The sequence below is a fragment of the Argiope bruennichi genome, chromosome 5, assembly GCF_947563725.1.
Source record: "Argiope bruennichi chromosome 5, qqArgBrue1.1, whole genome shotgun sequence".
Classification (NCBI taxonomy): Eukaryota; Metazoa; Arthropoda; class Arachnida; order Araneae; family Araneidae; genus Argiope; species Argiope bruennichi.
Genome location: NC_079155.1, coordinates 118,499,525 through 118,643,703, shown reverse-complemented (window position 1 = coordinate 118,643,703; position 144,179 = coordinate 118,499,525). Strand labels below are relative to the sequence as shown.

At 28.7% G+C, this 144,179-nt stretch overlaps 2 protein-coding genes across 3 annotated transcripts; one reads left to right on the top strand and one right to left on the bottom strand.

Annotated features, from left to right (window-relative positions):
* Positions 1–27,054: 27,054 nt before the first annotated feature.
* LOC129969567 (cytochrome P450 4c3-like) lies at positions 27,055–78,560 on the top strand. Of its 2 annotated transcripts, none has more exons than XM_056084194.1 (11): positions 27,055–27,191; positions 43,862–43,980; positions 45,374–45,459; positions 48,958–49,151; positions 52,218–52,287; positions 54,086–54,212; positions 55,628–55,807; positions 58,636–58,809; positions 64,774–64,840; positions 70,044–70,223; positions 75,379–78,560. In XM_056084194.1, exons 1-11 carry the CDS (start codon positions 27,176–27,178, stop codon positions 75,537–75,539), a joined length of 1,374 nt encoding a protein of 457 aa, XP_055940169.1. In that variant the 5' UTR covers positions 27,055–27,175; the 3' UTR covers positions 75,540–78,560. The 2 variants fall into 2 exon arrangements, with proteins under 2 accessions (XP_055940169.1, XP_055940168.1); XM_056084193.1 differs by lacking the exon at positions 27,055–27,191 and adding an exon at positions 30,639–30,966.
* Positions 78,561–82,796: 4,236 nt separating this feature from the next.
* Positions 82,797–90,995, bottom strand: LOC129968376 (uncharacterized). Its single transcript, XM_056082233.1, has 4 exons — positions 90,856–90,995; positions 87,459–87,872; positions 86,390–86,855; positions 82,797–82,877 (listed from the first exon to the last, which is right to left on the bottom strand). The coding sequence occupies exons 1-4, from the start codon at positions 90,993–90,995 to the stop codon at positions 82,797–82,799; spliced, it is 1,101 nt and encodes a 366-aa protein (XP_055938208.1).
* Positions 90,996–144,179: the final 53,184 nt, after the last annotated feature.

The window sequence follows — 144,179 nt, the reverse complement described above, 5'->3', positions numbered from 1 at the left end:
AATTCAAATAATTAACTTTTCAATGGCATCTTTTATTTTGCTCAATAATTTAATTTTAAATTTTAATTAATTTCTAAAAACTATTTTAAGCATACTTTTTTATTATATATATTTCACAAAATTATAATATTTATCATGTACTAGCACGTTACACTTGCATGAAATAAGTAGGGAAATGCGTAGTACTTTGGATAGAACGTATAAAGCTTTTAAACAGCATGCATTGTATGACTATCAAAGTTTAAAGCTTAAAATTATTTTTGCTGAATAAGCCATAAATGCCCAGTTACAAAAAATATTTAATTGAACATTTTAGCGATCGCTAATCTCGTGAACCAGCTAGTCGCCAAAGGCAGCTCATTCATAATAACGCATTACAAGACATGCATAATAGTATGTTCACATACTGTAATATTTGACTGCAATACGCTGAAATATTATATTCGATAGAAGAATAGTTAATAAAAAATAATCGAGAGCTTTAAATGTCAAGCTCTTCTTAATTCAAATTGCCTGAGGATTTAATGAAAATAAAAATTTGTTTGGTATATCATTTCCATTTTCCATCATGATTATTTTTTAATTCTTTCATGTGCGAAATATATAGAGTAAAGTAAATGTCGATAAATTATTCGACTCAAGAATTTGAAGAATCTCCAAAATGCTTTATCTTTAAAATGCGAAAAAATATTTTTACAATTATCTTTTTCCGCCTGTATGTGCACATGATTACTTAGAAAGGAGCTAGATGGATAAAATTTGGCAAAAGCTCTTTAACTTAAAATTGTGCATATAAATCGAATTTGTCAAAAATAACTCTACTAGCCTATTCGTTCATGTGTGTATGAAAACTGTCATTCAAAAATGTCATTGGCTAAATAAAAAAAAATTGACATTATGCTAGAATTGTGAACATATATGAAAATTTTGATCCGGTATATAGATAGACGGACTGAGAGTTGTACGACATACTAATCAAAAAAATAATGAACCGTATTAATGAAATTCAATTATCGTATTAATAATTCGTATGTGGTCTCGATGTCAAAACTTTAGATCTATGAGAAATATTGGATCCGATTTGTCAATGTGGAAGTAACAATATCCACATTCTATTTTTTAAGTACAGAAAGAGTCTAAACATGAAATTTCTCATATTGTGGAAGTATTCACGAAATTGGAGCCAAACACCTATCTACGGTTTATGCAACTACTGATATTGACCTCTTCCATTATTATTTCTTGTTAAAATAAATAACTAATCAGTCTTTTAAATTTTAACATAATTTAATATATATCATTTACCATTAATAATAAACTGTCATAGTATTTGATATCTGGAACAATATAAAAGTAAAAGCAGAGAAGATTTTTAAAATAAAGACAAAGACATTTCATTCAAAATCTATCTCATTCATGAAAAGCAGTTTAAAAGAAATTCTCTGTCGTTCTCATTAAGACTTGCATCAGAGCAAGTAGTATTATAATGTTGTTTCTGACGGAAGGAATAATACCTTTACACTATGTTAATCAATTGTAAAATATCTTATGAAAATTATAAACTTTTGCTTAATTGAAAGTAAGCATTGTCCTGATATCCATATTAGTTATTAAATTTTAAGACATTTTCACTCATTTTTTTTTATATAATCACCAAGTTTCTATCAATAAACTTGTATCACTTGTTAGAAAGAGCGACACGATTTTAAATTTTTATATGACAAAAGAAAAGCAACTAACTGAATTCAATTGAAGCATTTCATAAAAGAAAGGGGGTCTAAGACAGACGGACAGATTTCAATACATCTAAAGATAAGGGTATGAAATAAAGACTTAAAGATTTTATGAAGTTCTTATGAAATTCGTTAAGTGTTAATAGTTTAAGGTCTTTACTAACACCATTATTCTAGGCAAACCACAGCATTCTACTAGTTTGTCTAACAGTGAACATATTTTGGAAATACAAGTATTTGTGAAGTTAATTAAAATCCACTTAAATAATAATTTTTATTTCCCTCAGAGCATTTCTCTTATTTAATTAAACATCTTTAGGAAAAAAATACCTTTTAAAACTCGAAAACAGAACAAATTAACCCAAAAAAGAACCCAAGCCCTTTTATATAATTCAGGTCGCTCCTATTCGCCATTTCTGAATGGTTCCCTCTGCAACAAATATGTTTGCTTCTTAGTTTCTGTTTAGGCCGCTGAATTTAGAATTTTATTCTGATTTCTGTAAGATTATAATTATTTAATAATTATGATCTGATTGAATATACACCTTCTATATAGCACATTGTGGAGTTCCTGGTTGTCATGCAACAATTGGCCTTTTTATTGTTTAATTATGTATTTTTCTCTTCAAGTATTTATGGAAAAACAGTAAAGACAAAAAACAAGTAATATATATATATATATATATATATAAAGTAAGTCGATTCCTACTTAAGTCAACAATTTTTTTAAATTTTATTTTAGTTACTTTTTATTAAATAATCACAATCATTATAAATATGTATATACATATGACAGAATTACAATATTAAGTGGCAAAATTTTTTAATTGAATTCCTACTTATTTTCTTATATTATTTATATATCTTATATTATTTATGATCGGGTGTCGCGTCAGTAATCCCAGAGCTTGCAGACGAATTTGGCGACTGGCGACAGGTGACAAAATAGAAATTACTGAACTAATTTAATTAATTAATTAATATTTGAAAAAGAAACCGTATTAACATCAAGTGCCATCCACTACAAGTTTTAAAAAATGTATTTGAACTTGAGGGATGAATAAAAAGTATTTTATTAACAACTGAAAATTTGAACAAGATATGTAAATATATATTTATATACAGGGAGAGTGTGAACTAATAGTAGGAATAGAAAAAAAAAGCGCTCACATCCTATTTTTATGACTAAGTTATGTCTTTATCGTTCTATGTTTTCGTAATATATCATTTCTGTCATTTCTTATTTAAACGATTCCAGACAACCCGTTGAGAACTGAACGCCTTCTGCTGGAAAAGATAACGCCATTTTCTTTTGCAAATTTAAATTTGATTAATTGTATTTAGACAGGTAGCTCAGAAATTGACCAACGAATGTTGAGGTCGTCAATTGCAACCGAAGCCATTTCTTTTTCTGAAAGCCTTACTGTCTTAAAAATTATTCTTTATTCAAAGCAACAACCACAACAAAAAGACTATGATATTTATTTTTTATAAACTTTAGTTTTTAGGAAAATAATTTTAAAATATTCTGCAACTTTCCAAATCGATTGATCAGAGAATTCTTGGGAAAGAGAGCAAATAGCGAAAGTCGAGATTTTCAGATATGTTTACATTGTGAATATAAGTTTCGGTGAAATAAATATATGATAGAAATAACAAGTGTATAATTTTATTAAAAAAAGTGTTTGCACAGAAAGTAGCGGAAATAAAGGTACATAATGTGCTGGGTTTGAAACTTTCATTGGATGGAATCGTTCAATTAATTTTTCTAATACGTACCATAAATTATTAAGGAATTATTTAAAATCATTTGATCAGTTTTAATAATATTCAGAGTAATTATACAATTAGAAGCATTCAACGCACAGGTCCGAGGTTCGATCCTTGGGCTGGCCAAGGTTGACTCAGCCTTTTATTCCTTCAGTGGGTCAATAAACTAAGGACTAAGCATGATTGGGAACTAAACACAGGGACGATCGTATGACTTTTCCGTACCGATCATAAAATTGTCAGTCAATGGTCTTGTTTACAAGGCGATTGTGTTACTGAAAAGGATCAGTTCTAGAAGAGGTTACAACATTTTAAACGTTATCTAAAAGTGTCAGATTTGGCGAAAGTTAACATGATGTTTAACGCAATTTTGAATGCTTAATGACATGTTATTTAATACAATTTCATATGTTTAAATGTAATCTGAATACTTTCCCTTTTGTCGTTTATGAAAGATGAATTGCTTTTCAATGGATTTGTTCAAAAATGTATGAAAAAAAATCAAGGACGATATTTCTTCTCATATAAATACTGTATCCACTTCGAAACAAAGATCCTTTCTTCTATATTTTAGATAGTAAATGCATTATTTTACATGAATATAACGTTTTGCATTAAACGAAAAGATTTTGGTTTAATCAGTTTTTGCTTTACTTCTTCTTGATTCGTTTGTTTAATCCAATAAGTTCGAACACTGAAATATATGTTATTTAAATATAGGCACTTATAAAAAGTTTTTTTTTTAAGTGTGAAGTAAAATTAAATGAGGTTAGTAGTATTGGAATGATTTGTAAGGGGAGAATAGTTGCAAAAGCAGTTCTGGAAATGCCCCAAGAAAGGCTTATAATTACGGATGCTAATTTTCCATATTATATTAGTTAAAACAGTTTCCAGAATAGAAGCATTATTGCAAATTTAAAATTGTCTGTTTATCATTGTAGATTTAATTTCAATTATGTTGCATTTTTTAAAAAAAATCTGTACTTTGATAACGATAAATTATTTGTTCATTATATAACTTTTCATTTTGCATATGAAATATTGCAAATACACATTGCATAAAAAGAAAGAGTCTACTAAAACAGAAGTATATCAATATTTTGCTAACTGATTATCTGCATTTGTTAAAATCTGTAGAAGATGTTAGCTGAATTCAAATTTAATTTTCTTCTAGATGCACTATTTATTAACCCTTAACCCAAATCTACTGCTAAAAAAAAAAAACAGAATAAAAAATTATTTTTACCTTAATATATGTAGTAAATTACCTTAAAATATTCTTCAGAAATTTAAATTTTTTTCAAAGATCATCCTTATACGTAAAATAAGTCATTAAAAATCATGACTAATGAAGGTCTGATAATACACACTTCAACACTATACATATACACTTCTATTGTGAATATTTACTGATTAAATATGCTTTTATTCTATATTTCAAACAATATAATTATTTCCAATTTCAGAAGAATTCAGGACTGTTTTAAAGCTTCAAGGGACCCTGAGATAATGCAAATCTCAAAGCACCTTTTTCTCTCCCAATTTTTTATCGATTTTAATTCAATTTTTATTCAATATTTTGAAGTTGCAAATTTTGAAAAACTGCAGGTGCCTTTCTAAAAAGTCCATTTCAATATTTCACATATAAAAAAAGTGCACGGTTAAAATATAAAATTAACTTTAAGCAAAATATTAAAAATAAAAGACAATTTCCTTTAACACACTATAAATAATATTGTAAAAGATATGGACATTTTCCTAAAACTGAAAAACTCGAAATTTTTTAGAATTATAAAACAGCATAATGAATAACTTGTAAATGTAATTAGGAATATAATTAGAATAAAGTTTCAAAATGAATTTAACCAATACTAGATTTTGACTTGAATAAATATGATTGCACGGTTCTCTGTCATTAAATGAAAGTATAAAACTAAATAACTTTCTAAAACTGCTAAAAATTTTCAAGAGCTGAGGGGCTTCTTGGCTTCTTGCCAACTTTGCTTTTTTAATAATCCTGCATTTTTCCTCCCCTTGATAAAAATTATTTAAATAATCTCTTTGGACTGTTGAAATTACTGCTCCCTTATTGTAGTTTCAAATCTCTTGGAAATTTAATTATATATATTAGAAATGGCTTTAAGGGCTCGTTTCGATGTGCCCAATGTTTCTGATGTTCTTGTGCAATTTTTTTTTCCTTGAAAACAATGCAAATGCTGCAGACATTTTGCCATGGAAAAAGTCCGGATATGGAAAAAGTCTTCACACAATGAGCCCATAATTTGCAGAAGTCCAGTCGAAATCAATATAAGATTTCAAAAGCAAATGAATTCAGGAAATTAGTTTAGTTATTAAAAGAAATAAAATCAGACTTCTGTTATTTCAGTGCAGGAGAAATTCAAGCTGTAGCATTAAAAAAGCTTTTAAAGTGTGTGTTTTTTTTTTTTTTTTTTTTTTTACATTTTTTTATAATGATTCGAGTGAACATTCACTTCTATTTCTGTAATTTACTTTCAATCATAATATCATTTCATTTCATTTTTCATTTAAAATTATTTAAAAATCAAAGTGCAGAATATTCAGACTTTAATCTAAAAATTTCAATTCACAAAATAAAATTTCCTTCCAAGAATAAAAGTGAATGTATATATATACATCTATCAATCTGTTTTACAAGATAGATCACAGTGCGTAAAAATAAATTTAGTGCAAATACATTTGGGAGAAAGAAATACCCATTTCAGTGCAACTAAAAATATCAACACAAAAAATGTCATCACTAACGTAAATTATCTTTAAAGAATTAATCAATTTTATTGGTTTATCTGTCTTTACGTTACGTGTTTTTACTCTGTTAAATAAATATGTAGATACATCTTAGATAGCATGTATGTTTTATAGTCAACAGCTTCCGTTTATATTTACGTATGAAAAGATAAAGTTTTCATGTAAACGTAAATATTAGATATTATGTAGTTTTATAACTATTAGGTTTATATATTAGGTTTGTTAAGCTATTTATTTCAAATGTAAATGAATTATTTATTTGATTACCGGATATTCAAAAGCTTTGAACAGATTTAATTTCCAATAGTAAGAAATTTATCATCTTTTAAAATCTCTTATTATGTGTTATTAATTAGCTGAAATGCACATTTAAATGAACCATTCATCTTAAAACAGTTGGAATCGTCCGTGATGGTAATAGTTAAGTTCAGGTTATTTTTTTTTTAGAATAGAATTTTGCTATTTTAGATTTCTTTTTAAATATTAATTTTCATCTGGTAACTACATTTGGCATGCTTTTACTATGAATGAATAATTCAGAGAGTTTATATGATTTGCAAACACGTTTTTGATATATTTAGTCGTATATCTTAAACTTGCCATCTTTGGTGACCATTTAGTCAGCTGTGATTTATAGCTGATGAAAATTTGAATTGTTTCCACAATAAATCATTCCTAAGCTTCAGATTTTAAAATCTATCTGTATATATATAATTACATTATTTCAAAAGCCTTCACTGTTTTTATCTTCATTGAGCTTTACACTCGTCCAATTTTCTGTTTTTATATTTATTTTTTATGCACATAGTATTTATTTTTTCAATTATATCACAAGTAAAAGCAGCAACATTTTAAAATGGAGGCATTAAAACGTTTCCAACATTGCTTCATTTTGAAGTTGAATCTTATTCGTAAATACACAAAATATCCAGAAATGTATTTCAAGCTTACTTAATATTGAAACCTACTCATCATGAAAAAATATACTTAATCTTCATATCCTGATCACAACGATAAAAAAAAAAAAAAATATTTGTAACAATAAAACAAAAGACAAGCTGAAATATTTGAGCAATCGGGTTTTTTTTTTTTTTTTTTTTTTAAACAATGAAATATATTTTTTCAAAATACGCTTAAAATATTTCAGAAACTGTAAACTATAAAAACTCTTTTCCTACTGTAAAATTTTAGAAAATTATCACAAAAAATACAATATTCTATTAAAAATTGATTAATTAAAATTTCAAAAAAATATCGCTCGGAAAATCTATTTTTTATTTTCCAAATTATATAAACAAAGTTTTTCTTTATATTTAAAATCAAAATTTAGTTAAAATACCAATACATTTTCCCGCCAAATACGCTTGCCAACAGATAACATGTTTTTTAGCAAACCTAGACTAATTACACCTTGCTCCTTTTTTTTTTTTTTCAAAGAGTTACGCGTGATTTATTGGACTTTTTTGACCCGTATGGATGAGTTCCCGTTAGGCTGACAAGCTAGCCGAGGCATATGCTTTGCACCCCAGGGGCCTCGGTCAAGAAAGCGGATATGGGCACTGCAGGCCTTGGCAAAGGGGCAGCCGTGCCACTGAGTTTAGTTTAGTTAATTATACAATTACAAATACCGTTAGCCATTTACGAATTTGAGATTCTCTGTCTGAAATTGGTTCTGTGTGGGTAAAATTTACTACTTAATATCGAACCAATTTCAGTCTGTTTTACAAGATATCAAATAGTGATACACCAATAGATAATTTTTTAAATGCTGAGCATTTGTAAAAAACAACAACATTTTATCACTTATGTGAATATAATTGTATCTTAGTATACCATTTTGGAATTGCTTCATTATTTCAAAATTACTCTCATTTATAACAACATACAGGATTTATTTTATTTTTAATTATTTTGTTAAATCCAAAACAAACATTATAATTTTTTCAATCATCCTGAAAATGAGGTTTCATATTTAGATAAGTTTTTGAACATTTTAATAATTCTTCTTATAGCACGAATTCGTATCAAGATTTATTTCTTTTAAAACTTTTTTTTCCAGCTATATTTTGCTCATGACAAATATTTTTTTAAATTTATTCTTTAATAATTTTGTGTAAGTAAACTATTTAAAGTTTTATAATAAAAAGTTTTATATTGAAATTTCATTATATTAAGTAATGGATTCAAGTTCTGTTAGATTATTATAGCCATATTTCTTTTGGCTTTTACAACCAAAATTAGTTTTGAAATTGATTTTGGTTTGATCATTAATTTATATCCATTATTTTCCTTTACTTTAATTATCATTTTAATTTCTTTTCTTATTAGTTATCACTGTCTTCATTAAATAATTGGAAGTATGTAATATAGACAAGTTTTTTTTTCAGACTTCCTAAACTTTATGATTTTCAATTTTTCCATTCATTATCATTTATAAATCTTAAATACCAAATTATTTTCCATAACAATAAAATCCCCCCCCCCCAATTGGCATATTTTACCTTACAAGCAGTAGGAAAAAACGAATGAAAATATTAGTTATCGTATATGGAGGGGAAAAAAAAAACCTCTCTCCACAACGAAATAATACTTTTAAAAATGCCTTGAAAACAATTTTTAAAGCTTTGTGGGAAGAAGATAATCTTATTCATTTTCATTTTTAGGCCAAGTAAGCTTTCTTTTCCTTTTCTTAACTACTAGCTCTAGGTACCCGGAGTTTTTTCGCAGCTTCCACTCATACTTCCTGCTACCGCGAGTCACGTATTATAGTACGCGCATACTTATCGTCAGGGGATAAATCATCAAGTTTTCTTTTTTACTAAATTCAAAATGGGTTAGTAGTATCATTAGAAATCCTGAAGTCCCCTTTCGGTACTTCGGTTCGAGAAACCGGTTGAAAATCCTTGGATATTAAGGAAGGGAAAACCCCTTTCACTTTCATTGGTTCGACCTCAAGCAAATCATAATTTGCACCCGTTTAACTACTAAACTGATTTCGTGATATCTTTAGGTGCCTTTTAAATTAAAAAAATAGACAAAATATACCTCCTGATTTACGATTTTTCCACATTTCTACTATATACCACAGGAAAAAAAAAGTTTCTCGGATTTGTCCTTGATTTAGTTTTATGTTCTATATTGTCCTGGTTGTATTAATTAGAAAATATTTTACTGAGGAAAAGAAGAACTAGATTCTAGTGAAACAGTATTCCTTCCCAAAATTTACTGCATTCAGTGGTTTTTAAACGGATGTCTGAAAATAATAAACAAAAAAAATGACAAAAAAAAAACAAACAAGATTCTGTTATTTGCTTTCAATATTTATTCAGCATAAAACCTGAAACCTTAAATCATTGATTACGATTTAAGGTTTCTTTCTAATTATACGTCTGTATTACTCTATAAACTTCTTTCTGCTTTTTTCGTTTTATTCTTTCCTATATGCTTTGAAATTCTTATCGTAAACCAGATTGCAATAGTAAATTTTTTTCTTTTAGGAAATTTTTTAAAATTTCGTCTTATTTCGTTAACTTATTTAACCAGAGTGTAGTGGTTACTTTGAAAACGATCTCGTATACTCACTAATAAAGATGTTATCACTCTTCCACCCATAAAATTTGTTGATCATGGATAAAGAAGAGACCGCTTTACATGGCGTGAAATAGCTATAGAATATTAATCTTTGTTGCGAATTTGGTATTTTTTCTTAATCTATCATATGATCCTAGGCCAATTTCTGCGAGTAAAGTATACGAAATATGAATTCATATTTTAGACGCATTTAATAGAATGAACTAATTATAATATCCGAATGGTTAATAGTAACCGAAAATCGAATTTATGTTTATGATTCCTTTTTCAAATCGATTGGAACGCAAATTTGATACACAGCTATACTTATAGTCACAACGAAAGTTACATAAAAATTACGGTGATCATAAAGGAATTATAATAAAGCTAAATAATAGTTATATTAGTAAAGCAGGTTTATGAAAATGCCTATTTTTTAGAAAAATAATTATTTACTTCAATTTGAAAAGTGCACATAATTTATTTTAAAAGAGGAGTTTCTTGCCCCTTTCACATTAAGGTTTCTACGTTGGAAGTACGTAATATGCGCATTGCTTAAAAATAACACCAATAAACGACAGACATTAAGTTGATAACAGATCAATGTTGTAATTTTTTTCACGAAATTCATCAAATGGAATTGATATTGAAACAATCTAATTAACGCTTCCTCTTGAGTATTATCTCTTAAGCACAAAAGGAAGCCGATTTGTTGTGGCCGACTGCTGTCTTCATCACAACACGTCCATAATTTCGGACGATTTATAGAATTGACGTCCTCTTCGAGATGGTTGGTACTCAGCCACGAAGTGGTCAATCTCTGACCTTCTTCTAATTATATCCATAAACTTCCTTATACTTGATATGCATCTAAATATGATCTAATAATTATTTAACGTCGCAAGGTGAGATTCAGTTTTAATAAAGAAAAAAGATAACTAGCATTTCGACCAATTTATACATGACTAACTATTTTATTTTTGGAATCCATGTAAACAAACAAAAAAAATTGAATAAATGCATCCTATTTTTATGAATATAAATAACTCTAGCGTCAGTTTATATGTATACTTTTCTTGCAAAATATAATTATTTTAACCGAATATGTATTTTACAGTTTGTATAACTCATTTTTATAAAGAGAGTCGACAGACCATGCGAACATTTCACATTAATTACGCATCTTAGATGAAATTATCTAAAATTGTTTTAAGTAGGAAAAAATTGACTAAAAAAACAATTCCTTTTATTTGCTTTGTACTTATTTCGAACATTAGAGTTTCCCTAATGTTAGATAATGATAGCGTATTTCTTCCAATTTCTTGTAATTTTGCCATATTTCCACATTTTGGCATTTGAAAATGTGACAAAAAAATATTATCTTGTCTATTTAATTGTTACTTTAAAGAAAATTCAGATGAAATTAAGTCGATGGTTCTCACATTTTAAGTATTTGGAACTAACTCAGCTTTTCACATCAGTTTTAATTTCCCTCTTGTCCAGTTGTTAGCGAGGCCTATTGGCGTTTGGGAAAGCGCAGAGGGGAGAATGTCCGTTCCAATGCCGTTGTTTTTGTCTAAACGCGTATTAGAAATGCACGAGGTCAAAGAAAACAATTATTTCTGAACTTCCATAATTGGCGATGATTGCTTTTGAATTAGAGTTTTCACGCAAAATTTGTTAAGTAGCATTTGTAAATAAGAGTGTTGGAAATAGTACGCAATGGCCATTGATATTCATTATTCCATCACTAGAAATAACTACTAAAGCAAGCGCAGCCTGCTCTGTTCATAATTAAAATACAAATCGTCTTACGCGGCGAGTTCTCTTCTCTTTCCTTCCACCGACTGAGTTAACCGCTCAATCATATTTACTGCCGTGCCTTTGGCGTAATTTAGATAGATATAAAATAATTTCACAGCGAAAATAATAGAAGTCACACTGTATTTTATTTTACAGACTTATATAACCTTCTACCATAAACATCCAAAAAATAGTTATTTCGAATTTGAGTTGGCATATTTTACTTTGAGAACGTTTGTTTCTTATGCTTTTGTTAGATCTTTTTTTAATTCTATTTCAATTATAAAAGTTCCTAAACTCTGAATTACCGAAACGCTCCCTCCCTCACTCACTCACTCATTTATAATTACATATTTATCTGTAATATACGTAGACTACGCCATCCATCAAACAAAACAAAATATCAGAAACGCTGTTATAAATTAATAAGTGAAAAGAAACTGTACATTGCTGTACTAGCACCAAAACTAATACCTTATGAGAAACAGTCCGGTTTCTTATTGCAACTGTTAAAATTAGCGACAACGCTCTCCCTAAAGCTTTCTGAAATAAAGACATTATTTCCTTCCTCTGAAATATAGACATTTCAAAGAACCCCTTGCATGGCATTGGCGTGTAATAGTTAAGAAATATTGACATTTGGCTTGAATTTTCGTTGGATTTATCGAGTTACACCTGACCAAGTTTCTGGCGATTATCACTAGCATGTGGTTAATAGTATCCGAAATTCGAGTTTGTGTTTTGCATTTTTTTTCTGAGTGTGTGCTATCCAAAATGTTGCCGTTTCAGCTAACCGATCGAAACAAAAATCTGACACAGAACTACACTTGTAATTACAAAACCACATACCAAATTTGATTCATTTAAATCAATGTGTTTTACAGTTATCGTGTTTGCATGTTTCTGAAAGTACAGACAATCCTTCGTTGAATTTGGCTCAAAATTTAATAACTGTCTTCAATATACCGAATATCTGTTTAACGAATCTGTTAAATCAGTTTACCAAATTTTATCTATCTAGATCTCTTCGTGTTATGGTTATCGTGTTAGTTCATAACCAAACAGTCAAGTATACAAATTTCCTCTGAATGGATTTTGCTCAAAATGTGATAGAAATCTACAAATTTTGTCATCTGCCAGCTCAAAGCGTTTTTGACATATCTTTGTCACAGTTCACCTCCTCCTCCAGGATAGTGTTATCTCTCATAGTGTTCCAGTTTTCTGATATTTAAAAAAATATCTCAAAATGATAAGGAAATAAAGCTTTTTTTTCAAAACATTCAGAATGCTGAATATTTACCAATTATAAAAAAAATCGATTTGGTAATCACTACTATTCCGACAAAAAATTATTGTGATTACACTAATTTTGCCTTTTATTTTTTTCACTGATAAGAATTTATTTAACAATAAATCGTTTAAGATAACGCTTTTACTATGATAATAGTAACACGTTTTTCCGAAGGATGCGAAAATTGAAACACAAGAAATGATTTTTGTAGAATTGTTGCATTTAGAAAAACGTTTTCATTACGCAGTTATTAAAAAAATTATTATTATGGAATGGTGATTTCGTTCTTCTTTTGCTTTCAATATTCCCAATCATCATAAGTTCCACTGCCTGTAAACATTTTCAACAATAAAAGCAGAAGATATGACAATAGTGAATCCTGTAATGATAGTTCGGAAGGTGTAATAAACAAACAGAAATGCCATTTAAAAAGCAGAACTGCCCAGCTTTTAATTTCGCAATAAAATGTAGAAATCATTAAACCCATTTCCACTTCTTTAATGGAACGTTGGGAGAGAAAGAAAACGTTATTATATATTAAAAAAAGACAGACAGAACTTCCTTATAAATTTTTATGACATTTCACAAAAGAATTATTTATCTATTAAGACTCTTTGGCGGAACTTTTTCTCGCTCTACATCACTGAATTCTGGAGAATTTCTGAAAATTAATTAAATTTAAAAAAATGAGAATTTTATGCATATTTTCAAATTCGGGTTTCACTTGACATAGCGTGTTTTTAAACAGGAAAAATTTTGCCGAACGCAGTGCTTATTCATTTTTACATACATTTTTTTTTAAATTAAAAATATACCTGCTTTGGTAACCGAATTCTCAAAGTAAATAGGCATTTCGTTTGGATATCTGATTTATCTGATTTTGATAATAATTTACATTCAATAGAAATATTGAAATGAAATATTTAAATTTGAATATGACAAAAAAATGAAATTTGAATATAATAAAACTTAAAAATAACTTTAAATTTTTCAAGATATTAGAATTAAAAAAAGATAAGAAAAGGCCACGAAATCATCTTTTTAGAAAAGACATACTTTTTATGGGGGGGGGGGGAACGAAATACAAAGATTTCACAGCTTTCAGGTAAATATAAAAATTCAACCTTAAAACTAAAAGCTTAGTATAATTCTAAAAATTCTTGAATAAAGAAAACGTTGACTGTTCTAATTATTTGTATTATAGGTAATGTTTAATTGTGATAAATCAAATAATTTTCTTCTAGATTTTAGTCTTTATATAATGCTATTTTATATATAATAAAATATCTGTGCATTTTTAAAATTTTTTAAAAAGTTTTTAATGGAGATAGAATATAGAAAAAGAGATCATTTAGGTTGGCAATCAAAACTTCAAAGGAATGAGACAGTGCCATCGACCTGTATACCCATTCTTTATCACATTTCCCCACTTGTTGAATTTTCTCAGAAAAATATAATTGAATCTCAGTTAGATAAATTAAATATAACTAAGTTTGCAAAAAAGTTAACATTTTTAAAAAGGAGAAAAAAATATGTACTTAAATTTTTTTTCACATCCATTTTTTCAAAATAATTTTTGTTTGAATTTTATTTTTATAAAAAAAATTGTTTCTAAATTATTATTAAAAATGTTTAAGTACGTCTTGTCACAGTGTTAGTGCCATTAAATCTTCACGATATTTTCCAAAAGTATAATGATATCCATCATATTACTCTATGAAAAATTTCATGATTCTTGAAGGAAAAAAAAAATAATAAAAAAAATCATGTTTATAATAATTTTTTGACATTTCTGTTTATAACGATTTTCCAAGAGCTATTGAAGGAATAATCAGAAAGTGAGTCGTTTGTGTTCTATTCAAAGAAATTAAAATGGAATTTTAATACATACATCTAATCTAAGCGAATTTAAATTCATTTATCTTAACATTAAATGGAAAAAAAATTTTTCGCAGCAACTCTAATTATTTGAAATGCTAAAAATAAATATTTTAAATTATAAATCGTTTGCTTTATAATTATTTTTAAAATTTATAACGTATTGCCGATATTAAGAATGATCCAAAAGCTTATCAAAATTAATTACTTTTAATTGTGAAATTAAGAAATGCGGAAGTGAAAATTAATTTCCGTTAATTCATTTATGGAAAATATTTGCCTCAAAATGCATTAAGCATGTTGAATACTGCAGCTAAATTTCATTCGTTATCCTCAATCCGTCTGGCTCATAAAGATCAACTCATATAACCACAGTTTATAGGTACAAAGAATTGCAATAATTGGCATAGTTTTTCTAGTAATTGAAATTAATCGTTTTCTTTTTTCCTGAAAAAGCAGTTCTTTTCGTTCTTTGTAGGACATCCAGTCAGACAAGTCTCATTATCTTTGTAAGAAGAAACACCTGGTGCATTTTTAGAGTAGTCATTGTTTTCTGTTAATGTGGAAGCTAAATAGAAATAGCATTAAAGATGCTTCCGATTGCGGATTTTGTTTTCTTTTTTCACTCATTCAAACCATGTAATAAATTCTAAACTTTTGAACTTAATTACACATGATATATACATATGGCATTCTTAAACTAAGACTTAGATTTACTTCCTCCTTTTTTAAGTTGGAAAATTTTGGGTGAACAAGATTATTCCGTAATTTAATTGACATAATAATAAAAACAACAAGTTATTACAAAAATATTATAGTTTAATAGTTACTAGCCGCCTTTGACGACCAGCTTATTCTCCCGGGTTTTTGACTTTTTAAACTATTATCATTATGCAATAATTAAGCCATAGCGATTACTTAAGTAGCAAGGGTTAAATCATTTTAATGTTTATGAAATTTACTGTTTGGCGCCTATTTCTTTTACAACTTAAATGGAGTGTACGAATTTAATGAATTTAAATCTAGGATGCATGGCTTATCATTTTTTACAAGAAAAATACATGTGTTTTGAATAGCAAAATATAATTTATGAAAATTATTAAAAACATTTAGATAATTTTTTTGGTGAAATTTTAACAAAACGATTGAAATGTGCCAATTGGCTACATTGTGAATTAAACAATATCCCAGGGACATAAATCGCGTTGTAACAACTCTATAATAAAAATAAAAGTCCCTTTTTACCTATATATTTTTTACAATGGAAAAAAAATTGATGGTATTTTTAATAGGAATTATTCATACAACAGACACCTTGGTATTTTTATAAGTTTCCAGTTTAAATCTTTTTATACTTCCGCTTGTTTCACATATCTCCAAATATTTATCAAAGTAGCAATGTAATTCTGCAATGTTTATCAAAGTTAGGTATTTTCTGAAAATGTTTATCAAATGTAGCTTTTTTCTGCAAATGTTTATCAAAATGCATTTAAAAAAAGGATTCCCAAGCACTCATTTTTGCCCTTTTGAACAGTCCTTTGAAACTTATAAATGGAAATAAAGATATGTAGTCAAATGCCTACATGACACATTAAAAGGTTTATGTAATACCAATCCTCCACAAAGCATTTCTAATAACATTTTGAAACTCTCCAATACTTAGCACAACCAGGCCAGCTGTATAAACATTCAATGAAACAGTTTGAAACTTTTGTATAGCAATTTGTTTACAGTTTCATCGTTGCCATTCAGCAATAAGAAATAATAACGATTTCTGTGCCATATTCGTTAGAGTTTATAATATATATATTATATATATATATTCTTAAAATCATGTGTGTTTTTTTCTGGGGAAAAAAGCAAACAAGAATTTAAAAAACTTTGTAGAAAATCATTTATATTTTTATCTTAAAACTTTTGGTAGGGTGGTATCTGCAATAACATTTGTTGATTAGCATATTATTCTTTACGGTTTTTCAATAAAAATTTCTTGTTTTTTCAAATATCTCTTTTCACTAAAATAAATTTATGATCCATTTAATGATCTATAAATGAGAAGGCAGCCATTTTTTCAAATACCTTATTGAAATACCATCTTGCCAAAACATTTACTATAATGTTAAAATATGAATAAATGTAATTATTAAATATACATTTTTGGTGGAAAAGAAACATTGTACAAATACATTTCAGCCACCATAAATATTACCATCACACCCCTGTATATTATATTATTTATTTTTAAAACGATTTTAATCTGCCTGACAAATTCATGGGATGTTTGCTTACAAGAATGTTTGTGTACAGTGGAAAGTGTTTGCTCATGTGGTGGTATGGCTATGTTTCTTATAAGAAAGAATAAATAACATCAAAAAAGGGCACTATGTCAGATTTTTCTCTGTCCAGATTGAAGTCTCTGTCATTAATGTGCCAGAGACTTCAAAGAACAGGCATCTTACTCCCCGTTTAGTATCAGGTCAACGATTCACCAAAAAAAAAAACCCATTTATTAGAATGTTGGATTCCTGATGCTCTCAAATGGAAATATATTGAATTCCGATTGTAACTAAGGATGCGACTTCAAGAATGCATAAAAAGTTCCAGGGCATTGGAGATGTCACTCGATGTTTAGTGTCAGGATGGCAGTAATTAAAAATTTCCTGACAAAACTGAAATTCCGCAATACCTTTTAGTGGACAACTTCTGTCAAACCCACTGGGTAGACTACTGATGTACTACTTCTGTCAACCACTAGTACTGATAGTCGCCAATGGAACTGTCAATGTCAGGGGTCAATGGGAACGTTTTTGGCCTGGCTCTGAAACTGGACATAGTAAGTATTAAGAATATGTTGCAATACCTGGGTCTTGATAATTTATTCCTGGACATAGTTTTTTATTGCTTACTTAAATTGATTTCATATTTCTCAGTACCTCATTTGTTCTTGATGATGTGGGTCACTATGTTTTTGATTGTATTTATACTTCTAAATTCCATTTAATTAGGCCACCAAATGAAAATAAAAATACACGGCTTTATAAATTTCATTACTTTAATTAATAAAAAATAACTTTTTAAAAAACTTTTTTAAAACCCAAATATTTAATTTAGATTTTTTTTAATATTCTTATCGAATCCCATTATATTCAACTTCTAACACCAATGTACATTACATCTTATCCTAAAAATGAAATTCCAAAATTTCCATCGAAACGTAAAGATGTAAATGTACTCACAAGCAAATTTTCTGATTTTCTTCGACTTCTATATGTTATTTATTCAGAATAAATAAAATGTCCTACATAATTATTAATTTTTTTTCACATGAATTCAAGTGATAAATGGATTCCTTCCTTTTCATGTCTTTTCAGAATGAATTAATCAGAAAATTACGAAATTTAATCAAATGCCGATAACCTAAAGAACATGACCAAATTTTCTCATAATCACTGAAGCGAAATCAAGTGCAATTAATCAAAGCCTTCAGCAAACATTTGAACAGTTTTATGAACAGAAATGTAAGTAATAAAAGTTTATTTCATCGGAAATCGTAATAAAAAATTCATAAAGCCAGAGGGAAGGAAGCATGATACTTAATCAAACATTGAAATGAAATATCTCCCCAGAGAAAAAAAAGTCATATGGTACTTTGGTTTCATAAATTAAAGTGAAGGCATATCTAATTAAATTTCTTTTTGTTGCATTTTATATCCAAATTCCAGTTGTCCCAAAAATTAAGTAGATTTGCATATATTTTTGTGCTGATTTTTAAAAAAAATTTTAAGCCGTTGGAGCTGGATTACCGCAATTGGAGCTGTTGTTAAGATTTAACCAATTATCAGGACAAAAATAATTAAATTTCCCTCTCGAACCATTTAAGATATGGCCCATATATGGCATCATTAATACTCATTCTTTATGATTATACATTAAATCTTAAGCATTCTTAGAAATTTTTGATCTATGCTCAATGTATGAGGAATCCACCAGTTTCATGTGTTATAGATTCATAGCTGAATAAATGACAAAAGCATTTAAAAAATGAACAATATTTCAATTAAATATACTATTTGAAAATTTCAAATTATTAGAATTTTGGATGAACAGAAGCTCGTCCTCTTTCAGTCACAGTTTGTAAAGGTAAGAATAATAAATTTGCCTATGGTAAGAATTATCAAATTTTTATTCTTTTTTTTCTTTGACACTATGTAAACGTAGTTTTTTTTGTAGTTTTACATCAAATCTTTAAATATTCTGATTTTTATTATAATCTAACTTTTTTTATATTTATTTAATGTCGTGTTTTACTTATTATAAAAATATACTAATTCATTTGCATTCTTATAGTAATTCTATTTTAAATATATGCTATGTTTGATTACTTAAACTGATTTTCGAATAATGTTTTATGATATAGTGAGAAATCCTTTGAACGAATATGCTGGCAAAATCTTCATATTTAAAAGAATAAACTACATGTAGGATTTAAATTTTCTGTAGAATTTTTACAATCAATGCTCTTGGTGAATCAGGAATTTTAAACAAGAACTTGAAAACTGTTTATAAGAAAGAGACATGTCACAGTCGTCATCTTCGTTTGAATTCTCGCATCCACTTCAAAAAACTATTCAATTAAAATCAATTAAACAATTAATATGTTGATAATTGTATTAACAAACAATAAATTAATTATTAAATTATTAAATGAATAACTGAATTATTGTTAATTGAACAATTACTTTTGGCAATCAATAAATTTGAGAAAAATATAAATAGAACGTTAGAGTAAAAGGTAGAATTCATCTTAGGCGATGAGTATCACATTAATTAAGCCAAATTGAGCAAACTTTATTTTTTGATAAAGCGACTGGAGATATTAAGTTTATCATGTGGCTGTGATGTCACACGCGTACATTTTCATTAAATAATGTAGAAAATGCATTTGTTTAGTGCTTAAAATATTTTCATTTTAAAACGTTTTATCTTACTTTTTATATTTTGACAATTTGATGAAAAAATTGATTTGTGAAACAGAAATGACACACAAAAAAAAATTGTTTTTATTTGAAATATATTTCTCTTTTACTTTAACATATCAACTGCATTTAGAGTTTAGAGTTCCCCGCGAAACTTTTTTGCATTCTTCCTAATAAAGATGATATTTTCACTCTCTTCATTAAAAATTATGGGCCTTGGGAAGATCGTGAAAGCTATCAGTGATCAGATTTCAATTTTTAGAGTTTTACACATGAGAATTTTGTGCTGCGCAAAATATTAAGGCAAACCAAGTATGCATTATGAGTAGCACTTTTATCAACAATTGAAACCAAAATTTGATTCATAATTACAGTTTTATTAACAAGGTCATAAAACAAATTTTATTTATCGAAAATTTGAAATTTGGTAAATGATCAACCGTTTGAGGAATTTCATTTAACATTTGATATGGATATATATTTTAAATGCTAAAACAATCTACTTAATTTCATCTACAAGTGTTCTTTATATTTTTTAGTTAATGTGTTTGTTTGCACTCAAGCAGACAAATTTCCTATGTATTGATTTCATTCAAAATTTCATTTATCTAGCTGAAAGCGGTTTTGAATATTGATAGACAGGCATAATTCCAAAAAATGTGTGCTTCGGACTCTTGAAGGTTTAAAATATGCATATTCTTTAAACCTTTTACTACTGCACCGGCCCAAACGGCCCAGGAAATTTGACCCTGGTGGGTCGGTTTCTGTTTCAAATGAAGGGTGCAGGATATAAATCAAGGACACCATTGGTGGTAACTCGTTTTAAATCCTGCGCCCCTCGTTTGAAATAGAAACCGGCATGCTAAGTTAGAATTTGTACTGACAGTTAGACCGGAGGTAGTGGAAGGGTTAATTTTTTGTGAAGATCATAGTAATTTCTTATCAACCCTAGAAAGTAAAAAACAATTGTTAATAGTCTGCATTCGCACACTAAGTCTTATTTCATGGGAAAACATTCTGTTACATTAATTATCTTTTATTACCTGAGAAGCACTTGTAAGACACGACTCTGAGTAATACAATACTTCATTACCATTCACAACATGCGGTCTTTGTGATAGAAATCAGCGGGAACTCTTATATATATTGTAGGCTCTGTTTGGAATAAAATGTTTTGTTCTCATAATTAAAGAGAAAACGAATTGGCTTTTTCTCCTTACAAATGATTGATTTTATAAATATGTTTTTTAAACGAAAGAAAAACATCGATTTGTTGGTTTTCATTTCTGTCTCTGTATTTTAAAACAAATTATAAACAATATCAGGTAACGATGATTTTTTTTTCATTGATATGCGATGCGTATTGTTGCAACAAGTATTAAATTTGCTTATAGCAATTGCTCCTTACTTTATAGTTGTTCATTAGAAAAACGCTTGAAAACAATTCAGGATGTAAAGGATAATAAGAAGCCTGATTTATAAGGACTTTGTAATCTTTCGAAAATTCAATTCCTGCAATTAATTTTGAAAATTAAACTTTTTTTAACAGCAAAAAAAAAAAAAATGCTGTCAAATATATGTCAAATTAGATTAGCACTTGGAAGAATAAATGCAGCGAAAATGTAAACTTTTAAATTAAAGAATTGATGAAAAAACATCAACTGAACGGTGAATAACAGTTTTTAAGGACACGGGGGGGGGGGGTACACTTCAGAGATGAGGATGATAATCTTTCGGTACAGTGGTTGGTTCCCGCATCTAGTTGATACGTAAATAGTGTGGCGTTGGCTCATTTCTACCGAATATGGCACATTCCTCCTACGGAAGGAGTTGTACCTTGGTCGATGGTGGCCCTTAGAACTCAACAGTGCCTAATATTGTGCTGTTGAGTAGGTCCGTTCATTAAGATTTTTCCGTTCGTTTTGGAATAGTCAATTTGTGAGTACATTGGTAAAACAGAGAAATTCGAGTAGTAGACTGTGTCTTGGGTACCCAAAACTGACAATTATAAACAGCTAAGAATCACATCTTTAAATACCGCTCATTTTCTGCATGATGAGACTTTAATAATTAAATGCATTTATAAATACTTGTTGGATTCAATATTCTATTTAAATGGTACATCTATTTGGAACTTTTATAGTTATTCCAATAAATCATAATAGAAGTTGAGTTATAGAACAGTTTATAAACGTATATACACATAGATATCTGAGATTGTCTTGGTGATGTTTGTCTCTCTAATTATTTGCTACCTTGATATACACAGAAAGATAATTGTCAAAATTATCAGAAAACAGTTCTCCGAATTAGGCACTTTTTTATACACGGAATAATTAAAATACCTATTTAATCATCAATGCGTTTAAAAGAAATTATGAACTATTACTGATATTCCCCATTTTTCCCCAACACTTATTATTTGACTAGCAAGGAAGTTTCAATAATCCCATTTTTTTGTTGTTAATAAAACCAAAACTTGCGAATTTTTTTTTTCACATAAAAAAAGATTAAAGGCTCTAAAAAACAAAAATAGGTCAAGAATTCTCTAATTTTAGAAAAGTTACCACCTAAGATGAAATGAAGCGTGACGGTAGCCTATTGTCTTGTTTTCTTTCTCTTTTCTTTTCAATTTGGGAAAATTATGGGATTTTGAAAGCGATGCAATAGAACGAGCAATCGGCTTTTCTAAACTTTTAACCGTTGCTTTCATTTCCTTGCAATCAAGAATTTATTTAGGAAGTCTCTTTTTTTCTCTTGATGATAAAAAAAAGAGTTCTAATTAATACAACTGGATCTGACATTTCTCAATTTTTTAAATTTCTTTTTCTTTATTTATAGCGATGAAATGATATCCGATTTTACTGTATCCTGTATTGGTTGTTGATATTGTCTTTCGACTGTATTTGATACTTTTCTTAATAGCTTTGCACATGTTACTGCATATAATCGATTCATTTCCCATCGGAATGAATACTTAGTATGTATCGTTTCTCTTTATTATTAGAGAATTCTGATTTGAATAAAATTCCAAATTAGGATTTCGATTCTTAGGGCGATTCCTCAGGCTTTTTTGACAGTGATTGATGAATGAGTGAGAAGAGGAAAGAAAGGCTTTGCTTATATAATTAGTATAGGAAAAGGAGAAATTCTTGAGTAGTATGTGTATCATTACATGAGGAAAAGGACAGAAATGGCGCAGGATGGCATATATAGTTAAAAAATATCGCGCATGTTCATAAAGTGCCATGTTAGGGCGACGCACAAAGTTATATCGTCCCAATAATTTGTATCAGGCAGGTACAATATCATCACACCGAAAGCGAAAGAGGTCGAGAAAATTATCAATCAGTATTACCCTAGTCCAAACACTGATACTGAGTACCTAGTACCCTTAGTCTGAATGAACTTCGTGTAAATCATATTTATGTGGTATCTAACTCTACTTGCAAGTGATAGAGATCTTTGTTATAAAATATTTCATCTCCATTCGGACTTATATCAGTGCTGTACCATTAATTCTTAGAAAATCATATTATCCCCAGGGAAAAAAAAAGCCTTTTTTTTTGCTTAATGGCATAAAAACATTTTAGTATCATTTTCTACAGTAACTGCCCTTATATGTTGTTTTGATTACTGTTTTGCTAAAAAAGCAGACTTTTAAAAGAGACTATAACTATTAGTCTCCAATGGCTTGAATAAGGTGAAAGCCCTTACCTGCTCTTTTACTGAACTGTAATCTACGTTTTAAAAGAATTATTTAGGATTTTATTCATCCATAATATAATGGTAAAGTGAAGTAGAATGATTTCAGAATCAAAATTAAATAAAAATAATTTGATTTCAGAAATTTAGGTTCATTCTGAATGTACTAAAATGAGAATATAATATATAATTAAAATTTTATGTTTCTAAAAATGATCATAAAAGTTATATAATCTCGTTATATTTGAATTTTATATTTGAAATCTCCAAAAATAAACACGATAATTAAATATAAATTTTAGATTTGTTTTATTACCGCCCCAATTAGGAATTTTTTTGAACACCCTAATACTAAATGTGTACTTTAATGGCCATAATATTCTGTTCAGGAAGTTGAAATTTATGTCACTGACGTTTCTCACTCAATTCATCATAATTACAAGAATCAATTCTGATAGCTTCTGTGCAGTTAAGAAATAAACATTTATTAATATTTCAATATGTTCAAAAATGTAAATACACGACATTTTCATGTTTGTTACTTCTTAAGTATTTAGATCTAAAAGCTATAACAAGATAGAAAATAAGAAAAAGTCATTTCAAAGATAAAAACCTCTCAAGTATCCATAAAAATATTTAGATAAAACGATACATTATTAAATTTTAGAAAAAGAATGTGACGGCTGTTTAGAATGAAAAAGAAATTTATGACACAGAATAATATACATATTGAAACTTTTTAGACATTAAATTCGATCATTTATCCATTTTAAGTAGTGATAAACACAAAGAACGGTAATTTGAGGATGAGATAATAACTGAACTTTATTACCCTAAAAAAACTAAATATAGTCTACGGTTAAAAAATACATTATGCGACTTTAGAATGCCATTGTAAACAATAAAAAGATGAGATTTAAAGGGATGAACCTAGAGAATTCTTTAGACATTGCAATCAAAATAAATTTCTTTTCAATGTATTCTTTAAGTTGAAATGAAAAATAATATGCTTAAACTTAAAGAAAAATTTCAATTGAAAAAAATGAACTGATATAAGCATTTGCATTTTCTTTAACATTATATCCTTATTTTATTCCTGATATTGCAGTGGGAAAAAGATTTATATTGTACATACCTCTAAAACATTCAATTTAAATTGATAATTTATAAATAATTAGACTAATAGAGAGAAATTCTTAATATAAAACTATTTATTCAAATAAAATTCATGATTTTATAATTTGAATGATTCGAAGTATAAAGCAATAATTGTTTTATAGATGTATTTATTTTTTCCTGGCTGTTATTTCGGTTGAGTTAGTTTCAACAGAAAAATGAGTAAATAAATAATTTTGGGAAGCCAATTTACTTATTTTTTTGCGGTTACCCTGTATTCAATTTGAATAAACTTCTTTAATAGTCTCAACTTATGTATTTTTCCATCATTGTTTTCTTTAAACACGAAATTTACATTAAGACTATCTTTAACTCAAAATAAATCTAATGATTAAAAATAAAACCACGTAATGATGTCTATATTACAGAATAAACATTACAGTCCTTTTTTCAGAAATACTATTCAAACAATCATTAAAACGAATATAGCGGAAGCAGTTCGAAAATAACTACTAAAAATATAAAAGATTTACACTTCTTTTAACTTCTGTATTCTTCAAAGAATGAAAAGATTCTTATTCTTTTTGTCACGCTTTGTCTACCTTTTAATAGAGAAATGGAATCACGTGATGACATTCGGGTCACGTGAGGAAAAAAATAACTGTTTGGGGAGGAAACTAAGGCTATAATCAGACTTTAGATTCAATGGTTCTTGATATTTCTTAAATATAAATCAATGAAGATAACCAGTCACGTAGTCCATTGGGATAACTAAGTAATGTGTATCTATTTTAAAGTATACCTTTGTTTACGCAGGGTTTGTTGCCTTGCATTATTGAAAAAGAATAAATTTGCTTTTCCCCCGAAGTGATATATTGCATTATGAAAATGATATTATGAAATGTATTGGACGTTCAACATTTTATTTTAATAAATTAGACATATAAACTTATAGTTTTCCACAGTGATCTTAAATTCCGATAATTTTCTAATTCAATCAATATATTCGATTTATATCAAATTTCCCGAATCAAGCTTGTATCCAATCAAAATTTTACTTCAAAGTTTATAGTAAAATAATTCAACAGTAGTTTTCAAAATAGAAATAAATAAAAATTTATTAGCTCCAAGAACTACTGAAGTTAACAAGATAATAAGTTTTATTAATAGTGATGACTTTCACGTCTTTCAAATTATTCATGAGATAAATAATGGATATTTAAGGTTTGGTAAAAATATAAAAACATGGAATGAAAATCAGAATGTTTTTGATTAGTATTAATTTATATTATTCTCTGGAATATTTATAGCCTTGACATCAATAATAATATCTGAAAAAATTAATAACAAATCCTGGTATCCCATATTTGCCAAATCATGAAAATTAAAATATTTCAGTGCAATATTACATTATTAAAGTAGATAGAAGCAAAACATTTCTGGAATGAAAAGCTAGAACAAATCTTTATATGAAACTGGCCGGTGACAACAACTAAATATTAAGTCATTGCACAGAAACCGACTGCAATACTTTCAGCGCCATCTAGTTTGTTTACATATCATTAAATAAGCGTTGTATTTTTAAGTTAATAACCTTTAACAGTATAACTAACTTCCATTATGTTTAATCAAAATTTCGTTTCACTGAATATTTCAAATATTTATTCATAATTATATCATAAATACATGAATAAGGTCCTATTTTGAAGAAATTATTTTCGGAGGTAAGTTTCATTTTTATTTATTGAAAGATTTGAAAATTATTCATAAATTGAAAGCAATTCGAAGTATCATTTATTATGTATTGTGCTTAACAGATCATAGTAGATTTAATGGGGTAAACATTATATAAATTAAATTGGTAACTACATAATATTTTTTAAAGGATATAGTTGGTGTAAATATAAAATATATTACACCTACCACATTAATAAAAAAATATTGCCAAGTAAGAAAAAAATAATGGTTGAAGCATTTTCACAAAAATTTGTTTCACTGTCTCATTTGCTATATTAATCAGATATTGTCCATTGAATTCGACGTCCGCTGATTCGATGTCCGTTAAATCGAGTATTTTTCTGCATCTCAATAACTTGTTACTGGCACATTGTAGGTTTGTTTTATTGATATATCGGATAGCATGAGTGCATTACGTCATGATTATTCACATGAGTGAATCACTCATGGGAAACACAGGATCCTATTTGGAACCCCAAAGCAGTTTCTAAATTACGTTGCAATACTTTTTGTTTCTGTTCATATTTGCTGTGTCAACTATTGAAATGTTTGTTCTAGTTTCAACGGATGCGTTCACTTCCCTGTCCTGTCCCACAAGTGGGCGTGGCAACACCCCAACCGGGAGAAAATAGTGAAATAGTGGCTTTTAGGCGTTGAACGATGCTCTATTTCATCAATCCAGTGGGATTTAATTATTATGATCACTGTTTCGAGGTGAAGTGATTTTTAATTATTTATCATGTACATTACTTTGATATTAAAAATAGTAATAATTATTTCCGTCATTTGTGATAGAAAAAGAGACGCAGATGTTTAAATGTATATGTAAGTTAATTTTTTTTTCTATTTTGATTGCCGTAGAACTTCTTTAACAAGCTTACTTTCGTCCCGAATCTTATTTGTAATGCGAAATATTCTTTTAAGTTAAATTATTTTTTCCAAATGAATCCATATTAAATGAGGCAACGTGTTAACATTGGCTATACAGTACACCCCCAAGTAACTGATTCGCACCTATCCGGCTTCCGTACTATCCGACCTAGTTCTTCAAAAACAAAAAACTGTAAATTTTGACTTTTAACTTTGACTCTTAAAAATAACTTTAGACTTTAAAAGAAAATCTGAGTCAATTTTATTAAAAGTTAGGCCTACGATTTACGTCAATGTTTTATGTAGGTTTCCTGCCTTTAATTTAGGTATTACAGAATTTATGTTAAAATGCGGAGAGTTTATATTCTTTAACTTGCCTTTTCTCTAATAAATTCTTGAAACATGCGGTGTCGTATATAAACATATATACACTATCAATACAGAGGCTTCTCTTTTAACTCGACATTACTGACAACGACTTCTGTGATTCACCGGGCCGAGCCACGTTCACATTCTACATGTCTTGAGGTAAATGGAGAGCTTAATACTGAATAAGAAGTGAGAAAATACGTATTACGTAATACGTTTGGTATAAAAACTTTGTCTTCTGGTATTGGCGGGGAAAGAAATGAGTTCATAGAACTCCGGCCTATCCGGATTTTTTTGTTATCCGGCCTACAATTCCCTCACATTAAAGCCGGATACTTGGGAGTGTACTGTACTTCAAAATTTGGCAAAACTGAGTCAAAACATTATTAGTAGAACACGCATAGCTATTTCCTTACCATGGAGACGTTTCTCAATATATGAGTCAATAAAATCCCATGCTTTCAGCATATTCCTTATTTCACAGAACTTTGTAATTCTGTAATTCTTATTATTTCTACCTTTCCGGATCAAATCTCCCCTGCAATCTTTTGCTATGACACAGAATGCAGCTCCATAGGCTCTGAGATAGTTCTGGCTATATTCTTTCTCGGAGAATAAGGAGTGCGCTAGGCAACACTACTCTGCCAAAACTTCTTCTATATAGATATAAAGGCTCTTTTCAAACAAATGCTCAACACAGATTAATACAGATCACTTCAGTATGTGACATCGCAGTATTTCCTTGCCACTCGTTCTGCGAAACATCGCTCGTTGAGCGAGTCCCATTTATTTATTTATTCTCTTTGTGCGAACCGCTTATTATACGAGGTGCTTGTTAAATTGGGTTTGACTGCATTTAATTAACACACGAGAGTTTTTAAAAAGCATTGAAAAATATTTAATTTTTGATGCCTTCGGTACAGAAAATAAAATACATTCATAAAAGTACTACGAAAATAAAATATATTTTAATTAAAAAGCAGTTTCATTAATATTTCATAAACTCTTTCAATTTATCAATAAATTTTGCTCTAAAAATGATAAGTGGTTGTGTTATAGGGGCATTGAATTAATATTAATGCATATTTGTTTATCTATTCACATTTTTTCAGTAATTTTTAAAATAATTCTAATTAAAGGAGTCAGCCTGATACAGTTTAATTAGATTACGATGCATAAAATTTTAAATTTGCTCTAAAACTGATTCCTGGAAAATAGTTTATAAATTTTTTGATACATAAAAAATATACAGTGACATAATAAAATATTACTTTCCCCATTATCTCAAAAATAAAGATATAAAAATATTACGTTTCAAACTTAAAATTGCAACTGTATAAATAGGTTATTATTAAGGCAAAGCAAACTCCCTACTCTGAAACCCTATATATGATTATGTTTTACATTTCAAATATGTATAATTTTGTCTGACTAATATTTCGTGTTGAGGAAAACAATTAAATTAGCATGATTCTTTTGAAGGAGTTTATTAAAAATCACTAAAAGTTATGGCTTTGGACTGGTTGTTTAAAAATATTTCCTGGGAAATATATGCAATAAAAATATATCCTAATTCCTATCCTATGAAAATATATGCAAGTTTTCTCTTCCTTTTCTTTACTTGTAAATATACAGTTTATAATAAAATCAGAAAATAATTCTATTTCTGAAGAATTTTTAATTCAGCCTTCACTATAACCAGAATATTCTTAGAATAATTTTTCCTACGAATATTCACAGATTAAAAGCAAAATATAGATATACATATATTAACAAAATTAATTCTATATTGTAATTTCTTTAGTTATTTTAAATTTCTATTAAGTGTAAACATGTCGTATTATTAATGTATCATTATAATTATATAAGGTTCATATAATTAATGCAGATGTCGGATTGGATTGGATTGGATTGAAAACTAAACAGTTTGATTTTCTGTCTCAGAGAGTCACTAATTTGTTCCTAAATGGCAAAAAACGCACACACACAAATATATATATATATATATATATATATCCAAATTTATTTTCGCGTATTTTACGGATAACAGCTAAAATTAGCTTTTGTTTCCTCACTAAATTTCAATTTTCTTGATATTCATTAAGTTCTTTAAATAAAAAATGTAAAAGGAATGATTTTCTACAAATTAAATTTTTTAATTCTAACAAACAGATCCAAATTATGGATTTTTCAAACTTATTTTGCATTAAAAATCCAGTAAAAATTGTTCAATCTTTGGATCAACTTTCAAATAAATTTAATTTAAAATTTTAGTTAATTTACTAATTCATGTAAAAATAGAAAAGTACTCCCTGTTGTATAGTTAGTAAACAAATAACGATTATGCAAACATAATCATATTAGCAAATAATTTATTGAATAATAAATTATTTACTATTATGATTTATTGAATATTAAATTATTTATTTATTGCAAAAACCGGATCTTTTAGAAATAATATAGCTTTTTTAAAGAGTTGAATATTTAAAAAAATATTAATAATTATTTACTAAATAACTTATTGAATAATAAATTAATTAACTACAAAACTAAATAATTTATTGAATAACATAATTTCAGTATGCAATAATTATTAGTATAGGAATAACCAAATAATTTATTTATTAATAAATTTACAAAAAACGAATTATAACAAAAAACCGTCTTAAAAAATAATCTGATTTTTTATCTTTGAAAGAGGGGAATATTTATAAAAAAAAAACGGCAACTATTACTAGTATTTTAATTCCTAAAATCTTTTTTATAACATTATACATCTAAGAAAAGACCAATGCTAACCAAATCCACTATTTCTTCATGACCATTGCATTACTATAACGCAAGATGTAAAAGGAGATAGTAAAGGAAACCCATAAAAAAGCCATAAAAAGACGAATGAAAAAGAAAGTGATGATGCGCGATTTCTCAAGAAAAAGAAACCCCTCCCTCATCTTGCCAGGTAAGTTACGTCACGATTTAAAACTGACGTCACGCGTCTATGTGGAACACGGCGGGGGAAACAAAAACGGATGGAGAAGTTCCTAAAATCATAATTTTTCTCTATCAAGAGAAAGTGAAAATTTTCTCCATCTTCCGAATTTTGTAGAGAGCATCATGTTCGCTTGGATTACCGAACTGGACACCGAAAGGGTACCACTGGCAGCCAGACTTCGGAACTTGTGGCCAGTACTGGTACCTTTATGTATTACTTTTGTTTTAACACTGGTGCAGTGGTTGTGGTGGAAGTATAATGTGTGGAATTTGAGTTCTTTACCAACATCCAAATGTAAATATCATGTGATTATGACAACGACGATACTGGCATCTGTGTTTAAAAACAAAGTGGCGGATGCAAACGTTTGTAAGTAAATATTTTCTTTACGTTTGTATTTTTGAAATCCCTGGTACATATTTCAAGTTTTATCTCTTTTCTACGTTTATTTATTAATTTTGGGCCACTTTAGTAACTATGCATTTTGCTTTAAGAACATATATTTATAAATATTCTAAATAAGCAGAATTTTGATTTTATTATTGATGGTAATATTTATTTCGTTAAGGTCGTAAAACAGCAATTTTTAATTTATCATTTGATTTTAAGTTATTTTATTTGACCTGTATATTTTCTCATGACGTGAATTGTTAAAAAAAATATCAACATTTAGAATGAAAGAAATTAAAGTTTTCATTTCTTCTGAGTTCATTTCTAGACGGTATTCATTCTTCCCATTTCTTCACTAAATGCCTTCTTCGCGTTCTTCATTCAAGTTATAACATTTTCGCTTGCATTTTTAAATTCAGAATCCATGTTAAAATTACAAACATATGCTCCCATAAAGTGAATCAGCTGCTATAACATAGCTTTTAAATAAAAAAAAATGTTCATTTTTTTTAAACTAATTTTTATGAAACAATTTCCTAAACTATACCTGATAATTTTGTAATATGTTTAAAATTGATATTTTATTTTGATTTACTGAACTGTATTTAAGGCCCTTATTTAAAATTATCTAATTTTTTTTTATGTATTCATTTCGCAGTTATTCGTCGATGCATTCTTTTAGATTTCGTTGATACTAATACCCTAACATATTTCAACTATACCTTATTTCTTAAAATTGGTTTCTATAATGTAGAATATTTATAATAAATTAAAAGGATTTCTCTATATTTTAGTAAAATATCGTAATAATGAATATAATTTAAGAATAAATCAAAAATATATGACATACGAATCTTTGTAATTTTCTTATAATTATTAGAAAATATATTAAAAATTACAAAAAAATAGAAAATATTTTTTGAATTCCTTAATTGTTTTAAGGCGAAAATGGAAGCTTACTCTGAAAGAATTCTTAAAATATTGCGATTTAATTTAGTGATAATATTAAGGAAATTAACATAATCGGTTATTTGCAGCTCTTTGTTAATTTCATTTTTGTTTATAATTATAAAATTCTCTAATACGTGTTTCTTTTTTTAATTTTTTTCAAAAGAAATGGACACATTCTAGCATACTTGATTTCTTTGTTAATTAATGGAAAGTGGATTCTGCACATTAATAAATGTATTTCTCAATAAATTATGTGCCTATTACAAATATTAAGAAATTGAAATATTTATATCATTATAATTTAAGAAGCGAAAATGAGGCTCGTAAATGGGGCCTTTCAGCTGAAACGATCGTATTCCGCTGAATATTCAACATGATGCTCAACTGGAAAACAAACAGCTTTTCAGTTCATCTTCTTATTCCAAAACTTCGTTTATGTTTGCAGAGTGGCTACTACGGAAAAAATAAAGATTTATTTATTTTGTATGAACTTTTGTTCCGAGAATAATGCATTGTTATATGACATTATTACCTTCTTGTGTACGAAATATGGAAAAAGTACTGTAATTCGTCAAAACAAATCAAATTCGAAATTCTGACTATTCTCCTCGTCTTAGATCTTCCTACGTTTAAAAAAATTAAATTAAAAAAACATTTTTGGAAAATGTCTGTCTGTCTATCTGAAAATTCTGACATAGATAACTCAAAACCGCTTTGAGTAGAGCTATGAAATTTGGTATATGGGCATTACACCAAATTTTTAAACTTCTATTAAATTCTGAGTAAAATTTATTCTGAAAAACAATCTGTTTGTTTGAATATACTTTAGTATGGTATCTACAAAGTAGAGAGAGTGAGAAGTAAAAATTTCCATGCAGAGTTTTACAGTCTATAATGTAGTAACTCAAATTTTGAACCAAATCCAAGAAGGCGTTGACAGTCTGTCTGTCTGTACTTTCAGAAGTAAGTAAATTCTTATAAATAATTTTTAAATATAATTCTTAAAATGCAATGACTTAAATACATCAAATGTGGCATGTGATTGATTTTGTGACTACAATTGTGTACAATTCCGGTTTCTATCGATTGGAGAAAAGCAAATCTAAAACACAAATTCTCCTTCATTAGCGCACGCTAGAAAGTTTTGGGAAAACTATTCCAGCTTTTTCTTTTCTTTTCTCAGGACTCATTAGCACTGAATATTGGTAATAACATATTTCTTAATACATATCAAAAACATTTTCCATTTCTGAAATTTAATAAATGAAATAAATTAAATAAAAAGTGACTGAAACGTGTAGGAAAATGTTTCTATATACAAGCATTGAATCGCATATGATAACATTTTTTGCGGTTAAAAATTAAATTTCTAAATTAAGCGGTAATATTAAACTACTAAAAAACATACAATTAGAATTTTTCCAGATTTATTTTCATGCATGTTGCCATTCTCATTCTTGAAATTATTATACTCATGTTTCATTTTTGTATATTTGTATTGATGATGCTCATGTCATGAAAAGTGGGTGCAGTAGCTTATGAGGGTAAAGATCTCTCCGCACCCGAGGGCAGAACTTCTAGCTCATATGAAGATGACACACACTCGCTTACACAACCCCATTTTACACGGGAGCTCTTTCACAAACCTCACAGATAGAACACATGGAACGAACAACAATGCCCGAATCCGGGATGTCCAGATCACGGGGAAGACGCGCTACTCTTAAGACAGGATGCTGGCTATATTTGTATTGTCAAATTCATATTACGTTAATTTCCATTTATAAATTAATGTAACATGAACAACTTTTACCAAAAGTTTATCCATGTTTTTAAGCGCAACATGTTCAAAAGCTCATTTTAAAAATATTGCATAGATTGATTCTGGAAATTTAATATATACTGTCCAACTTCGGAGACTAGCTGATCACTCGCTATATTAATAGCATTAACTTAATAATTTCACGCAAATTCATGAACGATACCAAATCAAATCAGGTCAGATAATAGTTCAAGTGGAAATTATAATTATACAATAAACAAAGCATTCTATTTAGCAATGCTAGCGAAGTGGTTAAATTAATTGGTAAAAGTCCAGTCGTTGAGACTGGGGACTATATCAACGTTTAATGGTAATAATTCCTGAAATTGAGAGCAGACTGAAAGACGATTGATGGCATGTCTACATATCATGATCAAATGAAACAAAAACTGTAAAAATAGGTTCAATGATTAGGATTGGGGAATTTCCTTATTGTTTTTTTTCTTGTACAGAATGCATAAGGGAGTAATACTTTTTTAGATTTTTCAAGAAACTGATGGTTAGGGAGATAGGCTACCAGACATATCTAAAAGTCATGAGCTTTCAAAATAAAAATTGTAGAAATCGGACCTCTGGTTTGGTCGATTTCTACAATTTTTTTTATTTTAAAAAGTTTATAATTTTTTAGAACAGCCCTCCATCAGTGGTTGATAGGAAATGAATGTATTTACTTATTTGTTGGATTTTTCTAATTATTAAGCATTAGTATTAATAGAATATTTACAGTTTTTTTTAATCTTGTAGAAAGTTCTTATCTTTTAAACGAAGGTGTCAATTACCTATAAGTGTTTTATTTCTCTTCCAGGTGAAATATATTTATACAAAGCATTATACCTATAAAAAATAAATTGCATGAAAACTTCACAGTTTATGAATGGTTCCTTTAATTTCTCGTGGCAAAATGGTTCATTCGTAAAATACTTTTCCTCTATGATTATCCAAAATATAATCAAAACATATCTTGAAATTTAATTGAATATCATGTATAATTGAAACGTTCCAGCTTATAGTTATTTCGTAAACATTCAAAGCGGAAATCGGATATTATCAGGTGGCGAATTGAGAACGATTGAATTCTATTATCTAAATAATATTTAACTGACAGAAGGCGTTTCTATATCAATAAGCATTCTAAATGCAACGATCCTTTCTTTTCTGAAATAAAAAAAATATATTTAATTCCGCTTCATTTTAAAAATGACTGCAAAAAAAATGAAAACGTTTTAATTTAGATAGATTTTCCGAAATAGAATAAAGAACAGGAAAAGTACTAGATTTTTATCATGAGATAAGTTTTAAAATGCTAATCGATGTCAGTTTGTTTTGAAAATATTTCGTTATTAATACATTATTTGCATTTTCAAATTTTATTTTGTGAAATGTATTCTTTATATTGCTTCGAATTTCGGATGCAAAATTGAGGAATTATAAATAAATATTATTACTATTATAATTTTATCCATGATTATTAATAAAATAACAATTAGAAATAGAATGTTGAAAATTATTGACTTGTATTATTTTAAATGATAAAATTATTTTATCTTTTTCTGTTAACAAAACAGAAGGCAAAACCATAAACTTTTCAGTAGAAATTGCTATGGAAAATATAATTATTTTTGTTTTTGTATCCTGGTGCCTATATTTCTTTCCTAGTAAAAAAATGTGAGAATGCTTCGTTGCATTTAAAAATATGAACAAAAGTAATTGATATTTTGTGAAAAAAATTACTTATTCATTCCATATGCATGCATTTATGGCATGTGCGTATTTTAGATCTTAATTATTTTAGGGCGCTTGATAATTATTTTCTGGTGCATTATAATTGTAGATAGCTCTAGAAATTGGATAGCTCTAAAACCATTTGTTAGTTTTCAGCAATACGTGCTCCTTAACAAAAGATTTTTCAAAATTTTAATTAGGTCTTTATTAATTAATTAACAGTGACTGTAAAGTTTTGAATCAGTACCGCCAAAGGCATTTTTTAAGCAGTCTTAAAAATGAAAAATTAGTTATGCAGTGAAACTATTTTTATCTCCTTGCGATTTATTTTTTCAAAAATTATTTGTAATTGAGGTTTTTATGAGTAATTTGTTTGAGTAAGTTATGAGTAATGAGTTTTAAGGAATAAATACTCGATAGTCTGTTTAGTTGCGGTATTGCTACTCTGAAATATTGCAATATTTCGCAATATTAACAATTCGATTTCATAGTATTATATAGGCTTTTCAAATAAAAAAATAAGTAAATTATATTTTAAATATATTTAATTTTTATGCATATTTGGTAAAAATATTTTAAATGCTATTTTCATATTTAATTGCACATTTTTATTTCAAATTAAAGGTAGTATTTCGTATTTTGTATCATTTTGATACAATCTTATGAATTTATAAAATTGACTTTTCTTACGAGATGAATGAATTGCAAAAGTGCTGACAATAAAGTAAATCTGCTTTTTGATGTCGTAACATTACCATGCAAACATTATCAAATGTTTTGGCCTAGAAGCTTGTATTTCTTTTATATTATATGTATGCACACACACAAACAGAGCGAAACTCGGTTTTATTGATTGTGATACGTGAAACAGAATGCTTGTCCCCTGAAATGAAGACTACGTGATTTCCCTCGATGCGGTTTGTAAATCCCCCGATTGCTAATCTAGATTTGTTAACAGATATCTCCATCTGGCGGGTAAGCTGTCCCCGGACGGTTTTCTCTTGAGCAACGAGGGCCTAAATGAGGGACCAAATAGGGCAGACTGACCCACTTCGCCCTGAGAGTATATACTTTTTGTGGGCCTCTGAGGTAAAATAAGGGAGCGGGGAAATTCCTACTAGGGGTGGTTATTAACCCCAGAGGAATCGTTAATGAAGCGAAGGATAAAAAAAATCCCGAACGGAGGCCGAATAGGGGGAATTCCAAATTACTGATGTCAGAGATAAGGTCAATGGAGAAAGTAAAATAATAATTTCCGAGAGTTGAGATTATGTAATTTTTCGTTCGAGTACTTTTGCTAGTTCTCGAGGTTTATGAGCGACATTGATTTCATAAATGAAATATTGCTATAGTACATGTCTAACCCTAGGCAGTATTTCTCAAATGGTCACCCTTTTTTATGCCCCACATGCAAATGAAGCACGTTCTACGCTCAGATTTATTAATCTTTTTACTTTCAAGCTTAGTTTAGGAATGTAAAAACTTTTCGACCGAAAATTTTGTTATATTTCCAAAAACTGAGAAATATGAAAAATAAAAAAAAAAGCTGTAATTTAAAATAAAATTTATTTAGCGAGTTTTAATAAAATAATTAATTTGGATGAAAATTTTTATTTATGTCAGTTAATTCGATGAATTCGAATAATTCGATTATTTCCTAATCTCTGATAAAAATTCGGATTTTAGTCAAATAATTAAATTTGATGAAAATTTCTTAATCATTATTCATCATTATCTAATAATTAAAATTTTAGTGATATAATTAATTTTAACGAAAATTTCTTAATCATTATTCATTATTATCTAATAATTAAAATTTTAGTGATATAATTAATTTTGACGAAACTTTCTTAATCATTATTATCTAATAATTAAAATTTTAGTGATATAATTAATTTTGATGAAAATTTCTTAATCATTATTCATTATTATCTAATAATTAAAATTTTAGTGATATAATTAATTTTGATGAAAATTTCTTAATCATTATTCATTATTATCTAATAATTAAAATTTTAGTGATATAATTAATTTTGACGAAAGTTTCTTAATTATTATTCATTATTATCTATTAATAACTAGAATTTTATTGAAGTAATTAAATTCGATGAAATTTTTTTAATCTTTCTTCATTATTATTCACTTACAAAATGGCATTATAAAATGTCCGTAATAAAAATAATACATTCCGTAATAAAATAATAATTCCGTAATAAAACAAATTTTTACATTTATTGAATAATTTATTATTTTTAAAAAGAAATAGTATTAGTTACAATTTCATTGAATCCAATAAATACGACAGCCTCGCTCAATAGCAAGAAAGAGTGACGATTAAGTCAGTGGAAGTAATCTACTTGAAACCTTCTCATGAACCTCCGCAATGAAAGCGTTATATCTGCAAACTGAAATTTTTGTATATATTGAATATTTTAGAATTCTTTAAAATAATTAATATTAGTTGAAACTTTATTGTCAAAGAAATACGACAGTTTCATTTGAAAACAATACAATTAAATCAGAATGAATAGTCTCCTCGAAACACAATGTTGTTGTTTCTAATGGCTTTTGTCTAGAAAAGCCCACTGACTTTAAGAAGTCATGTGGTTTTAAGCCAAGGACACGTCTCTTCTTTTTACAGTAGCGCCATCTAGGGTCAAGAGTACGACTTAGCTACACACACGACACAACCCTTTTTAGGGGGCGGACTTCAATCATGCATTTCATTCACAGATTGTAATTTAGACCTGAATTAGAGCACGATCACCTCTGATCCAGCACCCCCAGTGCTATTACTCTCGACATGTACGACTTTGTGACCACGACAGATTTATACGTGAGTCAGCCACCACTCACGCGAGGAGTCTTCGGGAGGCCGGGTTCGAACTTGCAACCCAAGGGACGCGAATCCAACGCCCTACCAACTAGGCTATTCCGGCCTTATACTCTGTAATGAAAGAGTTATGCGCTTTCTCCTCTCTTCTCTACATAAAAATGCAATTCTTAGGAACTGTCTAGAATGCCACGAGTGCTCGGATTTTTATTTTCATATAATCGTAGAAGAGGGGCTTTTGCTTCTTAGAAGAGTGAAGAAAATTAACTACTTTTTTATATCTTTTCCCAACGATTGAAACAGAGCAACACTTTCAGTAACAAAATAATGTACCGAGTTTCATATGTCGATGAAATTTCGATATTTTTTAAACTTTTGCATTTGCATGTATTCAAATGTACAGACTGACAAAGATAGTTAATCCATAAACATATTTAATAAAAATTTTGAAATAAATCTACAATGCAAAAACTACGCACCACATTTTATATATTTAGTTCGGAGTATATGGTAGCTATTCTTGTTCATTTGAATTAGGACATAAAAACTTGCTGCGGTTAGATTTCTTTCAAACCTTGATAGAAATCTACAGATTTGGTAAGAGACATACTATGTTTCATTTCACTAGCTTAAAGGGTTTTGAGTTATTATCTGGAGTTTTATTTTTTTTCGATTGTTACAATACTTTCTCTCTGTACATTTCGTATATGAGAAAATAGAAAAAAATATCGGCTTGGAACTATGGGAATCAAGTGGGAAAATAATAGGATGTCAAAAAGAAAAAAAAAACGAAATAAATAAAAAAAGAAACCATCACAGAAATTTAAAAAGGAAATTATTAAAAATGATCTAGCAGTAAGAATTTCAAAACATAAAAGTTTGCGAACTGTAAAAATCTCATTTCATCAGCTCATGGCTACGATATATAAAAAAAAGCAAGAAAATAAATATCTGACATTAAATATTATTAAATTAAAAAACAAATAAGAACCAGAAGTTCATAGATGTGGCTAGGTTTCAAAATAAATCACCATGAAATGAAGACGAGAAATGGTTTCATCTATTTTATTAAAACTGATAACAAAAACAATAATTCAATATAATTTGAATTAAGGGACATATATTAGAAAGATCGCCATTTCCTCGTTATTCAGGATTTAAATGTATTTAAAAAAATTAACCGAATTTCATCATTTAAGGTATGCAATCTAGGTAATTGAAAATTGAAAAAAAAAAAAAAAATAGAATGTAAGTTAATACATATATGAACTTAGAAAAAATGATTATATGAATAAAAAATGTTTTTTTTTAAAACGATGGCAATGTACAAGGAAAAACTTCCTTTTACTTTTTCCGATAAAATGAGTTTTGCAGGAAAATCACTTTTTTTCGCATTCTATTATGGCCAAGTTTATTATAGTCGAAAACTATTTTTTTTTCATTAGGTAATGTCCAGGTAGTTTTTTTTTTCACTAAATTTTTTTTATTCTTCTTGGCATTTATTTTATTGCAAATTCTGTAGAACTCCTTTATCATGATTTTAACACTTTTCTTTCATAAAAATATAATGTTAAAAAACATAAGGATAGTTAAAAATTTGATAAGTGTCCAAAGCAATACTTGACGAATTTTTTTTCATGGAATCCTTTGATATTTGGGGTATTTTTTTTTCCTATCATATAATGAAAATGGAAATCAATTTTTTTTAAGTTTTCTTCAAATCCATTGTTTTGCCTGAAATACGAAAGAAAAGATATAAGCAGATTTTAATTTCTTGAATTAATTTAAATTGAAAACTTCCAAGATTCTCCAAATTTCATTCAGTTTTTTTTTTCACGTTTAAAAAAATTATAGGAAGTTTATAAGCAGTATGACAAATTGCAAGTCATAAAAACTACAATAAAATATTACTCTTTTTCTTCCTTTACATTATAAAAGACTATTAACAGCTGCATTTTCATTTTCAAACTATTTAGCAGTAAAAAATGGTTGGTTAGTATATATTGTACAATACATCGGTATCGTATCATTAAAATGTTTTTAAGAAAATATCTGAAAAAATTAAAACTGAAGAAGATTCGAAATGAGGGAATTTATACGCTTTTCTTATATTTTGTGAAAAAGACAATGCTTCTAAATTAATAATTTTCTTCGAGCGTGTGCTTTCCAATGTAAAAATAATTTACGCTCACTTATTAAAAAGAAGCCATTATTTTCTCAGTATTAAACCAAAGCAACCTGGAAGAATTGACTTGGAAGAAATAAAAAAGAATCGATGAATAATTGTTCAATTAGGATTGGGTGATATTTAACAATCTGATACTTTGTATCACATGCTCAAAATTGTTCGTTATACAGAACTGATAGAGACTCGGCATCAGTTTTAGAATCCGATTAATAATTCCTCACCCTCGTTTGCTTTCGATCAAACTAAGCTATTTTAGTGTAATACGAGGTATTATCTCAGTGTATCCCAGTTCGCCACCGTACTTTGCTATTAGCATGCATAATGTTTTTTTTTTATTTTTATTTTTATTTATTTTTGCATATATATGGTGTATGGAGAAAAGATTATAATCGTCGAGAAATTCAAATTCAACATTTTGACGAGTCTCCCTGTTTCTGACCTCTATGAGTACAAAACCACAGTTTTTGAATTATGTCGATCTACCTGAGTGTAATAAAGATAACACAAACACGCTTTGAGTAAGACGGATGAAATTTGATATATGGTCTTTAAATCAAATTTGTATAGTTCTATTAAGTTTCGAACAAAATCTATTCAAACGAAGACTGTCTAGCTGGCTGTTCAAACAGTAATTAATAAATAATTACAAAACGAAAAGAGAATTAGATGTATAAAATTTTGCATACAGATTTAACATCTACATTGTAGACACGTACCGTATTTTCAGCCAAATTCAACAAGGGTTTCACTATATGTCGGTTTGTACTTTCAGAAGCATTTAAACGTGATAACTCAAAAAAGTGAATATATCAAATTTGGTATATAATTTGTTGACGATAATTGTAGTTCTGTGTCAAATTTTAGTTTCAATCGGATGGAGAAAACGTGTCAAAATTACAAATTTGATTTTTTGATATTATTAATAGCCTGCCAGGAATTAATAGTAAAAAAAACTCCATAAGAAGAATTAGATAAATTCAATAAAAATACTAAATTCACGCGAGGATTTAATGTTTCGTATCTATTATATGCTATCTGCCATTGCCATGCAGCTCTTCTCCGCCTTACACAAGAACCATCAATTCTTGCGAGATAGGGAATAATACTTTTATTAGAAGGTATGCGTGAAAGTTTTAGGGAAACCTTTCCAGCTGGTATATAATTTCATATCCAGCCATTATTGCTTTTTACTCTTCATATCTATGTTAATATGAGTGAAGAAACCCTGCTTTCTACTTTACTAATTATATCAAGGAAGCCCGTCCTTTTCTCCTCACACCTAACTGTCAATCCCTGTCAGAACCAAGGACACCGGCACCACGTGATCAATACCTCTTCCGAATAAACAAAACTATAATTTGAATTTGTATTCCTAATTGTATTAGCTACCAGTTTCAGCGCAAATACGAGAACTGACAGCCAACAAGTACCCGATTTCATTCCAACGGGGTAGTAATTAGTTACCGACTATATAGGTATAAAGACATTTGGTACAATCGAAAATCAGTATCAGTCTTACATTAAAACCGGACACCGGAAACTCTAACTTGAATGACTGAACTGAATAGGTGATTTCTTTCTCTTTGCATTAATACTAAGTTAATAAAAGCAGTTTATATCTGGACATTTTATAATATGAAATACATTTTTACCAATTTTTAGTAAAACATTTTATTATATTTTATTCCAAGTAGAAATTTAGAAAAAAAAACTGAAAGAGCTAAATTCTTTAAATTAGGATACCCTCTGCGACGTTCAGAAGTTTTATACGTGAAACCTTCTGGAAAGATAAGCATTTATCAAAGTTAACTATAATTCAAATTCCAAGGATAGCTATTTAATTATTTTCTTCCTTATAATCATTGTTAAACTCTTTTTTCTAATATTCTAAGATAAACTTTTCTTAGAATGAGAAAATGAGCAAATATGAGTAGAGAAATTAACTTCTATTTTTATTTTTCTATCGAAGGAAGATGATTCTGCTTGTACTGAAAATTAAGGATTTAATATTAAAAACTAAATCTATTTAATCCTATCTTTTTTTATTATCAGACACTCATAAATTAATTACAGGTCAATCAAGGGTATTTATTTTAAATTTGAACCAAATCATATACATATTCTCAGGAAATTTTGGGTCAAATCTAGCATAAAAAAAAAACATTTTTTTCAATCTGTAATGGTTAATTTAGAGCTTTTCCTGATTTAAAAAAGTTCTGTATTTTCTAATAGAGATTATTTTCTTACTAATAAGGCCTGATATTTTTTAGTAAATTGTTAAAAGTTATGATGGTAAACATTATTGAATATAATTTATAAACATCAGTAAACATAATTGATAATATCTTTACTGAATTTATCGTATCATCCTTGGCAAGGTTCTTCGCGATTTATCAGTGGAATAAGGTTGATGCACTCCGAAAATCGAATTTGTATTTTAGACCCGTTTTCCCTCAACTGAATGAAACCAAATTTTGACAGAAAATTACAATTTCAGTGACTAAACCGCATGCCAAATTTGAGGCATTCAAGTTATTGTGGTTTTGAGTTATCGGTTTACATCCTCTAAAAGTACAGACCGACAGATGCCTTGTTGGATTCAGCTCAAAATATAATAAAAGTCCACTATATAAGATGTTAAATATATGTATCAAATCTTATCCATCTAGCTCTCTTCCTTTTATAGCTATCGCTTTAATTTATATGAGAACAACAGGAAAGACTTCCTCTGGACAGATTTTGCTCAAAATTTGATAGAAATCCACAAATCTGATGTAAATACCTTATACCAAATTTCATCCGTCCCTCTGAAAGCGTTTATGTTGCATCTTTATCACAGACAAACAAATAAACATACGAGCGTTTTCCGAAAAATGTATTCCTCGGAGGTATAAAACGTGGATTCATCAAAATCTTAAGCAATAATGATTTAACGATTGCAGTGCTTTCTCTATACTACGTAAGCGATGAAGTAAAAAAAAAAGACATATTTATTTACTATTACAATTAGTATTATTATTCATTTCTATTACTATTATTATCCCTGTTACTTAGTGTTATATTTATTAGTGTTCTTCAAATATCTTTTAAATTCTGAATTTAGAAAGATAGACCTTTTAAATTGCAAAATGCTGATTTGTACGTTTCATTCGAAAAAAAGATTTTATGTAAGATATATGTCACTTATTAGGCAAAAGATTTTATTTAAGATTTATGTCACTTATTAGCCAAAAGATTTTATTTAGATTTATGTCACTTGAGAGAAGAAAAAAAAATAATTCTTTTTCTAAAATTCTCTAAATGGTATTCTAAACTAACTAGTATACCTTTTTGTAGTATTCAAAAGCTCTTTTTTTAGTATTCTTCCAGATACTCCGAGGGATGTGCAGTATAACCCAGCAGATGAACCAGGGCATTTTTTACTTTTGGACAGGACTGAGACCAGTCGTATTCTGCTTCTCCCCAGAGTTTTTCGAAGTAAGCATTCGTTTAAAATTTCATTAGAAACAAATACGTAGTATTAATTAGAAATATTGTTGAAGGAATTCGAATAAAAGGATTTTATTATGAAATGTGCGTGTGTAAGTGCTCATTCGTATGGACAGTATGAGCGACAGACTACAGACTCTTAATAATGCGATTCCTTAAAAATGATAAACGTTTTTGTAGCTTTCCACAAATAATAAAACAAGTTATATTTTTGCTAATATTACTTACAGAATGAAAAATAATAATATTGGTAATGGTTAATCTTTGTGTCAACTGTTGAAACAATAAATATTTTAGATAATATAATTCAAACAATGAACTGTGCTAGATAACACACAGAACGATTTTTGAGAACATTTATTGATGCGTTTCCTCACCATTTTTATAGTGGAAAAATTTCAAATCAATTTATTAATAGCCAATGTCATTTGAGATTTGAGAGAATGTACGAAAATTGCGTAGAACGCTGCGTACCTATGCTGGTTGGTTTAAAGTGGATTTAGGTGTTTGAATGTTTTTGATAGTCAAACAGTTTGTAATGTGAATATACATAAGTTTAAGAAAAGCAGGTAAATTCAAAGTTACAATCTTTGCAATGATTCAATATTTTACAGAATATTCAATATACAACAATATAAAACTTGCAATGAAAGCACATATAATGTTTATAATGAACTGAATAAACTCCTCGTGCTCCATAAAAGTACGACACAGGACTTATAGAGATTAGCATAATAAACAAGGCAATAAGTGTACAAAAGACGTTTCCTTGTTTAATTGGCATTTTTATTAGTTCCATGTACTATATGTGTGGCGTAAGAACAGTGATACCTAACTCAGTAATATAAAATCTGCGTTCAGCTTACAATGTAACTTATGGTATTAAAATTCTTCAGAAATTCATGCATCTTCCTAGTAATATGTTATATTCGGTCTGGTAGATTTTTAGCAGATTCATCGAGATTTTCTCAGAATATGCTGTTAATAAGTTCCTATGAAAATGATATACACGCTTGTCAAATCTGGTGGGAAGGATAAGAAAAAAAATCCAATAAGTCTCAAGTAAGCACTCATTGATATCAAAAATTCCCTCTACCACCTCAATGTTCTATTTCTATCCTCATATTCCATTGTAAAATCTACTCATTTGAGTCTTTTCTGTCTGTCCATTATTTTCAACAACTATCTAGAAATAATTTCAAGTATACTTTAAAATAGTATATTTATAATTTTTAAATTTATTTTTTGCCTCTCAAATGTACACAGAAATCTGTTTTTTACAAATGCTATTTGTATTTTAATTTTATATGAATGGAGTCAAAAGTAAATTCAAAGATATATAAAATTCTCCTAAAGATATCTTTTAATTAAACATTTTTAGGCGATTTTGAAAAACCCGAACAACGTTCGGAAATCCTTTGACTATACATTTCTATCGCTATGGCTGAAAGAAGGATTAGTAACGAGGTAAGTGTGTTTTATGATAGATCAAAACACTATATTTTGTTTAAAAATATTAAAAGATAGAAAAAGAATCACACAATTTGAATTATTCAGAAAAATATTTTGAAGCGTGGGTTGTGTTATTTCAAAATTAATACGTACTGAACCATATTTGGATATGTTGAAAAGGTTTGAATATAATTTTGAATAATTCTTATTTTATCCAATCCCTCTTCAGTAATTCCTCTAGATTGGACTGAAATATTGTTTTAGAAAAAACTTCTTCATTTTCATATCAAAGAAGATAAAAATTCAATCACCTTCCATTCTCAAGAATTTAAAGATGCAATGACAAAAAAACATATCCTTCATTTAATATAATTTTTTTTTTTACCACGATTCAAAATTCATTTCAATACGATACATTTTTTTAAAAATTTATCTCATGGGTCTTACGGCGAAATGATGCGTTTCAAATAGAATATTTAAAACTGCTTTAAAGACATTAATTATTTTAAAAAACCTGAAAGGCTCTAAAATGGATTATTCAATAAATCGATTGAAATTATCATATATTTTATGATTCGCGAATGTTCATTTCTAAACTTAAATTTCCTATTTCAATCAAAATATCAGACATTTTTCAAAGACTTAGAGAATGTTTACTTTTTATTTCGCTACAATTTATTTAAATGCAGTCAGTTCAATTATTAATTTTATAGCCATCAGAAACCCTTTTTTTTCAGTTTTTGTAATCAAAATATCAGAAACAATTCTTTACATTTTCTATACTAAACGCTACCTTCTATTTTTTATTCAATTTAAATTTGTTATCCCAGGGAAAAATGTCAAAATCCAATTTAAAATTCGGTGATTGATATAATTTACCACCAACATTTCATTAGAGTTTGATGGAGAAGGCGTTTCACATAACTATATATAATAACACGTTTAAGGATATTAGACTATTTTGAAATGCAGAAACACTCATTTTTTTCGCTCAAAACGACAGGGAGAGCGGAAACGAAAAGTAAATTATACGCTGTCGAAGAATTCTACAAAAACATGCTTTTTTGAAAAAATCGCAGAGATGAAAAGTATATTTTTTTATACCAAGTCTTTTTCTTCCTTTTTCAGAAAAAACACTTTTCTTTTCAGAATTTAAGGAAAGATCCGTCAAGCAAATGCGAAATGCATTAGCGTTCTTTATCTTCCTTTCGCGGACTGACCATTGTGTGATAAAGGACGTGAATAAATGAGGAAGTATTCAAATTTGCATTAACACCAGTTCTATTTTAAAATTATTAGAAAATGACGGTGTGCCTTACTTTCGGAACAAGACAGGAAATGCGCTTTGTTGTTGTCAATAAAACTTCACATGCAGGGTGGTCTTTGACCATTTAGAACCGTCATTTAATCAATGAACAACCTTTATATTTTTCGAGCATTTCCTTTTATCCTTTTACACAATAAACCGTTCCATTAGAAGTTTAATTATTTCTCATTACTTTGCTTTATGACCAAAAAAACATGAAAGGAAATGTATTGTCATCACGTCATACACGTTTATTTATAAAGTTCGTTGAGCTTTTTGAATCATTTTCTGTCATTTAACTGATCGTTCGTGATCGAGTTTGATTATTCTTTTTACCGAATTTCTTCTTAAACTCTTGGATATCGCAGAATATAATGACAGAAAAGAAGGCAATCTTCGGTCATTTTTAAGACGGATCATTGCAATAGTTATGGCGGGTTTACACTCGGACAGTAGGTAGTAGACAGCGCATGCGTAGAAAAGCAAAATGTTGTTCTGTCCGTGGCAAGTAATTATTCTGACGGAACAGCAACATGCCGCTGTTTTGTATTTTTTTTCTTATTGCGCATGCGTTTGTAGAATTTTTTGGGGTGAAAAAATTAATCACTTATCAATTTGTTCCGAATTTTTCGCTCTTTGTTCTTTCTGATGAGAGGCTGTGTTTTTTTTTTTTTTCATTTTATTAGACCTTTTTTTTCCCTATAGTGTTCCAAATTTAAGGATGTTGATCAAATTTTTTTTACCATTCTTCTTTGTGTAAATATCCATCATTTTAATACGATACGCAGTGAAAAAGAAAAATTCAAGGACGCCAAAAGAGCAATGGAATGCCTGAATCTATCTTATGATAATGTGGAAAACATAAATCAGCCCCTTTCTACGCATACGCTACCTACTGGCCGTCTTATAGTTGGTCAATTGTAATCCCGGCATTACTAAAACAAGAGGTTGAAATCTTCTTGATTCCAAATACTGATAAGAAACCTATAATGTCAATTTTTCAATCAAGTTGCCATACACTCAACAAAGCAAAACAATAATATACTAAACAGCAAAGAATTGTATGACCTACACTGCAGGCTTACTCAGGTTACTATATTGGCGACAAATTCAAGGTACATATTAAAATTGAATCAACTAAATAAAAATTATATTAATAAAGAAAAAAATTAAAAAAATTAAATAAAAGAGTAAATAATTTACAACCATGAGCTTCAAAAGTAGATTTTTTTTTTTACATAATCAGGGAATTAAAATATCAAAGCAATTAGAATAGTTCAGGTAAGATAGTATGATATCTATACTATACTCGTATACTATTGTGTAGAAAGACCAAATGTATATTCCTGATATTCTCATCGCGATCCTAAAACATATTTTCATCTCTTTGGCTGATATTCTATCGTCTAAGGTTCATATATCTACTTTTAATGACACATAATACAGGATTTACCGATAGAAATAAAGACCGAATCTGATAGTTTTTCAGTTAGTAAAATAAAGTATCATGGACCTCTTAAGAAAAGCATTTTCATCTCATTAGCTGATTTGTGCAAGTCACAAATTTATACTTTTGATAAAAAATAGTGCAGGATTTATCGATAAAAATAAAGAATCTGACGATTTTTCAGTTGGAATAATGCAATATCATGAATCTTTTAAAAACATTTTCATCTCATTAATTGATATGCTGTTATCTAAGATTCGCATTTCTATTTTGTTAGTATGCAGAATTTATCGACAGAAAAGAAGAGAGAATCCGAAATTTTTTCGAATGGAATAATGCAATACCGTGACTTCTCTAAGACTATTTTCATCCCATTTCATCATTTTTTCCTTTATTAATTCATGACTTACTGATGTCTAAGTTTCTAATTTTGGTAAAAATTAATGTAGGTTCTTTCGGCAGAAAGAGAGACAAAAATCAATAATTTTTTTCAAATGGAATAATGCAATATCCCCTAATATAAGACACTCCATATGGTGCACTTCTTAATAAGTTAAGTACATATTTCATAAGTTACATACTTCATCATTAAGGACGCTTCTATTGATCTCATTTTCCTGTATGTAAATATGATCTACATAACTGTAATTATTTTTAATTGATTATCTAAATAACTTACACACCTTTCACTCTTTATATCAAATACTTATCTGTTACATGTCAATGCATTTTCTTGTCTTTTTATAATTTGTCCTTTCAGCGAAGGTCCCAAATGGAAACAAAGAAGACGCGCACTTACTACAGCGTTTCATTTTCGCATTCTTGAAGATTTCGTCAGTGTGTTTGATGATCAGTCGAAGTATATGGTAGAAAAACTCAAAAACGTCACCGAAAAGAACCGAGTCATAGATATTGTGCCTTATATCACTCGATGTACTTTAGACATTATTTGCGGTAAGCGTAAATGCCTATTTTTAAAATTCAATTAAGAATTCTATTGCCATGCCATTTTTTGACCATATTTTATAATTACATACAAAGTTTGCGTGGTTCATATCATTTCACTATCTAATTGCTATTTTCAACATAATCAGAGAAGAAGAAATTTTAATGAAATGGCAGGTGGAATTTAGTATTATTCGTAAATTCAGTGTTCATAATAAATTTTGTATAATGTTTCTTTTGTAAAATTTTGTAGAATAAGTTTTTGTTTTCATAGGATGATTCTGTGTGCGATATATATATTTACACATATAATATCGGTTATATTGGGAGGGGGGGGGGACTGGATTTTCCCAACTTAAATGTTGAGAGCTTCAAAATGCTCTACTGCTTTTAATAAGAATTAGGGCAGATTTATTTCACACAAAGCAGAGCAAAATAATAAAAATTAACAGAGAAACAAGTAGAAGCATCTTTCACAGAAAGGGGAAAAAAATGAAATTTGGCGGACTGATCACATAGTGAGTAGTGATGTCACTATATGAACAAAAGGGCACTGCATTTTCTTAAACATTTTTTATTGTTCATAAGCAATATACTGAACACAATTCAAAGTAGTATATACAAAATATTTAACAGCATTTTAAAAAATCATTTAAAAAGAAAATGAGTTTCCAATTAAGTTGTAAAAAAATGAGTCAACCCAAATTTTAAAAACATAGAAGTTTGCAATCATTTCCTAAATCGAAACACGAAAAATCTGAATAGATTGCTCATTTTAACTTCTTGCTACTGCTACCATCTAAAAATAGAGATTCATTGGATGATTCTGTGTTAGATATACATTTATATATATAATATCTGCCTCCACTTAGTTAATAGACACTCCCTTTTAATCCACGCTGAATTACTTTTATGTTGTAAAAAATTATTGATTAATTTTTTTAAAATAAAGGAGTTTGTAACGACTTTCTGAAATGGAACGAAAAAGAAACCCAATAGATTGCTCAATATTTCAACTTTTTATTTCTACTGCCTACTCATAATGATTGTAATATTTGAAAAGCATACACTTGCTATGCCTGCTTAAGTAAATAATTCACTCTGGTACAACCTTTTGTAAATAATCATTTGTCCTCTGAAGCTTTCACCGAATTTGAAACATGTTGCAGCACTTCCATTCTGTTCCTACTTTTTTTTTCAAAAACCTGCCGCTACTTAAATTCCAACGCTAAACAGTTCAGCAATCACTTTGACAGATTGTGGAAGTTTCAATTCTGATGAAATCGTTATTCTTGATAATACGAAGGATTGCTGCTCTTTCCTTTTCTTGAATTGCTTATTCGTCTTTTGTAAGAGCAAAGCTTAAGAAAATAATCGGTATTTTAAGTGAATCGGTAATATATTTGCTATGCCTTTTATTCATGGTAATTTGCGCTTATTTATACGTAATTCATAGAGAATTATTTACTTAACCTACTACTTTCTTGGACTTGCCAGGAAAACTTCCTCTTTTGTGCCAGCATATTAAGACTCGACATGGCTATTCAAAAGTGGGACAAGGAAACATGAGAATGCGTGTAATTAATTTTTTACGACAAATTATTTTGAAAATTAGTTTTTATTATAAATTGTAGTTTTAGACAAATTATTTGCAAATGATTAAGAGAGTTATTCTAAAATAGGAAATGAATGCTTTGGTAATAAATCTTTTTTTAGTAATGTCTTTCAAGATAAAATTAACTTTATTTTGACGATCTTAAATTATTCGCTTGTCTCATTTTGCGAGTTCCTTTAAAATACTGAATTCACAATTTCATATTTATTAAATTAAAAAAAAAAGTGTTATTCGTTTTGAAATTATAAAAGAAAGCTTCATTTTTTTAAAATTTTAACTCCATTTTCTACAATATAGGGTTCATAAGAGGATATGCAATTTCGCACTCACCATTCCAAAATAATTTTTGAGTGGAATGATTTTAAATATTAATGAAAAGTTTCATACTGTATTTGTTCTTTTAAAATCAAATTGGGAGACTAAAATGATAATTCCTAATTCCTTCCCAAAATGAAGAAATTATCTTTTTAAAAATATACCAACATTTTGTATACATTTTCTCATATTTCTTGCATCATTTCGTACTATCATTCAGTATGCGATGAGTTATATTTTACACAAAAAGTTAATTTTTTTAAAAAAAAATTATGTTATTTTACAATTTGAAGTGGGATTCTACAGACATATATGCAATAATTGCATCGAAAATGAAAGAAAATCGACAGCAGCACAATTCATTTTCGAAAACTACAATTTTCAGTTGAAAACAAAATAATACATTGAAAATGATACTAAAAATGCAACATTTCTTTATGAAATACTTGTTTCAACTATGAAAAATTAAAAATTTCAACTTTAAGATGATCTAATGCTTTGGAGGGCCCCTACCCTTGATGCAATATTGTGAAAAATTGAAGGGAACAAAACCAAAACAGTTCTTTAAGATATATATATATATATATATATATATATATATAATTTATAAAATCTATGAATTAATTCCCGAAAATAACAATAATCTTTATATATATTGAGGATGTATTTTTCTTCAAAAATGTCTTAGAAAAATCTTAAATTTATCAAACAAATTCAAATCTTTTATACATGTAATTAAAAAAATTCTAATTTCTCTTGCTTATAAATAAATGAAATAAATATCGAAAAATATATTTCAGATTACATTAAATTAACAGATACTCTTGAAAATTAAAAACAATTCAAATTTATGGTTATGTATTCCTTTCATTTTCTTTCTAAAAATAAGTCTAAAATCAGTTATATTTAAATTTTCTATAATAGCTTAACAACATGCATTAAAATTTTTATTTTGTATAAGTATTTTTATATGTATTTTCAATAACGATACATTAAAAATTAATATAGCTGCATGTCTTATTTAAATTTTTTCATTTGAATATATCTAAATTATTTTATAATTGATAGTCTTACCATTTTATTTACATTCAAAATTAAAAGACAATATATATGTTGACTGATTGTCGTTTAATCAATATTAATAGAAACAGCCATGGGGTTGCGCATCAACGCTCAAGATAATGAAGATTCATTTTATGTTCGAGCTATGCACAGGTAAGAATTGGAATTCTGAAGTGGCGCATATATTGATTTTGAAGATATACTTATATTACAATATTATTATGCAATGCATTATATAATTAAATATTCTTAAATGTTTAGTTAGAAAAACTAGCTAATTAATAATAAAGGGAGGAAAACATTTGACAACTAATTTCTAAATATATTCTAATTGCCTAAATATGCAAATTTTTATTAACTTGGTTTTTTTTCAATTTCTTGAAATTGATATTTTCTTGAATACGATATTCTTCTTTCTTGAATATGATATTTTCCTTTATTTTGTTTAAAAAAGAAAATTATGTAATTTTTATGAAAATTCGTTGAATTTACAAAATAATCATGTCTACATAAAATGTTTAAAGTTTATAGGTATATAGTAAATCGCATTTTCGATTTGCTTGCATTGAAATATTGACCATCAGACTTTTTAGACTTAGGATTTATTATTTTCGTACGCTTTATTAAGATAATAAGAAATGTTCCTTTCTCAAGCTGAACTGCCGGAAGTGATATTGTGAAACTACCATGCGTACTTTCTAATAAAGATACTATCCACCTTCAACCCACATAAAATTGTGAATTTTGGGCTAGGCCTGTCTACGACGAATGTACAAATTTATATTTTCAGAGTTCCGCACATTAAAGTTGCATGCTTTATTGTATGGTAAGGAAAATAATCGATACTTGTTTATTAACCGTTTATCATTGTCATCGACGAATGATAGCTTGTAAAGAGCCTATTAACAAATAATCTTTGGCAACTAATCGCTCGTATGCGGTTAATGCAGAAGTAAAAGAAAATCAAATATGCATTTTGGGCACTTATTTCAACCGATTAAAACAAAAATTGGACACAAAGATAAAAATGTAGCCAAATGTGTCACTATTGAATTTGAAGCCATTACATTTTTGAGTGCATTTGCATTTCTGCAACATTTCTGAGTACATTTGCATTTCTGCAACATTTTTGAGTACATTTACATATTTGACACAACATTTTGAAACGTTTTTTAGTACATTTCCTTTTTTGTGTTATCGCTTTTATATGCTTATAAGAATCGACCCTTTGGCACATTTTGTTCAAAATTTACTAAGAATCTACACTTCAGATATAGCAAGCGAAAAGTTCGTTTACCTAATCAGTTAAATTTTCGAATAATCATTCCTAATTTTATTTTTAAGTCATTACGTTTTTGAATTATCACTTTTTCCTGCATGCATGAATACAGAAGACAGATTGATAATTTTTTGGCAGATTTTGCGCAATATTTGCTATGGATCTACGCTTTAGATGCAACAAGTGAAGCCTATTTCGTTAACTACTTAATTAAACTTTTGATTAAACAAATTTACTTCACAAATAACTATCATTGAAACGTACAGAAATGAATAAAATAACAGATTACGCTCGTCTTCAAGCAATGCTTTTGGATTATGTAGAACTCTATATAATATTTTCCCATACATTTAATCGTTAATGTATATATTATGACATTGTAGCATTTGTAACATTAATGTATGTTTGATTCTTTATTAAACACGAGCAATGTTCCTCAAATACCATACATTAAATATTTGCATTAGCCATGTATCAAAAGCGCTGACGTTAAAATTACAATTTCCCCACAAAAGTATTCAAATATAGCTCTCATTTATCTAAATCATTATTACTTTTTTTTGATGAACAATAATTTTAAAACGTAATTTATTTCATAAAAGAAAATCAAATATTTCTTGTATAGTCTAATTAATCAATTTGTAAATGTTATGCCATCATGTTTGTTTTTAGAGTTGCCGAAGGTTTTATCGGACGTTTGTTAAGGCCGTGGTTATGGTCAGACTTGATTTATTTCAGAACCAAAAGAGGTCAAGAATTCAAAGCAAATGCAGCAAAAATGGACGAATTTACCAGAAAGGTAAATTATTTATACGAATCATTTTGATTTTAATGATTTTGTTTTGTATATTTACATTAAATGAAAATATTTTTCATTCGACTCTGTCCTTACAACTTCATTTAATAAATGCTAGACTGCATAAGATAAGGATATTAAATGGTTAAATAAATTAAAGGGGCGTTTTTCGTCAGAGAGATTATGCATAATATTTTGAAGAAAGTTTCACATTTGCTTGAACGAATGAAGCATCTCACTTGGAATAATAAATTTATTTAAAACAATAATCACATCATTTCAAAGTTAAGTATTAACATTAACCATATGATTTCTGGTACATCGCGGAATGATGGAAACCAACTATATGGTAAATAATGCTGTGGTAGTAAATGTTTGTCTTGAGAAAGTGCAGTTCCAAGTATTTAAATAACTTATGATATTCAATCTATAGTCGTTCCATGTGTATCTTACTAAAAACAATTCAGAGACTTCTCACTGCTTACAGACATTATTTGATATATTCAGTACCAAACCAATTTTGTGTAAACAAAAAAAAACGAAAAATATTTTAATTTTGTGTATACAAAAGAAAAAAAACGAACAATATTTTAAAATGTGAAATTTGGACCATTAATTGTTAATAAGAATTTTTTTATTATTATTTTCTTATCTAAATGTTTATTATATTCAAAAAATTGAATAGAATAAAATCGTGCATTTAATAAATGGGTAAATTTAATGTTTCCTGCGGTTTTGGAAATATTGAATTGGTATACAAAAACATTTATATTCAGATATTGCGACATTGATATATAATTTCGATATATATATATTAAACCACGTTCTTTTTTATTTAAATTGTCTTGGATGAAATCAAAACCAGAAATATACATTAGATTTAAGCAGTTTATTACTGCTCAGCTTCATTTAAAAGAGAACTTAATTTAAGCGAAATGGTTTTCATTTTAAAAATATATATATTATGTTTTTGATAAAATTTATAGAAAAAAGAATTCTGTAAAAATGGCTGTAATCTCCTTGCCTTAATTCCAAGTCACATGTAAGCGATGGCAGCTGATATATAACAATGGAATATCTATATTAAATGCAAAAACTTAGTAAAAATGAGTTTGATTTTTTTTAAAAAGAATTAGTAATGAAAGCGTTTCGTACCTATTACTATGAATTCCCCATTGGATATTGTATATGCCTTAAAAACATTGTTCAAATAAAATGTACTATTCTCCACATAGATCACACTAATTAATTTCGTCGAATTTTAATTAATCTATAGTTTCTTTCCTTTAATATCGCAAAGTGAACTTTTATATAAATGAAGGTAAGTAAAAATAATTTTTCTTTAAATAAAAAAAAAAATACTACCTCAAAAATATTTTATTTTAAAATATATTTTTCGACTTTTTTTTTCCTGTCAGGTTATCATAGAACGAAAATCTGAACTTTTGGCAAGGCTTAAGAATAACGAGGATACTTTAAATAGAAATCCCGAAAAGAAGAAAGCTTTCATGGATTTGCTTTTGGATATGCATTTATCTGATCCGAAAAGCTTCACGGAGAGGGATATCCAAGAAGAGGTCGATTCTTTCATGTTCGCTGTAAGAATTATTCAGTAGATACTGAAACCTTTTAAAAATTATTTTAGAACTAAATATTTATCTGTGATAGAAATAAGTTTTTCTATTAATATGCAATGAAGAATTTTTTTTACAATTTTCAAAATTTCTACAGGTAATTTAATCTTTTGGTTTTGCTATCACTCGAGATTAGAATAAATCAGTTTTATATCTATATAAGATAATTTGGAATTTACCACAATTTTGTCTCATAATTTTCTACCACAAAAGAGAATCTTGTAAAATTACTGCGTTATCAGAATCATTTCCCAATTAATTGTTCTATAGAATATAATTTATACAGCAGTTATTACAGAATATAATTATCTCAATTTAAATTACTGGAAAAATAATTCTAAAAGTATTGTATAAATATTAAATATATGAATTAAATTGTGAGAAAAAAATTCGCACTGAATTATTCCTAAAATTCTGTGTTCGTTATAAATATTGTATTTCTTAATAAAAATGATTAAAACATCCGTTGGTTAATGCTAATTTTTAATCCAATTTGTATTTTTATGCATAAAATATTACGTAAGGATAAAAAATAATTTGGCATATTAAACGAAAAATTTCAAATGGAAAAACAAATATAAAATTCTAAGCTTCAACGCAAACAAAAATTGTATAAACCTATATGAATAAGGAGTATAAAATGAAAGAATTAAAACAATTTTGAACATAGTATTTAATACCTTTTATTTGTTTGATCAAAATTTCTTCGCATATCTCTATAGTAAGAAAAGAATTTAACTATCCATTGAAGGGTTTGTTGCAAAAAGTATGTAGCTCCACCCTATGGGGATTTGGAGTTACATGTACTATCATGTGGTAAAATAAAAACTTGTTCGTTTGGGGCCAGAAAGATGAAGTTCCAATCGTTAGTCCTCGCGTTACGTAAGCGATGGAGTTGTTTGTCTCATTCGTTTTTTGAAATATATAGGATAGCTCCTGGTGCTACCGCCATTTTCCTCTACAAGGAAAGTAGAAAGAGTTTTTCTACCGTGTGAATATACTGGCATCATAGAGAAGACAAGTGAAAAGTTTATTGTTACTCAAGTTAAAAAATGAATCATTTTCAACTTCGTTGACCTATTATAAGGTTTCTTCCTGAAAACTCCTTACATCATTTCTAATGGTAACAAAAGTATTTTATAATGAAATATAGAGTCTTTACTTATGAAAAATCCCAAATTAATACAGGAAACATTATGTAAAGAGAGTGCTGGATTTGCTAAGAAGACAGTAAGAATATTCAACATCCAAAACATTACTCCATTAATTTTAAGCAAGATTCAACCATCTTATTCCTTCTTTCTTCCACTTAAGGGTCCAAAATATAAAGTACAGTAGACTCCCGATTATCCGCGGGCGGGCGGGTTATCCGCGCCTGCCGCACTTAAGTTTTTTTTTTTTGCTTCCAATCAAAAAGAACATGCTTCCAAAGCAAGAAGCAAACACAAATGACTGATTTCTTCAAAAAGGTGTAGTTTTACAGTTATGCTTTTGTAATTACATAATACATTATAGTATTAAAACAGTACATATGTATTAATTTTTCTGTGTATCCTTGATGCCTCTCGTAAGTACAAAGCACTTTTCTGTTTTCATTAACAAAATGCATTTTAGGTTAGTTTTGAGTGATATTAAGCGTTAGTTAAACATTTCCTGCTGTTTATTTTACGTTTTATTGTACATAAAACGATTTTTCAAAGTTGGAATGACTGTTTTCTCTTTTGTTATACCCGGTTTTAGCTTTTTTCGGATTATCCGCGATTTTTGTTATCCGCGGCGGCCGCGCCACCCAATTCCGCGGATAATCGGGAGTGTACTGTAATTGAAACTATCTCGCAAATACGCCCCACAAAATTATATGTAGTTCTACGATGACCTACAAGCCGACGAAGCAGCAAATGAGCCTGACGTTACGGAGTGTGATGAGTTATAGGATTATAATTTTTTGTTTTTAAAGCGAAGTTGTATATATTGCTATTTTACTTTAAATAAAGGAGGTAGACAGACTATCCATTTGGTTACAAGAAAGAGGTAGCTCCAACATTCCAAGATGTGTCAAGTCATCTGGAATAAATATTTTTGAGTGAAAATACTGTCATATGTAAGAATAATTAAAAAGATTGATGAAAAGGTAAATATTCATACAATCTTGAATTCAGAATTTTCAAACGTTTTTTACGACTTTCTGCAAACTTGAATAATTGGAGCTACCTCCTTTTTGTAGCACACATTTCAATTATTGCACACTAGTTCCGGCAAAAAGCAAGACCCATTTTACAAACCATAAATAGTTTGATCAAAATTTCTTAATTTAGATATAGTAAGAGAACTTAATTCTCAATTGTTACATATTGATAGAGGTAAAAAAAAATCTGGTTTTCCAACTAAGACCCACTTTGCATATTAAAGCTGAGAGTCAAACACTAGCATCTTAAATGTATCTTGTCATCATTGATATATATTTATATATAAATAATGATGGAAATAGTATATATATATATATGTGTGTATCTGCACTTTGAAACCAGTTCTTGGATAATGATAAATTTGATACCAAAACCATGTCATTGGGTCAATATTACCGGTCCTATATTATAACTCATCTGATACGCGGAAACCCTCTCATCGAACCGTTCAAATCGACTCGTCATCTCACTTGACCCGAAATGAGATTTTTCAGCACTATTTCGCTGCTCAAAAAGACTCATTACTGTCTAAGCCTAAAAAAAGCTATATATTTGGTCAACTGCAAATCCATTTAAGATGATTCTTTTTCCTGGTCGTGTTGCTAGGGTCACGACACCACTGCCGTGGGCACTAGCTGGGTGCTGTACCTGCTGGGATTGCATCCGGAAGTGCAGGACAAAATCCTCGAAGAACTGGACAGGGAATGCGGAGATGATCCCGACAAGCCATTTCAAGAGGATTGCTTAAAAAGACTCAAGTACTTGGAGTGCGTCATTAAGGTAAATTTGATTTGAATGATGAGTTGAAAAGAAAAGAAAGATCAGAAAAACTGCATATGTTTATGCATTAAGGTTATTTAACTCATTAGCAAGCGTTAGGAAATTATTACTTGGATTAATTGAAATATTATGATAACTCAATTTTGAATAAAATTAATTGAATTTTAAATTTAACTGATAAGTGCGGAACATAAGTAGATCGGCGTCCATTTATTTAATAAATATATTTTTGATGTTATTTTATGATTCACTCACAAATTTTTATTCTTAAAAATGTCTTCATTAAAACAATCGATACATGATCTTTTAACTCATACACAGTGTATATTTATAAAACTTAAATGACTGTGGAAATCATTTTTTTTTTTTGCAATTATTGTTTTGGAGTTTTGTAATGTACACCCGTGTACATTGGATTATAAGTTTATTAAAATCCTCTTCGATAAAATCTATTTAAAAACGTATGTTTTATAATTCTTCTTATTTTTTTTTTTACTTAATTTCTTAGCTGAATTAGGCATTACCTTATAAATATGTTTAAAAGTATATTTTCAGGAACTCTTTTTTTTTGTGTGTGTGTCTATTCAATTTTCAGTAACTCATTTTCTTTATTTTTGCGCTTTTAATGTATGCCGAATATTCTTGACATATTTTTTTCAAAACTTTTCTGAAAAAATAAGAGATTATGAAGACATATTTAAGAAAACGCATCGTTTCAAGAAAAGTAATTTAAACTGTGCTTATTTTTACTTTACTTTTTTCCATTTCTTTTCATTTTACCAAACGATATGTAATTTAATGCCCTTTATTTTTCTTAGCACGTTTTTCCGAAATAAAATGTTAATGTAATAGATTCCTTTTTGATCTTTTTTTTTTGCTGTTTAAAGATACACCATTCTGCTAAGATATGAAATATTATTGCTTTCAAGTGAAGGCGATTATTCTGTTTAATTCATTATTTTATTATCTTTCTTTATTGAAGTCAGCGTGCCATTATTTTAGCCACTAATTTTTTCTTTGAAAATCTTCAACTATTTAGAGTTCAGCTTAGTAAATTTATAAAATAAAGTAAATTTGTAAATAGAAATCACAAGTGAAATAAAAGCGGAATGCTTTTAATTATGCTAATGAAAATTTAGTCATTTGCCTATACTAGTGTAATTTAATTCGACAGCATGAGTTTTAAAATGATTATAGAGATTAATTGGAACACTAAGGTAGTTTTTGATATAATTGATATTATATATTTAAAAGAAATTAGAAAGTTAATTTATACATTTAAATGATACTAGAAAAATTACATTACAGTAATAAAATTACAACTGAATATTGGGTAAGGTTAGTTGACCTAGAAGATCGCGACTAAAATATTTGGGTTAAAGTAATAGAATGACTTTTATAAAGTTTGATAAATAAATCTTTGATTTAATTTCTTTATTAATATGTAAAGATTAATTCTCTTACGTAGAATCTATTTATACATTCAGTATCATTTTTCATTTTAAAAATGGCTACTTCATTGTTTTAAAATGGTTGTGAAACTACTTCCTTGGTTTCAGTGAACTTCTTTTAACCGAAACTGTGCAATGATTCTAATTTACCGTCTTTCATCTTGATCAATTTTATATTGAATTTTATTGAATCAATTTATGGAATGAATTGCTTTTTAATATTTTGTTCTGAAATACAAAGCTTTAATATATGAAGTTAATTATATAATTTATATCCTACTTTATAAAATAATTAATTAAAGATTCTAAAATTTAAGTTATTTCTGCATCATGTACTTCGACAATTTGCCCTAATTAATTTATACGAATTTTTTGAAATAATATAACATTTATTATTTTACTTTTTAATGTTGTTTTAGCTAATACAATTTATATAAGATTGGCTCTTAAAATCGAGGTCGAATGTATTATATAATCATTTTCTTTAGAAGGACAAGTAAAAAAAATGGTAATTAAATTAGAACATCCTAGGCCGTAATTAATTTTCACAAGGATGAATTATTGCCTTATTTAATAATTAATAATAATGATACATTTTTTTATTATTTTCCTCCCTAATGTTTTTTTAATCAAACTTAATTTTTTTTTAATTTTCATAAAATTGTTTAATTATTTAAAAACGGAAATGCAAGAAATTTGAAATGAGTACTAAATCCGATTAAATTTTTTTTTTTACGTAAAAATTGTATTTATTTCGTAAGGCCGACTTAGCAAATAATATTTTATTATCATCTCTCAAAAGTTTATACAGTATTGATTTTTGCACTTTAATACAGAGTTTAAGTTAAAATATTTGAACAGAAAAATGCATGAAGTTTATTAAGTAAAATAGAGAATTTTAAATTTCACGGAAAGAAGGAAATGAATTGGCTGTTTTCCTACAGAAAAATTAAATGAATATATAAAAGGATGCATTCAAGTAAATCAATTATAATTATAAACAGGGTAACTCTTATTTATAATTATCAGGGTATGTATTTATAATTATCTAACTCATTTGTGCTATTTATAATTATTCTAAAAAATGAACATGATTTAAAAAAAAACGTGATTAATTAAATATTGCACAAATAAAATTCTACGCTATATTTTAGTTGTTATAAAAAGGTTTTACCTATTTTATGTTGCTATTTTAAATTATCAGACAGAATTTATTGTTTTAGTATTATTTTATTCCTAAAAATGATTTCTTAAATTTTTAAGATAAACAATTCAACTTTCGAAGAATGAATGTTGTATGAGATAAAGATTAATGGAATATTTTTTTTTGTTTTACCTATATTGCCATATTTACCTTACTTATTAAAATTTGAAATATGCATCGGATTTGCTAAAGGAAAAAATATATGATGTCAAAGGTTATAACGACATGATCAATGATCAAGTGAATATTCAGTTGCATGTTAGGTGATAGTAACGTTTATTCAGGGACTAATGTTGCAAAAAGTTCCACTGTTTTAGAAAAAATATTAACCAATTCTTTTCAAAGCGAAGTTTTTCTTTATAATGGAATCTAATCTTTTCAGTATACCAGTATGATCGATTTACTATCACAAAATTATGAGTCAGTAAAATCAAAATTATTAATAATTAATACTTAATATAAAATAACAAATTATTTATATAATTCTGATAACTTGAATTATGTTGAATAATTAATGTTAAGACTGCCATTTCTTTATCCTTTTATATTACGCTGATTTATAAGTATGCTTAATAAAATATAAAATACATTTAATTATTTACGTACCTTACATAGGTATACATTTATACGTGTCTAAGTATATACTAGAAGGTTAAAATGTTTGTTTGGTTAATGAATTATGAAAAGTAAAATACTTTTTTTTAACTTGTTAACAATTTATTAAATTTCCGTATCATTCAAGACTTTGCCCCGTCTTGATTTCCAATTCTTTCATGGTTTCTAGAAATGTCTGCGACGCAATTTAAAAAAATAAGATCTTATTTATATTGCTGATAGATGCAATCTTATTTCATTAAATTTCGCCTTTTAATATCTTGTATATTTCTTCTGACATCATTAAAAATTTCGTAAATTTGATTCACTATTAAGTTATAATCGATAGATTTTTATTTCTTTAAAATCAGTTACTAAATGACATTTATCTTTCTTTAAAATCAGTTGTTAAATAATTTTAAGGAAATAAAAGCATGTTTCTTGAATTTATTTCGTTATCTTCCCAAAGGATATTTCTATCTATGGCACAGAAATCAAGATTCTGAATGTTTCAAAGACGGTAACTAGTTAATCATCGATAATTTAAAGAAAACACTGATAGCCAAAATATTTTTTCGAACATTAACTCCATTAGACAATAGAATTAATGACGAGTCTTTAGCCGTGACACCATTTGAGCAAAGTTGCGAACGAAGTTAAAAAATTTGAAATGGAGTGTAATGAATTATAGTTTGTAATAATTATGTACATAAGGAAATGATTTACAGACTTTTCAACATAACATCCATCACAAGCGCGTGCCCAAAACTAAAAGAGGTATTGAATATGTTAATAGATGAACGATTGATTTTTTAAACAAATACGCGGGATAGCCTCTTTGCAGAAAACTGCATAATGAGTTTAATGCATTGGAATATCCGTCCGTTTATTAGGTACTGAAAAAATTTGCATATTCGAACTTTTTAAAAAAAAATATTTTGGAAGTTATTGTTTATTTTAATATAACAAATAATGTTAGGAAAAATTCAATTATAATTTAAATGCGTTAATAAAATAAATACAAAATAAATGATTTTTATTGACAATTTTGGAATTAGTGCATGGATTAAAAATGTTGGAGATTGTATTTTCCTTTCTTATCCAGAAGTAAAACACGATCCAGTTTATCTGTGTTTTTCATCTAGTAAAATTTTTACAATCTTAAATATTTAACTAAGTGAAAAACTATTATTTTTCTAAACGTAATTAACGATGGATATAATATAATTATTTCTGATGTATTTTTCTTTGAGCTTTACAATTCTTCGTTATTAATTATAATTAGCTTTTGATATAAAATACGATATTTCACTTTTAATTTTAAAAAATTGGAATACTTCTTCAACAACAAACGTCTCAAACGTGTCTCAAACATCCATCATTATAAAACTTCCGTCCCGAAGAAAAATGTAAAAGGTGTCTTAATTTTTTTTTCCTTGACTGCTACGTTTCATGATTATTACTTTTATTTATTAGAATATGCCCAACACTTAAAGAAACTGAAAAATGTGCAGAATATTTCCAATTGCAGTTTTAACTAGAATATCGCTAACTTATTGAAAGCTCATCTTTGGATAGATAATTCGATTGCAAAAATAAAATCTGAATATTCTTTCACCTCTAATGAAAGAAATTTAGATAAAAAAATATTAATTAATAATAAATATGTATTTCATTTAACATAATTATTTCTTATACTTTGGTAAAGCAGCCAGAATCTAAATCAATTTTCAAGTTTTTTTTTTTTTTTTTTTTTTTTTTGTAAATTAATTTTAAGGAATTCAATAAATAGTTTGTATGGGACTCATTATATGGGTTATTAAACTCATTTTGGTGATACGTTTCGATTATCTACTATATATATATAGTTCCAACATCTTTGCTCTGAAAAATAAAAGCTATTAAATTAAACATAAAAGGTTTTAAATAATATTATAGATTTAACTTTTTTATTTTTAAATCTACTAATTATGTTCTCGTAATAGATCAATATCTATTTAAAATCACAATATTATTCACCGATTTAAAACAATATTTCCTATTTGGAAAAAAATAAAATAGAGAAATTATTTACGATTGCCTCGTTATTTTATATCCCCATTTCCTTGGTGTGTTTTCGTCTCTTTTTTTATTTGAAAAAAAAATATGTAAGAGATGTTGAGCAATTATAAAATGTTTTCTTATAACGTTTCATACTACATGAGCGAATAACTAGACGGCGAGTAATTCATCTTATTGAACTTATGTCATTATCACCATAATAATGAAAAATAAATCCTTAATGGTAAAACTTTCTAAACTACCAACAAAATCCTCCAAAGTGGTTAAGGTTAGAACTATTTGATGAAGTGCAATGTTAGACGCCGATAGGAAAAAGGGTAAAGCACAGATTAGCCGAAACTGGGTCGATAAAAAAAAATAGAAGAGGGATTGGACTAATATTTCGTCGCTTTAATCTTAAGAGTCCTTTTATACGTTATTTATAAAGCAATAGCTGAGTGTTTAAAGTTTTATTACTTCATTTTTTTTCAGTTGCAGTGCAGATCATTAAAATTTGATATAGTTTATTTTCAACTCATAGTTCATTTTGTGATGTTGAAAAACATTTCGAACATTTTATAAAATGCTCTGAAGGAAGTAATTAAAAAAAACTACATCACTAACTTTCCTTGGCTATTATTGTTTTCTTACTGTTTTTGTATCCTTTTCTCTCAGGAAGCGCAAAGGATATACACGCCTGCCCCTTTCATTGGACGCCAATTACAGGAAGATGTGGAAGTCGGTAAGTTGTGTGATATTTTATTTATGATATAAACAATTATATAAATATTGTAGACGAAAACAATGAGTATTTTTGTCATTTTTGAACACGTCTATACAACCCTAAATAAGATCATATAAAGCAACATTACCCGAGTGAGATCATAGATAACATAAAACAGTTATCATTGAATATTATATATTTGAGACTGAAAAAGTACACACTTTTCGTCTCAATATCTCTTTTTTCATATAAAAATTCTTCTGAGAATCTAGGTGAGAACCATAAAATTTTAATGCGAGATTCTGCTTTTTGAAACAAAATACTGTTCACATAGCCTTATGATTGACCTTTAATAAAGAGATTTCCGTTTTCAGTGTTTTGGACTTTTCAAACGTTTTAGATTTTAAACAGACATAAAAATTGTAATGACATTTTAATATCTTTAATTGTCCAATTTCATTTAAAATGAAGAAACTTTATATTAAATGTTCCGCTAACATCATTTAACACGGAGAAAGCGGATACAGTGCCACTAAATTTCTAACAGACCATCTATTAATCTTTTTATTTGTTTCACAGTACTCTTTCTAAATAATGCATTAAACCTTTATATTTCTTACTGAAAGACTAATTTATACACATTGTGCTAATATTTGATTTAATTGCAAAAATTTTTTAAATTGTTATTTAATTTAAATTTAAAATTTTAAATTTAATTGCGAAAAATTTATTAAATTGCAAAATGTTTTGTGTAAAAATATTAATAATTGTCAGTTCGACACAAAATAATATTTAATGTTTGATGATAAATTCGAAAGTATATGTCAAAAAAGTAATTTATTTTCATTCTTTAATTAATTTTTTACGATACAATTGTTTGATATTTTTCCATCACCGTAACAGCTACAATAAAAGAAAGTCTTTATGCATTGCTAATTTATAATAAAAAATTATGAAAATAATTATTTCATATCTGCCATTTCAAAATAATCTGTCAAGCTGATGCGTGTACGAAAAATATGCAGTGTTAAGATATTGAGCAAGCGCTCAGCAGGTAGCACTCAACAAATGGAGCCAACGCCACCCTCAAATAAGCACATTATGAAGGTGTGGGTGTCGACTAAGAAGGATGAAACGCATGAGCAAACGCAGTCGGTCAAGATCCTTCAAATGGTCACGCAATGTCTACAATTCGCGTGCATGCGTTGTGAAACCTGTCACGCTAGCTTGCAGTTGTACGATAACTCAAATTCTTACCATTTTTTTTTTTTTATTACAACAATAGCAAACACAGTGGGAGAGAATTTTTTGTTACTGATTTTCTTTGTTAAATATATTTTTTATATTCCTCAATGGGCATGTTTCAGAACCCAAGGATAAATTTGAATATAACCACAGATAAAATCCAGTGGGGATGGTCCCCCTAAACTTTCAATCCTACTCTCTAATGAAAGTGATATCAGAGTTTTATTGCCTTGTTCCAACCAACGCAAAAAAATGTGGTACTTGCGCCAGGCAGAGAACTCCTTGCGTGTCCTTTGTACACAATATTTGCTAAAATATTAAATTTTGGCGTGAATTTGGTATTTTTACTGAAATTATTGCGTGACTTTGAACGAAATTTTTAACTATTAATCTCTAGCATTCGGCTAAAAGTATCCAAAAAAAAAAAAAAATTCAATTCTGATTTAGATTTATTTTTACCAAATGAATAAAACCGAAATTTTTCAAAGAACTCCATTTGAAATCAGAAAATCGCATAGCAAAATTGGTGTATTTAAATCATTGCGTTAAGTTATCGCGTTCATATGTTTCTGAAAATACAGACCAACAAACGGTAAAGTCCTTGTTGTATTTGGCTCAAAATTTGAAATATGTTTACAATAAAGATGTTAAATATCAAATACGTGCCAAATTTTATTCATCTAGCTCTCTTTGTCTTGAAATTATCGTGTTAACTTATATTCAAAAACAAGGACAGATAGAATTATGAATAAATTTTACTCAAAATTTGATTTAAACCTACAAATAGGGTGTTAAGACTATGCTATATCGAATTTCATCCATACTGTTCAATGCGTTTTATCATAAACAGAAAAATAGACATTTTCTAAAAAAATGTTTTTAACTCAGACCCAAAAACATGGAAAATGGTCAAAATCTCGAGTTCGAATTTTTTAATGATTGCTGTAATTACTCCAAATTTCATATAAGAGAAAGTAAAAAGCAAGAACTTTTTCCCTAAATTGCCTTTTTCCTCAAAAGGTGGTCACATATAGCTGTGACCAAAATGCTCATCGGATATAAGAAAATGGATTTTTTTCATTGTAGCAAGTGGTTTTGAGATACAAATAATTAAAAAAAACTTTAGTTTTACATTGCTAAGTATTTCAAGAAATTTTGAAAACAGTTAAAAAATTTTTTAAATAATCAAAGTAAAATAATGAAGCCAGACGCGAAAAACGGACATTGAAGGTTAACTTATATTTGACTTTCAGTACTTAATTTACTTTGAAATATGGTGTTTAACTAACTTCTAAACTCATTAATAGTTCTTTGTAGTAATATTTTTTGTTTCAAGGTCTTTTGCGACAGAATTTTTGTTATCTCGGATTCATGCAGTTTTGCTAGATGGTTTTATGTATGGAGTAGCATAAGGACAAAAGGGAAATTAATCAAGAGTTAATTATCTGAGAAAGCAATTTTTTTTCTCCTACCCAGACAAAATCTAGAAACTTTGGTGATTACTCTAAAATACTTGGAAAGCAGTGACATTTTTTTGATTCATGGAGTTTGTTAATGTGATCTCTGGAATTGTTTTAGACGGTGCTTGTCATTACTTAGTTTAAAAAAAAACCCTCAGTCAAACTTTCTGACTGTTAAATATTGATGAGAGAAATCAACGTCCAGACTTCAGACAGACCTTTATATAAAACTCTCTTAGGATTTAAACTGGTCATTGAAATAAATTGTGATTCAACTTCCTCTTGACAAGGAAGCAATAGCGTACAATAAGAGATGATTTTATGAAAGAAGAAAATATGCCCTTTGATTTCTTTAATGGACTTTCCAATATGGACGTCAGTAATTGATATAGTTTTGAGATCGTAAAGTCAACAAAGTATTTACTTCTTTCAGTAACATAAATATTTCTTTTGAAAAACATTTCATTGTTAATCACTGCTAATTTTTAGAATCTGACTAACATAATTGTGATTGATAACTTTGATTTCTAGAAAAATTTTATGCAGACAAATTTTCTGCAAAGTTTATTCTAATGCTCTTACTTTCAGAGAAATATTTTTATAAGTAAGTTTTTATCTACCAGATGAAGCTACAATTTATTTTCTATCATAGAAAGTAACATTTTTCAGTTCCACCATTAAACGAGTTCCAAGATTTAGGGGAAATTTATAAAATATCCAGTAAATGTCTAGCAATTTGCATTATACATTAAGAATCATATAAAGATTAATTTTGAATGGAAATTTAAATTTTTAAAAAAATTAATTGTGGAATTAATTTTAAAAATTAATTTTGATCTAGCAATTCCTAACTTAATTTTAAATATTTATATTCACAACCCATATTTTTTTGTTTTATTTTTGTTCATTTCTACATTTGATAAAAATCTTATGAGTTGAAATACTTAAGAGAAATAAAACAATCCGATTAATCTGAAAAACAGACTTGTTTTAAAACTTTTTGTTCTTTTCCAAGCGATTAAGCAAAGTATCTGCATTAACGCATTTTTTACAAATTTAATTTTTCATTTTTCAAACCCGTGAATTTGTAACAGAACGGCAATCTATTGCTAACGCTCAATTAACACATTAAATAGACAAATATGAATTATGAATTTTGGGTATACAAATTATCAGATGTTTTGTTAGTAAATCAAACTAGTTAGTCACCAGTTTTTTTTTATTATTCATTTCATTTTTTATTCATTTTTAATGCTCTTTTTTTCAATCAGAATATGAAACGGGAAGTCGGGAAAAATTCGTAAATTTAGTGAAAGAATATTTAAAATGTAAAACAGTGTTCTTTTTTCAAGGCGCAAAGAATACGCTACAGGAAAGGATTTTTACATAAATTTATCTCAAGACAAATTAATAAGTAAGTAAAAAAAACACATGAAAGAAAATTCAAATTTCTAAGAAACATTGAATTATGTTGATTTTAGTGGTTTAATTTGTCAATATTTATTCTACTTAAAAAAATTTCTTCATTTTATAGACGCCATAATAAGCACTTAAAAATGTATTCAAATATTGTTACAATATGAGTATTGATTATATACGAAAACAATAAACATAACTGTTGTAAAATGTACTATAAAAATTTCTTAAAATTTATTAAATTAGGAAAACGTTGCATAGAAAACAAATTATTACTGAAATATTTACTGTTTTTTCATCTTAAATATGCGTAAAAATGGTTTTCTGTACAGGAAAATTTCGTAAAAATTTTCTTAAAAATCTGACTGAAACTTTAATATCACTTTTCTTAATGAACACCAGCTACTAGTAGACAATTTCGAATCAGGTTTTTGATTTAGAATACGAGTGACGCCTATTACAGATATTACATTTTTCGTATAGTAATTAAAATGAATAATATGATGAGCGCAAAGCATTTAAATAGTTTTTGCTACTTAATTGAATAACATATCTATCTTTTGTTTAAAAAAATAGTTCTCATAGTAATTTAAAAAAACTTAAGCTTGCAATAAACTTCCGATCTCTTTGAAGTTAAGTGTAATTGAATTTAGATGCATATTGTAAAGTTTATCAAAATTCAGAATATAAATTTAGGTTAGGTTCTTAAGGACACTTTTGGACATGGACTTTTTAAGGACACTAAAGACATGGACACTTTTGGCAACCACGGCCGATGGATAGTTTTTTTGAAAACCTTTCCAGATATATAATATTTGTTCTTGGCCATAGTTTCGCCTCATTTTTAAGCTACTTTTCGAAATCCATTAGAATTTTGAGATTCTGGTCTGTGATTTCAGATCCTACTTCCATAACACATAGACATGAAGAATTTATGCATCAGAAAGCAGTTATAAAAAGCCCGGAAAAATAATTATTCGGACATTAGATTCCGTTTATTTATATATTCTTTGATATTCTAATATATGAAGTAAAAGGAATCTTAATATTTTTGAAATATATTAATTTACATTAATACTTTTTATGTTATTCTTTTTCAGACGGCTTTAAAATTCCGAAAGGCACAACATGTATGCTGGTCATTTACATGTTACATCGCCACCCGGAATCGTTTCCGGATCCTGAAATTTTCAACCCGGATCGCTTTTTGCCAGAAAATTGCCTGGACAGACATCCTTTCGCTTATTGTCCATTCTCAGCTGGATCAAGAAGTTGCATTGGTAAGCTTCGTATAAAATATTTTAATATAGATCAAACTTTAATATATTGCTAAATTATTAACTAGCGAAAATTTCCCCAAAAAAACTCTTTCAACCTTTAATAAAGATGCTATCTCCCTGAACCCGGATAAAAATGTTCACCTTGGGTAAGGCTGCGATTGCTTGTATGGCAATGACGAACAATAGTTACTCTAGTGTAAACTTAACATTTTATTCAATGTACCGTGTGATCCTTGGCAATTTTTTGACGATTGATTCCTGGCACGCGGATAATAGTACTTTAAAATCGAATTCGTGTGTAAGATGTATTTTCTCCAGCTGATAGAAATCAAAATTTGAGACAAAATTATAACTGGACAGAAAATTATTTGCAAAGTTGGATATATTTAAGTCACTGTGTTTCCGAGTTGTCACGTTTAGATGCTTTTAAAACTAGATGTCGACAAACAGGTAACCACTGCTTGTATTCGGCTCAAAATTTAATAGATGTCTTCTCTATAAATGTTAAATATGTGTACCAAAGTTTATCCATCCAGTTTTCATTTTTTAATTATCGTGTTAAATTATATTCGAAAAAACAGGCAGAGAGACTTTCTCTGAATAGATTTTGCTTAACATTTTTTTATAAATTAGGCAATATACCAAATTTCATCTGTCTAGCTGAAAAAAATTTTCAATTATCTTCATCACATATAGTCATACGGAATGGACAAACAGTCAGACATAACGCCAAAAACATTTTTTGAACTCGAGGAAGTCGAAGACGTAGAGATTCGTCGAACTCCCGAATTCGAATTTTTTGACAATTACAATGCTAATTAAATTAATTCTCTGTACTTTGTATTCGAGAAAGTAAAACAAAGAAACAATTCAGTTGATAAAATATTTCTACAGGATATCTACAGTCATATCCATTTAGTCAAGTTTAATTAAAATAATTTAATTTTTTTTATCGTTTTAATTAAATGAATATAATCCTATGCATAGTAATGAATTTTCTTTGCTAATAATTATTAGGAATAATATAATTTTTTTTTAAATTTCTCACTTACAAATATTTATAAAATTTAGGTACTAAAACTTTGGAAAAGTTAAACTTAAATCAGAATTGAAAATTTTTCAATTTATATTATCTTTCTTGTGTAAAATTAAACTATTTTATGCCATGATAATTATTTTAAAAGTTAACTTTATTAGATATTTTAACTTATCTAATCTGCATTTAATAATAATATTCGAGGCGTCTGTTACATGAGTATTCGCTAGCGAATTCAATTTTTTTCCCCTGCTTGATATTTACATGTTACTTTTTTCATAATGTGGATACTTTCAGAATTCAATGTATAAATTTATGATATTTAAAAAAAAATTCCACTTCTGTTTATTGATTTTATTATTTTTTAATTAATATGTGAATAATTCCAGCCGAATGCAAATTCACTTTCGATTTAATTAACTGTTTATTTCTAGCTTATATATCTTTTCTTCTTTTCCGAACTGTTTTCATACCTTGAACCAGATTCACTATTAAAGTTTTTATTTACGCTGACGAGTTCATAAATTTCAGATCCTGCTGCCATCTATTGGTAAAAGTTCACACTAACTATTTTACTAATCTTTAATTTTTTAAACAATATTTTTATTTAACATTTTTACGTGTTGTATCTTTTTTTATACCTGACAGACCAAAATAATAATAATATATGCACCAAAATAATGTAATATTACAGATATATTTAAATAATTTTAAGAAATAATGGTGAAATATTTAAATGTTACTATATAACAGAAATGTAAAAGTTGAAATTATTGCAAATTAAGTGTTCTCTTTTTAAAAATAAACTTTTTTAAATTTCAATTATTGATTGTTTCAACTTGTGAAACAAAAACAAAAGATTGACTACATTCCAGGAAGGGTCTAAATTTAAGATAATACACGAATAAATAAAAAGTAAAGTAATTGGAAGCGGAAATTCTTCAAGATTTTAGAACTAAATACATGAAATAATAGTGTTAAAAATCTTAAAATATTCCAGCATAGGTTTGAAAATAAGTATAAAGAATTTATTTAAGAAACAATTATTCTTTTTGATCTGATTTTGATCTGTCTGATCTATCCGATCTTCTGATCTATCTGATCTGATTTTGATCTGATTTTTTTGAATTATGAGCAGTACACTATTGACAAATTATTTCATAGATTAACACTTTAACAAATCAGATTTAAATCGTATTAAACATGAAATAAAACTGAAGGAAAAGAAACTAATGCATCGAGGACAATTATCCGAATTAAAAAAACTTCATCATATTTTGCCATAATCCATAATGACAATATATTGTTATATTTTATGTATTTATATTAATATCTGAGTAAAAAAAAAGGAACAAAATCATATTGCAAAATGTCAAATTTTGAGTGTTGTTCATTCAATTTGTGCTGACATGCTTGTTGCGTTATTAAGGTAATAAGAACTCTGTAAGGCTGCTTTGCAATATTTATTTTCTATTTCAGAATTTAATTATATTTTACATATAACTAAGGAAAATATCATTTGTACATTAATTCATATTATTTATCTTACATTAAAGCTAAATTTGTTGTCATGTGTTACTTGCAATTAATATTCACACCTTCTAAATAAAGAACTTTAAACTGAAATAGTTATGCTTCATACATTCATTAAACAAAGGGTAAATTCACAAATTTTTTACCAGATATTTCCATTTAAAACAACTAAATTAAGAGATGAACTTAGAAACTAAATTAAGTACTCTCGTCATTATTTTTTAAAAATAAAATATGTTTACTCATAAAAAATTAGAATTAATCTGCTTTTAACAAATATTTATTACTATAAATAATATGCATCAGTCTACGAGTAATCTGATTCATAGCAACAACAAACCGTCTTTCAAAAAAAGTAAAAGTCAAAAAATATAAAAAAATCGTAGAAATCTAAGCACGTTTCGAGGGGAACTAAAAACTAACATTCTTCAAAACGCCTCAAAAACCATGTTTGCGAGACCTAATTTAGAGGCGACGTGTGACCGAATGTGACAACACGAGACTGTCAGACTATCTTGGCGATCGATTCTTTGCTGAAAAGCGGTTCGGAGTGCGTGGGCGGAAACTTGCTTCTCGATTCCCAAATGGGCGCCTAGAAAATAACTCCAGGAAGAGACTGCCTCAGGATATACGAGACGGGATTTCACTCGCATTCCAATACAAAAGAGTAAAAACGAATCTCTCAGTATGTGACTATATGGAAATACAACCTAAAGTGAAACTGGGAAATTTTATATGTTGACAATATATTCCAAAAAATTCCGATGTAATAGCGTGATTTTTTTAAAAAAATATTGGTTTCTGCAGTTTTATGAATATTTTTATTTTATTCAAAGGAAACAAGATAAATTTAAATTACATAGTATTTCAAATACGTTATGGTAAATGTTATTAATCTAGTAATGATAATGTACAATTACAATGATGACAGCTGATTATTCATAACACCACTAAACTTATCGGTGATTATACATAACACCAGTAATTATACATTATCACTAGTTTATTTCATTTACCGTATTATGTGCATAATGAAAATACAGGCATAGGGTCTACGATCATTATGATTCATTTTGTCACAATAGAGGAACAATTTTTATGTTCACCCCTTTGATTAACAACTTAGGTTAATTTGAAGATCACACTTTTTGTCTCACAAATTTTTTTAGGAAACCTCTGTACATCAATTTTTAGAAATGACGATGTTGGTACCTTGGTTCGAGATTAATTACAAAGTTTACATATCCAGAAAACGAAAATCTAGGAGTTGAAGAAAATGGGCTTCAAATTGCTTTAGGAATGATGCCATGTAATTATAAATTAGATATGATTACAATAGACTATGTCATCAGAAGAAACAAGATAATAGTATGAAGTACAGAATGAAAAATATTTTTAAAATAACCTCATATAGCATAAGCTTTTCTTCATTTATTGTTTTTTTATTCTGTCAGATACAAAATAAAGGAATACTATTAGGAAATATTCATATCATATTCGTTCAAAATTATATCGCGTCTAGGCCATCGACATTAAAAATGTGCAATATAATGCAGAGTGTAGATTAAAAAATATTCAAAATAATTTTAATGTAATAGAAAACTATAATAAAAAATATTACAATTCAGTATCTAGAGGGATTTTTTTTCTCTTACTATTTTTAAGATCAACAAAATGAAAACAAGGATATAACAGTGCAGAGTATAGAATAGAAAAATCAAATGAGCGATTCGATACATTCAGCTAACTTAAACTAAATTGAAATTCTTTCTCTTTAAGCGCTGTTGTAATGCAATTGCAACTAAATTTTTCTCATGCTATCTGCAGCGTCGCTTACTTTTAAATAAGATGAATATAATAAATATTACTATCTGAATATAGAAGATCTTCCTGATTTATACTTTTGTAAGGATTTAAAAAGAATGAAAGAATGAGATAGATATTTTTATATCGAATCTACAAAAGAAAAATCACTTCTCTTACCGAATACCATTGAATTGTATTGCATATTAGATAATTCTTTCTTTTTTTTCTTTTACGTCATTTTTATTTATTTAGTTTTATTTATTTTATAAAAAATAATTTTTTTATCGAAAATGTACATATTTTCTATAAAAATTTAAGATAAATTACGATTTCAGATCCAAATACTGAACATTAAAATGTCATTTGGAAACGTTTGCCATTATTTCTCAGATAATTATCCAATATTATTTTATATGAAAAAAAGCTATAATAAATTATATACTCGTATATTACAATTTAAGTTCCTTCAGGCCTAAAAAAGCATGTAAATTTTAGATTTTCAACTAAAGCGTAGTCTGGACTTCTAGTTTAATTACTGGATCTATTAAACTAGATAATTATAGTTTAATATAATAGATTAAATAATTTCCGATAATCTTGCAAAATTCTTGTAAAATTTAAGGTCAATTAAATAATTTAAGTCGTATGTTAAATTATTGTAAATGTTTGATAACATGCAATGATTAAAAATGCACATAAATTTTCCTGTTTAATGGAATCATATTTTACAAAATTGTATAGAAAGAGATTTGTTATATGATTCATTTTCTAATTTTATAGGTCAAAAGTTTGCAATGCTAGAAGAAAAAGTAATGATTGCAAACGTTTTAAGGAATTTCAGAGTTCGATCCGTGGACCAAAGGGACAAGCTTCACTTATCAGCCGAGATGGTTCTCAGATCCAGAAATGGAATCCGTCTTGAACTTACTCCCAGGAAATAATTTATTTGTAATATAGTTAATTTATTTCCAATGGAAAAATATTGTTTTCCGACTATCGTATGATAATTGATATACATTATTTTCAAAGTAACCACATAATTAGAATTTAAGTATCCATATTTAGAACTTTAGAACTCTGTAGAGAGGGGAAAAAAATAAGAAATTCCAGATTTTAGGAGCTGAGAAGATAAATGATTAAAGAAAAACCAAATAAATAATTGGGAAGACCTATACAACCCTTAGTTTGAACAATTGAATAATGATAGTAAAATTACGGAACAATTATCATGAATGCATTAATTACAAATCATACAATATAATTATATGGAAAGATAGAAAGAATTTTAAAGTAAAAAAAATTTCTAAAGATAAAGAACAATTCTAAAATAAAGAATTCTAAAGCAGAAAAAATGTTAAAGGTAAAGAATAATTTTAAGCTAAAGAAATCTAAAGTAAAAAAAAAAAAAAAAAAAAAAAAAAGAGCAAAGAATAAAGAAAGACCAAATCGTAGCTAAAGAATTCTAAAGTAAAAGAAATGCTAATTTTATGTGGAAATTATTTTTTATACATCATTCATTTCTCATGTTTTGGAAGACATATCATCAAGAATGGCTGTTCTTAATTGTGGATATCTTTTTCCCTACAATTCTGATAATTATAAAAGCTCTGTTTCACTTCTATGGATATTTTCTCATGGTTCAGTATTGAATGCAATATTTATATGTTCGGAAAATAGTTTGAGCAAATTTTTGTACACGCAATTATTTTTCAATAAAGGAATTTGGTACAAAATTTTTCTATATTTTTGAATGTAGAGATAACTTGATTCTGAGAAAATATAAATCTCATTTTATTATTTTGCTAAAATCTTGCAAATTGAATCGCATCGGTGAGAACTTAAATCTCAAATACTTCAAGTCCGAATTTGACCCACTGGCATTAGGAAAAGTAATAATAAAAATCAAAACGTTTAATTAATAATCCATTGTCATTAAAGAATTGAATGAACCGCGTTTGATGAAACTTATTCAACCTCGCACTGCAGGAATTAAATACACCTAATCGGCATTACTTTGGCATGCTGTTCCTGATAGAAGAAGGACTTGTTACCATAACATACCGTTAATTTGGTTTAGCTTAACTGTATAAACCAGACTTAAAGCCACATCAACGTTATTTAGGGACAGATCCCAAAATTTTGAACAGTGATCAGAAGAGGAAGATATCAAAGATGCTAACCCTTCTCCAGATTACTATGTCAAACTATTACTATTATATCCGATGAATAAATTTTTTTATCAAATTTAACAGGTGTCAACAACGTCATCAATATGTCAGCAAATAGAGGGAGTCGAAACACATTTAAGTTTTGAAATGGAGTCATTTTTATCTTGAAGCCGAAATTTTAATTTCATATAAGAATGCATCATCATTCATTAACTGATATATTATGTAAATTGAACCATCTGTGTATGAAATATTAAGTTAAATATTATTCTGTTGTCGCTGAACGAAATTTTAAAAGTAAAATATATCGTGTAAGAGTTATAAATACAGCGTTCCGTAACCATAATCTGACTGAAGTATTACAAAATTTGGCATGAAAGACTTATCACGGGCAGAAAGATTAAATATTTAGCTAACCAAGTTTCCTAACATATAAAGAATGGTGACTTTTAGTGGAGTGTGTTAAAAGTGGAGTGACGTTATTTGTTTCCTATTTCATGTCGCAAACGGTAAACGAAGTGACGGGGCAGACAGGATAAACAGAACTTAAAGGCACACAGGATTGCAAAGGCCGATATAACTTTCATAACATGTTTTTTATTTTCTTTATAAATATATCAAATATTTATAAAAAAATTCATATATTCTTTCAGAAAAGTTACAAAACAAGAACAAAGAAAAAGCTATCGAACAAAATTTTAATATCCATGTGTTAGAAAATTTATCCCTCTATGAAATAATTATTTAAATAAAAAGAATTAATATATCATTTTTCTAAAACGGACTAAAAAATTTAAAGTAATTTCTCTTAACACATACAGATTATAATTGCGAATTTTATGAATTCATATGATTATTTAAAAATGCACGTGATTGTGAATTTTATGAATTCATGCGATTATTTAAAAATACACGTGACTGCTAATTAAAAAAATAAATACACTCACAAATTTTCAGGGCTATCTGTATTAGGCTAAAGGAAATTATTTCAGATTTTTAGTCCGTTTTAAAACGTGGATACATTATAATTCTTTTTCTTAAGTAATTATTTTCTGCTTTTTAATATTGTGTGCCTATGAAATTTTGCAATCAATTTAAAACTAATTACTCGATGAGCTACAGCTAATGATAAAATTTATACCGAAAGACAGGAAAACGAGTTCATGTTGCACAGTCATTTAGTTCTGTTTAAAGTTTGAAGTCTCTATCTTATGAATAATTTAGTTTAAAATATCACAAAATGTGTGCAGAACAAGTAAACAAATGGAAATACAAGAGAGCGAGTTAATAAAAACGTATTCAAAAGTTAATAAAAAACACAAACATTACTAAGGCTTGTCATCTGTCGGTCATGAAAATTTCGATTGCTCAAAACCTATTGCGAAATTTGTACCGAAAAAGGCACAAAAATAGACGGACAAGAAAGTTAGTTAATATTGCATTATCATCCAACGTTGTGCAATTTTTAAAATCTCAGATTTCTAGCTCTTTGGGAAATTAGATTAAAATAGATTTCAAGCTATGTACTGGAGCAGACAGATAAGAAAACAAGTTAATAAAAGAGTGTTAAAAAGAATTGTTTATCTTTATTTTCTATTAGCCTGTTTATTTAACTTGGATTTAAATTAAATCTTAATTCGCTATTATTAATTTTAAAGTTATATATGATGCTTTTAATATTTTTCTAAGTCATATTATTTTGCTTTTATTTTTTACCTCGATGGCAAATGTAGAAATGCTTTTATTTGTATCACTACTTTAAATACACTTAAATAAAGATTTCATTTCATTTCATTCATTACATTTTTATTCATTGTTTAATTAATTATTTTCGACAATTGAAAATAACACAATCTAAAAGAAGGCGCCAGTAGGATATATATAAATGTCAGACCGTTTTTATAAGTACCGATGCAAGAAGTTCCTGTGATATGCAGAATCCGAACTCAAACTTTTTTTACCCGGTTTTACATTATACAGACATTTAGTATTCAACAAGAACCTCAACAGGTATAACATTTGTTTATTCAATAACTATATGTGCTGAAGAGCTTATAATCTTTCTCTTATTCAATGCAAAAAAAAAATCTTGTATTTTTATGATTAGGATAATAAAAAATATTACATTATTATCACTATAATTTTAATTTATTTTATATATTTTCATATAAAAAAAAGAAAAGTCAGTATTATTAATACCTACTTTTAATCCATTGCAAATGATTAAGGAATCCTTTAATTGTGTTTTGCTTTTTGTTTTTATATCTATTGTTAAAGTGAATGTTTTGTTTTTTTCTTATTTTTTGTGCCATTGGGGATTTTGCCAGTATTTTGTTGTCGTCATTATCATAATGAATTCATTCTCATGCATTTATTTCTCATAACATTATTTTGATTTGCATTTAAGAGGAATTATTAATGAAGGAAATGGTTATGGTTTTGTCAAAGTTTGTGGGAATAAGGTTTTGGAATTCTAAATATAAACGCATGTTATGTTATTGTTATATAAATTTTAAATATGTTTAAAAATTCACTCGAAGCTCATAATATTTATTCATTCATATGCTTAAAATATAATTAATGCAAAAAATAATAAATATTTTAAACTTTTTGCATTCATTATTTTTTTTTAATATTTTGCTTTTTCATGTTTACATTTTGTAACTTATATTATATACAAATAAAATTATTACCAAGCGTAAGAAAATATAACTGCTTTAGAATGTGCAGTAAATTCTGTTTCAATTGTGCTTTAGATATAACAATTGGTTCATTTTCATTTCCTCATTGTAACAAAAAAAGTTTACTTCTTGCAATTTTTGTTTATTTAGTTATGTATAAATAAACTATATTTTGCTATCTTGTATTTTTTTCTGATCTTGTAAAAGCATGCTATTTAAATAATTTCCTGTCTTTATTGTTGAAGAATTCTATCGTTTATTTTAAATCACAATGCTATTTGGTCATTTTATATAACATGACAAAACCAGAAACTTAAAACATTTCTTTCTAATTTGTTAAACAAAGAGACTACTTCCAAGCAGGAAATGTGTGAAAAAATATATCGCATAATTTATAAGCAAAAGAATACTCGAATTAAACAACAGATGAAAAATTTAACTCAGAACACGAATCATGTTATTTTTTCCCATAGAGAAAATTATTTAAATAGGAAAAATTTCTTTCCTTATTAACAGTTACTTAAACAACAAGTGAATTCACAGTAATATCATGTTTTTGATTAAATTAGTGCTTAAGTTTTAAAGAAATTTATTTTATAGTGATGATCATAAAAATTAACATACTATGAATCCAGAGTCTTCGTCCCTATTCCTCTATGAGATGCTATTTTAATAATTTTTTTATCTGCAATTGTCTTAGAAACTAAAAGGTAAAAGTCAGTACCCCATTACAAAAAGGTGAAAGAATACACTCCTTAGAAATTATATGTATATACTAAATCCTTTTCTATTTTCATCTATTTTTTAATTCATTTTGTTGCAAATCAATAATTTGATAGAAAGATTAGTAATAAATTACTAGTTCAGATTAGTATGATAATATTATGATAGTAAAAAATTGATTTTTTTTTTTTTGCTGTTTGCAAAAGAATATAACTTGAAAAAACTATAAATAAATATATTTTGGGAAAGAACATAGATTGAAAAACTATAAATATATTTTGGAAAAGAACATAGATTGAAAAACTATAAATATATTTTGGAAAAGAACATAGATTGAAAAACTATAAATATATTTTGGAAAAGAACATAAATTGAAAAACTATAAATATATTTTGAAAAAGAATATAAATTAAAAAACTATAAATATATTTTGAAAAAGAATATAAATTAAAAAACTATAAATATATTTTGAAAAAGAATATAAATTAAAAAACTATAAATATATTTTGAAAAAGAATATAAATGAAAAAAAGAAAACTATATGTAATTTTGGTTGTTATATTATCGATTTCATGGAGGGGCCTAACAAGGTGTGGTTTTCAATTCAATAAACTATCTCAATATGCATGGAAATCAATAAAAGAAAAGAAAAATATACAGAAAAATAAGTAAAGCGAATAAAGAAATTGCCCACGCTTAATTCTATAAAAACTAATTTGTATGAATATTGCCTTGTTTAGTTTGTTTGAACAATGCTTCACTTTCTCTCGTCTAGAATCTTCATTATATTGATACTGTTATGTGTAGTTGGTTTCATACTAAAGACGATAATTTTACAGTTAGTTCAATAGGATACTGAATGGATTCCTGATTTATAAGTTAGGACTCAGCGACAAAACTAATGAAAGAAATGAAGGATTCCAAATATTTAAAACTCACTGCGGTATTTCTATTAGGATTCGAATTTCAGTGTTTTAGAATATTTGAAGCCTCATCAAAGGATCTATAAAAGCAGAGGCTTACAGAAGAGTAGGAGTCTAATCAAGAGAAGGGACAGTTGGACGAAACCCTTTTTAGGGTATTTATCTCCAGCGATAGTGCTGCTGTTGTATAGTGTTGCGGTTGTTTCATAACAACTGTCTACTTGTGTGTTGTTGATTTCTGCAAGTGCTGTTTTTGTGTACAATTCGTATATGTTTTGTTACTCTTTTGTTATGTTTTCGTGTAGAATAAATAATCGTTAACCGTTTCACAGCCTGATAGATTTTTTAACTTATTACCTTTAACACACCGGAGGGAATTTTCTGTAACAATATTAACTTTAAAGTTTTACTATATTGTTCGAATACCTTCAAGCTAATGTATCAGATTTTCAGTATTTGGCTTGGCAATAGGAAAAACCTTCATGAAGCAATAATCAATTAGAGTGATTTAGAGCTCCCTCATATCCAAAAATACATTGATGAGGCTGCATAGTATTATTTGTAGATTAAATATTGTATGTAATGAACACGAACAATATCAGGGATCATCGATATAGAAATGAGAATCTTCTGGTTTGATGATTGGTTCTCTCTTCCCTGGTGGGTGTAGTGATGATATAGAAATGAATTAACATCTGCCATTGATGGGGCGAACCTCCTATGAAAAAGATTACATCATGGCCACAATGATGGCTTTTAGAATTCAACTATAATACCCCCTTTACTGCTGATACAAGTAGTTATTCGTTATATTTCAATTATTCGTGCTCAGTCGTTGAAATTACAATGTGGCGCTTAAGTAATACGAAGTCATTATGAAAATACTTATTTCGTAAAATAGATGTTTGTACAAATCATTACAGAAAAAAAGCAATATATTGCTTTTTCAAAATCAGCGCTAACATTCTAGTATGCTTTGCAATTTAGAAGCATTTGTTTATATGATTTAGAAGTGTTTTAGTCTTGAATAGGAATTCATTCCACATATACACAAATTATAATAATGAATCTAAAACAATAAAATGATAGCTGATATACCCTTATATCGGAAATTAAATGCCAATTCGGTAAATAAAAATTGATTTGAAAATTAATAAAGATTTTTATAACGGAAAAAATTATTCATGTTTAAAAGAGCATATTCTGAGTCCATTTAACGTAATAAGTTTATAAATATTTATTGAACGTTCTTTAAGCGCATATTCAATAGCACCCCCGCAAAAATGAAGAATATAAATAGTGGAGTTTTTCCATTGCGTTTTTCCACCTTTTCTCTCTTTTACCTTGTATTTTCTAAAGTAGTTTTTAATAGTTTATTTTAAGCCTTAAAAGTCATTAAAAAAAAAAAACTCAGCCTAAAATTTGTTTTACACTAATTCATATAAAACCAAAAGAAACCCTGAAACTATCAAATTTATAAACTTTAGGAATGTGTTCACTTATGCAGGTATTTCTTACAACCTCTGACAAATCCAGAATTTTCAAGAATACTTGCGAATTAACTTTTATCATAATTAAGTAACAATGTAGTTGCTAATTCAACAGAATGAAATGTTTTTCCTCTGAATAATGTGTAAATAAAGAAAAATCAAGTTCATTTATCCAAAAATTCCTTCCTCAAAGTAGATGCAATTTTTATTTTACTAACTTAAAGACTTATTGTCTCTTTTTTCGATGATAGTTTCGGATTTTCCAGTTTTCAACACTAGTGGAAGTTTGAATACCTAAATGTAAGCGCAAAAATACATTTTCAAAGCATCATTAACTTGTAGCTGACATCATTTTTCATAGGATGTGATGTGATATGATCAAATTTAAAATATTTTTAAGATTGTCTCTAAATGTATTCAGCTTAGAATCAAGGGGTTACGATTACTTGATAATAACTTTCCCAGACATTCATCCATTATATTTATGAATATATTTCCGAAAAAAATAAGTATTTAAAAATTTTCATTCTTCCAAACTCTTAGTTCTTTTATTTGAAATTGTTTATATGTAAGAAACCATTCCCCAATTTCTTTATCTCTATAAAGATGTCTTTCTATTTTACCTATATCTAAAAAGGGATATTATTTTAAGACAAGAAAAATGAAGAAGCTTTTAAGATGAAATAAGAAAAAAAAGAGAACAACGGCTCGAATATTAAATAAGAATAAGAATTTTTCTTGTTTGAAAATTTATTCCTAGAAGAGTTGAGACATGAAAGATTAATATTTTGCATCTGAAGGTGTCGACAATTTTTCTAACTTAGATGCCATGGATATTTGAAATGCCTGAAGCTATGGAGTGACACTCCACTCACTCTGAATATTACATCAGTAGGAAAATAGATGACTGGTATTATAATTTGACGCTGATTTCCTCTCTCATAAATCTGCATCGTTTTTCTTTAAAAGTATGAGAAATCTCTGGAATAAAAAAAATTCTGAATATTAAAATTATTTCAAAAATCCAATACTTATTTGATTTTTTCATTTAATACCAAATTATAAACTATAAAGCAAAATATTATTATTTTAAGGCATATCTTTTTTAAATTTGTAAACATATAAATAAGAAAAAAACAATATGCACATCACCATGATTTGATTTGATTTAATCTGATCTGATGGGGTTCACTAGGGCAATAAATTTTTTAGATTATTCAGGGTGAACCATAAGGTGTATGCAAACATAGGGTCCATATAAAAGCATATGGGCGTCGTATTTTAAAAGGTTGATTAAAAATCTTGTTCAATGATACAAATAGTCAATTTGTTCATCTGAATAAAAAAAAAACTGATGTATAGGTTTTAAAATTTTAAAAGAAAAGAAGAATATAACATATAAGATAGAAAAAACCCAATCATTTTTAGAAAGATGAAAAGATGAGATAAGGAAATAAAGGACGTTTTTTAAAAATAATGCTAGAATTATGAAAACATTCTATTGGTGAGAATTAAAAAGTGGGCATTCTGTATGAATGTGTCATACTACCATTAGGTTCGAGGGGTTTATATGGAACATCAAATATGGTAGTTCTTATGAAAGCATTTTCCATTTAAGAATCAGTCGTGAATGAAGTGTTTTATATTCTAAGAACTAAATATTTTAAATTTATATTATTCAATTATATTGTAAATGAAATGTACACACAAAAAGGAAATATAAATGTTATATATACTAAAATAAATAAATGGTTTATAATACTTAATAGTAAATAGTAACATTCAATATTAATCAAAATTAATGCAACGAACGAATTTTGGGCGTTGTAATTTTGGTCTTAAGGTACTTGAATTAAAATCTCAGGATTCTCGCTTTCATAGTACCTTGTTGTGTGTTAAAAAGGAAACTTATTAAAATTATAAACTACTATCAACATCTTCTAAATATATACTAATTCAATTCTAATTAAATTCAAACTTATTTAGATATTCAGTGGAAAATATAAACATACTTTAAAATTTGCATGTGTGAAAGCAATAGTTTAAAGATAAATGTTATTTCTTATAGAAAAATTAATTTAAATATTTTTATATATATTATTTATAAACTCTCATATTATTACCATTTGATAACAATATACAATTACAAACATAAAATCACAAAGCAGAATTTGAGCATCATTCTAAAGTTCGGATAAAAAAATAATTATCATATAAAAAATAACGCGCAAGTTTTTCCATATACATTTTAAACAATTTTATTTAACTTTAGTTTTTTTTTTCTATTTTTGTAAAACTTTTACTTAGGGATCGATTTTTCATTCATTTTCTGATATGCAAGAATTTTGAAATGGCATGCATGCTCTTGTGTACATCCATTGGCAATATATTAAATTTATAAATCAAGAAGTTCCCTTTCACAGTCATAATAATAATTATCAACTACAGTGATTATAATCATCATCAACAATCATCATCATAATAAGTTGCAGGATTAACGTAATGAAATCTACATTCTACGCTAGGGTAGCAATCGGTTTCAAATTCAAAACTAATTCATTACAAAAAATTTTAATAATAAATTCAAATTAGAAACTCAAAACAATAAAAAAATTAAACAAAATATATTTTCTACTTTTACTGCTTAGATGAAAGTGTATTTTTAAATACCTTACTTAATAAATTTATACATATAAAAGTATAAATATATTAAAGCAATGAAATTTTTTTTAAATGTAAAGTTACCACACATGAAGTAAAAGTTACGTTTGAGTAAAGAATTCTAAAATGACGAATCCGTCGTCTTATCAAATTGTACAGTATCTGTAGAGCTGGTTGTGTGTATTTAAGCCAAGGAAAGATGCCTTCTTGTCTCTTTTCTTATTTATTTTGCACACACACACATATAACAACACATGGACGATGACTTCACATATATAAGGTAACACATAATACTATATACAATTAAAGTAGAAATTGCCGCTAACAAAGAGCGAACGAATACTTCTTTTTGCCGCTAACAAAAGAGCGAGCGGTGCCTACTTGCACCAGTTTCACACCAACTCTCAGGGAGAAGTGTTTACAAAAACAGCTTAAGTGCGCTTCCCCCACATTCCAAACATACATATGGGTTAGCGCATACTACGCCATCTATGTTCAGTATTAATCTTTACTGTATGAATACATATACAAAGAAACAAAAATACAAATAAAGTAATTAAATAAAAACAAAATATTATAAATAATAAAATCACATAAACATACTCCCACCCATCAAGAAGTCATTCTTGATGCACAGGTAAGATACACAGTTTAACTATAGACCTTTTAAAAAGCCCTTTCAAAGTTTTTAATGTAACTACTCTTATGGCCCCATCCTTACCAGGATGTATAGCTACAACCTTACCAAGAGGCCATGTTGCTGGGGGAATATTGTCTTCTTTAATAATTGCAATATCACCGATTTTAATGTTTGGATAACAATTTTTCCATTTTCTCCTATTTTGTAATGAGCTCAAATAATCGATATACCATCTTTTCCAAAAATTTAATTTCATTTTTTGGACAATATCCCAGCGCTTCCTCAATGAAAGTGTAGACACTTCCAGTGTCTCAGGTGGACTATTAATTACATCTCCAATTATAAAATGAGATGGTGTTAGAACATTTAAGTTATCTACATCATCATTATCTACACTAACTAGGGGTCTTGAGTTTAATATCGCCTCTATTTGAGTTAATAAAGTATAAAGTTCTTCAAAAGTTAAGTTTGAATTTCCTAAAACTCGCTTTAAGTGAAATTTTACCGATTTTACACCAGCTTCCCAGAGTCCACCAAAATGCGGACTCAAAGGAGGGATAGTATGCCATTCAATTTCCTGTTGAGAAAGAAAATACGAAACCTTTTGATCTAGATTAATTTTAGATAAATGGTTGTATAAATCTTTGAACTTCCTTTTAGCTCCTAAAAAATTAGTCCCATTGTCCGAATGAATATGTTTAGGTGTGCTCCTTCTTGAGCAAAAACGTTTCAATGCAGCAATAAAGGAATCGGACGTGTAATCCGTAACCAATTCTAAATGTAAAGCCTTCGTAGCAAAGCATACAAATACAACCATATAACCTTTCGTTGTTTTGGCTCCTCTGCCTCGGTGTTTCAATATAGAAATTGGACCTGCATAATCAAAACCACAGACAAAAAATGGTCTGTTGAGAGTCACTCGTCCCTCAGGAAGATCTCCCATTTTTTGTTTTGACATATTACTTCTAAATCTACAACATACAACACAATTTAATGCACATTTTCTAACTATTCTTTTAACATTTAATATCCAAAATGTTTGGCGTAAAATACCCATTAACAAATTACCACATGCATGAAAATTTAAAATATGAAAATATTGTACAATCAGAATACTCAATTTATGCTGGTTAGGTAATATGATAGGATGTTTTGCATTAAACTGCAAAGATGCATTTTGAAGACGCCCTCCTACTCTGAGCAACCCGTCCTTATCAATGAATGGACAAAGTGCTGATAGTGGGCTTTTCTTTGGCATTCGTTGGTTTGACCTTATACAATTGATTTCAGCATCAAAAAATACAGTTTGAACATATTTTACAATAATATTACGAGCAAAAATTCTTTCCTTTGAAGTTATAGGTCCAATTATACCTGTAGAATTATTAACTTTACCAGTTTTACAATTATTTATAAATCTAATACAAAAACATAATACATTAATTAACTTAGTATATGACGAGTATTTTTCAATTAATGAATCTATTAAGTCATTTTTCAAAATTGCAGCAAATACACATGCAGTTTTTTTCTTTTCCTTAAGGACAGAGTCATTGTTTTTGAATACTGGTTGCTTTGGCCAGTCAGCCTCTGATGATGTTAGGCAAGTAGGGCCCTCCCACCATAGACGACAGTCTGGCAGATCCTTAGGAAACAAACCTCTGGATCCTATATCTGCTGGATTTTCCTTTGACGGCACATACCTCCATCTATTTTGAGGGATGAGGTCCAAGATCTCTGAAGTCCTGTTGGCAACAAAGGGCTTCCAATTTCGAGGAGGTGAAGACAACCAGGAAAGAACAACTTGAGAATCTGTCCAAGCATATATATTAATATCATAATCATGAAAAGTATTAATTAGAACAGATAATAATCGGGCTAACAGGAGAGCTCCATTTAACTCCAGCCGTGGAATGGATACAGGCTTTAGCGGAGCTACCTTGCTTTTAGCTGCTAAAATAGTGACTTTCGTAACACCATTATCAGTTCTGTGAACCGCATAAATTACACAGGCATATGCTGATTCGGATGCATCCGAAAATCCATGAAGAGTAATTTCCTTTTCTGTAGTTAGAAGCCATCTCGGAATAGAAATGTGACATATTTGCTGAAATTCCTTTTTGAATTTACGCCACTTAACTGCAAAATGTTCCGGTAAGGCACTGTCCCAATCAAGTTTCAGCAACCATAACTGCTGATAAAAGATTTTTATTAATATTGTGCAGGGTGAAAGAAAACCCAAAGGATCAAATAGCCTTGCTGATTGTGACAGAAAAGATCTTTTGGTGATTTCATTCTCAAAATTAAAGTCAATTTTAAAAACAAAGCAATCAGTAGAAGAGTTCCAAATAAGTCCCAGAGTTTTAGAACAGTTTTCGGGATGAATTTCCTCATTAGATTCATTAGCACTCAGGCATTCAGCTAAATTATTTAAGACATGTGGAGAATTAGAACGCCACTTTCTTAAGTGAAATCCTCGGACATCTAGAATTTCCGACAATTTTTGAATTAACGCGATTGCTTCTTCATTAGATTTTGCTCCAGCCATCAAGTCATCCATATAAAAGGAATTTTGAATTATTTTAGATATTTCAGGATTTATAATTTGAGAATCCAAGCCTATTTGATGTAAACATCTAGTAGCTAAAAATGGAGCGGATGAAGTTCCATAAGTTACAGTAGAAAGTTTGTATTCCTTAATAGTGAATCAGGTGAATTTCTCCACACTATTTTTTGCAAATTTTGATCTTCTGGATCAATTAAAATTTGTCTATACATTTGCTTTATATCGGAAGTGAAAGCCACTTTATTTAGTCTGAATCTGACAAGAATAGTAAATATATCTGGTTGCAATAATTTTCCTACCCCCAAAACTGAATTCAACGAATTCAAGTTAGGCGGTTTGCAGGATCCATCAAACACAACTCGAAATTTGGTTGTAATGCTGTCTTTCTTTTGCACAGCATGATGAGGAAGAAAGTAATCCGGTTTAGAAAAATCAAAATCTTTATTAGGTGACATATGCCCCAATTCTTCATATTCACTCATAAAACTCTTGTATTCCATTTCAAATTCTGAGTCAAATTTAAACTTCCTTTCCATAGCTAGAAGCCTAGAAATAGTCATTCCCTTTGTATCTCCTAACTGATTAATGTCCTTATAAACAGGTAATCTTACAACAAATCGACCCTGATCATTTATCCTGCAAGTCGATTTAAAATGATTTTCACAAAATTCTTCTTCATCTGACATAAGAAACTTTTTATCCGGCAACTCTTCCATTTGCCAAAATTTTTGCAAAACAGAATCAATGTTACAATCACTTTCAACGGAAATCAGATGCGATTGTGTGTACGATGATGAAATAGAATCTCTTCGAATCTGACCTGCGACAACCCATCCAAATATTGTGCTTTGCGCAATTGGTTGTCCTTCAGACCCACTAATTTTTCCATTGCGAAGGATTGAGAAAAAGCAATCAGAACCTAAAATTATATCACATACTGATGGCCTTGAAAAATCTTCATCTGACAGAGGGATCCCCTTCAAATAATCTAACTCTTTAATGTTAATATTCTCAACTGGGATTTGAGAAGTAACCTTATTTAAAATAAAAGCATTAACTGTCAAACATTCTTCACTCCCAATTTTTAAATTAACTGAGCCACGTGTGGTTCCTGCTTGAACCCCACTTATCCCACTTAGAGACACTCTAGCATTCTTTCTTTTTAGTCCTAAAATATTTATTACATTTTCACTGACAAAACTGGACTCCGAACCAGCAGTTTTGGAGTTGTTTAGACATGTGCTAGAACTAACAGGCCTTTGAGGTTCCCCTGATTTATTGCGTTGCGTTTCTCCCCCTTGGCGGATGTCGTCTTCGGAGGGGTGTTTTGGGGTTTGATCGGGTTAGGTTCGGGTTCGGATTCTGAAACACGTGCACTATTTACTACCCTTTTAACATCTTCATGCAAGAGTGAATTATGGTTTCCTTTACATACGGTACACTTTAAATGGCTATTAGTGCAATCCTTAATTTTATGAGAATTCAAACATAAAAAGCAAAGATAGTTTCGCTTTACAAAATTCTTCCGAGCATTCAAATCCATATTTCTAAATTTAATACACTTAAACAATTTATGCATTCCCGAACATTTCAAACAATTTTTATCACTTTTATTTCTTTGAATATTTTCACATGCAACAAAATTAGACTTAGTAGGAATTTTAGCATCAGATTCATTATAAACCATTAATTCAAGAGATGAACATCTGGTATTTAAAAATTCCAAGAATTCTTCCCACGTAGGAAATTCTATTTCTGAAGTTTTCACGGACCAAAGTCTTGTTTCAGGATCTAATTTTTGCAATAACAAATGAATTAGCCATGGATCTCTGCTAGATGCCTCTTCTCCTAAAGATTTTAACCCTCTCAAAACCTCATCACTCGTGTCAACTATATTTCGCAAATTCGTTGAATTGGTTTGAGAGATGCCTTTTTGTTCCAAAAATGTTTTGATTAATGCATTAATAATTTTCTTCTTCTTATCATACCTGTCCATTAATTTTCCCCATGCTTCTTCATAGAAATCATTGGACAACGGTATGTGCTTAATTAAAGAAGCGGGTTCATCAGACAACAAACCCTTTAAATACTGAAATTTTTGGCTATTGCTTAGTGAAAGCTGCGAATGAACTGTGGATACAAATAAATCCTTAAAGTTCATCCAATCTTCAAATTTACCAGAAAACACTGGAATAGTAAGTTTTGGTAAACGAAAATTCGAAATAGATTGAACTGAAGAATTTTGTGTTTGAGCAGAAGTAAATTGAGATGTATTAAAGACATCAATTTTATTTTGAAACTTTAATTTCAAGGAAAAATATCTATTTTCGAATTCCTCTATTTCAGAATCCTCAACAGTTAATTCTGAATCTAATCTTTCGAATTCTTTCAAAATTTCTTCTAACCTCTGCAAACGAATCACTACTTCATTTTTTGATTCTAATTCATCTGCAGAATGTTCTAATCTAGTTAAGGAGGCCTTAACCTTGCCTCTTGCGACTTTAATTTGCGTTATGTGTTCCTTATATCTTTTCGGATCGTCCATGTTGAAAAGAAATTATATAACAAATCATTTGCGAAACGGAACCGAAACTAAAGAAAATTATGTTCGCTCGCATTTCGAGAACTTCTTATTAACTCTTCAGATGTTCTTCTCTTTAAAAACATCAAACTAATAATCAATAATAATAAGAAACAAATGAAAGAAACTTATCTGTTTCTCATGCTGACATCTCGCCGGTGCCTCCAATTTTTATGTAGAGCTGGTTGTGTGTATTTAAGCCAAGGAAAGATGCCTTCTTGTCTCTTTTCTTATTTATTTTGCACACACACACATATAACAACACATGGACGATGACTTCACATATATAAGGTAACACATAATACTATATACAATTAAAGTAGAAATTGCCGCTAACAAAGAGCGAACGAATACTTCTTTTTGCCGCTAACAAAAGAGCGAGCGGTGCCTACTTGCACCAGTTTCACACCAACTCTCAGGGAGAAGTGTTTACAAAAACAGCTTAAGTGCGTTTCCCCCACATTCCAAACATACATATGGGTTAGCGCATACTGCGCCATCTATGTTCAGTATTAATCTTTACTGTATGAATACATATACAAAGAAACAAAAATACAAATAAAGTAATTAAATAAAAACAAAATATTATAAATAATAAAATCACATAAACAGTATCTAAAAGCAATATTTCTATTCTGAGAGAAACAAAATGAACGCAAACACCATAAAAACATCAGAATTGAATTGACATATATCAGCATCTCGAAAACAGTTTGCAACTATTCATTTTAGTCTTTCTGTTAGTCTTAGTCTTAGTATTTAGTCTTTCTGTTTAATTTTTCTGTTTACAGTGAAAGATAAACTGGCATTATGTTAGAAAAGCTGTTTAAGAATCAATGGAAACCTAATTTTCATCTTTCCTTACAAGTAAAGAGAGCATAGATATAACAAGCTGTTTAAGAATCAATGGAAACCTAATTTTCATCTTCCTTTACAAGTAAAGAGAGCATAGATATAACAAGCTGTTTAAGAATCAATGGAAACCTAATTTTCATCTTCCTTTACAAGTAAAGAGAGCATAGATATAACAATTGTTTCATTTATAATCGTCCATGTATGGAAAGCCAATTAAAATATTTATCCGTTTTTTTAAAGCATTGCAAAGAAAAAATATATAATCATCTTTAAAACTGAGCATTCCTAAAAGGGAAGCAATTTTCTTTTGTTCATTTATTTAATTTAGTCATTATGTTTTTCCATGCAGAACTGAATAAGGAATCGAAGACAGCAATTTTAAATTGTTTTGTCGTAACACAATCATTAAGTTATAAATATTAAATTTTTCCTCATTTTGCCAAATAGAAAAGAATAAGTTTATTTCTAATGCAGAAATTACATGAAGGGCTTATTAAGGAAAGCATTTTATCATTTTTAATGATTTATAATATTTTAACTATTTTTATAATATTTAAAATTATATTAAAAAAATTTTTTATAATATTATTTTTTATATAAAAATTAATTATAACAATATATTGAAAATATTTCTTTTAATATCTTTTCCAGCATCATATGCATTTATTTTGTATAAAGAACAGTTTTTAAAATATGTTACAATTAATTATGTAGACATTTATCTCATACGAACTAATAAAACATATTCTAGATCTCTCTAAAATAAGAAACTTTTCTTGCTAACTCATATGGGGAAGTGGAAATTTTAGCAATCTCAGCAATAACGATATGGATACAGAAATATATTCTCGCATTTTACTTTTGTTTTTCAAACCTATTTTAAGTACTTGAACATGATCTTCAAGAGCTTTTGTAGTATTTTATTTATTATGAGGGTATCATTGCTTTATATTGGTTTAAATATGAGCAATTTCTATTATATCTATATCTATACTTATAATAAAGCTCAATGTGTGTGTGTGTGTGTGTGTGTGTGTGTGTGTGTGTGTGTGTGTGTGTGTTGGCGCTCTACAGGCCAGGTCATTTGACATACAGCTATCAAATTTGGTACATGTATACCTTAGAGGTCGGGAATGTGCACCTGGGGTCCCTTTTTTTGAAATTTTAATTAGAATTTTAATTATTAGTTAAAAACTAACCTTCCCGCCAAAAAAATCTTCCATTTTCCCCACCGCCAACCTTTCCGCCAAAAAAAAATCTTCCATTTCCCCCACCGCCAAATGAGTAAGGCTTCCGTTTTTTTTTTTCTCCCAACAGTAATGAGGCTAGGGTTAATATTTTTCGGCTGATTGTTTTAAACGATTCTGTTTATTTTCTTAATGTTTGATGCATTTAAAATTAAACATTGTTAATGAATCCATGTTTCAGATTCATTCTGAAGTACTTTTGAATTAAAATAACACAGAATAAAGGAAATTAAAAATGTATAATCTGCCTAGCGTTACCCCAACTGGCGTAGAAAAATTCACGCATTTGCGTTACCTAACTGGCGAAGAAAATTCACGCATGCGCATTGTTCTGATTGTTGTCATGACAACCACTTTCAACGGATGATTTAAATTATTTTTAGGTTAGTTGCATACTTTTGTAAGTAAATTGTATTTATGTTAGTTATATATATATTTTTTGTATACGCTTATAGTTTTAAGTACATTGTTTTTTAAGTAGTTTTTTTAAACCTGTTTTAGACCGATTATTTTAAACGATTCATTTTATTTTCTTAGTGTTTGATGCATTTAAAATGAAACATTGTTAATGAATCGATCTGTTCATGATGAATCTGAGAAATTTTTGTTAACAAATTCTTGAGATATTACATAAATTAAGAAAGATATTCTTAAGTGCCCATAAAGTTTAAACGCTCAGTGACTCTATTATCAGTAATCATATTATTAAAAAAATGCTTTGTTTCAGTAAAGAATATTATTATATTAATTGCAGATTAATCATTTACACTTTAATTTAAATCATAAATTCTACGAGGGGTAACAGAAAATTAGAGAGATGCATATCACGTTATGACTGAAGGTCTTTATAATATTATGAGTGAATTATATGACTATCAAAATTTGAAGTTTTAAAATATTTTTCTGAAGAATCTATTAAAGTTGGAATTGCGTTAAATATTTTAACGAATATTAAGATTGGCGAACCGGCTGGTCGCCAAAGGCGGCTAGTTTTACAATATGTGCAAATATTGGATGTAGATGTTGATTATTAAAAGGTGTATTCAAATGAAAAGGTACGAAACGTCGTAACAACGTAACCGTTAACATATATGCCTATGCCGCTATGAGAGAATGCAGGGAGACATCTAGGAATGCGATTGGAGTCACCGGCGTAGGATCGGAGCATGCGCATACGCCCGCATACGCAGGAGAGAGAGCAGAGGCTCTTATAAAGAGCGCCGTCCAATTGATGCTACTTGCAGAATTCCTCCAACACAGAAAAACCATTAACTCCGATGTGTACTGTGGGACACTCCGAAGACTACGCAGGTTCATCGAGAACAAAAGACCGGGGCTATTCATGGAAGGTGTGGTCTTGCTCAATGATAACGCGCGTCCATATGTCTCCAGGGCAACACACGCGGAACTGGCCAAGTTTAAGTGGAAGCAGATCGATCATCCGCCCTACAGCCCGGACATGTCACCCTGCGATTTCATGTGTTTGGTCCCCTGAAAAAACATCTGACAGGGAAGCGCTTCAACGCGGATGGTGAACTCAAGGACGCTGTGAAGGACTGTGTCTCGTCACGGCCACAGGAATTCTGGGAACTAGCAATCCTTCGGCTCGTTAACCAATGGGATCGTTGTGCGCAGGCCTATGATGCATATTTTGAATAAATTTTCATTTATACCCATAGTGTCGTTTCGCACCTTTTCATTTGAACACCCCTTGTAAGTTTGGTTACTGGGAGAAATAAAATTTTGAATACCTCAAGCGATTTCGAAAAATCATTACATACATTGTCGACTTTATATTATACGAGATGCGTTAAAGATGTTTTATGAAAAAAATCTAAAAAAGCATATTACTTTTATTTCACTAAGTTGAGTTTTTAATTCGAATAAGAGTAAATCGAGTTAATAGGAAAAGCATGGTAATTATGCTTGTACTCCTACAGTACAAGTGAATTTATATTGTTTTATTCGTCGATAAAAAGATTTTTTTTTAATTCACCTTTTAAATGGAGTTACGTTACATTCTAATTCTGAGGCATTTATGAATTAATATAAAATTCATAAAATTCACATTTAATTGACAACGATACAAATTTTAAAGTTTTATCCAATTTTCAAGAAAAGAATTTAGTAACTTTGTGGATTCTTGTATGGATTGTAAAAAATTTATTTTATCTTGCATATTTATTTCATTTTTTTAAATAATATTGTAAATTTAAATATAACATTATCATTTTTCATTACGTCGATTTTATTTATCCAATAAGTACTTAGAACTCATTTTTAAAAAAAGATATGCTACAAACTAATATAATCGATATAAACTGTAATATTTATAGTATATGTTGACTTTCAAATTGCGATCAAAAACTCCCTGAAGTATTTCATTAGACTGTAAAACATTGTGATTTTTTCGACATGAAGGCAATCTGCATGTGAATTTTATCTGAGTAATAAAGCGGTGGAACTTTACGATTGTTCGAGTCCATAAATTTAAAAGGATGCATCATAATATGTAGAGTGCACTTACGCGGCGTATCGAAATTGATTTGCCCCCTGAAGATAATATGCAAGTTGTACGAACGTTATCTGAAATCGTAAAACTATGCGCTATAAAACTGCACACACGAAAACTGACTATCAGTTTTAAACATGACTTCAAAAGTTAGGCTTTTAAAAACAAATAAATTTAGATGACAAATTTCGGACGAGGAATATGTAACGTATTTATTTGAGTTATAAAAATATCGATTTTTATTTTTGATGCATATTTTGACTACATTTTCAAAAGTAAAATATCAAACTCGAAGCATAGTTAAATATAAATAATTACATTATTATAAACAATTAATATAAGGCGTGCTTGTTTCTCTTTAAAAATGTCTGTTCTTTTAACGAAGTTTTGGAAGAAGTAAACGAAATTTTGAAAGAAGTAAACAAGGTAAACGAAAAATTTTATAAACCATAAGTATTAAAATTTTGCTATACATACATTATTTCAAGCATTCATTAAGTTCATGTACAATTTAAATTAGCTTTAAAAATAATTTTTTGTATGATGGATATTTCTAGAAAATGATTAAAAAAATGCATTGCATATATTTCATATATGTCTTTAAACACTTCATTTTCAAATACTTGTCTTAAAATTAAATATTTGTCGTGAGAAGTGGGGAATAAAACCTTATCTTTATTAGGAGAGAAACTGAACAAACAGTAAAAGTGAATTTTTTGATTGAAAAAATTAAAATCTATAATCTTTGCCAAAGGAAAGATTAAAAGAACACTTAAAAAGCTTCTCCAAAGAATCACTTATCAAAATGAAAAAAGTTTGAATAAAAAAATGTGTTGATTTTACTATACATACAATAGCAACTGTTCTTAGATCTAATAAATGATCTGTTATCCTCATTTAGTTATCATTTATATTAAGAATAAAATAGTGGAAAAAGAGGCAATAAAGCGAAACTATCTAACATAATAAATTTTTCTAAGGATATTTAATTGAATGTACATGCGATGTAGGTTTCCTTAAAAAAAGAGGGGTCGAAAATACGAAATGGGTAATATATATTAATACCTTTATTAGAAAGAAAACATAAGTAATAATTAGATTTAAAAAATTAAACAAAAATTATTTAATATTTAATTGGAGCAATAAAGACAGAGACCATAAAAATATATTATTTTAATTTTTAAATTCCCTAAATAGGTTACTGGTTTTATTTTCCAGTTCAACAAATTCTTGTGAAACGAGTAATTATAATCTAATCTGTGGAACATAAATCTTGATACACATTAATGTGTTGAAATAAACTGCTTTAGAGATGAGAATTTTTTTTCCTGTGCTCATATAAGAAAATAAAAGTACGCTTTTTGAATTCTAATACTCCTTTAACCATCTTAATAAATCATACTATAATAATGTATAAATAATTTTCGCTTTCTTTAAAGTTGATTTATTCGATGCTAATAAGCGTTAAATAGTTGTAGAACATTTCAGTCAAATAAATTAAGCATAAAATGAAAAATGGAGCTCCTTTTTCATTTGTTAAGCAGAAGTAAACAAGCAAAACATCAATTATAAACTGTGGCAATTCTGAGGAAGTAAGATTAAACAGAAACAATTCATCATCAAGAAAAAAATGAAAGAATTTACAGGCACAAATCTGAATAATATACAAGAATGTATTTATTGCAGTCGTTTTGGTGTTGTCGTTAATGAGATTAGCTAAAATTTATTACAAATATAAAATGCTTCAGTAGTTTTTGTTTTCCACATGACTGCCTTTTGTTGAAGTGTAATGTATTATAACCTTAATTTATCTAATCATCATGTATTTATGTAATAATTTTTTTTATCTAGGATCTAAATAAAGATTTGTTTTCGTAAAGAATAATTGGCGGATGCAAAATCGGTTTGGCGAATCTGAGTAACTGCCAAGCAGATGCCAACAGTGGCAGCCTTCTTTCCCAACATGAGATCCAAATAATTATTCTGGTTAGATTAAAAAAAAAAAAAAAAAAAACCTAGACTACCTACTTAATTCTCAAATTTGTAATATACAATTAGAAAAAAAAAGTTTACTCTTGATTATTTTTCAAAATAATGATAATATGAAGGCATAAATTTACATTTAAAGGATACTAATGTATCATTTCAGTAACAGATTTCTAACTGGGCAGTTACCTAGGGCTGCTTGTCCAAGAGAAAACCTTAAGTAGGCTAACGTATTATTAGAACCTTTATAAAACCTAGCATCTGCTTTAATAAAATTGAGTACAAATATGGATGCCGAGCAGTTGTAATAATAAAAAATTCAAGATTTTTAAGAAACTGGTTGCCTCAAAGCTATCCGAATCAGAAAAGCACAATTTTGGAATTTAGTTAAAAATTCGTTAAGATAGGCGGATGTGATTTGGTATATGGTCTTTTGCCAAATTTGTAGATTCCTATCAAAGTTTAAACGAAATCCATTCTCAGGAAGTCTGCCCGAGTACACGTGAACACAATAACATCAAGGAGCTGGGAATTAAATCGGAAAAATTTGGCGCACTGTTTTAACATCTAATGTGTAACTTCACATCAGAGTTTCAGCCAAATCTGTTAACAGGAAGTTACGAATTCACCGTTTATAGGTTTAGCCATTTTCATGTATTTAAAATTGATAACAAAAACGTAATGACTCAGATAAATGAAAATTGCTATACGATATTGTTATCAGAATTGTAGGTATGAGCCAAATTTTGGTTTCATTCTATTGAGAAAAAAAAAACTCACTCACTTCGAAATGCATATTCTTTTTCCCCACTACATTACGAGGCACAAAACACTCTTCTTCCAAAAGAACTTATGCCGAGGTGAGATGAAAGCACGTTTATTCGGGAGTATATAAGAAAATTTCGAGGAGAATTCTCGTGCTGTTTATGAATGTTCATGTCATGCTAAATAGGGCTTTTGATGGAAATGAAGCACCGAAAAGTGAGTACACCGTCCAACGAATTGACTCACCTGCTGTCCCGAATTAGAGTTCATTAAATATTTATAATACCTACTTGATTATAAATTAATATCACCAATTAAAAGGGTTATAAAAAGAAAAAGTAAAACCTTGTTTGTTGTGAAATTACAAATAGCAATTGAAAATTTAAATTCAACATAGTTGTAAGTATTCGTTGCAAGGCCCACCAAAAATATGAAAGATATCAAAGCATACGATAATTCATCCAATACTTCTTCGGTATCTTTGATATGACAACTTGAATGTCTGATATGCATGTCTGCTGTTCGTAAGCATTTAAAAATTGTGCTGAAACACCTGCTGCCCCCCCCAGTAAAAAAAAATAAAATACTTCCTTATACGCATATCTGCATCCTTTCAAAATCTTACATTAAACATGTGGAAAAAATTATGGATCATATCGCTTCTATACCTTTCGCATTTCTGGAGGGTCTCATTTTGAAAACTTATAACTGAGATGAATTTAAACTTTCAACTGTTGCTTTTAATTTCCGATGAACAAAAAGTCTGTTTCGTTTTCATTTAACAGACCGGCAAAAGTTGGGATATACATTTGCAATAATCCTGTAGACTTTTGAAAGAAGAATTCTCTCTGTCCTATCCGCTGACTAGCATATAACAGTTAAAATAAGTCATGGATTGAGTTAAAAAGTCATGGATGAGTGTATCTTATTCAAAAACTGTAAAAAAAAATTATAATGAGAACTAGAATTGATATTGAATAATTGTCCGGGAACAAAAATAAATAAAAAACTTATATACCTTTGAAATTACTTTTAGTTCTGGCAATATCCATTGTTTTCATAACTGCAATATCCTTTTTTAATGTAATCTTTGAATGTTATTTAAGGAGTCATACTCTGAATTTCATGTACAATAAGTGATTGTCAGAAAGTTACGTAATAGAAAAGAAAAAGCTCAAAATTTAAACGTCAGTGCATGCATTTTTTAATTTAAAATACTCCATTGCATATATGCAATTTGATTCGTGGAGACGAAACATTGTCTTAGATTCACTGTGGCAATAGAAATATACAACTTTTTAAAATTCATTTTAAATTTACATTAAATAGAATTTTCTTGAAATTTATTTATTTTCATATTCATAAATGTCGCATGCTGAATTAAATCTTTTCTATTAGATCCACTACTCCAATTAAAAATTTCATAAGAAAAATAAATTCAATAGAGTTAACATAATTTTAATAAATGATTTCCAGATTTTTGAGAAGTAAAAAAAGTATTTTTATATCGTCTTTTAAATACCATTAGGTAACATCAATTTTTCTTTATTTCAGCTATAAAACGTTTATAATTTAAAAAAGCTTCTTGTTTCTTCCAAAATTGAAATTTATTTTTGCATGATATTTAAGCATGATAAAAAATAATGAAGAAAAGTCAAGATTAATTATGAAATTGGCTAAGCGTTTGACGGGAATATTTTTTTTACCATTAAAATAAAGTGACCTTGCTTTAATTTTGAATAATGGATCAGAAAATAATTAATTCTGTGAAACACAAGTGATATAAATATATCGATTTAATTAAATCCGTACACTATATATTCTTTTAAGATTTTAATCCATTAAAAAAACATTTCTTTTTTAAATAAAAAATTTATTGCTTTTTGAATACCTAGAATGTTGAATTAAGATAATTATTTTAATCCTTATGGGGAATGAATAAAAAAATGCTAGTAAAATTAGGCGCTTAAATTTTTTTAAAGCAACTCTGTTATATTATTTGTGCACATTAAATGAAAAGATTTAAAGCTAGGGTACTGATTCAAAATCCGTTTCATTTGAAAATATAAAGTTTCAAAACATCAGTATCGAAATTCAAGACATTTCAAATAACTTTCCATACAAAAACAAACCAGAGGTAGCTGTAATCTATTGAGAAAAAAAAAGAGTTTTTTTAATCACTAACTAAATTTTTGTAAGTTATTGCATATAAAGTATAGCCTTTTTTTATAGTTTATGAGATAAATATTTATATTGATCTTTTAAGTCCCTGACAGATCCAGCGAATGAAGACATTTCGCTAATAGAGTGTTTTCTAGGATATGAGGCAGTTTACCGACTTTTATATTTATATATATTTTCCAATATATTGAAAAACACATTACATAATTACATAGTTTTAATAATCATATTCAATAACAAACAATTATTATATTACAAAGAAAAATATATCATTATCACTAATTAGAATTCTTCATTTGATACAAAAATTGATTAAAACAACGAAATTTTAGTAGGACACAAAGTAAAGTTCAGTTGTAGAAACTCCGCAGTTTGGTTCAAAAATGTTTGAAAACCATTTTAAAATAGTATTATTGAATTAAAATCATAACTGATGTCTTATAAATGATTTTAACAGCAAACAAAAATCTCAGATGCACATTTCTATTTTAAAATTTATATCGGCAAATAAACTGTATAAATAATTTGAAAAATAGCATTTATCCTCAAAGAATTTTTTAATATTTATAGCTAAGATAATGCAAATTAAAGGATTTTTTTTTCTTTTGAATTATGAATCAATTTATTTTTTTATTCTGTTTATATTATATAATAGTATTTTTTATCGTATTTTTTTCTGCATGCATGAAATTCTTCAACACAAACTACAATTGTGAAAATGTATATGCTTTGAAGTTCTATTATGAAATAAAATTAATGATAAGTTATTTGATATCTCAGAAAATTTGTTGTAGATTGCGATAAATCCACGACAATTCTAGACTTTCTGTTGAAACTGTTTTTACTATTAGCCGCATGTTCTTATCAAAGTAAAAAAAAAAAGAATTTTACATTTAACAAATATAAAATATAGGGATACATTCCAATATTATATATATAAATATTGTGATGGAATGTAGATTATTATGATCCGTGCAGGAAGCAACAGGACGCATGTTTTCGGAAACATTTCCTTTAATAATCACATTCACATTAAACAAACACAAACACGAAAGACAAGACATTCACGCACGCAGCTTAACAGAACAGGAAATCATCTCTTTCTCATTACATTCGTAATGCACTATGGAATGCGTATCTAATCAGGCATCGCCATTTAGTATCCAAAAGAGAAGAAAAGAGTAATGCAACTGTTACAATATATATATGATTTTTATTTCACAAATAACTTTCAAAAAACTGTTTCCTAAGCAGTGGTGATTTTAGTCTTTTAAAAAAGACCCCAAAAATGCTTATTATGAGACTCATGTTATAACAAGTCAGTCAATTTAGTTTTCCAATTCTGCATAATTTTAATTTAAAAAGATTGTAACTATTTATTTTAAGTTAATTTTTCATTCCAGTAATTTTGTTAAAATGCATATTTAATATTGTTTTACAGATGGTTGTTCGAAAAGAAAACAAATTTGGAATTTACCTACAATTAATTTTTCCATGGCAGGACATGATTAATGCATGGGACAAAAGAGAACTGTTCGCATCAGAGTGCAAGAGGGAAAAATGTACAAAATTTTCTCTTAATGTGCTTTTACTTAAGAGATTTTTACTAGGATTTTTTTTGACACGTATTGTTTTAAGAAAGAGAATCTTCTGTATCTTTAGAAGTTTTGCCGAATGCGTTAGCTATTTTTTTTTTAATTACTTCGCTTACAGTGTGAGAATTCGATAGTCAATTTTTTAGAGCGCTTGTAAGAAAGAAATAAAAAATGGGGGATTTGATCAGGAAACAAGTGAAATTTTAAGAATAAAATAATATGGATAAATTTAATAAAAAAATAGAAAATTATTTAAGACAAATTAGATTAAAATATACTCTTAAATATATATTATTTTATTTATTTATTTGCAATGGCTCGTGAATTTGCGGCATCTCTATTTGCGCACACTATTATTTAACTGTTAACCAGGTAATTAACTCGTATTCAATTCGTTTTGCATTGAAATATTTCGTCATACCCAGTTAACAGGTTAAGAAAACACTCGTTTCACTTAAATACAGTTATAATTGAATGAAACAGGTCAGAACCCGACCAAGTTTATTAAGTAAAATGTCAATATTTCATTACTCGAAAATTTAGTTTTCTTTCATAAATTTAAAAATAAATAGGCTTTTAATAATTTTTAATTGACCTTCCATTTGCCCCCTTCCCTTCTCAGCCCTAAGAAATTGCCTAGCTGGAAATCTTCCATTGTTCTTTAACCACATCAAAATACATTGGTAACTATTCACAATCAGGATTCTAAACATTATTCAGTTATTATGAAAGAGCTCATTCAGAATTTCCTAAAGATAATTGTTTCATTAAAAACTTGTTGTTTAATCTCCCAATGCTGCTATTTTTTTTTATCAACAAGTTTCAATTTTGATTTCAGTTTCCAAACTTCAAGTTCTCCCCTTCCATATATTTATAAGCATTTCTTCTATCTGGGAAAGTAGCCTAAGTCCGACCTCTTCTCTTCATTTTGAAGTGGAGAGGGGGGATCGTATTCCAGAGACGTGGTTCAGAAAAGTAATAAAGCAAAAATAAAAAATCTAATTTGACATCTGTACCCCATTGCCCTCTTTTAGTAATTAGGTCACGGGCAAGAATAAGGTTCAGGAAAATATTTGGATGATTTCATTTTGTTTCTATGGAAGTGCAGAAAAACATGTGGATTTTAAAAGCAATGGTTTTCAAAAAAAATCCCATTTCTCTACTTTATTAAAGTTATAAAGAGGGCATTTTTTAGCAAAAATACTGCTAAAATCTGCCTATACTTTATGCATGGAAAAAAGCAGTTTGCAATTCATTTTGAAATAAGATCTGGATAAAACATTTTGGATAAATTATATGAAAACTAAAATAATCATTTTTCAAACATTTCTTCAGAAAATGTCTCATTTTCTTTCAATGTTTCAAAAAAGTTTTGTTCAAATAACAAAATAATATATTCGTTAAATTTAAAAGATTAAATATTCCCCTTTATAAAATATGCAATAGAAATTTTTACCAAAAGATGCTAAAATACACAGAATTATATCTTTAAACAATCATATATTAAATTTTAACATTACAGATCTAAAACTTTTGCAAGTCCCCAGATTTTAAGTTAGCTTGCAATTGTAATGCTTACACGTCCCTGTATGGAGTTACAACTCAATCAAAATTCAGAGCGAATACGAGTTTGTTTGGAGTTGAATCTGACATGAATCAAACATCCTTCTTGCGATATGATGTGGAAATTCTAGGTCAGATATTCGAACCGTTTCTAAACTCATGCTGAATTTCAGAAAATTATTTAAGTTTAAAAATATTATAATATTAAAATTAAAAATTATTAAACTAGCAGAGATCAGAATTCACGAAAAAATAGGCTAAATGTGAAATAAACCAAATATTTTTTTAATACCAATGAATTAAATAAAATAATAGTATAAGCGATGAAGTAAATAATATTCAGGTAGAATTATTATTGTACTGCAGAAAAGTGGATTTTGGTTCAAAGCGAATATATATTTTTTTCGTTCCAATTAAATTTCTTATGGAAATTCTTAATTTCGTGAACATTAAATTATGATACGCTTGAAAGCCATGCTGTTTTAATATTTATACATGTGTTCTATTCATTACACACATGAATGGTGTCAACCAATAGAATCCCATGACGTTAGAGTTCGATTAAAAACTGCTTTTTCTGGGTAATCCAGCTTCTTATTGGTTTTTGTCCTTCGTGGTACTGAGAATGCATAGAAAATGATGTCCAGATTATAAATAGAATCTTTCTTCGTCGTCGTTCAAGAATGGAAAAAAAATGTTAAATATTTACAGATATTGCAGAACAAATATTTCATTGCATTCATCACAAAAAAATGTACCGAACTAATTTTAAGTCCCAATATTTTTATCATTTTCAACAAAATGATAAAAATATTGCAAATTAAAAGGAGTTCGGTCTATTTTTTTGTGGTCAAATATTTCAGAGCAAAATGAATGAACAGATTAATCAAAGTATTGTCCATTGCTGGATACTACTTTTCCCCCATCTCTTAGGTAACTTTTGAAAAAAAAAAAAAAAAAAAGATCCAAAATTGGCATATCCATCTCCAACAAAATGTCTCGTCTTTTGGGGTGATCCAAGTTAGGAGCCAATTTTCGATTTCTGTGAAAGAAGTGAACCGATAACCAGCCAAGTCTTTTAAGAATCCGTCAGATCCGTGTTGAACCATTGGAGTAATCAGATGGGCCAATGTCTGGAGAATACAGTGGGTTACGGTGAAATAACTTACTTGAACGTTTCCAATTTTTTTTTGTGTGTGTGTGTGTGTGTGTGTGTGACTTTTGAGACACAAGGCCAAACTTCATGTCTTTGCTTGTATTCCTTCGTTTTTTTCGTAATGCACAGCTCAAACGAATCAATTGTAGTAATCCGTATTGCCAGGTTGTTGCAGCTCATGGTACACTTCACCGTTTTTATCCCACTAAATACACAGCATGACCTTCAAGTCATGAACGCTGAAATCGCCGTTTTTAAAACGTCAAAACCATTCCCTACATGATTTATCAGCTGAAGCATTGTCACCGTAAACTTGTGATACGATACGTTTTGACATTCGATAAACAAACATTTGATACGTTTCAGTTACACTTTTCTTCCAGTTAAAGCAAAGAAATAAAACTTCCCACAAATGTTACTTCGATATCACAAAATTTGACGTATTCAACACAGTAAAAAACAAGGATTGTTTATGAAATTCAAAGCCATGTAAATTCAACATTATTAAATGATGTCTAACATCTCTGAAAGCAGCTGCCACGATGAAACCTTTCTAACAGTCAAAGCCATCTTTTGAAAACCCACCGAACTAATTTGTGCTCCAAATATTAAAAATCTAAACTTTGGTTTAAAAAAAACTGCAGAGAAGTAAATTGGTATCATCAAAAGGAAATAAGATATTTATTTTTTTTATTTTAAAATAGTGTAAAAAGAATTTATGTGCAATAATATTGTCGGAAGTTATCGTGAAAAGACGCAAAAATTTAATTTTTATTTTCATTCATGTATGTGAAAACTTTTTATTAATACGAATAAAAATTAGCATGCTGTTTTTAAAAAGCAGAAAGCAAAGAGCCTTTAAAAATATCTTACTTTTAAATTAGTTCTCTGTTTGCTTCTTTATCTTATTTATAATGAAAAAAGAAAACTAGTTTGAATTATTTATTGAATTAAATCAAACTAAATATTGACGAAGTACGTCAAATATTTGCTCTTTCAGGTTTGAATTGGAATAATAAAACAATAAATTAGTATTACTTTAAACAAAATATCAGAATATTAAAAAGTAATAAAAGGAAATTTTACTTTAAAAGCACTGTCTCAATTAATTATAAACTAAATAGTGTCAGATTTAAATCTTTTATTCAAAAAATACAAATTTTTTTATTCCTAAAAAAAGATAAGTAATCATAGAAAAAATAAACCTAGCTTAAAATAAGAAAAGATCGTGAAACGAAATCTATTAAATATTTACTATGAAACATTATATTTGGAATTTCTAACTTCATTTTTCTTATGAAACATGTTTATACTTGACAAATATAATAAGTTATTCAACGTTCTACATTCATTTTGCGATATCGAATTCTAAAAAAACATTAACGAATTCGACACTGAAAAATAAGATATTTTTATGTTTACTTTTAGGGTTTTTTTTAATGATTCTCGTTGTTTCTGGACTTGTGAACTGTAAAATGATAAATACATTAATAAAACAATAATAAATACATTTTATTTAAACAATGATTAATTAAGGATTCAAGGATGTATTAAAGACACATTAGATGCAGATTTTTTTTTAAATTTATTTACGAGCAGGAGCATTAAATTTCAGACTTGGTTGCAGTGATAGTAAAATTGGAACCAACAGTTAAAAATTCTTAATTTTTTAATTCACAAAACTGTAAATGATTGTTGTCAATATGTTATTTCAAAAAAATATAACTATTTTATTATTATGGGATTCATAACTTTTAGGCACTATTATGGCATTGATCTAAAATATTATATTATATAATTTTGGTAAATGCGTGCATTATATGGTGTGAGCTTTTAATTACATTTTAATTCTGATAAAATTGCGTATTTCTATTGTATTTAGATATTTTTCTTTAAAGTTCTTAATTTTTGAAAAAAACCCGAAAATTTGTCGTTTTTGAAAGTATTGACCAAATTCTCCGACACTTCTTCCTTACGAAATTTGTAGTTCTGTTTACGCGAATGTCTATACGTTCTGCGGTTATATGCCCCTCCCCCCAGACGCACACGGCATAGTTCTTTTGGAAGAGGGTCGCTGTTTTTGATTGCAGCTGCGTGAGGATCTTTGACTTTCACCTCTGAGAAATTTTCGGCTGCATATGTGAAGTCGGCAAATAAAGAAGCAAGATTCGATTCCTTTATAGGCTTACACCAATATTGCCAAAGCTGCTAAATTAGAAACACTCCTATGAAAATGGAGGAAGTTGACGTCGTGACCAGAAAAATTAGTTAAGTGTGAATATAAAAAAAAGGGAGGAAACTCAAGGGGGAAAAAAAAGAAGACATGAAAGAGTGAGAAGAAGCATGACTGATAATTGGGAAAAGAGCAAGAAATCGAAATAGGAACTTCTAGCTTAACTTCCCGACTTGGATTCCCGATTGGTAAAGGAATGGCCATCATGCCTTGCCCTTTGTGTCCCCCTCCCGCGTGTCTGGGAAATTGAGAATCCTTATCATCGGTGCATCGGAAGAAGAAAGAATTACCGTGGTAAAGAGAGCAGAGCGGTCAAAAAGTCCCAAACTGGCCTCCTTCGAGGTGTGCATTGAATAGGAACCAGCGCATCCTTCGAAAGAACTCCTCTAATGAGATGGAGAAGGAGCCCTGACCCAATGCGTGGGCTGCATGACCTGTACGTGGGCTCTGACCTGTGAAAAGGCAGTAGATATCCTGACTTGCTAATCTATAGTGATGATGTTTCTCTACGTCGTTGATGAAAGGAAAGAGCCATCTAGATGAGGCATTGAACCACCCAAATATATGTGAGTCATGAAGAGACATAACACCTTCCCTCTTCATAACTCATCCCTGATTTAACTTTCAAACATTGAAACAGTTTTAATTTCTGTCTGTATTCAAATCTTACGACTAAGTCCAAATACGAAATTAGATACCAATAAAATTAGAAATAGGGATACCAATTTATAGAATAGTTAATTATTGAATCTTTCCACATAATATGATTAGCCTGTACCATGGTTTCCAAGGCTGTCGATCGCTGTTATAATTTGGCTTAGAAGAATATTAGATTCGCTATAGAAATTATGGATGGAGAAAATGCCCAGCTATCTATTAAATGTTGAAAATTTAATAACAATCGGAGAAAAAAATGACACGGAAATGAGATTGGCTTCACTGGAATGATACAATTTTGAATTTTAAGATGATATAAAAAAATATTTCAACGCAAGGAATTCGCTCTGAAATTACTCAAGGAGAACGGGAAACTTTTAATTAATTGAATATTTAATTTACTTTTGCAATTTAAAAAAATCAAAAATATTCTTATTCTTGACTGAAGTAAAAGGTGTGCAAAGGTTGGCTGAATTCTTACCACTTATTTGAGAGCAGATGAGAAATGTATATACGTATATTTACATGAATAAAATTTATTGGAACTAAGAAGAAAAACTTGAAGATATTCATTTTATGCTATAAAACACCCATTCAAGTAATCCAGATGTAATTTTGTTTTTCGCATTTCAAAAAAGATTTTCGGTGAGAATTACTGACAAGAATGAAAATATTTTCAGTGCCATTTGGAAATTTGACCACCAAAGTAAGTTCATGAAATATGCCTTTTAACACATTTGATTGATCATTCTATTTACTTACTTAAAACAAACTTGCAGGACTTACGTTAAAACAAGTAGAAAAAATAGTCAAAAACACACACTGGCAATTCTTGAGGCTTGACATGTTTCTGTTCTTAAGTTTTTCTTACTCTTTTTGTGGATGTATTTTAAAGATAACTCGAAGGTGAAAAAATAAAAAAATGAAACATAAAAAAACATTTCTTTTTGGAAGGGAATATCTGAGGAAAATAAAACCTCCAATGTATATTCAGAAAGAAAAACATAGTTCGAATTTTCTTGAACTGCGTTGCTAAGAAATGCATCGAAAGGAATTCAGTAAAAAATTCCGAATCCTCTCTTTCATTCAACTTAAGAAAATCATCTATGAAACGGAGAAAGATAACTAAATTAGAGAGCTTATTTTTAGTTTCGAAAAGTCTTTTTTTGTTACCCTAGAACTGACATTCCTAAGATGATTTAATTGTCTTACGCAAATTTATTATCAAACAATTTGTCTATGTATTTTCCGATGTTATTTGTTACATAATTATATATCATCAATTACACAAAAACTCCTCCATTACTTTATTTACCATCAGAATTTTTATTTTGATTCTGTGAAAATCGTCAAATGTTAACAGAAAGAAAATCTACATATCTGCTTATTTTAACGAGTTCACATGAGACAAAGGTGTTTTTCAAATAAAGTGGTGAAGAGGGATTATTTTTAAAGGATTAATCTAGATATTTTCGTACGTTTAATTCACTTTCATGATACAACTAATCAATAGTCTTGTGGTAACACTTGTTAGTTGTGGTGATATAACTACATAATAGAATAACTTACTAATAACCACTTAATAAAATAATAGTCTTATATACTACATAAATAGAAATCATCAATAAATTCATATAACATAAAAATAAAGACAAAAATATATAACATATACCATAAAAGTATTTTCTGATTAAAATCAAGACATTAAATGTAGTATTCTTAATCAGAGAATAAGAATTTTAAACTTATATTATTCAAATATAATTGAATAATATAAGTTTAAAATACAATATTAATATTTATAATACAATATAAATGTTAGTATTGTAGTAAATAATGAAAAATAAAATATTATAGTTATTATTAATAATAAGGATTAATGTAAAAATGAGTGTTTCATTACATCGAATTTAGGTAAATTTTCTCTTCTGTTCCAGATGTCAATGTTCAAGTTACGATTGTGCTTCATATTTTTTTAAAAATTAATAGTATATAGAAAGTGACTGAAAATCCAGTTTTGAAAACATATGTTGAAAAGTATTAAATATTTAGTCATTTTCTCAAAAATAATACATTTACTCAACCCTCCTTTAAAATTAATATTTACATAAATTATATTTTTTGAATTCATTTAAGGATTGTCATATGAAACATTTACATGTCGAGTTCTTTCTCATTCTGAACATTATTACATACAGCATTAAAAATAGAACATGGTCTCCTATCCAATATTCCCATCCCTGGAGGAACCCCACAAAAATGGGGCTGAGAAGCTTCCGGTATGGTGATTGGCTCTCGCCTCCCTGGTGGGTAGAGAAATGGTGTGGCTATCCCCTACAGATGATAGGATATGCCTTTTTCTACAGGAGGGGGTCTCCACGGCCCTTAGGAATCAACTTTAGTACCCTCTATTACAATCGAGGTGCACGGTCGTTTAGACTTTTCCATGTTCTTTCGGGCGGTTCGGACCCTTCTTTAAAATCAGAAAGTTCTGATTCTGAAGCTGTTTAAGGTTATCAATATTCACATTCAAAATTTTCAGAAATGTGGCTACTCCTGAGTTGGACCGCTTAGACGGCTAATGAAACTAAAATAAAATATTAAAAAGGAGTGCTATTATTGATGCATTTTGCACATTCATTTAAAAAATTGAGACAGAATTTATGCCTTTAAAAGTAATGTAATATCATTGGCGATGCATATACCGTAGTTTAAGAAATCCTACAATGATGCATTCACCGATTTCTCTAAAATAGTGTATTTAAACTAAAATTTTTCACAATTTCTTAATTGCAATCAGTGGGAATGACCTCCCTAAAACCTTCTCTCATGCTCTCCAATAAAGGTGAGTTTGTGTTTCAGCCGCTTTTTTCCCAACCAATTGAAACCAAAAACTGACAAAAAGTTACGGTAAAAGGGAATTTAATGTGCCCCTTGCTGCACCATAAAGATGGACAAAATAAACACTTCCGTGGAACAGTTACGGTTACCATTTCCCGTCATATAATTAGGACTTTTTACTGATAAGTATTGATTTTTTTGCCGAAGGCATCTGAAGAAGGCATTGAGCAGAATTTTTTAAATTAAAAAAAATCTCCTACGGCTTCGATAGCAGTGGGAGCGGAAACCTAGTAGCTTCGCTAGCACATTGAACATAAGGACTGTGTGGATAACAGAAACAGTACATAACTATAAGAAAAGAAAGAATGGTGGAAGAAGCAATCGAAACATTCTCCATACAAAATTTCAAACAAACATCCTTTTCCCAACTTCATCAACTCGTAAAAAAATATATTCCACCCACCTTTCATCCATTCTGCCGGTTCGATATCAAACCACTCTCCATACAAAATTTCAAACAAGTATCCTTTCCTAACTTCATCAACTCTTAAATATATATATTTCACTCACCCTTCATCTATTCTGCAGATTAGAAATACTGTCTTCCATCCCATTTAACCGACATAACAAATTATGAAGGGAACCAACCATTGGAACACCGAAAGAATTACGAGAACTGCAAAGAATTCCATTCCAGCTGTCTTTTAAAGTGAGAATGCAGACGATTTCGTAAAGTAAGAATTCAGACGATTTTTTAAAGCGCATACTGAGAATTAAAAATTGCAAAAGAATAAATATTTTCTGTTCGTATTCACATTAAAAAAAGAAGAAAACTTTTAATTATAAGCTTAACTTTCTTTATTTAATAAACTTTTAATTATAATAAAGAACAAAAATAAAATCTTTAATCTATATTTTTTAATATTTTTAATTTAACATTTTTCATGATATAGTTGTAGTTCATGTACAACTCAACCATTGCAAAAAGTAGTAAACAAAATATCATTAGGGTTGCTAGAAGAGCGTTCCGAAGGGTTGCCATATTGGTGACAAACTCAGGGGCACACTATTCTTCCCTTTATCCAAAATTACAACTGTAATCACAAAATCACATACCAAATTTAAGTCATTGCGTTTTTGAGCTATAGAGTTTGCATGTTTCTGAAAGCGCAGACCAACAGACGTTTAATCCCTTGCAGGATTTGGATCGAATCTTATATAGAATTGTATATAGAATATGCTATCTTGTATATACCGATAGGTCTAGGTGCTTATACCGAATAATCGTATTGGTTTATTGAATTTTATTCATTTAAATCTCTTCATTTTGTAGTTATAATGCACGCTTATATTCAAACAGCTGGACAAAAAGACTTTTACCAAATAGATTTTATTCAAAATTGGATAGAAATCCAAAGCTTTGGTATGAAGACCATGCATGAAATTTCAACTCAAAGTGTTTTTAAATTATCCTTGTCAGAGACATACAGATATAATGCTAAAAATTATGATTTGCTAACTCAGGAAGTCCAAAGCCTGGAGATTCGACCAAATCTCCAGTTTCAATTCTTTCATAATTTACAGTACTTTTTATATATTTCTTATACGAGAAAGCAAAAGAAAAAAAAAGTTATTATAAATTCATTTGAACATTCATTAAAATATTTTATGTAGAAATTTATACCTCTAAAATAATGCGATATATCTTTAGAAATGAATGTACCATTATTTGTGAGTCCCAACTATAATATCTTAACCATTTTTCTAAATCAATATGTTTTGAATTTTAAAAAAAATCTCAATTTCTTTACTATAAAAAAGGAAAATATGCTCATGGTTAGAAAAAAAAACATGTACTTGCGCATTCAACGAATTCGCAACAGCTTCAATTCATTCATAAGAAAAAATACACTGGCAGATGTGCTTCATATTCGTGTTATTAACCCTCTGACTGCATAATTCTTTAAAATCACTATTTAGATGCGATGTTGACAAATAAGTTCAAATGCATTTGAAAGAAAGTGAACCTATATTATATGTAATACGATAATAATATAATCAAAATCTGTAATCGTAAAAATAAGCACTCTAAACTGCGAAAAACGCGGAGTGCAACAAAATTGGACTGATTGCCAACCCGTGGAAATCGCGGGATATGTAGCTAGAGAGTTAACAATTATAGTAATAAATGTCGAACGAAACAAAAGCTTTTTTTATTGATGGGCTCCTCCCTTCGAGTTTCCATAGTTTACGTATTATGACTTGCATTTCTTTAACCGCTTAACTATTTTGATCGTATGCCATACGTGCATCGATTTATCGAATTTTGATAGTTGTAAGCAAAAAATAAACCATTCGTAACGATTATAAGTCAAAATTAAAATTACTTCGAATACATAGATAAGTGAAGTATTCATTGGATTTCCATTTAAATCAAAATAAGAAAATATTCCCAAAATAGAAAGTGTCATATTATTTGACAGTAAAGAAAATAAAACAGTTAAGTGGTTAATGTCCATTTCCAATACTAACGAGGAGACGAACTTCCCACTGAATCACTGTTTTGTTGAGGAAAATTTCCCTCTACGTTCACTTAACTGCGTGTATTCACGCTTTAAACAATCGGGCCCGAAACTCAATTTCTTCTAAATCTTTAACGTTTTGATATTACAAAAGTACAACGATAAAAATTTAAGGGATAAGCAGCAAACAATAGAAGAAATACATTTACGTAATGGAATTTGGTGCATATACAAAAATGCTAGTATTTAAATATGAGATGGGCGAATCATACATTATCAATGACTCTTTTTTCAAAGAAAATCCGAGACCATGTATATTTATTTGGTTTAAATAAACTAGAAATAAATATAATAATTCAAAAGTCTTTCATAAATGTTTTCTGCAAAGGATCAAAATCAGGGAATGACGACATATATAAAATAAGTTGGTTAAATGCTGTTGATTGTATTCTTAAGCATTCAAACCTTTGATGGCGTTTGTCGACAAGCACGAATAAGTTCTAGTGAAACGAGAAGCCAAAAGAATAACTTAATTGTTCTATTCTCCGGGTGTAATTAGTAACTGTTAATTGTTATTGACTGAATGTTATTAACAATCATTTAATAAAAATTTCAGCTGTAGTAATAAATAAGAGTGCGTAACGTTAATCACATAATTTTTGTGAAAGGTGATTAATAGTATTATTTTCTTTACTCATTTAGAATGTATTGTTCTTTTTAAAATCAACAGTTTATTTACATATGCTGACGATTAAGTTCGTCACTTCTGATACATACCATAATGTGTTTTAATAATAAAGTATATTTTAACAAATTGCAGTTTTATTTTCAACGTAACAAAATCATTTTATTGAACATTCGCCCTTAATACCTAGTGAATGTCAACATTTGTCGATAAGAAAAATAATGATGTTCAACAAATATTTGGACACATTCAAAACTATTAGGAGATTGTTGACATTCATCGGAACATACTGACAATTGCCAGGCATCAGCCATTCATCGTAACATATACAATGCTTAACCTTATTCACCTTATTCAGACGAATTGTACATTTAAAAGTACGTTTCTGGGCGATATTATTTTAACAAAGGTAATATGAATATTAAAATAATTTATTATAATTATGCCAAATATAACTCGCATAGAAAGAAAAAATCGATAAAAACGCAAGAGTTAATAACACTGATAAGTTACGGATAATTTTTAACTTAGTCTTTATAGGAATCTATAGTACTACATTATATATAAGAATTTATCTGACAGATGAATATCATCTAATTTTACTTTTAATCAACTGAATATCTTTAAAAAAAACAGTTTGATTTCTAAAACGTGCATACAACGTAAAACAACATACTTATCTAATGCATTTTTACAAAGTTCAAGAAAAAATTCGTCTATAAAACAATGTTTATGAAAACATTTCCCAAATACTAAAACGAATAAAAAAAAATTTTTAAAAAAATGATCAAATATTTAAATATTAAACTTACTCCTTCTTAGAAAATGATTTTAAATGCCCGAGGGCTGCGTTCTAGCATGAAAAATTTAGATTTCAAAATTGTCTATCAAATGACCGTAAAAAATAAGAGATCCGGAATTTTATTAGTTTTAGATTATGTTTAATAGATGTTTTTAAAATCAAATGCCATTATATCCAAATAAACAGCAAGAAAAGAATTCTGCATAAATACATTTTCTAGTCTCTAGCGCCCAATACTTTGACACTAATTCAGAGACTTGAAAAGGATTTTAGTTGGTTTACATATAAACAGAATTGATCACATTCTATTGGTTGAATAAATGGAATTGCGTTGACATTTAAAGCCTCTTTTATCGGTGGCCATTAGGAGCAATTGAACAGAAAGTTACAAAGAATGTGTTAGTTGACAGTTATTTCGAGGAAGTAGCTTGTAGTCTGCAAGCTCTCTTTAATTTACTAAAAGAGATGGATGGTTGTTTTATGTAGCTTTCTGCACTGCTCTTAAGACTGTAAATAAATATTCTACACGAATAAAATCCGATGGTTAAGAAATTGTTTATTATTAAAAGATTTAAGTTTAGGAAATGTTTGTGAAATTTGAAACTTTTTTTATAAATTTCAAATTAAGATAAGTCATTTATTTTGAAGCAAACAAATACATTTTTATTATTTGCGAATTTTTCATAAATTTTAAGTAAATCGAATAGTTTTACAGCCGAAATGCCTACAAATTTTTCATTTCTTGAAAAACAAAAATGCTGAGACTTTTCAGGCTTTTTTGAAATTATTTATATATGATGAAAAAATTTTAAGACACGAAATTGTGTGTGGATGAATTTTTAATAAAATTTATAAAGCACTCATATTTTGAATTTTTAAATAAATTGAAAAAAACACCTATGAATTTATATATATGCTGCAAAGCTAAAACTGTTATGGAAAATGGGGAAAAAAAGTTTATTTTTTTCTATCTAGTTGAGGTTTGTTAACGCAAGATACATGTTTTATTATATTGTGCCAACTATTTTGGAGCAGAAAACATTTAACTGAAATCTTATTGAACTATATTTTACGAAAAGTTGCAAGACGTTTAAGCAAACAATTACCTCTGTACCATCAGAATTTCCTCATTTAGAGTAATCAAGAGTCTTTTTGGAATGCATGTTTATTATATCACCAATTCGAAATCCTGTCATCTAAGAGTATAGTTCGCACCAACATTTTATTCGTCTGACTACAAGATTTTTAATCACTAATTAGATGCATTTGAAAGCAAATTCAAATATTTTTAAAATGAAGCCGAATGTTAATTGATAATTATATGGTAGAATTCAATAATAATAATCGACAAATGCATTTTACTAAGTGAAGATTGCTTTATAAGTAAGAAGAGCTAATAGAGAAATAAGAAATGAATGAAGTATGTCTCCAAATAATTTGAATGGGAGACCTATTACACACACCATTTCAATAGTTTTCTGAAAAAATGAACCAATACTATAAATTTAATTTTCCAACTTAATATAACGGAGTGAAGGCTTAGTAAAAAAATGTTGGAGATTCGGTGTTTTTACAATACTGACCTATACAGGCTTACAACTCTAAGATTTAAAACACCCTTTTGATACCAAAATACTCTTTTGTTTATATATTCTAACTATTCACGCCACGTCACTTTTATATGAACATTTGTTATTTTTTACAACATCTTTTATGAGTATTTTTGCAGAAAAAGAACGTCTGAAAACATAATATACAAGTTTAAAGATTAATGTATGATTTAAATGCAAACATTAAGATAACAATTCGTTTGGCACTTACCCCTTCTTTTTGCACCAGACCATTGGGAGAACAATTGACTCACTATATCAGATTTAACATGAAACAAGCAAACATACGGCGAGTCTTCAGGGACATCAAAATTCGAACCTTGAACTTTCCTGTCCTAAAATGCAGGACAATGTCTTAAGTCCAACCTTATTACTAGGCTATCATGGTCCTCAATGGTTGAAGGAATTTCGATTCTCACAGTGCTATTGTAAGCGTTTGTGACCATAGTCAATAATGGCCCCTTTTTCAATAATGCTCAAAATGTCAGGGGAAATGGAATTTATTTTGAAATATTAATTATTATCGAAAAATAACTTCCAATAAGGCCATAAGGGTAAAACAGGAGAATCGTCCACCAGGTTCACGCGAAGGCGAAAAATACTTTAACCTAACCTATCAGAACTCGTCATACAAACTAACAAAAAAAAAGGAATTTAAGAAAACAGCTTATCGTCTTAAAAAAGTCACAACTTGGCGTAATTTTTAGGCTGATGGCGTAGCTGTTCCTTACTACTCCGCCAAGTTAGAAACTTTCTACTTTACTGTTTAACTTACTGTATCGACAACACATTCCTCCACTAATAGATGCACACTGGTGAAATTCGTACGAATCCACTTCAGCTTTCAAGAGATCCGTATTTTCGCTAATCATTTTCCAAGACTATTCATTTTCTCTGCATCATTTATAACAAACTGGCAACACTATAATTTTCCAAACAGACGATTTCGTTTTATAATCTGACAACTCGACTTTTACGTCTATTCTTCAGAACCAAACATAAAACTAAAGCAACAATATAAAAGAAAGAAATCAATGCACGCGTGTTTTAATGAAGTCACTATCTAATATAACAAACATATTCTTTTAATGAGTTTCGATTTTTTTTTTTACTTTGCATGAAATTTCGGGTGAGATGAAAAAAATCTTCATTATGATTCATATACATCTCTAAATTTGTTTTTGTATCGAACAATAAAACACGTGAGCACATGTATTGATCTGGAAAATGGTATATTGTAATGCAACATAAGTTAGTGGCATTGAATTCTGACAATTTCGTTATCAAGCCATTGTTAATTTTAGATAATTTTATTTATTATAGATATTTTATCATCAAATCATTAGATAGTTTTATTATCAAATGTATAATTCGTGCCTAAACGAAACCGAAAAAAAATTACGAAATATAATGACAGCGACATACCCACTTGATCATTTACATTACAAAAAAATAATAAAAATTTTATACGCATAGAGCGACTCAAATTACAAAATGTTAGTGATCAAACTTATAGTTCCTTTTATTATTTTTATTCCGATTATGAATAAGATTGAACAAAGCAAATATATATATATATATATATAAGGGGGAAAGAAAATTCGGATTTTTTAGAAAAATATTTTAATTAGGGCAATGCAATATCTTTTGAAATCCCTTTTTAAAGTTACATTTTTTGCTTTTCATCTAATTACTTGCTCTTCTTATTCTACGAGATCGATATTCTTCGTTTACTTTTTCGCCTTGAGAGTTATATGACCGAAAAAAAGCAATGAAAACGAGAAATTCAGACAGGAAATATATTACCATGAAAGAGAAAACTTCTTAGAGACTGTTCTGCTAATAGCTCATGAAAGTCTACTGATCGCATAGTAATTGTCGGAATGATTGGAAACGTATCAATTTAAAAGGGATAGAACAACAACCGAATAATCCCCGACTTGGTTGCGACACAAATTATTTAATTCCTTTCTTTTTATTTTCTCACACACGAAGTAATCTATTCGACAAGAAATTTGAACTCTAGAATTTGACAAATCCCCATGTGTTAGACATCTCTGTGTTCGAATATTGCATTTTTAGCATTGTGTATGCATGTCAAAAAGCTCAAAAAGCCTTGAGCGAAACAGATGAAACTTGGTTTAGTTTAGTTATATTAATGTCCCTTTTTAAAGCAACGCTAGGGCTATTTTGACACGGATCATGAAATTTTGAATCACGATCAGATGACGAGGACGAAACCTCAGCAGGCACCCCGGTCTCTACACCATGTCACACCAACCGCAGGACGTTTGGCCCTAACGGATTTAACGTGCAACAGACTCTTTTACACGACGGTTCTTCGGTGGAATCGGGTCTCGAACCTGAAACCCTACGACTCACGAGCCGAAATCTTACCAGCAGGCCACCGCGGCCCAGATGAAATTTGGTATATAATCAATACGAAAAGTGCGAGCAAATTCCATTCTAAGTCTGTCTGGTCGGCTATTCGAATATAAGTTAACATGATAACCGTATTTGGTTTTAAATTTAATACGAATCTACATGTTAAGTGCTACACCTATGTACTAAATTTTATTTATCTTACTCTTTGCATTCTGTAGCAACCTAAAAGAACAACCTTCATTTGCACAAGAACAGTCAGACAGATAGTCTTCCTCTAAATAGATTTCGTTCTTAAGTCCTTGTAATGGATTCATTATAAGTCCATATACCAAATTTCATTCTTATAGTTCAAAACTCTTTTGAATTATTACATTCACAGACAGAGAAATAGAATTCCAAAATTGTGTCTTTTTGCACTCAGGTGGATCTGAAACTTAGAGATTCCTCAAAATTTCCAGTTCGAATTTTTTGACAATTACAATATGTATTTTTTGCATACCTCGTATAGGAAAAAATAATCAGCGGAAGTAGTATCCAAAAACTTTCTCGCGTACTCAGCAATACAGATGTTATTTCAGAGAAAGCTTTACATTTTATTGGTGTTCAATAATTAAGAAACTTAACTTACGGCCTGAATTTAGCATTTTTAATGAATCTATCGTGTGATCCTTTTTGAGCTTTTTGGCGATCTATGGGTAATAGTATCCGAAATTCGGGTTTGCATTTTATTTGAGTTTTTCTTAACCAAATGAAACAGAAATTCGACAAAGAACTGCACTTCTAGCTATAAAATCACATACCAAAATTGATATGTTTAAGTTTGGTAATGATATCTGATATAAAATAATTTTTGAGTTTTCGTATTTATATGTTTTTGAAAGTACAGGCCGACAGATGGTAAACCTCGCTCTCGATTTGACTCAAATTTGTCTACACTGTAGATGTGAAATATGAATGCTGGATTTTATTCATTTAGTTTTATTCTCTTTCTGGTTATTGTGTTAACGCATCTTCAAACAACCGGAAAAACAGACTTTCTCTGAACTGAATTGGTGTAAAGAGGATATACCAATTTTTATCAGTCTAGCTCAAAGGGGTTTGTAATTATCTTTGCAGCAGACAGACGTACAGATAGACATTTTTTAAAATGTATTTTTCGAATTTTAGAGAGGTCTAAAACGTGGAGGTTTATCAAAATCTCGTGTTAAATTTTTTTTCTCTATTATAATATTCTCCTTATGTTTCGAGTACCAGAAATTAAAAAATCGATCATGAAAGATGGTTCGTGTCATGTTTTGATTAGCGAAAGAGATAATTAGTTTTCATTTTTGTTTTTCACCTCTTAAGTGATAAAAACATAATCGCTTCGACTCAGTTTCAACATACGTGAAAATATAGAATAAAAAATTGTTTCATTCGATGGCAAAAACAGCCGATGAATCATTTCAACTTGAAAATGAATAGTGATTTTGTCAGAATTCATAGAAGTAAAAAAAAAAAAGAGAGAGAATATTTTGAATTTTCAGTTGCCTTGAATTTTTCCATCGAAGTCTGTAGAAAAACTATTTTTTTCTGAGGATAACTGTCATGCAATTGAGTTGTGAAACTTTTCTAATAAATATTTATTTATCTCTTATGAGGAGAGTGAAGCTTTCTATATTTTCTTTACCCTCCGTGTCCTTTCCTCCCATATCAGATTTTTTGAATCAGATGACTCGAATCTAAACATTCGAGTCAATCTTTTTTCTTCAATGTTCGACCTCATATTTCAGAGGTTTTTTTTTTTTCCAAAAATTTAATTATTTTGGTTATTGGTCTTTCCAATCGCCATGGCGCAGCTTAGAAAAAATGGCTCTTGCGCCAAAAAAACCTCACAAATCAAATCAAATTAATGCTTCGCCAAATTGAATCACCGAACTTTGCCTTTGGCGACTTAGCGAACATTCTGGCCACCCCTCACACCGAAAAACTGACTTATTCAAGTTTTCTTCAGTCGGTGTGCGGTTCCCTTGCGTGCATGCAGCAAACTCATGTTTACTTTCTGGATGTAATTTTTATAATATTAGTTCATTAAAATTTATTTCAAATTGTTAATTGACTAATTCCTATACCGTTTTATATTTAAATATCTATTATATTAGAAACATTCACTGGTTGCCACAAACTGTTGATCAAAGTATTCATTGATGCTTTACATATCTTGAATATTTTTCTCGACTGGAAAGAGATTTCTTTTTCTTTTCAAGCTCCTCATGAGTCTCGAATTATCTAATAAGTATAACAATAAAAGAAAAAAGGAATGCATTCATTGAAATTTGCTGTAAGAAATTAAGTGTATCTGTCATTTTTTTTATTAAATTTTGACAGATTTTGACCAAAATTTGCAAAATAAAAGTAAAATACATTCAAATGTCATTTGAATCCACAGTTTTTGTATATCATTTTAACTGAGGGTTTAAAAAGAAAACGTTACGAATGTTGGCGCATTCCTTAAAACTCATACCTCTTATTAACCCTTTTGCCGTCCTCTCCTATCAGCGAAAATTTCTGTTTTTCGCCGCATTTGAACACACAATAATAAAAAGTGAAACAAATAAACATTTACAAAGCGTTTTAAACGTTTTAAAGTTTTAAAACATAGAAGAACGCTTGAAGAGCGTTACAGCCGCCCTGTAGAAATTTCACTTGAACGTGTTAGACGCGTTACGGACGATGAAGAGGTTAACGAAGGGATAATTTCTGATTGAGATAAACAGCTTCTATCAAAAATGTCAAGTCAAAATTTCTACTTTGAAGAGTGTTTAATTCTGTATTCTGCTTACTACCTTCTAAATTAACTCTCGATGTTGCCATAGATAAAATATTTCCCGTCTTTGCCTCTCATTCGTGTCAAGAATGAATAATAACCGCAGTGACACGGATATTACAGAATCTCGATTGTTAAATATGAGGTGGACGTTCTATCAACAATCCATTGGCCAATCTTTGACGTTAATTATTAATGAGAAATGCGAGGTGAAGAAAGGAAAGGATCACATTCAACTTAATCGTCTGCGTAAATGCTGCATGTATGGGGATGTCAAAAAGAGCATTTACGAGGAATTTATAGGAAGAAAGGGAAACGAAAATGCGCTCTTGATAAATAGCTGAAATCTTTTTGGAATGGTAGATAGCAAGAACGATGTTCCATAATAAATCTTACTTAGAGGGTGAAGCAGAGTTGCGGCATGTTAGTGTACTTGATGTGGAAAAATTTGTATTATAAAATCTGTTTCTGAATCCCAAGGTTCGATAGCAAAATAAATAGTCGAGCGCTCTAAAATTGCATTCATAAAGCTATATTATATTTTTTTTTGGAAATTTACTTATTAGGTTTTTTATAATTGTCTATAATTTTATCATTTTTTCTTGTACTTTATAAATGACACGCACTTGCTAATCAAATATAAAAAAAATACTGTCTATAATTTATTGCTACAAAATTACTTTCCTATTTATAATAGAAGTACCTTTTTTATTAATAGTACAATTTCACATCTGTTATAAAAAATCGGTTTTACATTAAAAATCCTGAAATGTGTCACAGAATAAATGTGTTTCCTTTTCATTTGATTCTGTACATAACACTTGCGACAAAAATAAAATTAAAAAAAAAAGACATCAAACAAATTAACCAATTATGACATAACTATTGAATTATACCATTCCATAACAGCACAAATTCCGCATTAGTATTATTATGACATCTTAACAATGTTATACAGCATTCAGAATATCAAATAATATATGTATAATATCTTTGGACTAGTGCGTTCTAAAATAAATACTTTAAAAAAAACTGAATAAAGTGGCACAAACGTTAGATGGAAGGAAAATTTTAATCAAAATATATACAATAAATCAATTAAAAATAAAAAAATATTGAAAGAAACATTATTAAGTAATAAAAAAATAACAAAATAGCTTTTGATCCTTTTGTTAAAATTGTAATTTAGATTTTTATATAGCGGATTGTTTGAAATGGATCACTTAGATCTTATTACATGCAAATCACGTTTGCCTTTCTTTTTTTCTATCGAAAATTTTAAAATTTCTTTTATAATTATTATTTCCATTCGAGGAACTTAAAAATATTTTAAACAACATCGATATTTACGAAATTACACTCATGTCCATAAATGAAGGATAATTCAGAGTCACTCGGAAATCGAACTCTAAAATACATATATTATCCGTAAAATGACTGCACACATCTTCAAAAATCATATGCATTTGCAGGAAGCCACCAGATGACACCGACAGTACGTCACAATGACAAGAATGTAAGAGAGTGATGTTTAAGGAATACGGGCAAAGAAGTAAAGTTGTTCGCAAGCGCTTTATAAGTCTTTCAGTGCAATAACCGCACAGTTATAATACAAAGGACGCATTTGGATGATTTTTTACGTGGTAGAATTATCGGCCATCTGGAATGTGTGCTTACCTAGCTGGAAGTATCCGAGGAATCGCCAAGAATGTCATCTCCAGGCTTTGGCAACGATCCCAAGATTATCGTAATGCCAGTAGACGTTACAGCACAGGTCTCCCGCGAGTTACAACGCCGAATGAGACGGAGCACAGCATCAGACCTGTCTCGTCAGCTCTCTTCAGCCACTGGCACGACAGTTTCAAGGCAGACCGTGTACAGACGCTTAGAGCAGATTTGTCTATATGCTCGTAGGCCTGTCGGATGTGTTCCACATACTGCAACTCATTGTCGCTTGCGGTTAGCCTGGAGTAGAGAGCATGCATTGTGGACGCTGCAATGTGAGCTTGTGTGATGTTTTCCGTTGAGAACAGATTTAGCTTGCAGTCTGATTCTCGCCGGACTTTCATATGGAGATCGCCAGGTACCCGTTACCACCAAGAAGACATCATTGAGCGACACCGTTACGGTGGTGTAGGATTGCTCGTTTGAGGAGGAATTATTCTGGGTTCCAGAACTGACCTGTGTGTTCAAATTGGAACCATGACAGGCCAAATATATCGGGATGTTATTCTTGAACCACATGTACGTTTGTTTCGGAGAGCGCCATGGGCGCAGAATTCGTGTTTATGGAAGACAATGCCCGTCCTCACCATGCAAACATCGTAAACGAATGCCTTCGATCGGAGGATATCACCCGTATGGATTGGCCAGCATTCTCACCTGACTTGAATCCAGTAGAGCATGTGTGGGACATGCTTGGCCGACGAGTTGCAGCCCGTCAACCACCTCCTACATGTCTACAGGAATTTTGGAGAGCATTCTTTGATCAGTGGTGTAATATTCCCCCAAGATCAGATTGATAATTTGATACTCAGCATGCCTAGGCGTTGTACGGACTGTGCTGCATCGTCTGGGGGACATACTAAGTATTAACCATCATACGAACCATGTAATACTGGCTTTTGTAAATATATATATATATATATATATATATATATATATATATATATATATATATATATATATATATATATATATATTATAATTGGCTCCAGGGAGCAAAAAATTGTTTTTAATAATGATATCAAACATATATATATATTTTTTTTTGGCTCTTTACTTTTTGTTTAATAAATGAGCTTTATAAATAAGTCGCATTTGTTTTGCTTCTGTCGCTTTCTTTTCCTCAACTTGAATTATCCTTAATTTATTTACATGAGTGTCTAACCATTATTATAATCGCTATCAAATTATAATCATTTTTAATCTACGGGCGCTGAAAGCAAGAATTTTTGGGATTTAACGATGTTTCCAAATTGTTTAACCAAGAATAGTTAATGCATTTTCATTCAAATAATTTAAACTCATAAGTCTGATGATGGTGTAAATTTCAATAAGAATTTTGTTTGCAGTTTGGACGAAGATGATGTTTATTGCCTGGTGGCTGTGGGTTTTTTTTCAATAGTAGTACTTTGCAAAAGTTGTCTAATTTAATGAAAATAATTATAATAAAAACTAAAAAAATTCACATCTCCTTTAGATACTAAAAATGAATTATTGTCCTATTATTGTATATGTCCAAGATGTTCTTTGATATTTTGAATGACGGATAGTATGGTGAGATATCATAATAATGTTGCTGTTTTTTTTTTTTTTTTTTTTTGTTTTTTTTTAATGATAATAGGGTAGTATTCAGAGCAGAGCAAAAGTCAGTAATTCTGTTTGACCTTTTTGCTTTGAAAAAAACTTGTATGAATAAACTTTTCCTTTGAAAAAAAGAGTCACTTTCAGTAAATATTGCTAAATTTTGAAATATTACTCAAATTATATTTGTTTCCTTAAATTTTGGACACGTACCAAACAAGTCGCTGTTAGGTAAGTCAATGTATTATTGAATATATCATTTTATAGAGCTGATTAAAAAGGATTTATAATCAAAATGGAGGTCCATAAATAAAATTATATGATCAAAGGGATAAAATAAAGCGGATTTTAAAATGTTTAATTGAAATTACGTTCAGATCAATCAAGTTTCATTTATGAGGTAATTAATAACGTAAAGGCAATTAAAATCCATTTTTGAATGATTTTTAGTCAAAAATCAGAGTAAAGAAGACATGTAGAGCTTAATATGTATGTCGAAAGCAGGAATTTTTATGGTACTTTAGTCAAAAAAAATTTCGGTTTGAAACAAGCAAAAAAAAAAAAAAAAAAAAAAAAGATAAACTTGTTGTCCAGATAGAGAAGAAAAAAATAACAAAAACTGTTTCATGTTTGCTCACTTATCTCCAGATTAATGGGGAGTCAATGACAATTCAAATTCAAAGAAATGCTTTTATTAAAATGTTACTTAAAGTCATTACGATAGATAAGTGAATATAGCCCTTTCTTACATTTCGCCACTCATTTCAGATGTTATAGTTAACGAAAGGAACAGACAACATTATTAGTTACTAATCTAATTAAAGCTATCAGATCAAATTGAGTGTCCAAAACACATCTTGACCTTTTAGAGGTTCAACTAGTGCCAAAGAACGCCAATTTACTGCATTGAAGACCTATCATCCGATGAAGACTCGACAAATCATCCGCACAGATTTAACTCTTCCATCCCATTCCATTGAGCCCATTGAGCATCCATTAACGGCAGCAGATGGGTATTAAGAAAAATCTTACTATCCATAAATCGCGTTGGACGTGACAAATTAGTACAAATAGCTTTCTTCTGCTCTGGTGGTCTGCTTTCTGCATTATATGTCAGAAGAAATCGTCTAGAGTAAATTGGGAAATACCAGTTGTCTTATTTCATCGTGAGGTGGATATCTTGTCCGTTTCGACGGCTTATTGAGTGCCGTGAATTAATGGATGGGTATCATTTCAAAGGGTTGATAAATGGAGCGATATGGAATGGGGGCGGAGGAAATTCCAAAAGAAAATGTCTCTGAAAAAAAAGAATACACCAGGATAAAAGAATTTTATTATCTGAGTGCAAAAACATCATAGATAATTTGTTAAAAAAGTGTCAAACGCTTGAATTGAGTCTAAGAAATGTTTATTTCTTATTTTCCAATAGTTTCCATATTTGAGAATTTGTTTACTGTCATAAGGACTAAAATAAATTTATTATTATTTTATATGGAATGGTGAGAAAAACTTCAAAATTAATTTAAGATTACGAAATCACCAGGGACAGTCGACAATTTCGGCGACAATCTCCACCTCTTAATTTACATTGTTCAGTTGAGCTCTCTTTTGACCAATCGGGGTTCAGCAATATGCTCTCTCAGCGGCGCTAGTGGGTCGTGGGAAGGTCCTTTCACAATGAGAAACATCTAACATCCAGATGTTTGGACACCCCTTTCTCTTTGAAGGTACTATCAATACCTCTTGGACGAGGAATTCCACATGTGGTCTTTCACTGTAGTCGCTAATGAGCAGATACGGGACCACCCAGGTGAAAAGATCCACTATCTGGCTATCTCGAGGAGTTTAGTAAGTAACAGCGACGACACAGATGGCTGTAAATGTCTTGTCAGTACTGGAAAACGGGGAATGTTACAATATATATTTATATTTAATCGATATTTGTATTCAGTATTTCTTCTCGCCACAAGGAGGGAAACCCTTACGACCTTTCATATGCCTTTATAACCATTTTTTATTGAATTAAAGCCCTAAATCACCAACATTATCAAAGGAATAATCTATTAGCCCAAACTATTCAACAACATTATTACGATAACCTCACGATACTGCCCAGCATTCAGAAATAGAGCAACATCATGGAAATATCGCACGATATCTAATACTAATAAAGAAAAGAAAATTCATTTGACAAATATTCAGCACCAAGAATATCCAGTCCCGAATACCTTTTCTTGATAGGAAGATAGGATTATCTTTCATAGTATTAATTTTGTAGATTGGAGAACAATGGAATGTGATGCCATTCCTTGTCGTCGAATCCACGAAGGCAAATTTCGATTACTAGTGAAACAACGCTGGAAAGTATTTAGATAAATTTCTATCATATCAAAAATTTTGAATTAAGTTCCATTAAAGTTTTACATTATTATATTATCAAAGGCATTGATTGAGCAATTAAAGAGAAATAATTTTGGATTGAATCCTAGTTTAGTGACCTCCGATTTTGTCGCCAATATAGTGACCCAAGAAAGAAAGTGGAATAATTACCCTAACAATCCTAATACGGATTTATTTACATTTTTTTTCGCTTGTTAAGTTGCCCCCCTACTATAGGAATTTCGTAAGAAATGAAAATTAAAAACAACAGACAGATAAGCATCCATTAAAGAATTTAATTAAATTACGTTTTACAATTGAAAGTATTATTATTGCTACTAAAACATTCAGTGATACTTGTAAAGTAGAACATACAATATTTACCCTTTTTGCAATTCTTAATGAATTACGTTATTCTAATTAAAATCATATGTTTTACAAGTTTTTTTTTTTTTTCATAGAAAATAAAAATCTAAAAACATCAGTTCGAGTTTTTTTAATAGTTTGTTTTCATTTCACAATTTTTCTTTTTAATATTATCTTACCGTTCTAATGGATCCTTTGCAATTTGTTGTTCTTTTCGTGGATTTCCTGTGGTTATTCGATAAGTCTATGATGTGAAATGTTGTGATGGGTGAATTCGATGTCTACGTTTCGAAATATGTATGGAGCCGACAGAAAGCGTCACTGAAAAGTTATTTTTTTCTTAATTTGAAATCATTCTCTTCTTAAAGGAAGAATTAATTGAACCGAGTAAGTGTATTTATTTCTTCATATTTCTTCTGAAGAAAAGCATCAGTCAGTATACAGAACATAACTATAAATCACTAAAAAACTCGCCAAAAATACCACGATAGATTCAGTAAAAATGCTAACTTCACTCCAAAGGTTAATATTTCATAATGAAGTGATCACCTTTGCTGGTTTCGAAAAGGATATAGGAAACATAATGTACCTATATGACAAATACCTAAATCATTATGGTGACTATACTGAAAAGTAGCAATGAATGCAAATAATTTTTGGTACTTGTATCTTCAGAGCATTTCACTTCTTTTTTTACGGCACATCGAAAATTTAAAAAAGTGTAGCTCCCGTATATTATATAAATTAATAAAATCATAAAATTATAAAAGCTATTGTAAAAAGTGCTTTTTGCAAATTTATTAAATAATAATTGATTACTTCATTTCCTGTAATCAAAATTACACTTGGATAGTTTCTTTTTTTATATTATATTAGTTGCATGATGGCTTAATGCATATTTCGTAATAGAAGCTGGTTAATGTGCACTTTAAAATTAATTCCAGTCCGATGGATAGCGAGCGTTTTTTTTTTTATTGTTTATTTCTTTCGAATATTAAGTAGATTTAGAATGATAAAAGAAATAATTTTTAAAAAATTAGTTGCATTTAAAGCAAAATAAAGGAATTTTACCGATAAAACAACTTAGAATTCAACTGTTTCTGATATTATTTCTTAATCAGTAATCCTAGATAAAAGAGATGGAATTTGATTTTTAATAACTCAATACTTATTCTTTTAAATGTATTTTCAAATAATCTTATCAGATATTGAAATAAATTCGCCACAAGCAAACGATATTGTATGCTTTAAGTTATTTTCATTAACATTTTTTTTTCCAGTCAGAGAAAAATACAGATTTAAAAATCGTTTGCATAAATGGAGAAAAACTGAGACCAGATCAAGTGTAGGAATTATTCCATCGCTCTGTATAGAATTCTTTCATTGATTGTAAGTTTTATATTTTTAAAAATATTTAAAATTCATATAATCTCAATTTTGTGTTAGATTTAGATCATTCATGCATTTTTTTTAAATTTAGAACTGTCTGTTTTATGTTTTTATCATGCGTGCTCGCTTCGACATAATGATTGTTGATCTTGTGTCATTTGATACCAATTTAAAAGATTCCATTTTTAAAAAATCAGTTATTTTCGCATAGTTTTAGAAAAAAATGACAGTCTATATAAATTTTCTATCTGGTAAGTGTTCCTTCTTATATTTTATGTAAATTTTACTCTTCTTATATTTTAGGTTATATACTTGATTCCTTCTTATATTTTATTCAAAAATTTACAGGAAATTTGCTGATTTCAAATATGTTTAAGAATAATGAAGATTTCCTTAATTTTTATGTTCCAGCAATATATATATTTTAAAAACAATATTTTTCTTACTATTAATACATATCTATACATGCTTTTGAATTAAAATAAGAAATTGATTTAAATTATGCATGAGAAACTGCTGAAATCTCAAATTTATTAATTTTTACTACTTATTGCATAATTTTTTTAATTATAAGGATAAATTAATGTTTCGATTTTGTTTATGAATGTTCATTTTTCTACATGAAAAATAGCATCTTATATTCAGTACATTACGTTTGCTTTGACTACAAGCGAAAATTAATATTCTCTTTTCTGATTTTTCTAGTTGCATTTAATGCAATTTATTAAGAGGACAGTTTATTATATTTATCCGCATTTTAACGGAAGAAGAAAAATTTGATTCTACTTATTTATTTCTTTGTTTAAGCTTACGTGTATACGCAATATGTTTTCATTAGTAGACTTGTTCCTACATGTGGGATCATCCGCATTCAGATGCAATTCGTAATTTGGTTTGATGATTTTTTTTTGTCCCACTTCATTAAAGTGCACATATATGCAATAATTTTATAATATATCCTAATTTTTGCTCTATATATCGTATTCAAGTCCATATGCAATACTTGATTTTATTTATTTGTCCTAATATTTTTTTATATTGCATATGTATATATAGTTTTATTCTTTGTCATGAATTTTGTTTTCATTAATTCATTGAAATGCATATAAGTTGGTATTCCAAATTAATGCATATTTGTCATGTTTAAGTATTGTTTGATTAGAATAATTTGATATGAAATATTATATTTATTTTTTATTTATTAAAATTCTAAAATTTTATTTATTAAAATTATTATATTTTATTTTTAAAATTCTGTTCTAAGTCTTAGAATGTTATCCAGATTTTGCTAACCCTAAAATAGTTTCCACTGAAGACAGTTCGTAATTTTTAGAAATGAATATTTTGGGCTGCTATAAAATTTAAAATGAATCATAAGAAATTCATGATTAACTGTTATAAATTAATTTTGAAAGATTTCAAAACTTTGCTATCTCACTTGAATTAATCAGTATTATATACTTGTAACCACAACGAATTTTTAAAATTTGATTTACGAACCGAATATGGCTATGATTAAAAACTTATTATTTAGAATCATGAAACTTTATTTTCTCCTCTTTCGAAACTGTAACTGTTTACTTGAGAGTGCCACTGTGAATCCTTAATAGGGTCTTCTTAACTTCAAATCAAAAGGAATCTTCGTAATCTGACATGAAAAGGTGTTTAAAAGTTGTTACATCAAAGACTCGAACTTCTAACAGAAGTGACAATGAGCGTCATTAAGAGTTAAGTTTCAAAGGCAGTTTTTTACAGCTGAAAAATTAAAAGAAAAGTTTTGCGACTTCTTCGCTTATTTCAAAGGCAGCATTTAGAAGTTCAGACAGTTACTGAATTTTTAAATGTCACCTTAAGACTCTACTAAACACAAGATTTTTAATATTTGAACTAGTATTTGAAAATCTGAAAAAAATATCTTATATATGTATATATAGCACACATATATATTGTTAAAATATATATTTCATAGTATATATTATGAGAAACCACTGGATACATTGTAAATATGGATCCATTTGTAAGTAGAATTAAAATTATATATACAATAATATTGTAGAAATATCAAGCAAATTCTTATAAGTTATATTTGAGATCTATCGAACAAAATAAAAAGAATGTTTTAAAATTTACAAAGTTTGAAAAAAAAACGATGAAAGCGAAAGTATTTATTTAACTTACAATTTTACTTTTTTTTTTACCTTCTATCTTTAGAGAACAGTTGAATAGAAATACTGCTCCACAAAAGATTTTGATGCCACATCGATTTAAAAAAAAAGAATTTAAGCCGATCAGATTTAATCAGATTTTGATATATCATGCTTGCATTTAGGAAAGAATATTGAAGAATAAATAAGACAACTTAATGTTATCTCTTTATCGAAATTCTATTTAAATGTTCGATATTGAAAAAATTAAATCAATAATGAAAAATATAATCAATCTTGATGAAAAGAAAGAACAATTATTGCTACATATTTTTCCCCTAAACAATAAAACACTTTCCCTGTATTCGCAAAAGATTAATTTCTGCTTTCAAATGCGTAGAGAAGTTAATTTTCGCGAATCAAATTCAGAAATTACTCAGTTAACTTATTTACTGAAAGTCAATGTATATGGACTTAATAGTAGTGCTTGCGTGATTTTACAAAGATATTTGAATATTTCTCTATTCTCAGGACAGAGTATTATAATAAATTAAAAATTCTTTTATCAACAATGTAAGAAAGAAGTAGATATTTTTCGTATGGTTATATATAAAAAATAACTACCCTCTCCACCATTTCCTTCCTTCTGCAGAAATTTTAAATATTTTTATTGATGAAAATATTTTAAAAGGTTTAAGAACATTCTTAGAATATAAAAAGAGAAAAAATTTAATATTCTCACCCAGTGGAAGATACGAACTTTGAATAACAAAATTGAGGTGTAGTGAGTTAGATCACGTTGTGATCTTACCCAATACACCACGAATTCTCTTGCATTTGTAAAGCTTATTCTCCTCATTCGTTAATTCCTATACGACTTCCCTGATTTATGTTTGAAATTATGCGCAATATATTCCTACAAAAGATTGCCAGAGTTCATTCGCATTTCAAATTCTCGTTATTTATCGAAAATCATTCTTTCTTATCATCAAAAATTTTTGTTTTAATTATAAGAAGAAAATTGAAAAGATGTTAGAACATTCTTGGAATTTTAAAACAAAAGCAATACATTCTCACCCTGTGTGAGATATGAACCTAGGATACCAAAATTAAAACAGACGAGGTGGGACCTTTCCCGCTACACTACGAATTCGTCTGAGCGCTTCAAATAACAAATCTCTTCAATCGCTCATTCCTAACAGACTCGAAGTTCCCAGATTGAAGTCTGAAAATGTGCACAATGTATTGCTATGGAAGATTGTCAGAGTTCATTTGAATTTTTAATTCTCTTTATTGCTCGAAAATCATTCTTTTTTTATCAGAAGTGTCTGTTCCTGTTAATTATAAAAAAATAATTTCAAAGGGTTTCAGAACTTTCTAAGATATTTAAAAAGTAGTGAAAAAAATATATTCTCATCCATTGTGAGATTCGAAGCCGGAAAACGAAAACTTAAGCTGCCACTCTATGATTTTACCCCCTAAACTACAAACTCGTCTGGAATTAATGATGTTTATTCTTTTCATTCGGTCATTCCTATTCGACTTCTCCGATCGATGTTTGCAAATATGCACAATATTTTCGTACGGAAGATTGTCAGAGTCCATTCGAATCTTAAATTCTCGTTATGTGTCGAAAATCATTCCTTTTCTTGGCAAATATTTTTTCTACGAAATTATAAAAAGAAAGGTTGGAATAGGTTTTAAAACTTTCTTAGAATTTTAAAATCAAAATGAAATATATATATATATATATATATATATATATATATATATATATATATATATATATATATATATATATATATATATATATATATATATTCCCCCATTGTGAGTTTTGAACCAGCGATACCAAAACTAATAGGCTGTGATCGTACCGCCTGCACTACAAACTCGGCTAAGCAGCTGTGATGCTATATCTTCTGTTCATTTGCTTATTGCTATTCGACTTTTCAGATTGAAATCTGATTTGTATACCTTTGGAATAAATGTGAGGGTTGATTTGAATTTGAAATTCTCTTCATTCCTTCTGAAATCATTCTTCCATTTTTGATAATTTCTGTCCTGCAATTCATTAAAAATATAAAGTATGTCGAATTATCTTAGATATTTCTTAGAATTTTTGAAACAGAATGAAAAAAATATGTCCCAAATATGAAAAAAAAAAAAAAATGAAATAGTGTTAATATGAAAAAATTATATCTTCCCCAATGTATCTGTATTGATAAAAGTATATAATTTTATATATTCTGTAAGCTGTTAATGCTCCCGAAAATTTTAAAATTTTAATAATATCAATATAAAAATGATGCTCTAAAGGACATAATACTTATAAAACAATATTAAAGAAAGATCATAAAATTTCATTTCTAAATCTGGAATACAGTCTCTATTCAAATAATCTTTTTTTTTAATAATTTTTTAAAATATTTTATTAATTATTATTTTTTATTGAATTTATATTTTTACTTTGTTACTAGGAATATCTTTTATTTTTCGTATAATCTACTAAATATACTTGAATCGTTTTCAGCTAACATATAAAAAAATATCTAGAGTTTTTTTTTATGGCTCTCTCGTTGATATAATATGTGAGGTTAGGTGTTGACTTTTCTTTCGGTAAAAAGATTCTTAAATTTCAGCAAAAACTCTGAAAAAGGTTCTAGATCTAATTAGTATTTTAGCACGGACACGTCGAAAAATATTACCCGTAAAATTAAAAAATAAAAATAAGACATAAAAACCAAGAAAGAACTACTTTTCAAAACTCTTAAAAAATGAGCATGGATACCTAAAAAAGTGTCATGAAGATAGGGCGTGCTTTAGAAGACTTTTATCTAATTAAGTCGCGCTATTTAATTAAGTGGAGATGCCATAAAAATTTTCGTCGGCAGAAGGGCTTTAGAAATATTCGTAGGAATTGTTATTCTTTCACATTTCTTCATTTTTAAAATGAAGAAAGTATTACCTTCATATCTAACACTAAAAAATGGATTTTTTGTGGGGCCTTCGCTTTCGGGAAAATATTTCTTTCGGATATAGCAAGTGTGTTTTCTTAACCCTCTGACCTGCATAATTTTTAAAAATAACTATTTAGATGCAATGTTTGCAAATAATTTCAAATATTTTTCAAACAAAGTGAATTGAGGTTGCATGTTACACGATAATAATATGATATAATAAAAAATCTATGGCCGGCGTCTTGACCAAGGAGTAGCGAGTATACCCCGTGATATGGGCGTCCTGGTTCGACCATGGTTGTTTTTTACCCTGTGTTACAGCTGTGAGGTGTGTGGAAGAGCCCCCCTGTAAAAAGAGGTTGTGCAAGCGACTGTGTGAGTGTCCTCTTCATACGAGCTAAAGTCAGACTTCTACCCTGTGTGCTCAGGGCTCTTTAACCTCATGCGACTGCACCCCTCTTTTCCTGATCTCTTGGACAAGGTTTTAATTGGTGTTCAATCCAAGAGGGGTAAGCAACAACAACATAAAAAATCTATAATTGTAAAAATCACACTCTAAACGGCGAAAAACGCTGGATACAGTAGAAAATAGACTGATTGCCAGCCTGCGGAAATCCCGTGATAAGTAGCTGGAGGGTGGATCTCAATCTGGGAATATTTTCTTGTATTGCACAGTCATATGAACTTGTTGCGACTGGCGATAGCGGGGATCGAACTCGCAACCTTATGGTTCGTAGCCGAGTAACATGAACACAAGACAAAAGTAATTACTCCTGTCTCGTAGCTGTTGTCTGGCTTATAAAGCGTAACCACATTACACCCCCTCCAGTGAGTCGGCTGGCTGTTGCCCCTTACCCATTTTTTTACTGGCTAATTATTTATCAGTTTCATTTTTTATTTATTCCCTGATTTTTTTTACCAGTTTTTTTTTAAATTTTATCTATTTCTGATCGAGGACGCCACAACAGTTATATGAAGGTTTGCATATTTTCGTCATCAGGTCACTAATGTTGCTATTGGCGATAGGCGAGGACCAAACTCGCAACCTTTGAGTTCGTCGCCGAGTAACATGATCACAAGACGAAAGGTATTACTCATATTTCGTACTGTTATCTGGCTTATAAAGCGTCACCACAAACTAAGCGGGAGTGGTCTCACCAAAATTTTCTCACATATTCTCGAATAAAGGTGAACTTATGATCGGTTTTACCGGTTTTTCCCAATCGATTGAAACCAAAATGTCACATGACTTCCATTTCAATCGCAAAATCATATAATAAATTTGATATATTTGAATGATTGCATTTTTTCAGTTATCGCATTTACATGCTTCTGAAAGTACAAATAAAGCAGATGTTCAACTCCTTTGTTTGGATGTAGCCTGAAATGCGATATGTGTCTACAATATAGATTTTAAATTTGTGTACAGAATATTATTCATATCTTTTCAGTCTGTAATTATCGTGTTAAGTTATATTCGAATAATCAGACAAGCAAAATTTCTCTGAATATATTTTAAAAAAACAATATATTGTTGATTTTGTTTAAACATCATGCACCAAATTTTATCCGTCTAGCTTAGAGCGTTTTTAAGATATCTTTGTCACAGACATAAAAACATTTTTCAAAAAATGTGTTTTTCGAACTCAGTACCTCCACGTAAATTTGAAATATCCATCCTTAATAATGGTGTATATTTCAGGAACTTTAATGCTATTTCTAGGCAGCTACTAACAAGAGCAAATTTTGTTTTTTTATTTCTTTTACAATGTCTCTCTTTGAGGAAAGCTGCGCGTGACTTTGTGGTCTTGTCGATGCGCATTTGTCTTCAGATCTATAGGTCCTGGGTTCGAATCTGGCGAAACGCTTTTGACTTTTTTGTATTATTTGTACTTAATTTCTAAAACATGAAAATTTTAGACAATTCATAGCTGATTATGCAAATTAATGTAATTTGAATACTACATTCTTCACATATTGCTGTCGAGCTCATGGCAATTCAGTCATGTGAATACTTACTGCTCGCATCCAGTGAATAAAATTTTTTTCCTTCATTAATATCTTTCGTTTATGCATGAATTATGTGATAATATTACTTTTTATGAATAAATTTTAACTTTTGGTGAAGATTTAAAATTAACTTTTTATCTTGCGACAATGCACATGTCGTATTTTTTATTACTGCTCTTCGAAACTCGATTGAGTAAGTAATTTTTTTATGAAACATTAGCTTTAAATAACTTCAAATAGATCAATTTGGATTTCATGACTTTGGACTTGAAAAAGTAATTAAATGGATATTTATTTGTTTATTGCTTTGAAAGCACATATATATATTTATGTAGATAATTGTTTTAAGCTGAATTCTCTGAAAAATTAATCTACATCCTCTTATCACTCTGTTGGTAATTTCAGCAATCAAAATTAAAAATTAGTTAAATAAAACATCTAAATGATGTACTATCATAAATGGTACCTGAGAAGGACCATCCGAATAGAAAGGGTTAATAAAACTATTCGGCTATTATTTACCCTTCTAATAAGTGATTTTCATTATTACCATGAATATTTCATATATGTATATGCTAAACAAGTTAATGGGCTATTATTGTATTTGGGACATAGTTCATGTTACTTTCACCTATTTAACAGAATTTTAAAAAAATATTCGTAGAGAGTTTACTGTACTCTTAAACACCCTCTGCTTACAAGCGATAAAGGGTGTTTTGAACGCCTTAAGCTACAAAGTAAACACGAACGTTAGGTTATTGCCATGAGCCACGTGACCAGTGCTTAAGAACTTGCAGAGAGAAACTTGGTGAAAGAAAAACAAAATCGCCGCTTATAAATTACTTTTCCGATCTCCAATAGTTTCGGAAACATTTATTTTGAGCGATATATCAAGCAGTCACTGTGACCACAAAAAAAAGTTTATTTTTCAGTGTCTCGTCATTATATGTGAACGATGAAGAACGTGGTATATCAGATAAAAATAGTTTTCCAGAGCTTTATAGGGATTTCGTTATTTCGGCTTCATATAAAAAGAATGAAATCGCAGGAAAAGTATGATTTTAAGAATGAATTTAATGCGATGGGTAAGTCTTAAATACCATAAAATCAGTTCTATTTATTATCAATGTTAAAATTCTAAAATAATAAAACGGCGAGTTAAAGATATTAAAAACGTTTGATTGGATAATTCTATATAGTCAACTTTTCATTCAAAAAATCATTCTTAAAGGTTTGGGTGTAGAAAAATAAAAGTTATCCTCCCGCTAGTGTAGTGTGGATGTTTGGAGAGAGTGGTGCTTGTTCAGGTGTGGACCTGGTCATCTCACCGTGGTTCAAAATGATGAGATTCTTTCCAAAATAGCCCTAGTGTTGCTTTAAATCTGGACGCTAATATAACTAAACTAAACCAAAGTAAAAAAAAAGTAATAAGCATACGCAATTTAATTTAGATTTATCAATTACTAGCCGCCTTTGGTGACCAGCCGGTTCGCCAATCTTAATGTTCGTTAAAATTTTAATAATTAAATATTTTATGCAATTCCTACTTTAATAGCTTCTTCATCAAAATATTTTAAAACTTCAAATTTTGATTGCCATATAATTCCTTCATAATATTATAAAGGCCTTCAATTATAACGTAATATGTATCTCTCTAATTTTCTGTTAGCACCCGTAGAATTTATGCTTCAAAGTGGAAAGAATTAATCTTCAATTAATATAATAACATTTTTTACTGAAACAAAGCATTTTTTTTAATAATCTGATTACTGAAAATAGAGTCACTTAACGTACTAAGCACTAAAGAATATCTTTTTTAATTTATGTAATATCTCAAGAATTTGTCAACAAAATATTCTTAGATTCATCATGAACAGATCGATTCATTAACAATGTTTCATTTTAAATGCACCAAACACTAAGAAAATAAAACGAATCGTTTAAAATAAACGGTTGAAAACAGGTTTTAAAAAAACTACTTAAAAAACGATGTACTTAAAACTATAAGCATATACAAAAAATATATAACTAACATAAATACATTTTAATTACAAAAGCATACAACGAACCTAAAAATAATTTAAATCCAGTCCGCATCTGTTGATAATAATTGTCAACACAATGCGGAATTCAGAACACAATGCGCATGCGTTAATTTTCAACGCCAGTTACGTAACGCAAATACGTGATTTTTTCTACGCCAGTTGGGGTAACGCTATGCGGATTAGAAATTTTTAATTTCCTTTATTCTGTTTTATTTTAATTCAAAAGTACTTCAGAATGAATCTGAAAGATCGATTAATTAACAATGTTTCATTTTAAATGCATCAAACATTAAGAAAATAAACAGAATCGTTTGAAATAATCCGCCGAAAAATATTAACCCTAGCCTCATTACTGTTGGGAGAAAAATAAACTGAAGCCTTACTCATTTGGCGGTGGGGAAAATGGAAGATTTTTTTGGCGGGAAAGTTAGTTTTTAATTAATAATTAAAAATTCGAAAAAAGGAACCCCAGGTGCACATTCTCAACCTCCAAGGTATACATGCACCAAATTTGGTAGCTGTAGGTCAAACGGTCTGGCCTGTAGAGCGCCAACACACGCACACATTGAGCTTTATTATAAGTATATAGATTATCATTGTCTAAAAGGGGGTTCAAATTGTTTTTTAATGCAACGAGTAAAACAACTAAAAAAATGTATACTTCAATAAAATGCCTGCTTATTTAAATATATATTATTCAGTATATAAAAAAAAGAAATATATAATTAAAATAAAAGAATTTTTTTTAATAAAAATTAAACAATTTTATTTTTGCTTCATTTGTGGAGATGTTTTCTTTTGGGATAAAACATGTTTTACCATCTTTGAATGTGCCTTTGAATGTGCACAATTTTTATAGGCTGCTGTCCTAGAATTTGGTTGGTTGAGGAGGTGGGGAGAAACTTTAGCACAAACATAAAATTGTGTGGAACTTTTGATTATCCCATTCCCACCCTACGGAGATTCCTTTCCAATTGTTGGTCCTCATGGGGGGCATCTATATTCTTGCGTTGACAGTGGATATACCGAGGGAAAGTGCTTTGGGATGGTATGGGGCGAATTTGTTCACTAGGGAGGGAAAGAGAATTGGAAATGGACTGACACTGTAGTATTCCCCAAAAAGATTTTTTTTTATTTATTATTGTAGATATTCTTTTATCATCTGTTGTAGGAAAATGTGCTTAACAGGTTAATTGCTAAGCAGATCATGGGAATATATCAGAGGTACTACAAAAGATATGAAAAAGATGACATTTATGAAGAAAAAACAAGAAACAAAATGAAAGTATGAAATTTAAGCTTATTAAATTTCCTGACATTTAAAAGATTTTTAAATTAAATAATTATTAAATCATCAAATTTTATGAGAAAAGTTTCGATTACAGTAATAAGTTTTCAAAAGTTAAAATTGAAAAGAGGTTTTTTTTTCTTTGACAGCTAAAGCCGCGCCTCATTTTTAAAAATATATTTCTATAAATTCAATACTCACAAATGTTTTATCTTTTACTCTTTATCCAAGTGTTGACTTTTCATTTCGTGTGATACATGTTTTCTTTACAGTTATATTTGTATTTTAAGATAGGTTTATTCATGCTGCTTTATAAGAAATTTTCCCGCTTCGTGAGGAATCTGAACAAAATTTTGTGAAAAATAGGAACTAATCATGAGGCTCATAATTTATGAATGGCGCTTATAGTAAAGCGTTTCTAATTTAAAGCATTTCTAACACTGTAAAAACATGCAAGTAAATTTTAAAATTCAACCCATTTTTTAAAAATCTCACAATTAGATAAAAAAGACAAAACTTTGTTTTTTCGGAATCTTCATTTTCCATAGAAAGTAAATATAATTTTGGTGAATTCAATAATGTACTGAAATATATCATTATTGGGAAAGAAATTTTACAATTCATAATATTATAAAAGATTTCACAACAGAGGACATGATATAAAAGAACACAAAAGAAATTCATATGCTCAAAATAAAAAATAAAAAAATAAAAAAAAATAAAAAAATAAACATGTTATACAGGCACAATCAGATAGATGTATTGTCATGTATCAATATGCCTACATGTTATTATTTAAGGAGATGCTATGTGTTTGTAAATACTGTATGAAGTATCGTGAAACTAATGGCTGATAAGTAGTTTTCCAGAAGGATCTTCAGATCTCGGATCCATTTAGCAGCAATCCCTGATTTAGGGCGACGTTTTCCAGAACCTTCACATTTGTTGCCAAGTTGTCACCAAGGTCAGAGATTATTGAACTTTCATCCACTGAGAATCTACTAATCATTCCAGCAAATTTTACTTTCCTTGTAATGATATTCCTTTAGAAGGAAATCGATATAACATATTAGTAATGACAATATGTAAATTTAATTGTAATAGGATAACTCACATATAATTGCCTTGTGACTTCAACTAAGTCACTGAAATACTAATGAAGACTAATGATGTGCAATTTGGTATGACGTAACAACTTCTATTACGAAAAAATAGGTGTTGGTGTGACATCATCCAGATACTTATGAAATGCAAAAATACGACTTTCGAGATGGTGATTTTCTGTGAACCATAGATACAAATCAATATTCAGATATCACTGTGCACTACACGTCTATCTTGGATAAAAGAAACATGTCCCCATTCCGTGTGATGAGAATCTAACAACTCTAGCTGTAATACCATAACTGAAAAAATTACTTGCGGGCTAAAGTAAATCATCACTGAAATACATGAACAGTAACAGTACATATTTGTGCGATATGTACTGTTCATGTGTGATGTTCATAAAGCTCCAAATGGGATCAAGACTAATTCATAACTAACTTTGCCCGCAAATTCATTCGACTACACATAATTTGAAAAAAAAAAGTTTGAAGATTTTGAAATGTGCCATGAAAACTAATGTATACTCATAGTCAAATTCATGTTAGTCACACGTTAATATAATGATACGAATTAGTAATTGCTGGGAAGGAAAATTCTTTTTTGAAAAATATTGGTTTTTTTTCCGATTTTATAATTTTTATATATGAAATTGAATTCTATGGGCATCCCGAATTTCAGCAATTCTATTCATTCATTATGCGTCAATAATTGTGAGAACTTTCAAACGTTTTTAATAAGACAAAATAAAGAATGCAATAAGTTGAAAATTATAAAAGAATCGGATACTTTATTTTCAGTTCCAAGCAGAATAATTGTTGCAATTTGAATATAAATTGCTCATAAAAACATTGAAAGCAATAAACAATTTAGTTTAGTTGTTTACATATTTCACATTATGTAAATAAACGGCCAGTTGATTCTTCATATCAATTATTATTTTCTCATTGAGTTCAAAATAAATAACTGAATAACATACCTAAAAACGAAACAAATTAATTAAATAATTTATTTACATATTTCACTGTATGTAAATGAACTGATAGTCTTTTTTATAACAGTCTTTCCTTTAAATGAAAAGTAAATAACTGAATAGCATACTTAAAAAAGAAACAGATTAATTAATTCATCTGTTCGCATATTTCACAGTATGTAAATAAGCGGATAGTTTATTTTTAATAGCAATTAATCCTCTATCATTGAACTCAAAATAAATAACTATCCCTTGACCTAAAGCGCATAATAAAAGCAGATATAGAAAGAGGAAAAATAGCATACATAAAATGAAATAAATGAATTCATTCAGCTATTTGCATATTTCACAGTATGTAAGTAAATTCAAAATTTATTCTTCATATAAATTATTCCTTTATCTTTTTATTCAAAACAAACAACTGAATAACATACCTAAAAAAAGAAACAAATTAATTAATTCATCTGTTTGTATATTTCACAGTATGTAAATAAACTGATAGTTTATTCTTTATAGCAATTATTCGTGTATCATTGAACTCAAAATAAATAACTGTCCCTTTTAACCCTTACTTAGCTATTTGACCAGAGACTTAACACTTAATCTTTCAAATACAATGCATGTAACCACAAGAAATCTGCCTGGGAAGTGGGAGAGAAGAACAATTTGAAAATTGTCTTTTTTCGCCCTGCTGTGCTCTAAGTTAAGAGGGATTTCTTTTTTCCGAACAAATGATAGTGACAATTCCAAGCTTCTGGAAAATGACTGAAGAAATAACAGAGGGGCTGGGAGAGGAGCAGATGCACTTTATCAAGAATTTTTTGCCTCTTTCCTTGTTTTGTTGGCCTTTTTCCAGTTTTCGATTCAATACATTTACGTTGAAAAGTCTCGAACAGAATAAATTTTGACTTGGAATATATTTATTTTAAACACTTCCAATCACGAGATGTGAAACAAAGCAAAAACATTCGCAACTAAATTTCAAAAATTTACTTTTTAATACTGTTTAACTTTTAATATGCTTTGATTCCTAATATAAAAATTAAATTTGTTCCTGCACTAAATTTTAATCGAGGCCACCGATATTTTAGCAGGGAATATTGTTTTAAAAATATCTACAGCTTTCTTAATTTATTATTAGAACAACTAAAATCATTTTAAAATCTTATATCATAAATCGTCTTCCGATAGAATTTTGGTTTCATGCATATAGTTTTTTTCCCCTTATATTTATAATTATCGCTCTGTTTGGGGGCAATTTCCAAGTTTAAATTAGGTCTTACTTTATATTTTAAATTAAAAATTAATTTATGTGCATTTATTCGCGTTTAAATGAGGTCTTATTTGATAATTTTGAATTCATAAATCCTTTTTGTGTGCAAATTATGATTTATCTGGCTTTTCTCTATTATACATCGTTGGTTGGTAAATATTAAAAATGCTCATACGATATTAAATTGCTTGAAGCCATCTAGCTTACCAAATGATGACATAAAATAACCATTGTAGAAAGTAATATAGTTATGTTGAAGATATTAGTTTAATTTTTTTTCTTGTTGTCGAATGAATGGTGGAATTGATTCAAAAACACAGGCAATGAATCAAAAATTAAAATTTAGCAAAATGACATGGATGACGGATAATATAAGAAAACAGGGCCGAGGCTTTCTTGACAATACCTTCTCTACTTTCGCCTTATTTTATTTATTTTTTTTTCATCTAACTTCTTCATATTTCGCCTTTATCTAACTTCAGATGTAGTTCACGCTGATAAATACTAAGACATGTGATTTCATAAAACTGATTAAAGCATTAACAATATTAAAAAAACATGTTTAACTATAAAAGGTTTTGCAAAACATATTTGTCAATCAGGAAAAGATTTTATTCTCATATTGGGCATATAACTTTGTATCAAAATTTTAAAGACAACTAATAAGTTTAGCAAAGGCATATCAGAATGCTAAAATCCCTTTTAAAGGCAAAAAATAATATAAATTTGGAGAAAATTGTGGAAAACAATTTTGCGACGCAAGATAACTAATATACAGGATGATTCCAATATATGGTACAAACTTGGAGGGCAGGTACAGAACAAAGATGCCAGAAATATTCACAGAGGAAACCCTGCTCTCAATTTCTTTAGTCATAAATTCAAGGTGTTTCAATACAGTTGAAACAAAATAGCTAATAACTTATGCCTGCAATTATCTGAATGCCACTTTTGGGGCTTTTCTGAAGACATCTGAAGAGTTTTGTTTATGAAGAGTTGAGTCAGCTGAAAACTTTGTTGCTCAAATATCAGTAGCTGCTGCATATATGCGTGATATTCCAGGCAACTTTGGAAGTGTAAGTATTTGCACCACTGATTCTGTAAAGGTGTATCGCGGTTGCTGGATGCAATTTTGAACAGTTCTTATAAATATTGCACTTGTCAATGACGCCGTCATTAAACATTTTTTGTTTTCTTTTCATCTCTTATTTACGTCACTTGCTGTACATTCCTATACTGTAAGTGATCGTTTTAAATAAATATACCACTCTTGAAAAATTCATTAAAATATCTTCATTAATGTACAAACTAGAAGCAAAACATCTTGTTTTAGTTGAATTTTGAGACATCCTGTATTTATGACTAAAGAAATGGATTGCGACCTGGATTTCCTATGTGACTATTATTCGTATAATTATCCGCTATTTTCCTCCCCACAAAGTCTATACCATGAATTCCGAATCATCCTGCACTTCAGGAAAACTCGCTTGCGGTAAGCATTTACAATGAT

What these genes read in the sequence shown, in the direction of transcription:
- LOC129968376 (XM_056082233.1), bottom strand. Translation starts at nt 90,995, where the DNA reads ATGGACGATCCGAAAAGATATAAGGAACACATAACGCAAATTAAAGTC. An exon ending in GTAGTGATTCGTTTGCAGAG is followed by an intron (nt 87,873 to 90,855) that starts GTTAGAAGAAAT and finishes TGCGGTTCACAG; the next exon opens with AACTGATAATGGTGTTACGA. An exon ending in TCAGAGGCTGACTGGCCAAA is followed by an intron (nt 86,856 to 87,458) that starts GCAACCAGTATT and finishes TGTATGTTGTAG; the next exon opens with ATTTAGAAGTAATATGTCAA.
- LOC129969567 (XM_056084193.1), top strand. Translation starts at nt 30,720, where the DNA reads ATGTTCGCTTGGATTACCGAACTGGACACCGAAAGGGTACCACTGGCA. An exon ending in AGTGGCGGATGCAAACGTTT is followed by an intron (nt 30,967 to 43,861) that starts GTAAGTAAATAT and finishes CTCTTTTTTTAG; the next exon opens with TATTCTTCCAGATACTCCGA. An exon ending in TATGTTCGAGCTATGCACAG is followed by an intron (nt 52,288 to 54,085) that starts GTAAGAATTGGA and finishes GTTTGTTTTTAG; the next exon opens with AGTTGCCGAAGGTTTTATCG.